Here is a 144,179-nt window from a genome sequence, read left to right as displayed (position 1 = left end):
CTACCAAGCATGATGGGAAAAGTAGCTAATCTTACACAAGCATAGGGACTGTGAAAACAGCTGCAGTTGTTTTAAAAACCTGTGGAACTGATGTTCCACCAGCACATTCACACTGAGGAGGAGAGGCCGTTCAGCTACTTTCACTGTGCAAACAAGTTTAAAACGTCATCTACCCTGCTGATACACCAGTGAGTTCACACCTGGGAGAGGCTGTTCACTGTGTGGGAAGGGATTCACTCAGTTATCCAAATTGCAGACACACCAGCAAGTTCACACTGGGGAGAGGCCATTTACCTGCTCTGACTGTGGGAAGACATTCACTCTATTACACAACCTGCGGAAACACCAGCGACTTCATAAGTCTTCACAGAGATTGGATTCTGCTGTTATTGCTGCCATTAATGACATCCACACTGAACCATGTTAATTCTGACAGTAGGTGAATTGGGAGGGATGGATGGTTTCTTTCTGCTGAACTGCCCAGTCTCACCTTGCTCCCAGCCTCAAAGAGCATCCGTCTCCTTTAGGCATTTGAAGAATATCATTCAAATGCTTTTTGTGTTCAAGTGACAAAGTTTGATTTTCCTGTTTGGAGCAACTGGGATCTTGGGCATCAGAAATAGAAGGATTGAGAACAAGAGCAGGGACGTTATGCTGAAGCTTTCTATAGCTTTGGTTAGGCCACAACTGGAGTATTGAATCCAGTTCTGGGTCTTCAGGAAGGATGTGAGGCTCCTTGAGAGAGGGGAGAGGAGATTTACCAGAATGGTTTCAGGGATAAGGGATTTTAACCACAAGTTTCGTTGAAGAAGTTGGGGGTTGTTCTCCTCAAACTGCCGTTGCTTAAACCGGTGTATTTCAAACTGTTTTTCCCGCAGCCCACTTTTACCAAATTACTGATCTTTAGGACACACGCCGGCTGACCTTCACGATCATTATTGCTTGCCTTTAATGTGACAGGTGAGCCTGTTTGGTCCTCATGATCTGACTTGCTTTGCTATTTAATGTTACATTTTGATAAGGACGATAGCTGACGATTTAAGTTCTCGCTGCATCTTTTGAAAAAAATCAAGAGGTTTGTCCTCGAACTCGCCATGCATTTGAAGATTTGACGGTTTAATCTTTCATTTGCCAGTACTTCCCTGCATAGGGAAACCAGGGGCTGGTTTAGCACAGGGCTAAATCGCTGGCTTTGCAAGCAGACCAAGGCAGGCCAGCAGCACGGTTCAATTCCCGTAACAGCCTCCCCGAACAGGCGCCGGAATGTGGCGACTAGGGGCTTTTCACAGTAACTTCATTTGAAACCTACTTGTGATAATAAGCGATTTTATTGTATTTATTTTTTATATAACGCACAAGGGCTTTGCATCCTGAAGTGCATTGACACAATTAAAGCCATATCTCAAGAAATCATCTTTATACAGCTTTGTTCCCAATTTCAGTTTCTTCTTAATGAGGCCCTGAGGCTCTGTATTTATCTCACACCAGCACTGCTTTGTCCTGCCGTGGACTCTCCTGCGAAGCTCTCTCCAGTAGATTCAGTTGAGAGATCCTGGTCTGTTTGTGTTCTGCCCTCTCTTCCTTATTATAAAATAATCCATCTTTAGTTCTTCACACAGTCCTGTTGCTTGCTTGCTGGCAGCTACAAAATGGAGGAATCTCTGCTCCACGATTTCACACCCAAAGCATGGACGTACAGGGCACATGGCGTCAGTGTACGTACCAGACGCGTGACCTTCTCACCGCCCTCTGGCGGAAAGACTCCATCGTTCATATTTAAAGGCCAGTCACGGTCGACATTCTTTTATTTTTTTAAACTTTATTTCCAATACCTGATTTTTCCAAGTTTATGACTTTATAATTACTGAAAATTAAAACATTTTCAGTTGAACATGTGCATCCTTACATTTACACACAAACTTTGTTTTAAATATATTCCCATTTATTCAGATATTTAAACAAGTACAGAAAAAAGTACAATCTTGTTTTTACTTTACAAATTATGACTTTAGACAAGATGAAGTAACTTGTCAAACACACACAATGTCACAATATTTCTCACTGTTTCCACTGCATTGCACTATCCAAACATCCAAGTCATCTCCTCCTCCATTCTCACCAAAAGCACTTACTCCCTGGTTTCCAGAGAGTGGTGACACAAAGCAATGACTGTGTAAGTTTCTGTGTAAGTGATGACTGTTAATATGTGTCGGCTGTATTGACTGGCCTCGTTTGATCGGTATTCCTCGCCAACAAATCTGGCCTGGCTTCGCTCTCACTGTCCAGTAGCTGCATCCGCCCCAGTCACAGACTGCTGACCACTGCCCGATCAGGACTTCACAGTGTGGGAGTGCAAGCAGACATTGTGCCAGCTGTTGAACAGCTTGACCACAGAGCCGCAGGTCGTGTACTATCGATCGGTGGAGGGTGACGAACTGAGCAGCGCACAGAAGACAAGCACCAGAGCGGAGCTCCAAGCTGGGGCCACCACTGTTACCATTGTGCACCCATGTGGATGTCTGTCAGCCCCTGTCCCCATCCCCTGCGTGCGGTGACCAGCACATAGCCCAGCCTCGAACCCCATGCCCCCAACACTGCAACCAATTGGAGACTGCCCGCAGCAGCATTCCTATAAGCTGGTCACGGCTGTTGGGGTCATCTTCCTATGATCGGGAATGCCACAACCGATCACTCCACGACCCTCCCGACACCTTCCCATGACCCACCCATGGGTCGCGTTGGTCGCTGAAGGAAACCAACTGGTTCTGATAGGTAAAAAGGTTAATTAATGATCCTTTGATTGTAGATTTTTAAAAACTCAGTTCAAAAGTCATTTTAAAATGGATTCCATCATGACACTGCAAAACTGTACAAATTTAACATCAGTTTACAAAGCACACAGCTTGCAGAAATAAGTAAAGCGAAGGCACAGCATTTGAAACAGTTTGCAAACGAGCTAAGCAAATGCCACATTTCTACTGAAGGTCAGGTTGACATTAGAGTTCATATGAGCCTTCCATTGTTGGAAAGAAGGAATTACAGGATAAAGCGCATACCAGTCCATGATAAGAACAGATTTTGCATACCAATGCCCACTAAAGAATTCACAGATGCAACATGGCTGTTAATTCTAAGTTAATGTTGCATATTGAAGGTTGACAACCCAATTATCGAACCAAATGTATTGAAGACTCATCCAAACCAATCAGCATGTTACAGGGGCAGGAATAGATTGACTTAGGCTGATAACAAATTCCTTAAAGGTAATAGTTTTAGGCTATTATTTCATTCTAGAATCATCTTATACTTTTGCCAAGCTATTTACTATCTTTATTTCGTATTTTCATATTTTCATTCTACTTCTAATCTGCACAGCTGTTTGCTTCGAGCAAAGAAACCATTACTGTATTTTGAATTCCAAGTCGTTTGTAAATTACTAAGTATAATCATCACAAGTAAAGCTTTCAGCAGGGGCCTGAATTGAGAACATTTTGATTTTGTAACCACAAGAAGATTACTCTCTTTATAATCAATAGATATCAATAAAATTTCATTTTGCATCCGAGAAGTCTAGTGCAAATTTCTGCCTCGTTAATTGTATAGGAGAATACAGTAACACAAAGGCACTCTTCATCAGTCGGGACCCTGAGTTTGAAAAACCCTGCCATAACTTAATGGTACAAGAAATAAGGGGACACAGATTTCAGGTTTTGCAGAAGAGTTATATCTCTATCACAGCATTGTCTTGATGGGCTGAATAGCCTCCTTCACAGCCCCATGATTGTGATGTAAAGAGAAAAATTTCAGCTGTACCACTCTCTCTAACCCCCCCAAATCACTCTTCTCTGGTGCCATTCTCATAAATCTCCTCTGCATTCTCTCTGAGAACTTTATTTTTCTTAAAGTGTGGGGCCCACAAATAGGGTTCCATTCTAGAGGGATAGAATTGAAAAGCAGGGAGATTATGTTCAACTTGTTTCGAACCAGGGTTAGACTACACTGGGAGGACTGTCAACATTTGTGATCTCCATTTCGAAAAAGGAACGAGAGGCACTGGAGAAAGTTCAACAAAAATTCATAAGAATAATACCACAACTGAGAGCATTTCACCCTCAGGAAAGATTGAGGCTGCTTTTCTCTAGAAAAGAGAAGACTAAAGGGTGACGTGATGGAAATCTTTCAGATGATGAAGGAGGTCAATAATCCAATAGGGATTTGATGAGAAACCTCTTTACCCAGTGAGTGGTGAGAATGTGGAACTCACTACCACAGCGAGTGGTTGAGGTGAGCAGCATGAATACATTGAAGGGGAAGCTCGATACATACATGGGGAGAAAGGAATAGAAGGATATGCTGATGGGGGAGATGAAGAGGGGTGGGTGGAGGCTCTTGTGGAACATAAATACTGACAGAGACCAATTGTGCTGAAGCGCTCCAAGGCTCAAAGAACATCAGACTAATGAAGATTTTGACCAATGGGTGAGCGAGTTATTGACACAAAAAGAAGCCATTTTGAACTTGCTGTCTCCAAAAGATAATCCAAAATGTTGGAGTCTGGGAAATGAACTGAAAAATGAAGCTCCGCCTAGAACTGAGCCAGAAGAATAGAGTTTAAATGTGGGATTGACCGGGACATTCCCTTTGGATTGAAACAATGGGGAAACTACACACATAGAAGAAAATAAAGTTCAAAACTTGAACTCTGAACAGACTATTCGAAACTGAACTTGAAAACGCACATCTGAGCAGCAATGAGGACTCTCCTCTCGCAGAAGGAACTTTGGACGATAATTATTGTAAGAAGAAAACTTTCAGAAAATATAGCGAGCAATAATGTTTTCCACCTTAAGTGAACTGTGATTCCTGGACATGGAATTCAGCAGTGTGCTGTTAGCAAGATGGACTTGTGAATGTGAAGGGGACAATGGAGGGATTATTATGTCTTTAACAGATTATCAGATATTTAAACACAGGAAAACATAGGAACAGGAGTAGGCCATTCAGCCCCTCGAGCCTGCTCCACCATTCAATAAGATCATGGCTGTTGTTAAAATATACAGAAGGGTGTAAGTTGTAATATTCTAAATGGGGTATTACGAGGGTGATACATTTTCATTTCTTCCTGGGGAAGATGTTGTGAAGATCTAGTTTCATGATTCATGTTTAAGAAATATAACTTTTAGTTTGGGAATTGGATTTTTTAAAATTTAAGATAAATGGAAAACCTGGGTTGAGAATCTTACAGAAACACCCTCAGGGAATTCGCAATCACCCATGTTGACTTAAGAAGTCAAAGCTGGAAGGGTAAGATCTGTAAAAGGGCAGCTGAGCTCTTTTTGCTGGCGACCTGGAGACATCGGGTCTGACAATTACTGCCCTGTCTTTGTCACAGAGGTGAATTCGTCATGCAGACCTCCGGGTCGAAAGGTATGGTTTTTGAAGCTGAACGCTTTAAACATCTGTTGGACATCCCCAAGAGTCTGTGTTGCCATGGGGATAAGTGATTCAGGGTGGAGCCTTGGTTTGAATTCTGGGTGTTTCTCATGGAAAGCTGGCAATCTGCAGTTCGCTTGGAAGTAGTCAGCTGTGGGACCAGGAGCTGTGAGACCAGAAGTCAAGAGGGCCGTGAGGAACCAGGGGTGTTGCTAATGTTTAAGTCTTTTAGTAAGAAGATAGTGAAGCCCACGTTGGACTGAGAGGTCCACAATTTTGAGGTATTAAAGGAAAGTTGGAGGGTTGTTCATCCGAAAGCTAATGGAAGGACCTCCATAAAATCTTGGCTAGCAGGGGCACGATGGGAATTCCAGATATTATTGACATCACTGTCTATATTGCAGCCACATATTTATTTATCTGCGATCACATAATCTCACCTCACAGAAAGAGGCAGTTCGGTCCATCGTGCCTCTGTTGGCTCTTTGAAAGAGCTACTTAATTAGTCCCATGATCCTGTCCTTTCCCCATGAACCCTGCAAACTAATCCCCTTCCAGTATTTATCCAACTCCCTTTGCTGAATCTGCTTCCACCAGCCTTTCAGACAGTGCATTCCGGATCACAACACCTCATTGTGTAAAGATTTATCTTTCTCATTTCCCCTCTGGCTTTTATGTCAATCACCTTAAATCTGTGTCCTCTGGTTAACAATCCCTTTGTCAGTGGAAACAGTTTCCCTTTATTTATTTGAGGTAAACCAGTCATGATCTTGTCCAAATTCATTTAAAAGAAAGGTCCTGAACAGTCCCATTGTTCTGCCCATGGAACAATTTACATAAAAGCTTACATTCAATAAAATTAACCCAGTGACAGCAATGAGCAATTGTCTGCTTAAAACAAGTCTGATTCCAGATTGGGTAATGCTCATTCACGTGTTTAAAGTGGGTTTCCAGAACGGTCTTGAGCTAAGTTGGATTCTAGTCCTGGAGATACTGAATGTCCCTGGGGCAATTTTGCAAAATGACTGTTGGCTCAGGAATCGGAGGAAGATTCACAGATCCACATTGAATGGTCGCAAATTCAGGAGATGAAAATCACTTGTGTCTTTCATCAGCATACTATCTTTAAAAAATAAATACGGATAAATATTTACTATTTCAGAGTCCTGTCTTGCCTTTCTTTCAAATTGAAGCATTTTAGAGGGTCAATTTGGAACTGAGTAATTGGCACCTGTAACCAAATTAAACTGAGCCTAAATATTAATTATATACCCCTTAAAATCTGACAGAGAAAGATTCACGAGGATGATACCAGAACTGAGTTACAGGATAGATTGAACAGGCTGGGGATATTTTCTCTGGGAAAGAGAAGGTTGAAGACTGACCTGATAGTGATTTTAATGGGTGTGATGGGGTTGACATCATCAAGTCATGACTGATCACAGGATATAAATTCCAAACTGACAGTTCCAGTTGTCACAGAAAATGCTGTCGGCCACACACTCCTTTCTCCCTATTGATTTTAAGACTAATTAATCCCACTATTCGCCCCCAGTTCTCATCCCCTGAAGGTGCTGATTATCGGGTTCAGTTTCACTCCCACCTATTATCCTCCCCAATATGTTAGCCACATTGGGTTCCGTATGAATAATGGCGGGTATAACTCCCACAATCCCTCACGCTCGGGAAACTGCTCTATCCGCTGCGCAGGCGTCTCGGGATGCGCATGTCCAAGGGAGATGGAAACTGCGCATGTGTGGAAGTTTCACCCCCCCCCCAATTCGGCTGAGATGTTGACCAATGGGAAACTTGGAGGACCGGAAGGACTCTGGTCCTCCAGCCAGAGTGCGGCCTTTCTTGAGGATGAAGATTGAGTAAAAGACTAAAACGTCCTCCTGTCTCCAACATCTGTGAGTAAAACACTTTCATTTCTCCCCCCTTTCCATTTCTTTTCTCATTCTCACCTTCAATTGGTCACTTGCAGCAACTGAAGGGAAAGGAAGTGAATCCAGGGAGGGTGCAGACTCTGGAAAGCTTGGCCCAGGTCTCTCTCTCTCTCTCAAAGACATTGACATCCTTTGCTCCCTCAGCTTGACACATTTATTTGTCTGGCTAAAAGGATGGTCTCTTTCCTGATGTTCACAATTAAAAGGCTGCTTTCCGAGGAGGTGGCTGACAGTAAATTAATATCAGACAGAGAAATATCCAGTATTGTTATATTATGCAGATTAGATATATTATTTATGGTTCTGTAATAAAGTACATTTATTATTTCTAGTTGTGTAACATTGTATTGTCGCTACATTTTATATTTCCAGACACAGAGTCATTGAGTCACAGAAGCAATCCATTCTGTAACTGACAGGAGAAATGTTTGTGATTTTGTGAAACCTGTTTTTGATGTATCAGCTATTTAAAGTCGAATTTATCATGTCTATTCAAATATTGGTCATGCCAGTGATGCCGCTATCTTAAGAAGGATAAATAAATTCAGAGTGTTGTGGATGTTCAGTCACTGAGTTTGTTCAAGACAGAGAATAGAGGAATTTTGGATATTTTAGGAATGAACGGACTTGGGGTGAGCGCAGGGATGTGAAGATCAGCCGTTATCTGATGAAGTGACAGAATAGTCTTGAGGGGCTGAATGGCCTCCTGCTGTTCCAGTTTCTCATGTTCTAATGTTATAAGAATTAGCAGGAGTAAACAATGGCGACAGAAGGAGCGGGGGAAGTGAGGGTGCATGGGGAGGATTACAGTCAAGATGGGGGAACAACTGAATCAAATATAAAATGGTCTGTTCTGAATTTCTGTCCTGTACTGACAGTGATGACTTTTGAAAACACCTTTTACAGGATGTTCGAAGAGGACGATTTACAGACAGAAATCTCAAACCAATTGTCAAGATATGGCATTCACTCAATTCATCAGGATCTGAATCTCAAGGGTGATTTTTTGTCTCTTTTGTCGGCTTCAAGATATTTAAAATTTCAGTGTGACTGGAAAAGCACTGAGACGCACACACCTGAGTGGGAGTGTTCCAGTGCACTGACTGTGGAAAGAGCTTTAACCAGTTATCCAGTCTGAAAAAATCACAACGTTCCCAGCAGGGAGAGATTGCACCTTTGTTCGCTGTAAAGTCGAGGCTTCAATTGATCGTTCAACGTGGAGATAAACAAGGGCACCCACGCCATGGGGAAACCGTGGACATGTGGGGACTGTGGGAAGGGATTTTGTACCCCATCTGCACTGGAAACTCATCGACGTGGTCACACCGGAGAGAGGCCGTTCACTTGCTCTGTTTGTGGGAAGGGATTCACTCAGTTATCTCACCTTCAGACTCATCAGCGAGTTCACACTGGAGAGAAGCCGTTCACCTGCTCAGAGTGTGGAAAGGGATTCACTAATTCATCCACCCTGTTGGTGCACCAGCGGGTTCACACCAGGGAAAGGTCATTCATCTGCTCTGAATGTGGGAAGGGATTCAGTGATTCATCCACCCTGCTAACACACCAGCGAGTTCACACTGGGGAGAGACCGTTCACCTGTCCAGAGTGTAGGAAGAGATTCACTCAGTTATCCAATCTGCGGAAGCACCAACAGGTTCACACTGGGGAGAGGCCATTCACCTGCTCCGAGTGTGTAAAGGGATTCATTCAGTTATCCAACCTGCTAACACACAAGAGAATTCACACTGGAGAGAGGCCATTCTGTTGCTCTGGGTGTGAGAAGGGATTCACTGATCTATCCAACCTGCTGGCACATCAGCGAGTTCACACCGGGGAGAGGCCGTTCATCTGTTCTGAGTGTGGGAAGGGATTCACTCACTTGTCAAGTCTGCTAAGACACCAGCGAGTTCACAAGCGATGACAGGTTGGATTCTGCTGTTATTGCTGGTGTTAATCACATCCAGGACTGAACCATGTTCATTCTGACACTTGGTGAAGTGGGAGGGTCGCAGGGTTTCTTTCTGCTGGACTGGCCGGTCTCACAACTTTGCTTCCAGTGGGCTGATGCTCTTTGAGCCGAGGAGAGCACATTTCCCTGAAATGATCCACAAAAGCTGATGAAGGACATTTATTTTATCCTGGATAATAAATAGTGTTTTTCCTAACACTACAGGTAGATCTAAAATAAATATGTTCATAAGAAATGGGACTTTGAATTAATGATTCTTTTGAGCGTATGTCTAGAAGTTTTACAGAATCAAGAGGAGGAGGGGGGGTTTAAACTAAAATAGTCAGGGGGTGGGAACCTATGTCAAGATTAAGAGCAGGGGGAATCAGAAACACAAGAAAAATACAGCAAAGAGAATAAAAAAGCAGAGAAACCAAGGGCCTGTATCAGATAACGACATTGTAATAAATAGTAGGGACCGGTCAAGGAATGTTAAAAGGACTATCCTTTTTTTCCCCATAAATTTAGGATACCCAATTATTTTTTTCAATTAAAGGGGAATTTAGCGTGGTTAATCCACCTAACCTGCACATCTTTGGGTTGTGGGGGTGAAACCCACGCAGACAAAGGAGAATGTGCAAACTCCACACGAACGCTGACCCAGGGCTGGGAGCGAACCCGGGTCCTCAGCGCCGTGAGGCAGCAGGGCTAACCACTGTGCCACCCAAGGTTTTGTACTTGAATGCTCAGAGCATTTGAAATAAAATGGATGCATTCGCTGTGCAGACGGATGTCAAGGGGTCTCACACAGCAGATTGCTAAATCAAAGGGCATAGGATTACGGGTAGTGTCTTGAGATGGATAGAAAGCTGGTTCGCTGGCAGGAAGCAAAAAGTTGGAATGAATGTTTTTTTCCGATTGGCAGGCAGTGACTAGTGAAGTGCCACAGGTACTGTGCTGGAACCCCAACTGTTCACATTATATATTAATGATTTGGACAAGGGAAATAAGTTTGCAGATGATGCAAAGTTGGGAGAAGATGATCTGTGAGGAGGATGCAGAGATTATTCAGCAGGATTTAGACAGGCTGAGTGAGTGGGCATATGAATGGTAGTTTCAGTATAACCTGGATAAATGTTAGGTTAGCCACTTTGGTAGAAAAATAGGAAGGCAGATTATTATTTCAATGGGTGTTAATTGAAAGAGGTGGAGACTCAGTGAGACTTTGGTGTCCTCATGCATCAGTCGCTGAGAGTAAACGTGCAGGTATAGGGCGGGGGGGAAAGAGGCAGCACCCAAAACACAGGGGAAATATATAATACAACAGGGTGCAGGGCCCACGAGCAGCACCCCCAAAAGAAGGTCAAGTTCTCCTGGTGAGGCCTCACCACCCTCACAGCGCTGGGACTATCCACTCCCCCACAGGTGACAACGGGGGGGGGGGGTTCTCAAGCCATGAAGTTACCATGCTGGGCACGCATGGTGACACAGTGGTTAGCACTGCTGCCTCACAGCTCCAGGGACCCGGGTCCAATTCCAGCCTCGGGTGACTGGTCTATGTGGAGTTTTCACTTTCGCCCCGTGTCTGCGTGGGTTTCCTTTGGGTGCTCCGGTTTCCTCCACAGTCCAAAGATGTGCAGGTTAGGTGAATTAGCCATACTAAATTGCCCCTTAGTGTCCAAAGGGTTAGGTGGGTTTACTGGGTTATGGGGATAGGGTGGAGGTGTGGGCTTAAGTAGGGTGCTCTTTCCAAGGGCCGGTGCAGACTTGATGGACCAAATGGCCTCCTTCTGCACTGTAAATTCTGTGGTCTAATGATGCACTAACATAGACCACACCGGCAAAATGTAGAGCACAAATGTACAGCCTAACCGCACTGTGTCTAGAACGAGTTAAAGATGCAAAATGTTTGTTTCTGTTACCATGGCGAATCCTGTGTTATGTTTTTGTTATTATTATTACTCCTGTGTGGTTTTTTTCTCTCTGGGCAGATACAATTGCGCAGTTGGAGTGTGTGGATGATAAGTCTGTCTGTTATAAAATGAAAATCTTTCAATAAAAATAGTTTTGTTTTAAAGTGAGTGCCCAAAAGCTTGGCAGATGGAAGATGATGTAGCAAAATGTAAAGTTATGCATTTTGGTAGGAGAACTAAAGGGGCTGAGCATTATTTAAATGGAGAAAGACGGCAGAACACTGCAGCACAGAGGGATTTGGGGGTCCTCCTGCATAAATCACAAGGTTGGCATGCAAGTTCAGCAGGTAATTGCCAAGATACATTGAATGTTGGCATTTATTTCAAAGGGAATGGAATATAAAAATAGGGATGTTCTACTAAAACTATACAAGGCAGTAGTTAGACCACACCATAAATACTGCGAGCAGTTTTGGTCCCTTCATCTAAGGAAAGATATACTATCATTGGAGGCAGTCCAGAGAATGCTCACAAGGTCGATCCAGGGTTTGAAGGGATTTTCTGATGAGGAGAGGTTGGGCCTGTACTAATTGGAGTTTAGAAGGATGAGAGGCGACCGTATTGAGACAGGATTCTCAGGGGGCTCGACACGATAGATACTGAGAGGATGTTTCCTCTTGTGGGAGAGCCTAGGACCAGAGAGCATCATCTCAGAGTAAGAGATTGTTGTGTTCTTTGTTTTTGTCCTTCAGGATGGTGAAGGTTGTAGTGTTAACAAAGAACAGCAAGCAGCGTTTAACAAACAAAGCTAATTTATTACACTACACTGAATTAGATTCGAACATATTACTAAGGAATTAGACAAGTCAAGATGACACTACACTTCTACAACACTAAATTATTCTATCAGTTAAACTATCTCACACCTACTCTGTCTGGTTCCCTTCCACTCTCTCCCAGAAGTCAAGGAGGCCAGTGATATTTATATGGTTGCTCTATGGCACCATCTAGTGAGTAGAGTAGTAACATTACATTAACGCTTTATAAAATCCACATATTGTGATAGCCCCCTTTCTTTGAAAAATTTGATTCTTGCATTCAAAGTTACATACAGGCAGTGTAATGGCAATGTACAGTAATGAACACCAGTAAAAGTTATACGAGTTAAATCAGTGTTTTATAGTTCATAAATTGAGACGATCAGGTTTCTTCCTTCATCTTGTTGATGTTCTCAATCCAACTGTCATTGAGTCAGAATTTTTCTTCTTTTGATTCATATTTGCATCAGTAAGTTGAGCATCAGATGATGAAGTACTGAGTTTTAACCAATGTCCAGGAAACCTACTGTTGGAAAACAATTGTTGAGGTTGAATTGGAGTTGGAGGTTGCTTCACCTTCAACAATGCACAACGATTTCTCCTGAATATCGAACCTTCAGATGTTTTTGCAAGATAGGAATGTGGAGCTGCCTGACTTAAAACACGATCCACCTGTTGGATCTTGTACACGTCCACAATCTCCTGGAACTAGCGGAATCAGCTGTTTGGCTGACTTGTTGTAATACAAGCTTTGAGTTTGCTGCTGCTGTCTCATCTTGTTTACAATTGATTTATCATCAAGATTTGGTACAGTTAGGTTGGCAATGTTGTATGCAGCAGTCTGTTCATAAGAGGTTGCGCTGACGAAAGACCTGTCGATAAAGGAGCAGCTCTATAACTTAATAAAGCTAGCACAAAATCTAGTCTCGCCTCGTATGCTTTCTTCAACAATTTCTTCACGATACCTACACCTTTCTCAGCATTCCCATTGGACCGGGTCCATTCCCAACTGTCGAAACAAGGTCCATTGTCCCTTTCGACGATCAATGTTATCCCGTGTCTAGAAAAAACATCTTTTAGTTGACTTGATGACTGATTTTGAACTTGAGTTTGTAAGTTTAATCACTTCTGGATAATTTGAGTAATAGTCAATAATGACGAGGTAACCTTTGCCTTGAAAGTAGAAAACATCTATTCCCACTTTAGAACATTGAATTGTACAATATTCATCATTGGGAATTTATCTTTTTGTTAAGCAGACTAGTTTCTTTGACAAATGTCACAATCAGAAACATAATTTTAAATGTCTGAATTTATACCAGGGCAATATACGGATTGCCTCGCGCGTCATTTACATTCCTCAATACCCTGGTGTCCTTCATGGACCTGGGTAAGAATCTGTCTTCTCAACTTTGTAGGAATGACTATTCTATCCAGTTTGAGGAAAACTCAATTTACCACAGAAAGGTCATTTTTAACATTTCTGAAGCAAGAACGGCTTGCATTTGGCCATCCATCAGTCATGTGCTGAATCATTCACTGCAAAACTTCATCCTTTGCAGTTTCTTCTTTAATTAATCTTAATTTGCAATCAGAAACATGTAGTGTGTCAGCTAGCATGTCAGCTTGAGCTTCTATCACCTGCACAAGATCTGGAATCTTATCTTCATTTCAGTAGCACGTGATAATGTATCTGCAAGGATCAGAACTTTTCCTGGAGTATATACTGGACAAAAATCATATCTTCTTGGTCTCATTAGGATTCTCTGTAATCTGGGCGAATATCATTAAGACTCTTGTGAATTAGTTAATTTACACACGTGGCCTATGATCAGTCATGTAGGTAGACCATAAACACAGGAAAATATTTCAACACCCTTCACCAGACCCAAGACATTCTTCCTCAATCTGTGCGCAGCATTGTTCAGTGGGCAATATGGCTCAAGAAGCATATGCTACCGGTCTCCACAGATCATTTTGAAGTCTTCTGTAGAAGAACAGCTCCCATCCTGACTTGACTCGCGTCCGTCGAGATCTTTGCCTACTTTGTCGGATCGTAAAATGTGAGAAGTGGGGCTGAGGTCAGTGCGGGTTTGAGGTCGGACTTTTCCGTTTCATGCTGTGAAGTCCAAGAAAAAGAAAAATATTTCTTGATCACTTGTCGACGCGCTGTTGTCGCCACATTCCGGCGCCTGTTCGGGGAGGCTGGTACGGGAATTGAACCCGCGCTGCTGGGTCTTGTTCTGGATTACAAGCCAGCTGTTCAGCCCACTGTGCTAAACCAGCCCCTAGCATCAACACCTTGTAGAGATGATTTATTGGCATCAACTATTTCAAATCGCACTGGCAGGTGGATATCATTGTTACTTACTGTTAGACAACACAACCCTCTTGTGCTGATGATGTTGCCACTGCAGTCCCTCAATTGGCATTTAGTAGCTTCAATTGGAGGAAAGAGGTGTGATACAGTGATCAAATTTGCATGAGCTCCAGTATCCAACTTGAAAAATATTTTGGACCCATTTACTTTCAATGATGTGTTCCAATCTTTCTTAATATGAACAGATGATATCTGCTTTGTCATTTTTCAGCATTATCAATCTTGTTGACTGCATCAACAAAGAATGTGTCTTCTAAATCGTATTGTTGTGCTTCAACATCGAAATGAGAACATTTTGCTTTGTTTTGCATACTTTGAATTTTCATGGCCTTGTTAAAAAAGTTTTTTGTATTAATTGGAGGCTTTTTTGTACTTGAACGGCACTGTGAAGCATAATGATAAGTTTGCCAATGGCTGGGCATTTTATTCCTTGGTGGGCGTGGCCACAGCGTGCACACATCACCAAGCTGCATATGTCATTTGTAAAATGGCTGCCAGCTGCAGCGCGTCATTTTTAAAACTGCGCCACAGCTGTAATGGCGTCAGCAACGTTGTCTTCTTTCGCGCCTTTTTCCCAGGACTGTATATCTGCAGACTGACTCGCGGCAAGCTCACTCACTCGGCACAAACATATTGCATCTTCTAACGATACATTGTGCTGCCTAAGCAAATGCTCACAACGTTTTTCAATTTTAATACCAAACACGATTTGGTTACTGAGGAGGGAATCAGTCTGCGCTCTTAAACGGAGACTCCATAGGATCCATCACCACCTCCAAAATATCCATCAGACCCTCCTCAATATCCATCGCCACCTCCACAATATCCATCGCCACCTCCACAATATCCCTCAATGAACATCACTAAAAACATTTGCTCATTATCACATTGCTGTGTGTGGGATCTTGCTGTGTTTCCTACATTACAACAGTGACTGCACTTCAAAAGTACTTCATTGGCTGTAAAGCACTTTGGGACGTTCTGTGGGTGTGGAAGGCGCTAGAGTAATGCATGTTTTTAAATTGAAGATTTGTTATCTGATCTCATTATCTGGAAATTAATTGATTTCAGCCACCCCAACTTACCATTTAATAAATTCACTTTGGTTCAGACAAGACTTTAACCAATTAAGACAAAGGCAGAATTCTCTGGATAGTAAATTTTAAAATAAGTTTATTAAATGAAAAAGGTTTTCTGAACAACTTTAAGACATTCACTTTTATAACTTCATGTGGGTAGAAGCGTAACCCTCTCTGGCTCCTTCTTTGATAGTAATTCTTGTGGAATTCAGCCTCGGGAGTCTGGCTCCTTCTTTGACAGTAATTTCCATGGAACTCGGCCTCGGGAGTCTTCAGTACTTGGCCAGCAAGAAAAACGTTCGGAACCTCTACTTTTATCCCCAAAGTGACCATTATCTCACGTCAGAGTTGGGCCTGTTGTAACAGGATAATTTGGTCACATTTGGGACACATACAGCAACCGACCTACGCCACAAACCTTGGCCCGAACGCAAACCTCCTCAGGATTTCAAACAAATACCTACACCCTACCCAGTCAAAGGCCTTCTCTTAGTCCATTGGCACAGTCATATCTGGCACTCACCCCCTCCACTTCCTCGCCACAACAGGGTCATAATTATGTTTAACAACCTCCTACTATTGCAGGAGGGAGCTGCCTCCCCTTCACAAACCCCGTCTGATCCTCGGAGACCACCTCCGGCACACACCCCTCCAACCTTCTCACCAATACCTTTGCCAGGACTTTCACATCAGTATGCAGCAGCGAGATGGGTCTATAGGACCCGCTGTCCAATGCATTCTTCCCCCTTTTCAAGATTAGTGAAAACGACGCCTGCGCCATAGCCCGAAATCCCCCCCTCTTCTCCGTCGGGAACGACTTATAAAATTCCACCGGAAAGCCATCCAGCCCCGCCGCCTTACCTGACTGCATCGTGCCAATGCATTCCATCACCTCCTTTAGTCCTAACGGCTCATCCAGTGCCTGCCTCTTCCCCTCCTCCAACTCCGGGAAGTCCAGCCCATCTAAAACTGACTGGAACACCTCATTTATACTCTCCGGATCCAACAACATGTTCCCCCCCACTCCAGCTTCACCTGAAGAATTTCCCTGACCGCTGTCAGTCATCACAGTTGGTGGGCCAGCGTGCGACTCACCTTTTCCCCCCCCCCCCCTACTCTGCACCCCCACTCCCTCTGCAGCTGACCCACCACCCTTCCCATTGTCAACCGATCAAACTGCCCTTGTAACCTCCTCCTTTCCGCCAACAACCCCATCGTGGGGGCCACAGAATACCTCCTATCCACCTCGACTATCTGGTCCAACAGTCGCCGATGCTCCTCCCTCCCATCTTATCCTTATGGGCCTTGGACAAAATAATTTCCTCCCGGACCACCGCCTTCAAGGCCTCCCAAAGCATGGCTGCCAATACCTCCCCATTCTGATTAAGCGCAACATAATTCTTAATCACCATTGCTACCTTCCCACGGAACTCCCTTGTTGGTCAAAAGCTCTGAATCCCGCCTCCACCCCAACCTCTGCGCCTATCCCGAACGAACTCTCACATCTCAATAGTCGGGGCGTGGTCCGAAATCACTATTCCTGCATATTCCTCACCTCCCACCCCCATCAGCACCGCCTGCACACTGGGAGCACTGTCAACATTTGTGATCTCCATTTAGAAAAAGGAAATAGAGGCACTGGAGAAGGTGCAACAAAGATTGACAAGAATAATACCAGAACTGAGGGCATTTCACCCTCAGAAAAGGCTGGAGCTGCTTTTCTCTAGAAAAGAGAAGATTGAAGGGTGACCTGATGGAAGTCTTTAAGATGATGAAGGGGTTCAATAATCCAATAGGCATTTGATGAGAAACCTCTTTACCCAGTGAGAGTGAGAATGTGGAACTCACTCCCACAGCGAGTGGTTGAGGTGAACAGAATTTTTAAAAATTCAGTCATGGGATGTGGGTGTCGCTGGCTGGGCCAACATTTATTGCCCTGGAACTGAGGCCATTTCACAAGGCCCAAGTAGACAAGGACGGCAGATTTCCAGCCCTAAAGGGGAACCACACTGGTTTATGTGACAATCAACAATGGTCTAACCTTTAGACTTTTAATTCCAGATTTTTATTTAATTGAAATTTCACCATCTGTCTTGTGGGATTTGAACCGGGCTCCTGGAACATTACACAGGGCCTCTGGAATACTAGGGACGATGCCACTACGCCACTGCCTCTCCTGAATACATTGAAGGGGAAGCGAGATATATACATGAGGGAGAAAGGAATAGAAGGATATGCTGATGGGGGAGATGAAGAGAGCTGGATGTAGGCTCATGTGGGGCATAAATACAGAGAGACAATTGAGCCGACTGGCCTGGCCCTGTGTTGTAGACTCAATGGAACAGAGACAAATGTGTTTCTTTTTGTTCTACCCGAGGCGGTAGGACTATTTACTCTGCAGGATAAAAGTCCTGTCAGCCCACTGGAAGCAAAGTTGTGAGACCGGCCAGTCCAGCAGAAAGAAACCCTTCGACCCTCCCACTTCACCAAGTGTCAGAATGAACATGATTCAGTCCTGGATGTGATTAACAACAGCAAAAACAGCAGAATCCAACCCCTGTCATCACTCGTGTCTGGGTGTCACAGCAGGTGCAATATTTTTACAGACTGTGTAACTGGTTAAAGCTCTTTCCACAGTCACTGCTCTAGAACACTCTCACTCGGGTATGTCTCTCTCTCTCTCTCGGTGCTTTTCCAGTCACACGGATGGTTAAAATCTTCTGAAGCCAACGTGATCTTTGAGATTTCTGTCTGTAATTCCTCCTCTTCTAATATCCTGTAAAAACAGTTTACAAAAGACATCACTGTCAGCACAGGATAGAAACTCAGAACAGATAATTCTAGTTTCTATAGTACACTTTTCCTCTCTCATTCCCCAAAAGCTGTAAATCTCCATCCCACACACTCTCCCTCCATTCTCACTCTGCTGTATCTACTATTCACCCTCCCAATTCTCCTGAAGGTGCTGATTCAGGCTGATTGACAGATCCCTGCTCACTGCTTCCTGTCCTGGATGTAGACATTATAACAAATAGGGAAGGGATTCACTCACTTATCCAACCTGCAGTTGGCCATTGGGCCCATCGAGCCTGCTCAACCATTCAATGAGACCATTTACCGATCTACCTCAGTACCATTCCCCCACACTACCCCCATCTCACTTGATATCTTCAATATTGAGAAACCGATCATTCACTGACTTGAAAATACTTGATGACTGAGGCCCCACAATCCTCTAGGGTAGAGAATTCTAAAGCTTCACCACATCGGGGCAGCACGGTAGCATTGTGGATAGCACAATTGCTTCACAGCTCCAGGGCCCCAGGTTCGATTCCGGCTTGGGTCACTGTCTGTGCGGAGTCTGCACATCCTCCCCGTGTGTGCGTGGGTTTCCTCCGGGTTCTCCGGTTTCCTCCCACAGTCCAAAGATGTGCAGGTTAGGTGGATTGGCCATGATAAATTGCCCTTAGTGTCCAAAATTGCCCTTAGTGTTGAGTGGGGTTGCTGGGTTATAGGGATAGGGTAGAGGTGTTGACCTTGGGTAGGGTGCTCTTTCCAAGAGCCGGTGCGGACTCGATGGGCCGAATGGCCTCCTTCTGCACTGTAAATTCTATGATAATCTATGATCCTCGAGTGAAGAAATCCCTCCTCATCTCCGCTTTCTTTCCATTTTCCTGCAGGTTTCCCATAACCCTCGACTCCCTCGTCAATCGGAAATCTGTCCTGTGGAGGGCGACATAGTGGTGCAGTGGTTAGCACTGCTGCCTCACGGTGCCGAGGACCCGGTATCGATCCCGGTCCCGGGTCACTGACTGTGTGGAGTTTTCACATTCTCTCCGTGTCTGCGTGGGTCTCACCCCCACAACACAAAGATGTGAGGCTAGGTGAATTGGCCACGCTAAATTGCCCTTTAATGGGCAAATGAAATAATTTACTTTACAATTAAAAAAAAAAAAATCTGTCCCGGGTTTGGGGGGCGGAAACCACGTGGTGCGGGCGCTGGAGTAGCTGTTTTTCTGCAGGTTATGGTGCCACTCGCCCATAATGCATCATTTATCTTGAATGCCCAGCACTCATCTACCGAATCCTTGAATTAATATTTGTTATCACGTCCCTGGAAGACTTCGGGATTGAGTTTGCTAAGATTATCCTGAAGAACATCAAGGAATTAGTCGATAAAAGAGCACAGGCAGATTCAGCGGGGCTGGAGTCGCCTTTTCAACATGGCGGCCTGACCCTCAGGAGGTCTCCCGACCCCGCGCTCTCCGGGGCTCTTTCGGAGGCTGTGAAAATGACTGCCGACATTCTCCGTGTTATTGACCAGAGACCGAGTGTGCTGACATTGTAGTGATGTGTCGGTGGGCGTGGAGCATTTATTCTCTTCCCTGAAGCTTCCGGAGGCCTCAAAGCCAGTGTGACGCTCTCAATGCTCCCCTTTCCAGGGAAGAGGTGTCAAAGGCCATGAAGGAGCTGCAGCTGGGTAAAGCCCCAGGACCAGATGGCTGTGGGTGAGGTTTATCGGGGGTTTGAGGATTTGTTGTTGGATGACCCGTTGGTAGATATGTATTGTCACTCTTTTGACTCTGTGATGCAGCACCGACTTTTCGTGAGGCTAATATCTCTTTGATTCTGAAGGTGGGCAAGGACCCAGAGAAGTGGGTCTCTCATCACCCAATCTCTCTTTTGAACGTTGACTTGAAACCGCTATCTAAAGTTTTGGCGATAAGGCTGCAGGACATCCTTCCGACAATTGTGCGGGAGGACCAGACTGGGTTTATCAGGGGAAGATTTTCCAGTAACAACGGTTCGAATGTTGCTGAAGCTTGATGAAGTAAAATGGGAGGAGCCCTGTGTACAGTATAAATGACAGGGACTGAATGTCCTGGTTCTGTGCTGTACATTCTGCGTGAAGAACTTGCATCACACAAGATTCCCCATAAAATACTTTTTCTGAAGATTTGGCATTTGTGTTTTTAAACTTAGGTCGAGACAAAATGTTGTGGCATATAAACCATACAAAAGTTCAGCGTGGTAATCTTGATGTTGAAACAGCACACACTTGGCGGCATGGTGGCGCAGTGGTTAGCAGTCCTGCCTCATGGTGTTGAGGTCCCGGGTTCGATCCTGGCTCCAGGTCACTGTCCGTGTGGAGTTTGCACATTCTCCCCGTGTCTGTGTGGGTCTCATCAAAAAGATGTGCAGGGTAACTGGGTTGGCCACAATAAATTGCCCGTTAATTGGGGAAAAAATAATTGGGTACTCTAAGTTTTTGTGAAAAATCACAGACCATCCGCAGCGGTGCTCCAGAATGGTTTACGGTCGTTGAATTTTGAGCTTCAGAGAGGGACTAGACAGGGCTGCCCTCTGTCCCCCTGGTGGTTTACATTGGTCATTGAACCCTTGCCGGGAGCTATTAGATCGGAGTCTCTGATATCAGGACTGGAGGGTGGATCACTCTGTGTGCAGATGACGGGCTGCTGTTTGTGTCGATCCCCAGTGTTTCAGTCCCGGCCATTATTGGAGTAGTGGATAGATTTAGTGACTTCTCTGGTTATATGATCAATTTTACATGGGCAGCGCTGTGGTTAGCACTGCTGCCTCATGGTGCTGAGGACCTGGGTTCGATCCCGGCTCAGGTTCACTGTCCGGAATGGAGTTTGCACATTCTCCCTGTGTCTGTGTGGGTCTCACCCGCATAACCCAAAGATTGCAGGGTCGGTGAATTGGCCACGCTAAATTGCCCCTTAATTAGTGGGGCGGGGTAAGCCCCCTCCTCTTGCTAACTTCCCCTTCAGATGGCACCCCCCTTGGGATTTAAATATCTGGGAATGTCAATGACCCCCCCCCCCCCTCTTTCAGACAGCTATATGCAGCCAACGTTCCACAGCTGATGGTGGCTATTAGGTGGGACCTTGCCCAGTGGTCGGCTCTTCCAATTTCATGTAAAATGAAATGTGTTGCCCAGACTGTTGTACCCTCTGCAGATGCTGCCTAAACATCTGTCAACCAGTCATTAAGGAAATTGATGGAATGATTAGTACATTTATCTGGAATTTTAAAAAGCCTTGCCTCAAGTTTGTGCAGCTCCAATTACCAGGAGCTAAAGGAGGTTTGGGTCTCCTGAATATCAGGTTATATCAATTGGCCTCTCATCTAAGTTCGTAAGGGGTTGGGTTAGGATAGACACAAGATCCATCTGGCTCGATATAGAAGCAGACCAGTCAGTTTTCCTTTTACAGGTCTTGTTGTTTTCTGGTGACATTAAGACAGGTTCTGCTAAGTGTGATAATCCTGTTATTATTAATACTCTCAGGAGCGTGGAGGTTGGTCCGCCAATTCGAAGGGAAATCTAAGTTGACTTCCACTGTCTCTCCTGTCCAAGGCAGTCCAGACTTCTCACCCGGTCCCATTGACCATGGATTTGATACCTGGATAGAGGCATTTTGAGGCTGGAAGACATGTTCAGAGATGCTTCCTAGTCATCCTTTGGGCATACTTTTGTCAACAGTTTGACATCCCTAGACTGTCCTTTTTAAGTACTTACAGCTTAGAGACGTTATCTGTAACAAGACATCTTTGCCTCTTGATTCCTCAATTTCCCCAGTGAAAAGAACCCTGAATTCTGTGGAGCCTAAACAATTGATGAGCCAGTTCTATGATGCTCAAAATTCCATAACCTGAATTTCAATGCTGAGATCTTCGTAGTCATGGGACTTAGCAGTCAATATTGATGTGGAGATCCAGGGCAACATATAGGACTATGGCTGATGAAATTTTGAACAGCAATAATAGGAAGGAGACCCAGTTGAGGATACTACACAGCCTTCATCTGACACCCAGTCTTAGACACATGTTTGATCCTAATACGTCCCCTTTCCCTTTCTCTACTGAGTAGTACTGCACTTCTGTATGCTTCACCCAATGCCTTTGTCTATGTATTTACATTGTGTATTCATCTATGCCCTATGTTTTATTTCCATGTATGGAATGATCTGTCTGGATTGTACGCAGCATAATACTTTTCACTGTACCTCGGTACACATGACAATAAATAAATCCAATCCCTGTGAGCCTAAAGTGCCTGGTAGTTGAGGGTGACTATATACATCGTCTATGGAGCTGCATCAAGATTCAATCCTATTGGTCAAATGTAGTCAGGGAATTGGAGAGAATTTTTGATCGAGCCTGATCCTGTATTCCTGATCCTGGGTCTCCCAGATGGGGAAATCACTGATTCGAATGAAAAAAGGTGATATAATACCCTGATCTTTGCTCCTGGATTAGCCACAACTTTCCCTCCATCCAAAACTGGCATGGGCTGGTTATGGAATGCACCCCGATGGAATTTTCAAAGTCTGTACTCCATTCTAAGTCTTATGTTTTCTGGAAGGTATGGGACCCCTATCTCAAATGCATCGGCTCCAATTCGCCTGACTTGCTTCTCCTGGGCTTTCCATGAGCGAATTCAATTTAACTTATTCATTTGAATACGATCATATTGTTAGTATGTTTTGCAATGCTCTGATTGTGCAACTGGCAGTTATCCTCCTGTTTAAACATGATCTTACCCTCTTTCCTCAGTCACTAGTTGTGATCCAATGGCCATGCTGCGCTGGCAGAACATCTCACCGTGGCGCAGCATGGCTGATGAAACCCGGGAGACCCCGCTCCCAGGATCTACCTGGCACGCCATGCCTCGCGAGATTCAACGCGTTCTCGCAAGACATTGTGATGTAAAATCCCAGCCATTGTTAGCAAGATCACTTTTTGGCAAATCTGCATATTAGAGCAAGGAATTAGCCCCACTCTAATGTGCATGTTGCCGAGGTACCGGAGGCTCTGGGATTCATTCCCTTCACCTCAGAGACCTTGGGCGAGCACCGTTCAGCACTAAAACGGGGACCAGATGTAGCAGCACTTATGGGGGTCGCCCAGGGGATCCAAGGCCCCCAAATGCATGCCTTTTGGACAGGTGGTACCCTGGCACTGCTGGTGCCACCTGGGTACCAGCCTGGCACTGCCAAGGTGCCTGTATGGCACTGCCAGTGGGAATGGGCACTGCCAAGGTGCCAAACTGGCATTTTTTGCATGTGCATGATCAGGCATGAGGTGCCCGGTGTGGGTCTTGAAAGAGTTACGAGGGGAGGGGATTGTTTCGGAGATCGAGGCACTCTTTAAAAATGATGTCGCGATCTCTCACTGCAAGGGGGAGATCCAGCCAGCCGAGCTCCCCAGTTTACAAAATGTGGCTATGTGTGGCCTTGGTCGCGTGTTCCCATTCAGGTCCCTTTTACAACGCGAGTTGCGTTGAATAGCCATGTGTTTCTCGGAACTGAGTGGCAGGAAACGCACAGCTAAACACGCTTGCTAGGGGACTTTGTTCCCTCTTCGGAGAATCGAGCCCATGATATTAACAAGTTATCTGGTTGTTCAATTGATCCGGCATTTCATCTGGAGGTTTTGGTCCCTCAAATATCCTGTTCAGAATTAATTCTGCAACATGTTGTTGTATTTGTGCTGGCAATATTTCTTGTTCTGCTCTGTACCCATTTTCTACCAATTTGTCTGTTACTCTGTTGTGTTTATCGTTAAAAAATAGTTTTAAAAAACTATAATAAACAGATTTTTAAAAATCTGTCCAATTTATCTGTGAAAATATTCAATGACCTTCCCGGCCTTCACTGGTCCCGATGGATGTGAATTCCAGAGACGAACAACCCTCTCAGGGAAGTGACGAATGGAAATATATAACGTAGCTACACTACAGTATTACAAGACTAGAAATGAAAACAAATGTACTTCATTACAGAACCAGAAATAATATATCTAATCTGTACCATATAAACAGACATTTCTCCGTCCGATATTAATTTACTGTCCCCTTAAATGTCAGCCATCTCCTGGGGAAACCACCCTTTAATTGTGAACAGTAGGAAAGGGACCATCCTTTTCGCCAGACAAATAAATGTGTCAAGCTGAGAGAGCAAAAGATGTCAATGTGTTTAAGAGAGAGAGAGAGAGAGAGAGACCTGGGCCAAGCTTTGCAGAGTCTGCACCCTCCCTGGATTCACTTCCTTTCCCTTCAGTTGCTGCAAGTGACCAATTGAAGGTCAGAATGAGAAAAGAATTGGAAAGGGGGGGGGGGAAAGAAAGTGTTTTACTCACAGGTTTTGGAGACGGGAGGACGTTTTAGTTAGTGTGAAGCTCAATCCTCATTCACACAAAGCCCGCTCCGATTGGCTGGAGGAGCAGAGTCTTTCCGGCCCCAACTCTTCCTATTGGTCAACACCTCAGCAGGAAGGTCAGAGAGGGTGAATTCTGGCTGGCACATGGACACCTTCCCCTCTCCCTTGGACACGCGCAATCCCGGGTAAAAAGGGGGAATCACCGAGCGCCTTCTCGCTCTGGCGGAGCCGTCAGCCGGTTTCCTGGAAACCTTGTTTCGGGGAGGTCCAGGGGGAGGGGAATAACGGGTGAGGCGGGGCTCCTGTGTCGGCACCGAGTCTGCGCACTGGAACCATGAGACGTCACAATGACTCAGAGGGACGTTCCCAGTACACAATATCCCATTGGGGGCAATATCACTGGTTGCAGAAAATAAATACTGCGGATTGGTCAACAGCTCAGCACGTCTGGAGGTCAAATGCCCTCCCACCCCACGTGAGTCGAGGTCCACCTCTTTATTGTCGCCATGAGGGGGATTGACCAATGGAAACACACGGAAGACCGGAAGGGCTCTGGTCATCCAGTCAATCAGAATCTGGGATTTGTCAATGGCTATACAGCTTCTTCCTGCCCAGGAAAGCTGTTACTCTTCTGCCTCTGAATGAAGATTGACTCCCAACAGGCTGAAACGTCCTCTTGTCTCCAATATTTGTGAGTAAAACACATTCTTTTCTCCCCATTGCATTTATGCTCTTTTTCTGGCTTTCAGTTGTTCACTTGTTTAAATCCCCAGGCCCATATGAGATGTATCCAAGGCTGCTGTGGTAGTCAAGGGAGGAGATTGCAGAGGTTCTGACAATTTTCACATTTTCTCTGTCCCAGGAAGAAACCTTTCCCCTTGGTAGACCCGTCAGTAACAAGGTGAAGGGCAGGGGATTTGAGGAAAATCATTTTCACCCAGAGGGTGGTGGGAATCTGGAATTCAGTGACTGAAAGTGTGGCAGAGGCGGGAAACCTCACAACATTGAAGTAGCATTGAGGTGTGCACTGGATAAGCCAAAGCATGCAAGGTTACGGACCAAGTGCTGGAAAATGGGATGATCGTAAATAGGTGCTTGATGGCTAGTATAGAAATGAAGGGCCGAAGGGCCTCGTGCTGTACTGTAAAACTCTGATTCCATGAGGACGGGGATATGTTGTTATGGTGATATGGTGTTGTTATCCAGATTGAAATGAAAATGAAAATCGCTTATTGTCACAAGTAGGCTTCAAATGAAGTTACTGTGAAAAGCCCCTAGTCGCCACATTCCGGCGCCTGTTCGGGGAGGCTGTAGATTAGATATATTATTGATGGTTCTGTCATAAAGTACATTAATTATTTTACTCTTGTAACATAGTACAGTAGCTATGTTATATATTTCCAGTCAGATTTATAACGGAAGGGAAGAAGTCCATTGGACTTTTCAAATCGGCAAGCAATTCCGTCAGTCTCAAGTGGGTCCCATTCTGTAAGCCAGCAGAGCCCATCCAGTTTCATGTAGAAATTATTGATCATTTCTGCTGATTACTCTCATCGGCAGCAAATTCAAGGTAATGATCAATCACAACCCCCTGTATCTTAACCAACTGAAACAATCCTATACATTAAACGCATCTTTAGCCCACTAATATAGACATATATCTGACTCGCAGCCTGCATGAAGATTTTCAGTCTCTGCGTCCAGGACAGGAAGCAGTGAGCTTGGATCTGTCAATCAGCTTGAATCAGGAGAATTAAGAGGGTGAATATTAGATACAGCAGAGTGAGAATGGAGGGAGAGTGTGTGAGATGGAGAATTACAACTTTTGGGGAATGAGAGAGGAAAGAATGTTCGATAGAAACTAGAATTGTCTATTCTGAATTTCTATCCTGTACTGACAGTGATGTCTTCTGTAAACTTCTTTTCCAGAATATTACAAAGTGAGGATTTAGAGAAAGAAATCTCTAACCAAATGTCATGTCAGGATCTGACAGAATCACTCGATTCATCAGGACCTGAATATCATCAACCTTTCAATCTAGGAGGAGACGTGTTCTGTTGGCTTCAACAAATGTGAAACATCAGTGTGACTGGAAAAGCCCCGAGACACACACGCCCGAGTGACAGTGTTCCAGAGCACTGACTGTGGAAAGAGCTTTAACCAGTTACACAGCCTGAAAAAACATCACACTATTCGCAGTGGGGAGAAACTGTACACGTGTTCTGTGTGTGGACAAGGCTTCAACTGATTGTCCAACCTGGAAAGACCCGAGGAGACCCAAAACATGGAGAAACCTTGGAAATGTGGGGACTGTGGGAAGGGATTTAACTGCCCATCCAAGCTGGAATATCATCGACACAGTCACACTGGGGAGAGGCCCTTCACTTGCTCTTTGTGTGGGAAGGGATTCACTCAGTTATCCAACCTGCTGAGACACAATCTCACTCATACCAACGAGAGACCTTTTAAATGTTCTGACTGTGGGAACAGCTTCAAAAGCTCTCAGGAACTGATGTTCCACCAGCGAGTTCACAGCGGGGAGAGGCCATTCACCTGCATTCAGTGTAGAAAGAGATTCACTCAATTATCCAGTCTGCAGAAACACCAGCGAATTCACACTGGGGAGAGGCCATTCACCTGCTCTCAGTGTGGGAAGAGATTCACTCAGTTATCCCACCTGCAGACACACCAGCAAATGCACACTGGGGAGAAGCCATTCATCTGCTCTGACTGTGGGAAGGGATTTAATCGGTTTTCCAGTCTGGAGACACACCAGCGAGTTCACACTGGGGAGAAGCCGTACACCTGCTCTCAGTGTGGGAAGGAATTCACTCAGTTATCCAGCCTGCAGACACACCAGCAAATACATACTGGGGAGAGGCCGTTCACCTGCTCTCAGTGTGGGAAGGGATTCCCTCGGTTATCCCACCTGCAGACACACCAGCGAATTCACACTGGGGAGAGACCGTTCACTTGCTCTGTGTGGGAAAGGATTCACTCAGTTATCCCACCTGCAGACGCACCAGCGAGTTCACACGGGGGAGAGGGCATTCACCTGCTCTCAGTGTGGAAAGAGATTCATTCACTCATCCAAACTGCAGTCACACCAAAGAGTTCACACGTTGGAGAAGCTGTTCACCTGCGCTCAGTGTGGGAAGGGATTCTCTGAGTTAACCAGCCTGCAGACACATCAGCGAATTCATACTGAGGAGAGGTCATTCACTTGCTCAGTGTGTGAGAAGGGATTCACTCGGTCAACACACCTGCTGAGACACCAGCGAGTCCACAAATGATGGTACGGGTTGGATTCTGCTGTTATTGCTGCTGTTAATCAGGGCAGCACGGTGGTGCAGTGGTTAGCACTGCTGCCTCACGGCGCTAAGGTCCCAAGTTCGATTCCAGCTCTGGGTTACTGTTCATGTGCAGTTTGCACATTCTCCCATGTCTGCATGGGTTTTGCCCCCACAACCCAAAGATGTGCAGGGCAGGGTAGGGGCTAAATTGCCCCTTAATTGGAAAAAACGAATTGGGTAGTCTAAAATTTAAAAAACAAATTGCTGATGTTAGTCACTTCCAGGATGAACCATGTTCATTCTGACAAGTTGGCGAAATGGGAGGGTCAGAATCTCTGCGGGACGGCCGGTCTCAAGATGCTCTTTGAGCCTGAGAGACCAGATTGCCACTGAAATGATCCGCAAAAGCTGATGAAGTATATTTATTTTATCCTGGAGAGTAAATAGTGTTTTTCCTACACATACAGGAAGATCAAAACTAAATACAGAATACAGCAGGGTGACAATCTGCTAAACACCCACAAAACATGATGGGAAAAGTAGCCAATCTTGCACAGGGACTGTGAACACAGATGCAGTTTAATGAACCAGCCTGTTGAGTTGGCAGGGTGTGATAAGATAAGATATACTCAACATGAAACTGCTGCAGCTGTAGAGACTGCTCAGCAAGGACAGATAAGAAGAACATGGACAGCACTTGTGCCCTGTTGTTTTCAGCTGGTAATGTACAAACTGATGTACTAAGAACATTCACGATACTGGGAGAAACGGGATAAAAGCGGGGATGCTCAGAGCCACCACAGCAAAGATCTACAGGAATAACCATCACGCAGGGAAACCCTGGGTCCTGGGCTCAGAAAAGAAGACAATCTATCAAAGGGAGACTGACCACCTCACCTTGCAATGAGTAGTATTTGGGCCCAAGCCACGAGTTTTACGATTCATTGTAACAAGTAATCAGTACTTTAACAAGTGAGATAAAGAACAGTTCATGTTGATCTTTTGTTTTCAACATTAATTTAAAAAAAAAAAATTTAGAATACCCAATTCATTTTTTCCAATTAAGGGGCAATTTAGCATGGCCAATCCACCTAACCTGCACATCCTTTGGGGCAAAACCCACGCAGACACGGGGAGAATGTGCAAACTCCACACCAACAGTGACCCAGAGCCGGGATCGAACCTGGGACGTCTGCGCCATGAAGCATCAGGGCTAACTCTGTGCCACCGTGTTGCTCCCTGTTTTAAACATTAATAAAGAATGAGTTGTACTTAATATCTTGTGTCAGTGTTTCTTTGTCGCCACGTCAGTTGATATCGTCGTCTGAGGGTCAACATTTGGCGTCTCTGGGTGGGCATGGTTAAGTGATCACCTTAATGTCACACTGTGTCCAAATTAAAATTGTGGCTGGTAATAATCCAGATTGGGAAAGAGTACTCCAAGATTACCGAAAGAATAAATGGCCTAAATGAGTCAAAGATGCCAATAAGGCATTCAAAGGTCCGGGACCCTTTGGACACTGCAAAGGGGTGAGAAAGGGGCAAGCAAAACATGCCTCCAAGCTGAGGAAGGCTACAGCGAAAGCTAGTTGTATGAGGAGGTAGAAAATGCAAGGTTACAATAGCAATTGAGTGCTGCAAAACAGGAAACCGACACATAGCGCGTTAGAGCCTTAGAAACTGAACCGAGGAATGAAATGCAGGTGTTACAGATGAGTCAATTTCAGACGGTGTGAGGAGGAAACTAGAGAGAGAGAGAAAGCTTAGAGAGAGATATGCACCTAAGAAGAGGTTTGTGGGTATAGGGCAAAAGTAGCGATTTACAGGCTGCTGTGAAGTCAAACACAGACCAGAGACAGAAATCAACCAACCACACAAAGTGTCAGAAAGAGAGAGAGACGCAGATAAAGAGGATAAAGGCATGTGTTCAGACCATCTGTATTATACTGTCCCTTTATACAGACATTTGATCTTTTACCTTGTTACCTCAAGTACGATGTAAAAGCTACTAAGCCGAATTCCCCATTGCCATTTCTTCCTCGTCTGGAGAATAAGATACATTAGGTATATAATCAATATCATTTGCGTTATGACTGGGGCATGGAGATGGTGCAAATCCATAAGTGTATTTGGACATTTGAGCACCAATTCCACAAACTCTCCCACAATGTGGAGGAGTCTATTTGTTCAATATCATTTGTAAAAGCCTTGGTTCATTGTTGGAGTGGATAGTATGACGGGTACACTTGTTGGATTTGCATCTGAATTCCGATCAGGTGCTCTGGTAGTGTGGGATTGTATAAGAGAAGTGATTCAAGTATTGTGTTTATTGATTCAAATATTGTGTTGTGATTCAAGTGTTTTATCTTTTATGTTTTCCATAATTTAAATACCAACTGTTTCTCTGTTATATATTTCAACCAGTTCCACTTTGGTATCTGGGGGTATAAACAAACAGAGCGATTGAACAGGGGGTATACCCGGTTGTTGCCACTGGGGTTCTCATTGTCCTATGGTTGTACAATAAGTCCCATCAAATGTATGCAATATGATACACAGTAGCACAAATGGCTAGCACTGTGGCTTCACAGCGCCAGGGTCCCAGGATCGATTCCCCGCTAGGTCATTGTCTGTGCAGAGTCTGCGCGTTCTCCCCGTGTCTGGGTGGGTTTCCTCCGGATACTCCAGTTTCCTCCCACAGTCCAAAGACGTGTAGGCTAGGTGGACTGGCCATGATAAATTGCCCTTAGTGACCAAAAGGGTTAGGAGGGGTTATTGGGTTATGGGGATAGGGTGAAAGTGAGGGCTTAAATGGGTCCGTTCAGACTCGATGGGCCGAATGTTCTACTTCGGCGTTGTATGTTCTATGTTCTTTGCAGCCCACAGCATTTCCATTGTTAAATTATTGTAGCACTAAATCTACATCTTGCTTCTTCACGGTCATATGTTAGATGTGCAAATACTACAGAAGTGGCTTCTATCTGTACCCCATTATATTGTACTAACCATAATATCCTCTATTAAAAGAGGAGCATACGATGGAGTGTTATGATATCTGATATAACGACTTCCTCTAAGTACCCAATATTCCCCACTCTGTATAATTAGTGTTGACATTGTTACGACACCCTGGGTGAGAACACGGTCAATTCCAGCCCCACAGACCCCGGAGTCCCAACATAAGTGAATTAACCAATAGTTTGTGTATTTTCCTGAGATCTTTGACCATTGACTGCTCCAATCAATGTGACTTACAGGCACAAGATTGTAAGTAAAATATGAAAATGTGTTTATTCATAAGAAGAGATAAACATGTAATTGTAACAATGGAACAACAGTCTGTGAATCTAATTATTCCCCTCACTGTCCCATCCTCCACCCACACACACACACACATGGCAGGCACACAGTGGGGGTAAGGAAGGGTTAAAAACAAAAAGGTAATTAAACTGGGAATGTGAGATGAGTATCTTTGCTGAGGTTGTGATCTTTGTAGGTAGTGCTCTTCTCAGAACATGAAGTGTTGAAAACCACCAATTGGTTTTGGATCTTTTAGTTCCTGCCTTCAATGAGACCTCGCGGGCTGCAGAAATTCCTCTGGAGAGTCGCCTTTGCCAGATTGACTCTCAGTATCACTGAGATAACATTAGAATTCTCTACCTGAGAGTTTACAGCAGTTCTCCATCCACTCTGCCTTCCAACTGCTTGTCAGGTCTTTGTGCAGGGTTTCTAGCTGTGGTATGAAGAGAGAGAGGTGGGTCTGGTCTTCAGGACCTTTTGGGGTTCTCAGGAGAGAAATATCAGACTAGGCTTTTCCCAGCCTTTCAACAGAGGATTAAGCTTTCACAGGCTTGGCTGGAGAGACCGCTTGCAGCATTGCAATCCGAAGTCACTTTCACAGGCCTGTGTTATGGGCCAGGGTTTAGTGAACCCCAAAGTGTATCATGGAGTTCACCTTACCCACAGGTTTTAATAGATTGTGGTATGGGGAGCACACGGCCACTCTACAGGTGTGATACAGCAGAAATTGAAACGTTTTTTTTTAAGCAAAACAATGTTTATTCTATTAACTCAAGTTAACCTTCTTTTTAAAACATACAGTGAACATCTTAGCAACCATCAATTCAAATACAACCCCCAAAGAATGCAACACTAAGTAATCCTTTAAGCTATCCTTTTAACATGCATAAGACTTTAAAAAAACGTTTAAAACACAAAGATCAGGTTGAAATTCACTATTGAGAGCAATTATCAGTTTTAAATCACCAAAGGATCGATTTACAGTCTTTAGATTACAGAGAGCGAGACTAATACACCTTCTGGCTGTGACAGCGGCTATCTAGCTCTGAAAATGAAACTAAAACATACCCTGCAGCAAACAGCCTAAAACGAAAGTAAAAAGCTGACAGACAGCCCAGCTCCACCCACACTCTGACATCACTGATAAACACCCATTTCTTAAAGGTACATTTCTTAAACACCCATTTTTTAAATGTACTCTCACATGACGCCTGGCTAAGAATGTTTTAATCACCAGCCTTAGCTGATAGTGAGAGTCCAGAGCTGCTCACTCCAGGGTTTTAACAGAACTAAATTAAAATGGATTCTGTGCTGCTTCTTCGCAGAAATCTCGGAAGCACTCTCCCAATCAAACTTGTAAACTGAATGTGCCCTGGAATTTCAGGAGCATTGGTTAGCTGCTAGCCAAGTCCATCAAAATGATATCACTGGACTATGCCACATAGCACACTGCACTGAGGGCAGTTCTCTTGGGCCAGTTCAAGTAGCACCAGAGGGGTTTCAGTTTAAAACCAAAGCCTGCAATTTCATAGCAGCCAACAAGACAGAAATTAAAAAGGAAAACAAGGGGCAGGTAAGGATTCATAAGAGGTTCCTTACAACATGGCTAGAATGGGTATCGCTAAAACAGTACCCATTAACAAATTGTTATTCATAATACATTCAACATCAATACTATATACATGTGTTAATCCCCTGAGCTGGCATCCAGGCAACCTATGGTTGTGACGGGCTAATTAGATGTTCATTTGTAACCCACAGTGGGACCATTCCCTCGCTAATCTGCCTCAGATGTTCTCACACCTGATCAAGCACCCATGATCCATTGGTGCTACAAACATCGTTCTTATTTTCATCATCCAAAATATTTTTCCCAATTAATTGATTACTTTTTTAAAAAGAAAGAAATTTAGAGTACCCAATTCATTTTTTCCAATTAAGGGGCAATTTAGCATGGCCAATCCACCTACCCTGCACATCTTTGGGTTGTGGGGGTGAAATCCACGCAAACACAGGGTGAATGTGCAAGCTCCACACGGACAGTGACCCAGAGCCGGGATTGAACCTGGGACCTCTGCGCCGTGATGCAGCAGTGCTACTCACTGCGCCACCGTGCTGCCCCCCCCCCAATTAATTTATTAATGGAGATTGCATGATTTCCCAATAGAGCGGCCAAGTTTTAAATTACCCAGGTCTGTACCCAGTTGAGTTCACTGAATCCCTTTCCCCTTCCCCAGAATCCTTTTTGCTGTAAGCTGAACGTTCGGACCTTCAGGTTAACAGTTGCTAGATCAATAGAATTAATCATTGTAGTTCTGGTATTAAATGCCGTAGTGGTATTCGTCAAGCTGCATTTTAACCTGTTTTGTTCCTCAGTGCAGCTATTGGCCATGTCTCGCCGTTATAATGGGCAGCTTCGGTCATTGAGGTAGGGCTATGTCTGTAATGTTTAGGACTACGGGCACCAGCTCATGGTGACATTATCATAGAAAATCTTATTCTCATTAATTAATACAACCCCATCTCTGGTCCTGGACTCGTGGTTGGATGAAGTGGGCCAGTTGACACGGGTGGTGACGAGGTCTTGACTGCTTCTTCTGTGGTGATGTCGAGCGAGCGGGTACACCTCCCATTCCTGTGGTCAACAGTCCCACGAGAATCGATACGGCTGTTAACATTCTATAAACTTAAACAAATGCCCGCCCCAGTCGTCACCGGTTGGCTACTGCTAATGTTCTAAAAAACAAGATCAATTAGTGAGGTGCTTTGGTTGTGACCAGTGTTTCTAGCGCCCACCTCCTTGGATGTCCAGCATGTATCCCTGGTCATAGTTACTTTGCACGGTCCCACTCACTTGGGTGGAATCCGGGTTTGTCAGCTGATAACATTTTCTTTTAAAGTAGTTTTCACATTCCAGAATTGTCACTAATTCAAACAGCAGTGTGGTTGGCTTTTAGATTTCCATTACATGTATTTCATCTCCTCTTCAAAAGAAGCCTTGTCCTTGTATCCATAGAAACCATCTCAATTCCCTTTTACTTTCATCCCGCCTTGTCCAACTATCACCCATCTTGTTCTTGCTCTCCATTCACTCCGCCGTAATCCGGCGACAAACAGGGTCACATCAACCTCCTCGAACGGATCTTTACCCTATTCACTTCCTCAGCTTCCATCTGCAAATACAGACATGACCCTTTTCCTGAATGTCCAGAGATCCCACTCAATGATACTGGGATGTTTCCCTCATCCTTAACTACTGTAATTCATCCATTGAAGGAATAGACTCTTCCCTCTAGCGTCTGACACTGTTTTCAAAAACAACAACCATTTTCACAGCTGTAAATTTCAAACAGTTCATTCTCTTGTCGCTCGAGGACCTCAAAGACAGAACACTGCAAACTCCCAATCCCTCACTGCAAATTTAGACACACACAGTTATCACTTTTCATAATTCCCTAGAAATATGGGACACATATTAAACAGGCAAGGAGTAAAACTGAGACGACACACGAGCAGACTATAGGGAGCTAACAAGTCATTAGATCGCTCACACAAACAGCACTTACACATACACACAAGGAATCATTCACACAGGAAAGGATTTGTGTTCATTTTCTCTCTATTCTTTGTTGTCCTTTCCTAATTATCTTAACCTCACTAGTGACTGGGTGGGATTTAGATTGTGGGAATCAGATTGTTACATTTTGTCAAAAATAAAGAAATTACCACCTGCAAAAATGCTTGTTCCTTATTTGGGGAGATGGGATAAACATGATATATTTCTCACACTGATTCCAAATTGCCCTGAATTACGCTTAAAATTTCCACTTTTAACTGGTCTTGTTGAATTCCTACAAATCCACAATTAAACTTTATTTAAATTGAAATAGACATCTACAGAATCACAGACACACAATTTTCTAGGCGGTTTAAAACAAATCTGCTGTCTCCTGAAATGGTTAATTTCCCTACAGAACCTAAAGGGACAGGAAGACTTGGCACGCAATATGTGTCCCCTTTCGCAATTTAGAACATCTTTTGTCCTATTTGCTTCAATTTCATTTCTGTTGTCTATCCTTTTCCCCTTCAATTTCCAATATTTGCCACTTAACCAAAGTTGCAAGCGATATTTTGTGAAATGAGCTGTTAACTGACTCTCAACATTTTTATCACCCAAATGTACTGGGGAGTTAAAATTGGATTGCTGCCAAACTCGTCTTATCTTTGTTTTGGAACAGACTGACCGAAACATGGGTTACTTACTTTCAAACCTATCTCTTAAATCCAAGCGGTTGGAATTTTATTTAAATCAGAGTTACACATTAGATGAAGTTTAGTTTCCTATCCAAACTAATTGTAAACATTTTTTTAGAACCTCTTACTAGCATCTCAAAGGGAACAGTAAATTCATTTGTTACATTTTTAACTATAACTGTTGCTAACTCGCCAGGACGAGGGGAGAATATATGACTGAATGTTTAGGGCAGCCTCTCCCTTGGTAATCGCAGGAGGAGCTGTACTTGTCCTTGTCAACTTGTCAACTTTGGTTTAAAGTTTGCAAAAATGCTTTTTCACAGACGGAGTTTTCCTTTGAGACACAAGCCTGTATTTCATTTCCAGCTGTCCAGCTGAATGGTTTCATTTTATCGTTCAGTTTCCTGTGTCTTCAGGCAGGTAAAGTGACACCATTGCTATTCCTCAGCAAATTTGTGTTCCTTCAGGATTAGTCTTACCCTGTGGGTTTACTAAATGTCTCTCCTTTTCCTTCAATTCTCAATATCTATTGGTTCTGGCCACAGGGAGATGAGGCTCAGTATCCTCGGCCCAAGGGCGATTGGTGATTGTGTTTTATCCACTGGGGCGGCCCCACCCTATCTGCCCAACTGTGTTGCTGCAAACTGCAGCCACCGGCTGGACTGGATTGTCTCATTCTTTTGTCTAATTCTTCACTAAATATAGGCTGCTCAGAATTATTACCCCTTTTGTTCTCTATCCTTCTTCTGACCCTCCGCCAGTTTTCCTGTTCCCTAGCCGTAAGGTGTGGGTCCCAACCATCTTTCTGCATTAACTGAGCTTGATGTTCCGCTGTGAACCCTGTGATGGAGCTCACGGCTCCTCAATCAGAACCCGGGACATTCTCTTTCTTTTTGTATTCGGCAATATTTATTTATTTATTTTCTGATGCGATGGAGAAAGAAATCTAACAAATAGACAAAGGGAAAGAAAAAGCAGTGAACTATGCGGCTTCAACTAGACACTCGAGTGAGCATTGGCCCACTTGCATGGCTTCAACAACCTGTGCAGCTTCAACCAGACGCTCGAGTGAACGTTGGCCCACCTCCGCGGCTTCGAATCCGTCAGTCACGTTGGCGTCGCTTCAACCAAAATGGTCCGCCTGCGTTCATTCCCTGGTGCGCGGTTTCAGATAGACACTTGAATGAGCGTCAGTCACGCCTGTGCAGCTTTGTCAACGTTGTCACAGCCAGACATAGTGTTAGAGCTAGGAGGGCCAGGCACGTCGAGGATCACCGAGGGTACTGGGCGCAGGGGTGGGGGGGGGGGGGGGGGGCACCACGCCACCAGGAGTGGGATAATGTACAGCACAATAAATACCTCTTTGCACAAACATTATATTATGATGCCTCTGTCACTTTCTTCTGCAATGTGGGCTGATCCCCGGTCCCTTTGCCCATCTCTCCAGGCATCCCCCCCCCCCACCTGATGTGGCACCCACCCACCCTCTGGCCGTGGACGTCCCTGAGGCTCTGTCCCATCCCCTGGCTGTGCGGATGCTGCGTGTATGCTCTTGTCTCCTGCAGTGTTCAGGCACAGTGTCCAGGCATCAAGGTTTGATTGCAATGCTAGGCAATGACTCCCACATGCTACAAGGCCTGCCCACCCACGGGAATCCTCTTGGCATCTGTGAAGGGCTCACTTTAAGGGCGCACAATTGCCAATTCCTGATCAGCAATAGCCTTCAGCCACACAGCCAGAGGCCTCAGCAGTCGGTGGGGTTATCGGTGGTCGTTGGGGCAGATGGGCAGGGACAAGGGTTGGCTCTGGAATGGGAACACATGATCCAGGGGTTGGCATGGTGATGCCCATGTAGTTGCCACCCCCAGAGCCTCCCCTCACCCCTTGGTGACCCACCCCTGCAGAAGTACTGGGGCAGCATGCCCAGCGCCCCCGGGCTCTTTGCCTGTGAGCAAAGATGGCTACTCACCTCGGCTCACCACAGGAGTCCTTCTGCCTGGTGTTATGGGAGAAGCGTTTTCAGAACCCCAAAATGTATCATGGAGTTCAACCAACCTCCCCCTTTAATGGATTGCTGCTTTTGAAACACGTGGCTTGTTCCCCAGGTGTGATATTACAATTATGGACATGTGGTTTTTAACACAAAACAATGTTTATTCTATGAACTCAACTTAACCTTTTAAATAAACATTGGATCCCTTAACACCCCTTACTTCAAAGATAACCCTGAAAATAATACAACACTTAATAATCCCTAAAAATGTTCCGTCAAACATCCAAAAGACTTCAGACCTTCAAAACAGTAACACACCAGGTCACAGAATATATATATTTTCTGTTGGGTGGGAGAGATATATCAGCTTGGTTGACTTGAGCTCCAGCACCTTGCTTTTCTTCCTGCAGCTCTCTGGAAACACAGATACATCCAAGCTGCTTTCTCAAACTGAAACCAAAAGCAGAAGTGAGCTCAGCTCCTCCCTGTGACATCACTTCAGTAATATGATCAGCTTAATCTGTTAAAGGTTAATTTCTTAAAGGTAATCTCACATTACACTGGTTTCAGCTTTTCAAAAGAAATACTATTCGGCGCCAGTGTAAGCACTTGCTGAAGAGGCCGCTGAATGACGGGAGGCCATTGGATCTGGGGTAGCCCTTGTTAATTGTATAGAAATGGGGCTGAAGTGGTGATAATTGGCTTCTCACCTCGCTACGGCGAGATCCTGATTTCACCAAGGGGAGTGGGCTGGTTGCATCGCAAACTGTTTGGCGCCTGGCGTGGATCTCGTTTTGGGCATTTCCCGCTGTTCAGCGGCCTCGTTCCTCTTAATCGAGAGCGCAACGAGGCCGGAGAATCGCGTCCATAGTCTATAGTATCAGCCGTGGCTCAGTGGGCAGCTCTCTCACCTCTGAGTCAGAAGTGTGTGGGATCAAATCCCAGTCCAGAGACCTGAGGACAAGAATCCAATCCAACATTCCTGGTCCCAGCACTGAGGGATTGCTGCACTGTCAGAACAGCCTTCTTTCAAATAAGATGTTAAACTGAGGCCCTGTCTGCCCCTCTCAGGCGGGTGTAAAAGTTCCCACAGCCACTATTTTGAAGAAGAGCAGGGGAGTTATCCCTGGTGTCCTGGTCAATATTTATCCCTCAATCAACATCACTAAAAACACATCATCGGCTCATTATCATTTGCTGTTTGTGGAAACTTTGGATACTAAGGGGCAATTTAGCGTGGCCAATCCACCTAAACTTTGCGCATCTTTGGACTGTGGGAGGAAGCCAGAGCACCCAGAGGAAACTCAAGCAGACACAGGGAGAACATACAAACTCCACACATCTCTCATTACTTAGACATGAATACAACAGAACTGTTTCTTACTATCCCTTTATCTGATTCTATATAATCCCTTATTCATGGTTTCAAATGTTGAGGCTAATCAGAGCTTGAAGGCCTCTCTTGCCAGTACATTTATCCTCATTGCACATTCTTTACATACTCAGAAAGTGAGCATTACATTTTTACAGCAATTAAAACTGTCTTTTAACATAACAATTGATTCATTAACTGTAACTCAATTAAAGCTCACTACTTATTCAATCATCTGTTTCTGACAGGTAGCTAATTAATTCAGTAATCTTCAATTAATACATTTGATGAATACAGGATACAGTAGTTCAAAAAGACAGTTTTGTAGAATACAATAGCTTACTTTCTTACTAATTTTGATCAGATGGAACAATGAATCTTATTCTTGAGCCAGATTTTGGCAGTATATGATGACCCAGTAGCTTTTCAAAACTTTGGAATGAGTAGTTTAAACAATTTCCACTACTTCAGCAGTTTCTGGAAACATTTTGGTTTATACAGTATGCATTTTTTTTTTTTAATAATATTTTATTGAAAATTTTTGGTCAACCAACACAGTACATTGTGCATCCTTTACACAACATTGTAACAATACAGATAATAATGACCTTTTTAAATTTAAACAAAAACAACAACAAATAAATAAATATTAAATAACAAAAAATAAAAACTAGCCCTAATTGGCAACTGCCTTGTCTCAGGCCACACACACACACCCCATCCCCCCCCCATCCCTCCCCCCCCCCCCAAGTCCTGGGCCGCTGCTGCTGCCTTCTTTGTTCTCCCCTATCTATCTTTCCGCAAGATATTCGACGAACGGTTGCCACCGCCTAGTAAACCCTTGAGCCGACCCCCTTAGGACGAACTTAATCCGCTCTAACTTTATGAACCCCGCCATATCATTTATCCAGGTCTCCACCCCCGGGGGCTTGGCTTCTTTCCACATTAGCAGTATTCTGCGCCGGGCTACTAGGGACGCAAAGGCCAAAACATCGGCCTCTTTCGCCTCCTGCACTCCCGGCTCTTGTGCAACCCCAAATATAGCCAACCCCCAGCTTGGTTCGACCCGGACTCCTACTACTTTCGAAAGCACCTTTGTCACCCCCATCCAAAACCCCTGTAGTGCCGGGCATGACCAAAACATATGGGTATGATTCGCTGGGCTTCTCGAGCACCTCGCACACCTATCCTCCACCCCAAAAAATTTACTGAGCCGTGTTCCAGTCATATGTGCCCTGTGTAATACCTTAAACTGAATCAGGCTTAGCCTGGCGCACGAGGACGACGAGTTTACCCTGTTTAGGGCATCTGCCCACATCCCCTCCTCAATCTCCTCCCCTAGCTCTTCTTCCCATTTCCCTTTTAGTTCGTCCATCATAGTCTCCCCTTCGTCTCTCATTTCCCTATATATATCCGACACCTTACCGTCCCCCACCCATTTCTTTGAGATGACTCTGTCCTGCACCTCTTGTGTCGGGAGCTGCGGGAATTCCCTCACCTGTTGCCTCGCAAAAGCCCTCAATTGCATGTACCTGAATGCATTCCCTTGGGGCAACCCATATTTCTCGGTCAGCGCTCCCAGACTCGCAAACTTCCCATCCACAAATAGATCTTTCAATTGCGTTATACCTGCTCTTTGCCACATTCCATAACCCCCATCCATTCCCCCCGGGGCAAACCTATGGTTGTTTCTTATCGGGACCCCCCCAGTGCTCCGGTCTTTCCCCTATGTCGTCTCCACTGTCCCCAAATCTTCAGTGTAGCTACCACCACCGGACTCGTGGTATAGTTCCTTGGTGAGAACGGCAATGGGGCTGTCACCATAGCCTGCAGGCTGGTCCCCCTACAGGACGCCCTCTCTAATCTCTTCCACGCCGCTCCTTCCTCCTCTCCCATCCACTTACTCACCATTGAAATATTAGCGGCCCAATAATACTCACTTAGGCTCGGTAGTGCCAGCCCCCCCCTATCCCTACTACGCTGTAAGAATCCCTTCCTCACTCTCGGAGTCTTCCCGGCCCAAACAAAACCCATGATACTCTTTTCTATCCTTTTGAAAAAAGCCTTCGTGATCACCACCGGGAGACACTGAAACACAAAAAGGAATCTCGGGAGGACCACCATCTTAACCGCCTGCACCCTCCCTGCCATTGACAATGCTACCATATCCCATCTCTTGAAATCTTCCTCCATCTGTTCCACCAACCGCGTCAAATTTAGCCTGTGCAATGTGCCCCAATTCTTAGCTATCTGGATCCCCAGGTAACGAAAGTCTCTTGTTACCTTCCTCGACGGTAGGTCTTCTATTTCTCTACTCTGCTCCCCTGGATGCACCACAAACTGCTCACTCTTCCCCATGTTCAATTTATACCCTGAAAAATCCCCAAACTCCCCAAGTATCCGCATTATTTCTGGCATCCCCTCCGCTGGATCCGCCACATATAGTAGCAGATCATCCGCATATAAAGATACCCGGTGTTCTTCTCCTCCCCTAAGTATTCCCCTCCATCCCTTGGAACCTCTCAGCGCTATCGCCAGGGGCTCAATCACCAGTGCAAACAGTAATGGGGACAGAGGACATCCCTGCCTTGTCCCTCTATGGAGCCGAAAATATGCCGATCCCCGTCCATTCGTGACCACACTCGCCACTGGGGCCCTATACAACAGCTGCACCCATCTAACATACCCCTCTCCGAACCCAAATCTCCTCAACACCTCCCACAGATAATCCCACTCCACTCTATCAAATGCTTTCTCGGCATCCATCGCCACTACTATCTCCGTTTCACCCTCTGGTGGGGCCATCATCATTACCCCTAACAACCTCCGTATGTTCGTGTTCAGCTGTCTCCCCTTCACAAACCCAGTTTGGTCCTCATGAACCACCCCCGGGACACATTCCTCTATTCTCATTGCCATTACCTTGGCCAAGACCTTGGCATCTACATTGAGGAGGGAGATTGGTCTGTAGGACCCGCATTGTAGCGGATCCTTTTCTTTCTTTAAAAGAAGCGATATCGTTGCTTCTGACATAGTCGGGGGCAGTTGTCCCCTTTCCTTTGCCTCGTTGAAGGTCCTCGTCAGTAGCGGGGCGAGCAAGTCCAAATATTTTCTGTAAAATTCAACTGGGAATCCGTCCGGTCCCGGGGCCTTTCCCGTCTGCATGTTCCTAATTCCTTTCACCACTTCTTCTACCGTGATCTGTGCTCCCAATCCCATCCTATCCTGCTCTTCCACCTTGGGAATTTCCAGCCGATCCAAAAACTCCATCATTCTCTCCCTCCCATCCGGGGGTTGAGCTTCATACAATTTTTTATAAAATGTCTTAAACACTTCATTCACTCTCTCCGCTCCCCGCTCCGTCTCTCCATCTTCGTCTCTCACCCCCACTATTTCCGTCGCTGCTCCCCTTTTCCTCAATTGGTGTGCCAGCAATCTGCTCGCCTTCTCTCCATATTCATACTGTACACCCTGCGCCTTCCTCCATTGTGCCTCTGCAGTGCCTGTGGTCAGCAAGTCAAATTCCACATGCAGCCTTTGCCTTTCCCTATACAGTCCCTCCTCCGGTGCTTCCGCATACTGTCTGTCCACCCTCAAAAGTTCTTGCAACAACCGCTCCCGTTCCTTACTCTCCTGCTTCCCTTTATGTGTCCTTATTGATATCAGCTCCCCCCTAACCACCGCCTTCAACGCCTCCCAGACCACTCCCACCTGAACCTCCCCATTGTCATTGAGTTCCAAGTACTTTTCAATGCATCCCCTCACCCTTAAGCACAGCCCCTCATCCGCCATTAGTCCCATGTCCATTCTCCAGGGTGGACGCCCTCTTGTTTCCTCCCCTATCTCCAAGTCTACCCAGTGTGGGGCATGATCCGAAATGGCTATAGCCGTATATTCCGTTCCCCTCACCCTCGGGATCAATGCCCTACCCAACACAAAAAAGTCTATGCGTGAATAGACTTTATGGACATAGGAGAAAAACGAGAACTCCTTACTCCTAGGTCTACTGAATCTCCACGGGTCCACCCCTCCCATCTGCTCCATAAAATCCTTAAGCACCTTGGCTGCTGCCGGCCTCCTACCAGTCCTGGACTTCGACCTATCCAGCCTTGGTTCCAACACCGTGTTAAAGTCTCCCCCCATTATCAGCTTTCCGGTCTCTAGGTCTGGGATGCGTCCTAGCATTCGCCTCATAAAATTGGCATCGTCCCAATTCGGGGCATACACGTTTACCAACACCACCATCTCTCCCTGTAATTTGCCACTCACCATCACGTATCTGCCCCCGTTATCCGCCACTATAGTCTTTGCCTCGAACATTACCCGCTTCCCCACTAATATAGCCACCCCCCTGTTTTTCGCATCCAGCCCCGAATGGAACACCTGCCCTACCCATCCTTTGCGCAACCTAACCTGATCTATCAGTTTCAGGTGCGTTTCCTGTAACATGACCACATTTGCTTTAAGTTTCTTAAGGTGTGCGAGTACTCGTGCCCTCTTTATCGGCCCGTTAAGCCCCCTCACGTTCCACGTGATCAGCCGAGTTGGGGGGCTTCCCACCCCCCCCCCCCCTTGCCGGTTAGCCATCATCTTTTTCCAGCTTCTCGCCCAGTTCCCACGCGGCTGTATTTCTCCCAGACGGTGCCCCCCCGCCCATCCTTTCCCGTACCCACTCCCCCCTTTCCCAGCAGCAGCAACCCAGTAATTCCCCCCTCCCCCCCAGACCCCCGCTAGCGTAATTACTCCCCCCATGTTACTCCCAGAAGTCAGCAAACTCTGGCTGACCTCGGCTTCCCCCCGTGATCACGGCTCGCCCCGTGCGGCGCCCCCTCCTTCCTGCTTCTCTATTCCCGCCATAATTATAATAGCGCGGGAACCAAGCCCGCGCCTCTCCCTCGGCCCCGCCTCCCATGGCCAACGCCCCATCTCCTCTCCCTCCCCACCTCCCACCATCACCACCTGTGGGAGAAAGAAAAGTTACCATACCGCAGGATTAATCATACAATCCCTCTTCGCCCCCCCCCCCCCCCCCCACTCGTCCCACCACTTTGTCCAAACGTTCATTTTCGTAGTCCAATCATTCCAATTTTTCTTCTACAATAAAAGTCCACGCTTCATCCGCCGTCTCAAAGTAGTGGTGCCTCCCTCGATATGTGACCCACAGTCTTGCCGGTTGCAGCATTCCAAACTTTATCTTTTTTTTGTGAAGTACCGCTTTGGCCCGATTAAAGCTCGCCCTCCTTCTCGCCACCTCCGCACTCCAATCTTGATAGACGCGGATCACCGCGTTCTCCCATTTACTACACCGAGTTTTCTTCGCCCATCTAAGGACCATTTCTCTATCCTTAAAACGGAGAAATCTCACCACTATGGCTCTGGGAGCTTCTCCTGCTCTCGATCCTCGCACCATAACTCGGTATGCTCCCTCCACCTCCAACGGACCCGTCGGGGCCTCCACTCCCATTAACGAGTGCAGCATCGTGCTCACATATGCCCCGACGTCCGCCCCCTCCACACCTTCAGGAAGGCCAAGAATCCTCAAGTTGTTCCTCCTTGCGTTATTTTCCAGTGCCTCCAACCTCTCCACAGATCGTTTCTGGTGTGCCTCCTGTATCTCCGACTTCACCACCAGGCCCTGTATGTCGTTTTCATTCTCTGCTGCTTTCGCCTTCACGACCCAAAGCTCCTGCCCCTGGGTCTTTTGTTCCTCTTTCAGCCCTTCAATCGCCTGTAATATCGGGGCCAACAGCTCTTTCTTCATTTCCTTTTTTATCTCCTCCACGCAGCGTTTCAAAAACTCTTGTTGTTCAGGGCCCCATATGAAACTGCCACCTTCCGACGCCATCTTGGTTTCTGCTTGCCTTCCTTGCCGTTGTTCCAAAGGATCCGCTGCAATCCGGCCACTTTCCTCTCCTTTTTCCATCCGTGTCCAGGGGGAACACCCTTCTGGTTTACCGCACGGTGTTTTCAGCCGTTAAAATTGCCGTTGGGGCTCCTATCAAGAGCCCAAAAGTCCGTTTCACAGGGAGCTGCCGAAACGTGCGACTCAGCTGGTCATCGCCGCACCCGGAAGTCCAGTATGCATTTTTTAATTAGAAGTCCACTCATGTGCTCGAGTTTAACACAGCTTCCTTGACCTTGTTACTGATGGATGAAGATTATTTTTAAATTAAATTTTGTCACGAAGCATACCCATCGTTCCCCACATGACAACAGTGGCTACACTTCAAAAGCACTTCACTGGATGTAAAATGTGTTAGGAGATCCTGTGGTCATGAAAGGTGCTATAGAAATGTAATTTAATTTTAGAAATAGTCCCCAGACTTGGACATATCATCCTCGGCCCACTCACAATGATCATTAATAAAGATTGAGTCGTAGTTTTGTGTAACAACCATGCCTTTCACTCCATTTCAATTACCTTGTGAAAAACCAAACATAGGATATTGTGGAATTATTTAATTTGAAACAGAACGAGTTATTGTGATTTGAGATTCACAGTCTGACAATTGTGCAGGAAGTAAATTCAACTATAGCTTTCAAAATGGAACTGCACACACTCTGGAAAGAAGTATAAACTTTCAGTGTACTGGGATTAATTAGATAGTTCATTCAAAGAGGCAGAATGGGGACGATGGGCAGAATGGCCTTCGCTCTCTGAAACCAATTTGCATTTAAAGAAATTGGTAAACATCTGAAGCCCATTCCCTACGATGGGGGTAGAAGCAGAGATGATGGAATGTTTCCAAAAGGAAATTGGATGGGGACCTGAGGGAAATAAAACGACAGGGATAGAACAAGGCGATGGTGAGATCTACAGAGAGCCAGCATGGACTCAATGGGCCCATTGGCCCCATTCCCAACCCTAATTCCTGTTTGATCTAAAAAGAAAATTCAGATGCTCCAGTCTCTCCAACTCACTGAAGTCCGTCATCCCTGGTACCATTCTTGTAAATCTCCTCTGCACCCTCTCTTTTCCTCTTCACATTCCTATAGCAGCTTTTCCAGTCAGTTTTTATGTTTCTCACCAGTTTGCTCTCATATTCTATCTTCTCTTTATCAGTTTCTTGATCCTCCTTTGCTGAATTCTAAAACAAGTTCCCAATCCTCAGGCTTACTACTATTTAACTTTCCTTGTTAGCAACGGTTGTATCACTTTTCCTGATCGATTTCTGTTCCCAAAAAGAATCTATATTTGGTGTATATATGAGAAATGAGAGGCGCCAAAGTTCTAGCAAGGGGGAGGGAGAAAGTGAAATAGAGGGAGAGAGGGCCTCGTGCGAGGGACAATGTTGAGAAGGTGGACCCTTCATAGATAACCTCAGCCAGTACGACAGTTGAACCCCTGCTATTGGAATCACTCCACATCGTGAACCAGCCATGCAGCAAACTGACCCCCCTCCCCCTCCCCCCCCCGGTAGATATATAATAATTCCTTAAATATTAGCTATTGCCTGTCTCTCATTATACCATTTAATGTGGTTTCCCAGACCCTCTCAGACAACTTGCCCCTCATACCCTGATGGTGTTTCTCACAGAAGAAAACTCAGATAAATTAAACAAAAACATGTAACCACCAGGGCCCATCGTCATGGCAATGTGGTATAATTTGGGAGGATCCAAACAGAAATGCAAACTAAATATCGGCTCACTTCCAAACATCCCTTCACTCTGATCCTTGTGAAATTTGAAACAAGGAATTTGCAACAAGGCTCAAAGAGCGTCAGCCCACCGGAGGCAAAGCCGTGAGACTGCCAAGTCCATCAGAAAGAAACCCTACGGCCATCCCCATTGACCAACTCTCAAAATGAACAAAATTCAGTCCTAGATGTAATTGAAGCAGATACAATAACAGCAGAATCCAATCCCTGTAATCACTTGTGAACTTGTTGGTGTCTCAGCAGGTGCAATGAATCAAGCGTTCCCTTCCCTCATCGAAGGGTGATCGGCTTCTCCCCAGTGTGAACCCGCTGGTGTTTCTTCAGGCTGGATAACTGAGTGAATCCCTTCCCACACTGAGAGCAGGGGAATGGCCTCTCCCCAGTGTGAATTTGTTGGTGTGACTTCAGACTGGACAACTGAGTGAATGCCTTCCTACACTGAGTGCAGGTAAAAGGCTTCTCCCCAGTGTGAACTCGCTGGTGTATCCGCAGGTGGGATGAATCTCTGAATCCCTTCCCACACTGGGAGCAGGTGAACGGTTTCTCCCTGGTGTGCACTCGCTGATGTGTCCGCAGGGTAGATGAATCACTGAATCCCTTCTCACACACCATGCATATGAATGGCCTCCCTCCAGTGTGGACTCGCTGGTGTCTCCGCAGGCTGGATAACTGAGTGAATCCCTTCCCACATTGAGAGCAGGTGAACGGCCTCTCCCCAGTGTGAACCCGCCGATGTTTCTTCAGGCTGGATAACTCAGTGAATCCCTTCCCACACTGGGAGCAGGGGAATGGCCTCTCCTTGGTGTGAACTCGCTGATGTGACTGCAGGTTAGATAACTGAGTGAATCTCTGTCCACACCGAGAGCAGGTGAACGGCCTCTCCCCAGTGTGAACTCGCTGGTGTGACGTCAGACTGGAAAATTGAGTGAATCCTTTCCCACACTGAGAGCAGGTGAACGGCCTCTCCCCAGTGTGAACCCGCTGGTGTTTCTTCAGGCTGGAGAACTGAGCGAATCCCTTCTCACACTGAGAGCAGGTGAACGGCCTCTCACCAGTGTGGCTGCGTCGATGAATCTCCAGCTGAGATGGGACACTGAATCCCTTCCCACAATCCCCACATTTCCACGGTTTCTCCATGTTTTGGCTCTCCTTGTCTCTCTCCAGGTCAGAGAGACAATCAGTTGAAGCCTTGACCACACACAAACTGGTGAAGGGCTGGTTTAGCTCAGTGGCTAGACAGCTGGTTTGTGATGCAGAACAAGGCCAGCAGCGCGGGTTCAATTCCCGTACCAGCTTACCCGAACAGGCGCCGGAATGTGGCGGCGAGGGGCTTTTCACAGTAACTTCATACTTGTGACAATAAAAGATTATTATTAAACACGAGTATGGTCTCTCCCCGCTGTGAATGGTGTGATGTCTTTTTCAGGCTGTGTAACAGGTTAAAGCTCTTTCCACAGTCAGTGTTCTGGAACACTCTCACTCGGGTGTGTGTGTCTCGGTGCTTTTCCAGTCACACTGATGGTTAAAATCTTTTGAAGCCGCCAGATTGGGCAAACATTTCTCCTTCTAGATTCAAAGGCCGATGATACTCAGATCCCAAGGTATCGAGTGACTCTGTAAGACCGAGACGTGATAATTGAGATTTCTGTCTGTAATTCCTCCTCTTGTAATATCTGTAAAAGGAGTTTACAAAAGTCAACACTCAGTACAGGATAGAAATTCAGAACAGAGAATTCTAGTTTCTATGGAACATTGCTTCCTCTCATTCCCCAATACCTCGTCTCCAATACCTATTCCCCAGACCTAGTCTCCAGGGAGCGGACTTGGAGGGACGGAGTTTCGGAGCTGTGACTGTAAGAAGGATGAGCTGGCTGACCACTGCACCCTGGTACAGGAGGCCATTCAAGCGGGGAGAGAAAGTGGTAGCTGATGGGGATTCTGTAATTAGGGAACTGATTCCCTTTGGAAGCAGGACCGAGAGTCCCACATGGTATGTTGCCTGCCTGGTGCCAGGGTGAGGGGCATCTTTAACCGGCTTGAAAGGATATTGGAGAGGGAGGGGGAGGATCCAGTTGTTGGGGTCCACATTGGGACAAACAATATCGGCAAGACTCGGAAAGAGGACCTGTTTGGGAATATCAGGAACTAGGAACAAAATTAAAGAACAGATCCTCAAGGGTTATAATCTCTGGATTATTCCCCAAGCCATGTGTAATTTGGCATAGGGACGAGAAAATTAGGGAAGTAAACACGTGGCTAAAGGAGTGGTGCAGGAAAAGAAGGATTCCATTTCATGGGGCACTGGCATCAGTATTGGGACAGGAGGGATCTGTACAGTTGGGACGGTCTCCACCTGAACCGATCTGGGACCAGTGTCCTCACGGAACGGATAAATAAGGGGGTAACAAGGACTTTAAACTAACAAATGGTGGGGGAGGGGAAGGTCTCAGGGGAACTCAATACAGTTCCAAAAACAAGTAGCAGGATGGTCTGGACTGGACAAATATACCGGTTATAGAGTTTACAGGAGGGACAGAGAATACAGCAGAGTGGGTGGAGTAGCCTTACTGATTAGAAATACTATCACCTCAATGGTGAGGATTGGATTTGTTAATTGTCACGTGTACCGGGATACAGTGAAAAGTATTGTTCTGTGTACAGTTCAGACAGATCATTCCATACATGAGAACAATACATCGGGCAAACATAAATATACAGGGCGCCTTCTCCTCCTCAAAAATAGCCCCGTAAACCGGCAATACTACCCCTTCCCCAGTCCCCCTGTCGTCAGCACCTCCTCCAGCAATGTGGAAGCCGGCTTTACTTCGAAGCTCTGTATCTCCTTTCTGGCAAAGTCTCGAATCTGCATGTATCTAAATATTTCCCCTTGCTCCAGCCCATACTTCGCTCCCAGTTCCTTCAATCCCGCAAAACGACCCCCAAGAAATAAATCTTTTAGTGTCCTAATTCCTTTCCAATCCCATCTCCGACAATTTCCAATCCCACTTCCCTATCTCAAATCTATGGTTATCCTCTCCTTTTTTAAGGAGAAAGTCGACATAGCTTTATTACAGGAAACTCATCTGGACGATGAGGAACACTTTAAATTGGGGTGGGATTAGGTGGGGCAGGTTTTTTCATCTCCTTTTCATCTACTTGATAGCAGGGGTATTGCAATCCTTATTAATAAAAATATCTCTTTTAAGGTTGAAACCTGCACCAAGGACAAAGGAGGTAGATATGGGATCATTAGAGGTTCGGTGCATGGAGATATTGTTTCAATAATGAATGTTTATGGATCGCCAAATTACTCCCCGGAGGCCTTTGTGGATTTGCAGAGTTAGCTTCAACTAACTCTTTTGTGGTTGGTGACTTCAACTGTCCCTTAAATCCTCTGGGCGTTGGCCTTTACTTGTGAGGAGGTGGGTTATGTGGATGTTTAGAGCACTTTGCACCTGAGGGGAGGAGATTTTACCTTCTTTCTAGTCCTAATCAATGTCATACTAGAATCAACGACATTTATATGTCAAGGACGATCCTACACCTGGTGTCCTCTTGCACCGTAGTGAACATCGATTGTGGACCATTCCCCTGTTTCTCTGGAATTCTACTCGAGGGTTCACCCCCAGGTCGAGAATGTGGAGGGTTGCTGCCTCTCTGATAAGAGATATTTCATTTACTATGCATTTTAAGAACGGGTTTGAGTTCTTCCTTTGGATTAACTTGACCCCTGGTATTCCCCCTCCATTTTATGGGAGACATGTAAAGTTTATGCTCGGATGCTGAAGAACCAGCAATGTCTGGGGGTTTGTTTCACGAAGGCCGAGCAGAATTATGAGGAGATTTTGAATAAGCTATTGCTGAAGGAGGTGAATGCGGCAAGAGTGGCTTTGGACTCCCTGTTGATTCAACAGGTTGAGAAAGGTTTGCTAGACAGACGTTGTACGAGTTTGGGAATAAACTGAGCAAATACTTGACCTGTTGGACAAAGAAAAAGGCCGACATTGGAACAATTCCCTCTGTGTGACGTGGGGGAGGGAACAGGGTTGTGAAGACAGAGGAGATAAACAGGGATTTGGGGAATTCTATGCAGGATTATAAAGTCTCTGAAGTCTGGTGAAGTGTTGTTGGATATGGAGCATTTATTCTCTTCCCTGAAGCTTACGGAGGCCTCAGAGAGCCTCTTAATGCTCCCCTTTCTAGGGAAGAGGTCTCAAAGGCCATGAAGGAGCTGCAGCCGGGTAAAGCCCCGGGACCGCAATGGCTGTGGGTTTGAGTACTATCGGGCGCTTGAGGGTTTGTGGTTGGACCCATTGCTGGGTATGTATTGTCACTCTTTTGACTCAGGGATGCTGCCATCGACTCTACGGGAGGCTACTATTTCTTTGATTCTGAAGGACCCAGAGGAGTGTGTCTCTTATTGGCCAATATCTCTTTTGAATCTTGACTTCAAATTACGATCTAAAGTTTTGGCGAGAAAGCTGGAGGACATCCTTCCAACAATCTAAAGTTTTGGCGAGAAAGCTGGAGGACATCCTTCCACCAATCCAAATGGCGGGGGGACCAGTCTGGGTTTATAAGGGGGAAGACTTTCCAGTAACAATGTTGGAAGGTTGCTGAATGTGATTCAGGCTTTTCAGAAATACAGTGGATGGGCTGGTGATCTCCTTCGATGCAGAGAAAGCTTTTGCTCGAGCCTCCATGAATGTCTTTAAGAGAGAGATAGAGAGATCTGGACCAAGCTTTCCAGAGTCTGCACCCTCCCTGGATTCACTTCCTTTCCCTTCAGTTGCTGCAAGTCACCAATTGAAGGTGAGAATGAGAAAAGAAATGGAAAGGGGGAGAAAAGAAAGTGTTTTACTCACAGATGTTGCAGACAGGAGGATGTTTCAGTCTGTGTGCAGGTCAATCTCCATTCACACAAAGCCCGCGCGCTGATTGCCTGGAGTACCACAGGCCTTCCGGTCATCCAATCTTTCCCATTGGTCAACGCTTCAGCAGGAAGGTCAGGGGTGAGCTTTCCCTCGCACATGCGCAATCTCTCCTCTCCCTCGGACATGCGCATCCCCGGGCCGGGGGGAGGGGAAATCACCGTGAGACTTCTCGGTCTGGCCGGAGCTGTCAGCCGGTTGCCTGGAAACCTTGTCTCGAGCAGGGGGAACAATGAGTGGGGCGGAGGAAGGTTGTTGACCAATGGGAAGAGTTGGTGAACCGGAAGGACTTTTCCACCATCCAATCAGCTCCCCCGTTGTTCGAACGTGGAAACTGGACAATGAGGAAATCTGGGGCCTCACACAGACTGAAAACCTCCTCTTGTCTCCAACATCTGTGAGTAAAACTCTTTCTTTTCTCCCCCTTTCCATTTCTTTTCTCATTCTGACCTTTAATTGGTCACTTGCAGCAACTGAAGGGAAAGGAAGTCAATCCAGGGAGGGTGCAAACTCTGGAAAGCTTGGCCCAGGTCTCTCTCTCTCTGTCAAAGACATTGACACCCTTTGCTCCCTCAGCTTCTCACATTTATTTGTCTGGGTAAAAGGATGGTCCCTTTCCTAATGGTCACCATTAAAGGGCTGGTTTCTCCAGGTGATGGCTGACATTTAAGGGGACAGTAAATTAATACCAGACAGAGACATTTCTCGTGCTGTTATATGGTACAGATTAGATATATTATTTATGGTTCTGTAATAAAGTACAATCCAGTCATCTCTTCCCTTGGAGGGTTATTAGTCTCTGGATTTCTCTTCCACAGGGACCAGTGGGGTGTGGGGGTCATTGAATATATTCACAGATGAGTTGGACAGATTTTTAATAAATTGTTATGTTTTAAATAATTTTTAAACACTGAATGCAACAGAATAACAAAACGAATCGTGGGAAATGGGCACAGAGTGAAACAAGAGATATTACCAACATAAATCCAAGCAACACATTGCAGAATTAATTTGGAACAGGATATTTGAGAGACAAGAGCCTCAAGATGAAATACCAGATCAATTGAAGAACCAGTTAACAGGTTAAAGTAGTGAGTGGGGAAAGAGGGTAAGATTATATTACAATTCAGTTTGTAAACCCAAAAATTTCACAAACTGACTAACCGCATAATCAAATTAAAATGAATAACACAACATAGATGACATAGAACTCCTGTAGTGCAGAAGGCTATTCGCCCCTTCACATCTGCACTGAGCCTCAGAAAGAGCATTTCACTGAGGCCCACTCCCCATCCTCTCCTCGTAAGCCGGTGCATTGATCATGGTCAACCCACCTAACCTACACATCTTGGACACGAAGGGGCAAATTAGTGTGACCAATCCACTTTCGCTGCACATTTTGGACAGTGGGAGGAAACTGGAGCACCCGGATGAAATACACAAAGACACATGGAGAATATACAAACTCCACACAGACAGCCATCCAAGGATGGAATTGAACCTGGGTCCCTGGCACTGAAGTAGCAGTACTAACCACTGTGCCCTAAGTTAAATTGAATTCACTCATGGAAAGCCCAGGAGGAGCAAGTCAGTCAAATTGGAGGCTATGTATTTGAGATAGGAGTACCACACTTTACACAATGCATCAGACTCAGAATGAATTACAGACATTAAAAATTGAATGGAGATGCATTCCATAATCAGCCTATGCCAGTTTTGGATAGAGGGAGAACTGACTGGTCTGCTTCTGTATTGAGCTAGATAAATGTTGGCTCCATCCTAATCCAATCCCTTATGAACATAAGACGAGAGGCCAATTGATGAAGCCTGATTTTCGGGAGACCATCTTCTCCCTTCGCTCCTGATGATTGGAGCTTGACAAACTTGACGCAAGGTTTCTTTTTGTTCCAGGTGGAGTTATAGATGTTTACAGCTTGGAAACAGGCCCTTCAGCCCAGCTTTTCCATGTCACCCAGTTTCTATCACTAAGCTAGTCCCACTTGCCAGCATTTGGCCCGTATCCCTCTATACCCACGCTGCCCATGTAACTGTCTAACTGCTTGTTAAAGGACAAAATTGTACCCACCTCTACCACTGACTCTGGAAGCCATTCCAGATGCTCACCACCCTGCATGTAAAGAAACTTCTCCTCTGGTCTCTTTTGTATCTCTCTTCTCTCACCTTAAACCTATGCCCTCTAGTTCTAGACTCCTCCACCTTTGGGAAAATATGTTGACTATATACCTTATCTATGTTCCTCACTTTGTAGACTTCTATAAGGTCACACCTAAGCCTCCTACGCTCCAGGGAAAAATGTCCCAGCCTATCCGTGTGCGGTCTTACCAATGTCTTGTCCAACTTCAATAAGAGATCACAACTCCCGTATTCAATATTCTAACCAATAAAACTGAGCATACTGACTGCCTTCTTCACCACCCTGTCCACCTGCGACACCACCTACAAGGAGCTATGAACCTGGACTCCTAGATCTCTTTGTTCTGTAACTCTCCCCAACTCCCTACCATTAACTGAATAGGTCCTGGCCTGATTTGATTAATTTCCCAAATGACTCTGGTCGACAGCAGTATAGGCAGCATTTGCAGAGGGTACAACAGTCTGGGCACACATTCATTTTAATGAAGGCAATCCTCCCACACCATGAAATCGGAAGAGCCGACCACCAGGCAAGATCCCACCTAATAGTCATCATCAGCTGTGGAAAGCTGACCTCACATAGCTGCCTAAAAGAGGGGCCATTGACATCCCCAGGTTTGTAAATGGCTTGGAGTGGAAGGGGGGGGGGGAGGCACCTGAAGGGGAAGTTAGCAAGAGGAGGGGGCTTACCCCTCCCCACCGGCATGGCCTCCGACTCAGCAAAATTGATCTCGATACGAGAGAAGCCACTAAATCTACCCACTGCTCCAATAATGTCCAGGACTGAAACACTGGGGTTCAACACAAACAGCAGCCTGTCATCTGCACATAGAGTGATCTTGTGCTGCCTCACCCCATCATCCAGGCTCGATATCAGAGGATCCAATCTAATATCCTCCGGCAAGGGCTCAGTGGCCAACGCAAACAGCAAGGGGGACAGAGGGCAGCCCTGTCTAGTCCCTCTCTGAAGCTCAAAATTTGACATCCTTATACCATTGGTGAGCACCGCCGCTGCCGGTCTGTGATATAACAATTGAATCCACTCAATATAATCCTTACCCAACCCGAAGCCTCACAGCGGATACACCAGATAATTCCACTCAACTCAAGCAAAAGCTTTTTCTGCATCGAAGGAGATCACCAGCCCATCCAATGCATATTTCTGAAAATCCTGAATCACATTCAGCAACCTTCCAACATTGTTACTGGAAAATCTTCCCCGTATAAACCCAGTTTGGTCCTCCCGCACGATTGTCGGAAGGATGTCCTCCAGCCTTATCGCCAAAACATAAGATTGCAGTTTCAAGTCAACATTCAAAAGAGAGATTTGGCAATAAGAGGCCCACTCCTCTGGGCCCTGCCCACCTTCAGAATCAAAGAGATATTAACCTCACAAAGAGTCGGTGGCAGCATCCCCGAGTCAAAAGAGTGACAATACATACCCACCAACGGGTCCAATAACAAATCCTCAATCCCCCTGATAAAATTCACGCCCACAGCCATCCGGTCCCTGGTCTTTACCCGGCTGCAGCTCCTTCACGGCCTTTGACACTTCTTCCCAAGAAAAAGAAGCATTAAGATTTTCTGAGGCCTCCAGAAGCTTCAGGGAAGAGAGAAAATGCTCCACACCCACCAACACATCACCAGACTGCTCAGACTTGTGTAATCCCGCATAGAATTCCCAAAATCCCTGTTTATCTCCTCCGTCTTCATGACCCTTTTCCATCCCCCAAGCCACACGGAGGGATTCGCTCGAAGGTCGGCCTTTTTCTTTGTCAAACAGGCAAGTATTTGCTCGGCTTATTCCCAAACTCGAACACTTCGACCTCACAAACTTTCAACTTTTCTCGGCCTGCTGAGTCAACAGGGAGTCCAAAGCCACTCTTGCTGCGTTAACCTCCTTCAGCAATAGCTTACTCGGGCCCTCCATATGATTCTCCTCCACCTTCGCCAAACAAACCTCCAGAAGCCGCTGGTTCTCCAACATCCTGCACCTTTTGTTAGCAGTGTAAGAAATGATTAGCCCCGAGCATGAACTTCACACGTCTCCCACAAAATGGAGGGGGAAATCCCAGGGGTCGAGTTAACCAAAAGGAAGAACTCAAACTCTTCCTGAATGCATAATAAATGAACTCGGGAAGGCTCCAAACCTCCACGTTCTCGACCTGGGGGTGAGCCCTCGAGCAGAAACTCCAGACGGGGGAAGGTCTGCGATTACGATGCTCCCTGTGATGCAAGTGGACACCAGGTGTAGGATCGTCCTCGGCACAAAAAAGTTGTCGATTCTAGTCTGACATTGCTGTGGGGCTGGAAAGAAGGTAAAATCTCTGCTCCTCGGGTACAAAGTTCTCTAAACATCCACATAACCCACCTCCTCACTGTTATGATCCCAACACTGGCTCGGATACTGGACACAAACCCCAATATTTTATTTGTGTTTTGTCAAACTGTGAGGAAAGGATACCTCACTCTAGGAGCGATTTCACACAAAATAGGGCCATGCTGTATGAAAACAAACTTTATTACTGACACAATATTAAAATAAATTTAACACCACACCAGGAAACCGCTGACAATTAGCCCTTAAACAATGCTAATACAGTAACCCTTAACTGCTACCTTTATTCCCACTCAAACAACAAAAACACATCTCAGCTCTCAATCCACCGTTAAACACAGTTAGCCCTCAGCAATACCTGCTTTACACAGATGTTCTTTGAGAGAAATCTTGTTTCTCACCGCTTTAAAGACAAGGTCTCAATCCTGTCAGAACCATGAAGAAACTTGGGAAGTTGTTTCAGCTTAGACCATAGACCATAGAATTTACAGTGCAGAAGGAGGCCATTCGCCCCATCGAGTCTGCACCGGCCCTTACAAAGAGCACCCTACTCCAGCCCACGTATCTACACAATCAGCATAACCCCCACTTAACCTTTTTGGGCACGAAGAGCAATTTAGCATAGCCAATCCACCTAACCCGCACATCTTTGGATGGTGGGAGGAAACCGGAGCACCCGGAGGAAACCCATGCAGCCACAGGGAGATTGTGCAGACTCCGCACAGACAGTGACCCATCCGGAAATCGAACCTGGGACCCTGGAGGTGTGAAGCAATTATGCTAACCACTATGCTACCTACTGCCTACGTGAGCTTGTTTCAGCTCACCTTCTGAACTGCTTGGAAAGAAACTGCGAATCTAGCTCCAGACTGAACTGAGATGCTTGACCTCTGCTCATATCTTGAACTAATTCTCAACTAAAACACTTCTTGCATGCAAAACGCCTGATACCGTGGCTCCTCCCAGAACTGACATCATCTTACCAAGCTGAAATCTAATTAACTCCACAGGGAATCCCCTTCATCCAAACAACTTACCATGAGCCCACGCTTTGTACGATGCTTTAATTGCACCTCTGGCTCCAGAACCCAGTTGTCTTTCAAACTAGGATTTATTTTAGAAACATGGCTGTAGCAGTCATACACACTAATTCAGGCTTTTAGCCCTTACTGCGCCACATACCCAGAATACAAAATCTCTGAAATTCCTACAGTCATCAAATTACAAGCCGAGGCCAATGCCCAAGCCTGCAGCGTGGGGGTGTTGGTGGTAACCGGGAGCTTATCTACCAGAGGATTTAAGTGGCAATTGAAGTCACCAACCACAAAAGAGTTAATTGAAGCTAACTCTGCAAAATCCTTTATAATGAACTCCGGGGAGCAATTCGGGGATCCATAAACATTCATTATTGAAACAACACCTCCATTCACCGAACCTCTAATGATCACATATCTACCTCCTTTGTTCTTGGTGCAGGTTTCAACCTTAAAAGTGATATTTTTATTAATAAGCATTGCCACACCCTTGCTACTTGACGAAGCGGAGGCAAAAAACGTGGCCCACCCAATCCTGCCTCAATTTAAAGTATTCCTCGTCATCCAGATGAGTTTCCTATAATAAAGCTATGTCGACTTTCTCCTTAAGAAAGGAGAGGATCTTTTTCCTTCTGATAGGGTGATGGATGCCCCGTAAATTTCCTGAGAAAATTTGCAGATTTACATCCGCCATTAGTTAGGCGACAGAGAGAACAGGGACAGATTTTCACGCTATAATCGAGCGTGCCCCCATTATCCCCTCCTCCAACTCACTTTACACCGGAGGCACCAAAGTCTCCCCAAACTGCTCCTTTCACGGATAAAAGCCCTGTCTGTACCAGAGTAGGATAAAGTCAACAACACATAAACACTCCCATAATAACAAAAATACAAAAGAATCACCACCACAATAGATCCAATGGGTCATTCCTCAATAAGACTGAGGACCCGGAGGGTTAGCCCCACGACCAGACTGTCGTTACCCTCAGGAAACCTCCAAAATGAGGAGAAGAAAAGAAGGGCCAACAAGGGAATGGGGATCGAATGTCCCTCCCGCATTTTAGACCCACCCGTGAAGACCTGCATCCACCACCACCCACCCTTTGGCAATGGCACCACTCGGTTCTGCCATGGTTAACGCTTGGATAATAATAGAAAGACACGACCCTAGATAAGATAATCCGAGTCCCTGCAACACTTGAGGAAAAGAAGACATTCAGTCGGCGCTCACAGAATAACAACTCCCTTCAACAGGATAAAATATAACAAATTCAGACAACAACACCATGATAGGAAAGAGTCCGGATTAGAGCCTGAGTTAGTCTGAGCTGCAAACCATTCCTCCCAATTCATGCATTTCATGGATTTAGCGAAGGCCAATGCAGTAGTCGGATTATCGAAAGACTTGATGGAGTTGTCGGATACAATTTTCAGGGTCACAGGATGACGCAACATAATTCACTGTAAGGTGAGGGGGGAGCCAGTTCCCACCTCACCTGACCCTTCTCCAGGACCCTCTGGTAATCTTTCAAGTTGTGGAAGTGAATGATTACAGGCCTGGGATGAAAACTGTCCCTCAGCCTCAAAGACAGGATCCGATGCCCTTTCTAATTTGAAACACCCAGGCTTCACATCCAGCTTGAGAAAACGTGGCAGCCGGTCCTCGAAGAACCGAACGGGAGCCTCACCCTCCACACCTTCTGGCAGGCCGACGACTCGGATGTTCTTTCTCTGACCCTCGGTTCTCCAAGTTCTCCAGGAGTCCCCCACATCACTTGGCCGTTTTCCAAAGATTGAATTTGTGCCTCCGCCGAGGAGGCATCTTGCTCAACGTTCAGGATTCTCTCCTCCGGATCACCGAGCTTCTTCATGGTGTTTTACAGCTCGGCTTCATGAGCTCACAGATATTGAGTCAGCTCACTCAGCCTCTGGTCAATAACACGGAGAATGTCGCTGACATAGATCGGCCAATGATCCCACAGAATAGATGAGCAGGCTCGATGGGCCGAATGGCCAACTGCAGCTCGTATTTGTTATGATCTCTGTGTCCAGGACAGGAAGCAGTGAGCATGGATCTGTCAATCAGCCTGAATCAGCACCTTCAGGAGAATTGGGAGGGTGAATATTAGATACAGCAGGGTGAGAATGGAGGGAGAATGTGTGGGACGGAGATTTACAGCTTTTGGGGAATGAGAGAGGAAAGAATGTTCTCTAGAAACTGGAATTGTCTGTTCTGAATTTCTATCCTGTACTGACAGTGATGTCTTTTGTAAATTGTTTTTACAGGATATTAGAAGAGGAGGAATTACAGACAGAAATCTCAAACTTCACGTCTCAATCTGACTGAGTCTCTCAATTCCTTGGAACTGAACATCACCGGACTTTGTATCTAGAAGGAGAAATATTTGTCTTTTCTGTCGGCTTCAAAAGATTTTAACCATCAGTGTGACTGGAAAAGCCCCGAGACACACGCACCCGAGTGAGAGTGTTCCAGAGCACTGACTGTGAAAAGAGCTGTAACCTGTTACACAGCCTGAAAAAACATCACACCATTCACAGTGGGGAGAGACTGTACACGTGTTCTGTGTGTGAACGAGGCTTCAACTGATAGTCAAACCTGGAGAGACACGAGGAGACCCAAAACATGGAGAAACCGTGGAAATGTGGGGACTGTGGGAAGAGATTCAGGGTCCCATCTCAGCTGGAAGTTCATCGGCGCATTCACACTGGGGAGAGGCCGTTCACCTGCTCTGTGTGTAGGAAGGGATTCACTGAGTTATCCATCCTGCGGAAACACCAACGAGTTCACACTGGGGAGAGGCCGTTCACCTGCTGTCAGTGTGAGAAGGGATTCACTTGGTTATCCAACCTACGGACACACCAGCAAATTCACACTGGGGAAAGGCCGTTCACGTGCTCTCACTGTGGGAAGGCATTTCCTCAGTTATCTCACCTGCATTCACACCAGCGAATTCACACAGGGGAGAGGCCGTTCACCTGCTCTCAGTGTGAGAAGGGATTCATTACTTCATCGAAACTGCGGATACATCAGCGAGTTCACACTCGGGAGAAGCCGTTCACCTGCTCTCAGTGTGAGAAGGGATTCATTACTTCATCGAAACTGCGGATACATCAGCGAGTTCACACTCGGGAGAAGCCGTTCACCTGCTCTTAGTGTGGGAAGGGATTAATTTGGTATCCAACCTGAAGAGAAACCAGCGTGTTCACACAGGGAGAAGGCGTTAACCTGCTCTTAGTGAGAGAAGGGATTCAGATAGCCATACACCCTGCAGACACACCAGCGAGTTCACACTGGGGAGAGGCCGTTCACCTGCTCTCAGTGTGCGAAGGGCTTCACTCAGTTATCCGCCCTGCAGAGACACCAGCGAGTTCACACTAGGGAGAGGCCATTCATCTGCTCTCATTGTGAGAAGGCATTCACTCGGTTATCCCACCTGCAGACACACCAGCGAGTTCACACTGGGGAGAGGCCGTTCACCTGCTTTCGGTGTGGGAAGAGATTCACTGAGTTGTCCAGCCTGCGGAAACACCAGCGTGTTCACTCTGGGGAGAAGCCATTCACCTGCTCTCAGTGTGAGAAGGGATTTATTACTTCATCGATCCTGCGGACACATCAGCGAGTTCACACTGGGGAGAGGCCGTTCACCTGCTTTTGGTGTGTGAAGAGATTCACTGAGTTGTCCAGCCTGCGGAAACACCAGCGTGTTCACTCTGGGGAGAGGCCATTCACCTGCTCTCAGTGTGAGAAGGGATTTATTACTTCATCGATCCTGCGGACACATCAGCGAGTTCACATAGGGGACAGGCCGTTCACCTGCTCTCAGTGTGGGAAGGGATTCACTCGGTTATCCAACCTGCAGAGGCACCAGCGAGTTCACACAGGGAGAAGGCGTTCACCTGCTCTCAGTGTGAGAAGGGATTCACTCAATCATCCGACCTGTGGACACACCAGCGAGTTCACACTGGGGAGAGGCCGTTCACCTGCTCTCTCTGTGAGAAGGGATTTATTACTTCATCGAACCTGCGGACACATCAGCGAGTTCACACTGGGGAGAGGCCATTCACTTGCTCTCAGTGTGAGAAGGGATTCTCTCAGTTATCCCACCTGCAGAGACACCAGCGAGTTCACACAGGGGAGAAGGTGTTAACATGCTCTTAGTGAGAGAAGGGATTCAGATATCCATACACCCTGCAGGAACACTAGTGAATTCACACCTGGAAGAGGCCATTCACCTGCTCTGAGCAGGGGAGACATTCAATGATCCGTCCCAACTACGGAGACACTAGCGAGTTAATTCTGGGGAGAGACCATTCATCTGCTCTCAATGTGGGGAAGGGTTTTGTGATTCATCACACGTGTTGTGACTCCAACAAGTTCACAATAAATTACAGATGTTGACGCCGTTGTTATTGTTTCTGCTCTCACTGACATCCAGGACTGCATTTTGTTCATTCTGACATCTGGTGCATGGTGATGATTGGAGGGTTTCTTTCTGCTGGACTGGCCGGTCTAACACCTCTGCCTCCGGTGGGCTGACCATTTTTGAGCCTCGTTGCGATTACCTGGTTCCAAGTTTGACGAGGAGCACAGAATGAAAAGGTGTTTGCACGTTGGAAGATATTTAGTTCCCAAAGCAGCCATGAAGATGAGCTATGGTGGTTACAGGGTTCTTTTGTCTAGTTTATCTGGGTGTTTCTCGCAGAAGGAAACTGTCATGGTATGAGGGGCAAGTTGTCTGTAGTAGATTGGGAAATTACAATAAACATATCACTGAAAGTGGCAACGCAGGTGGATAAGGAGCTAAGAAGGCAGACGGCATGCTTGTCTTCATTGGTCGGGGCATTGAGTATAAAAATTGGCAAGTCATGCTGCAGCTGTACAGAACCTTAGTTAGGCCACGCGTGGAACATTGCCGACAATTCTGGTCACCACATTACCTGAAGGATGTGGAGGCTTTGGAGAGAGTACAAAGGAGGTTTACCAGGATGCTGCCTGGCCTGGAGGGTATTAGCTGTCAGGAGAGGTTGGATAAATTCGGATTGTTTTCACTCGAGCGACGGAGGTTTAGGGACGACCTGATAAAAGTTTACAAAATTCTGAGTGGCATGGACAGAGTGGATAGTCAGAAGTTTTTCCCAGGTTGGAAAAGTCAATTACCAGGTGACAGAGGTTTAAGGTGCGAGGGGCAAAGTTTTTAAAAAACATTTTATTAAGGCATTTATGCTTTTATAACAGTAAGCGATATAAATACAAATGTAAGCATAGTTCAGTGGGTAAACATCCCTCCATCTCCTACTGCTCCCGCCTACTCTAGACACAAAATAGCCTAACTCCCACCTATCCCATCACCCCCCTATCCCATCACCCCCCCCTTTTATTGCCTCTGCTGACAGTTTAGTTTTCTCTGAAGAAGTCGATAAACGGCTTCCACCTCCGAACGAACCCTAACGTTAATCCTCTCAGGGCAGGGGCGGATCTACTATGAAACTAATGAAGCTTCAGCTTCAGGGCCCCTAATCCCAGAGGGGCCCCAGAAGCGACTTTACAAGGCAGTCATAAATTAATTGGCAGGACTTCACTAAAGCAGATATGTCAGTGCTGGGTCCCAGGTTAAAAGGAAAGTGATTATTCTGCTGCAAAAATGCGATCAGGAAATGCTGAGGATCAAAATTTGCCTCCTCTTCCTAATGTAGCTGTGTCTCGATGAAGAGTGTCACCCCACGTAAGTGTTTGGGTTAATGCCAGTGTGTGTGTGATTGGGTATTCAAAGAATGCTGATGTGGCCTGGCTCACGGGACTGCTCTCCCCTCATGCACTCTTCACTTGGTCAGTTTCACTCGGGTCACATATTTTGCAGCTGTGTATCGGAGGAATGAGAAAGAGCTGGCTCCAAACCTCAGCACAAACACTGGCGCCCTGCTTTGCTAGTTTTATCTTCAGCCATAGTGTTGATACATTCTGTCCCAAGGCCCTTTCTCTGCCTTCTTTGAAACGCAAAGCTCACTCAGCCTGGGAACTCACGGTGTGAATTCAGATGCCCCCCTTTGCCGGTTTGCTATTTCACTCTCCCAGCCTTCATCTCAGTTTTTACCAGCAGAACTCTCTGTTGCTGTCTAATTCGTACACAAGTGCGATGTGCTGTGCTGACACCCTGGTCCTGTGCTGTCAGCTCCAATATGCCGAGATATGTTTTTGAATGCACATATTTCATTTTGCTCTCTGACACTTGGGATGTTGTGAGTGTGTACGGTAGCCCTGCTTTTGTTTCATGAGTTTTCAGGTTTGCCGTAACATGTTATGATTGCTGCACTTGACAATCAATGATAAACAGACAAAAGAAAAACCCCTTTTGCAGTCCTGTGCGTGAGAGCAAACCACAATGTATCCGGTGAAACATGATACAGACAGGTGTCACTGTACCAATGTTCATTATAGAGTCAGAAATACAGGTCTCAGTGTACCAGTGTTTATTGTAGAGTCAGTGGTACAGGTCTCACAGCACCAATGTTCATTATAGACATGTATTTGAAGGTTATCTTCTGCTATCATCTTTACTTTCGTTTGTTAAAGAACTCAGAGAAAATTCAGCCGATAGGATTGCACACTATGAATCAGAAGCAAAAGGTTAGTGTGAAGATATCACACAAGTTATTCTGATGCTTCCAAACGCATTGTTACAAGGACATTTTCAGATGGAACAAGTGGTATTGCTTCTTTGAGAGGAGCTTACAAATTTAGGATATAAGTTCTATATCAACTCTATGGCTGCTTGATAATCCAGTTACGCAAGAGGATTGACCCATATGAGCAGATTGCGAAAAGGTTCGAGTTCCTCTCAGAATGGTGAACGATTCTGAAATTGATGAGGACAGTATTAAATTTATAATATCGTATTACAAAGATGATATTGACCACAAATTAGTAAACAAGTGTTATCAGTTCAAAGAATATTTGCACCTTAGGAAATCCCAGCACACAGAAGCAAACACGCCATCTAAAATGCAATGCGCAGAAGTTCTTCAGCTTATTTGTGAGCAACACCTCATTGAAGTGTTCCTCAATATTACTACTGTGCTTAAGCTGTACTTTACAATGCCTATCACGAGCTATGAAGCAGATCACGAGCTATGAAGCAGAAAGGAATTTTTCAAAGCTATCATTTATAAAGAACAAATTTCGGTCTACCATGACTGAAGAGCGCTTAAATTCTTTATGCATATTGTCTCTAGAAAATAACTTTGCAAGGAAGCTCTCATATGACAAAGCTGTACGTAAATATGTTGCTAGAAAAAACAGAAAAAAGAATATTTTGTAAAATGTGCTTCATGTAGTATGTATTCTCATAGGTGTCTAAAATAAAAGATTATATTGACCGTGGTCTTTTCTATGTTTTATTTCATCATTCTATGATGCATCATGCATGTATATAACATTTCCCTAATTTTCATCCCACCATAACTCGAAAACTATAAGCATAGGAATTTTTTATTCACACCAGTGACTTTGACATGTGAGATAATCCAGTATAGCAATTTTAATCAAAATCTGAGATATAGTGGTTAAAGTTTTAAGAAATTGTGGTGATCTGTCGAGGAACAACCCCATTGAAGAAGATAACAGTGGTTACCCAGACCTCGTTGCTGGTTGCCTCCATAACAGTTCAAGCTTCAGGGCCCCAAAAATGTAGGTCCGCCACTGACTGTGGTTCCTGTGAAACTTGCAACACAACATCCGGCGGACATTCATCAGTAATTCAAAATATCACATTTCAAATTCCAAAACATTGATAGTTAATCTTTTTCGCAATTAGGTTTTGATCAAAATTTGAATAGTTTCCAAAATTTTGTTGATCTTTTTCTCAAGTAAAACTATCACGTTTGCTGAACATGCACAAACTCCCCTGAGTCATACCGGGCAGAAACATTAAAACGTACTCACCTGTAATTATGAGGCAAAGTTTCCTGGTTCAGATTTGTTGTTAAACATTAACACACGTCATCTCACAGCCATGGGATATTTACACTTCCACAAGTTTTGAATGAGATCCTTTCTTCCCCGGCTCCACAGTGGGTGGGAGAGGGACAAGCAGCAGGATTTTACCCCAACTCTCCATTCACCCACTGCCAGCAGAACGCGGGGACTGCAGCTTCAATCAGCGGGTTACTGCCCATCTCAGGGACACTCCAACCAGGAGCAAACCTCCCATACACCGAGCACAGGCTCAGAAACATGCAGGTAGATTATACCCCGCTCACTTAACCTCCGAGCAGCATTGACACAATCCCTCAGTGAGTGGCGCTTCCTTTGAGATTCTTTAGCTGTATTCAGATCCTGTGACCCCAATGGACTGAACACTTTCAGTTAGAAGTCTTGTTGTCATCACGTTGGAGATTTACACCCAGAATTTGGAGATATTTGTGTCTGTGAGCAATAAAATCTGGCCCAATACCACCCAAATTTTCACTTGCATCAACATCTCTCCCATTTGTAGCCAATCACTGTCCGTTTCTTCCTGCCTCTGTATTTGTTCTCGACCTGCTGCACTTGTGACTTTTTCAGCTCTGATGTGAAGCGACAAATGCCACTGAACTGATTCTGGCATAGCTCTTTTCTGTGAAACTGCGGGCCTGTGCCGTGGGGGCACTCTTTCCCTTCCGCCTCCGCCACGGTCTCCACCATGGCGGAGGTGGAAGAGACTCCCTCCACTGCGCATGCGCGGGAAACTGTCAGCTGACGCTCCCAAGCATGCGCCGCCCGGAGATATCATTTTGCGCCAGCTGGCGGGGCACCAAAGGCCTTTTCCGCCAGCTGGCGGGGCGGAAATTCCTCCGGCGCGGGCCTAGCCCCTCAATATTGGGGCTCGGCCCCCCAAGATGCGGAATATTCCGCACCTTTGGGGCGGCGCGATGCCCGTCTGATTTGCGCCGTTTTGGGCACCAGTCGGCGGACATCGTGCCGTTTCCGGAGAATTTCGCCCCTTTTCTATGAAACTGCGATTCAGCTTCATTGAAGGTTTTGGTGGACAACAATAATTCATCATTCCCTGACCGGGAATGGAACCCGGGCTGCGGCGGTGAAAAGGCCGAATCCTAACCACTAGACCACCAGGAAAACTGACAAGGAAAGTTTTAACCCGGGTTGACAGTATATCACTCACCTTTTATTTTGATTTCCGAGTTTTCATTATAAGTATACAAAATTACATGTTTAAAATGAACACAATTGACATCTTCAATCAATCACAACACCGATTGTTGTTCGCTGTAACATGAAATCGACAGTGAGGTGAAATAGTCCCAAAAGCTGCTCATGTGTAACTTCCAATTTCCAAAACCAACCAACCTTATCACTGTGGCTCCTGTGAAACCTACAACACAACATCCGGCGGACATTCATCAGTAATTGGAAATAATACACTTCAATTTTTGAAAACATTGATAGTTAATCTTTTTCGCAATTAAGTTTTGATCAAAATTAGAATAGTTTCCAATTTTTGTTGATCTTTTTCTGAACTGAAACTATCACGTTTGCTGAACATATACGACTCCCCTGCTTCACACTGGGCATGAACAATAAAACGTACTCATCTGTAATTATGAGGCAACATTAACACAACACGTCATCTCACAGCCTTGTGACACTTCCACAAGTTTTGAATGAGATTATTTCTTGCCTGGCTCCACAGTGGGTGAGAGAGGGACAAGCAGCAGGATTTTACCCGAACTCTCCATTTACCCGCTGCCAGCAGAACTCTGTGTCTCTACCCGGCTTCAGCAAAGTAATTTAACCTGGCCGATGGCAACGACTAGTAAACCCCATAAAAAGCGGCTTTTCTTCAGGGAAATTATGTGCTCAGACCTTAAGGAAGGCAACCAGAGGTTATTCCAAACAGCAATTTAATATTTGGGGATGTAATCTCCCCCACTCCGCAGATTGCCAAACTGTGTAAATTATAGAGGAAAAAAGCTTCCTCTTCTCCGTTACCTGTTGCTGTAATGAGCCCCCCCCCCCCCCCGCCCCGGGGCTCTGGACTAACCTGATTTCTGAACATGGATCGGAGACTTGCTGAACTTTCCTCCCAAGCTCAAGTTAACCACAATTAACTGGACATGTTCAGGACTTTCTTTCTGATGTGGAATTAGCTCAGACACAGTGGAGGCTGCCACGTTTCTGCGGGAATGGACAACAATGTGTAGGGGGCGGTTAAAAGGCAGGGGAATGGCCCTAAATCATGATTCTCATTTGGAGAGCCGGTTCAGACACCATGGATCAAATGACCTCCTTCTGTGCAGTAACACTTCATTGAATCTGCGATGGGCACTAAAGTGAAAGTAACCATGGTGAACTGGACCGCCTATGTCGGTTATTTATACGTGACCTTCCTCAATGTGTCCGTCTGTAACTGAACCTCTCAACACTGAATGTAATCGCAATAACTTGGGACTGTCTATTATGAAAGCTGTCGTGTAGAACTGGGCTCAGTGTAACCTTTCTGATCTGGGCGAGTATTCACAATATATATTGATGATTTAGATGAAGGAACAAAATGTAATATTTCCAGATTTGCAGATGACACCAAGTTGGGTGAGAGGGTGAGCTGTGAGGAGAATGCAGAGATCCTTTAGTGTGAATTGCACAAGTTGAGTGAGTGGGTAAATGAATGGCAGATGCAGTATAATTGGGATATCTGCGAGGTTATCCACTTTGATTGTAAAACAAGATGGCAGATTATTATCTGAATGGCCATAAATTAGAAGAGGGGAATGTGCAATGAGACCTGGGTGTCCTCATACACCAGTCACTGAAGGTAAGCATGCAGGTACAGCAGGCATTAAAGAAGCCAAATGGCATGCTGGTCTTCAGAGCAAGAGGAATCGAGTACTGGAGCAGGGATGTATTGCTGCAATTATACAGGGCCTTGGTAGGCAACACCTAGAATATTGTCTGCAGCTTTGATCTCCTTATCTGAGGAAGGATGTTCTTGTTATAGAGGAAGTGCAGCGAAGGTTTACCAGGCTAATTCCTAGGATGGCAGGACTGAAGTATGAGGAGAGATTGAATCGGTTAGGATTTTATTCATTGGAGTTCAGAAGAATAAGGGGGGATTGCATAGAAACCTATAACATTCTAACAGGACTGGACAGGGTAGATGCAGGAAAGATGTTCCTAATGGTGGTTGTCCAGAACCAGGGGTATGAGGTTACGAGCTTGACGATTTAGGACAGAGATGAGGAGAAATTTCTTCACACAAAGATGGTAAGCCTGTGGAATTTGTTACCGCAATTGAGTCCAAAACATTGTATGGCTTCGAGGAGCAGTTATATATAACACTTTGGGCGAAGGGACCAAAGGAGATATGGGGGAAGGAGGAATTTGGCTCCTGAGTTGGATGTTGAACCATGATCACACTGAATGGCGGAGTGGGCTTGAAGGGACGAAAGGCCTCCTCCTCCTGCTCCCATTTTTTCTATGTTTCTATGAATGTAACGGTGCTGAACTTGAACTTCCCACATTGAAACCAACTGGACGTAGCTGGAAATGCTCCTAATTAATATACAGATGTTTGAATGAAGCTGGGTGCACAGTTTCAGAGTTATTTGTAAAAGGGGCTGTGATGCCATCTCATCACTGGCACTGAGTAAATAATCACGGGGGAGAACATGACCGTGTTTCCCATTCGGGCTCTGGTCAATCATCCATTAAACCACTAACTCGGCATTATCGGCTTGAAGCCGCGCACACGTCCCGTTTACTTCATTCCAACCCAACGTTATTATTCGATTATAGTTAATGAAGGGATGTAATTGGGAGCATTCTGTCTCTCTGTCTATTTTAAGTTGCAGCTGTGTCAGAACATCTGTAAAGTCTGGCAGCAGCTGCACTAATAAGACCATAAGATATAGGAGCTGAAATAGGCCACTCGGCCCATCGAGTCTACTCCGCCATTCAATCATGGCTAATATTTTTCTCATCCCCATTCTCCTGCCTTCTCCCCATAACCCTTGATACCCTTATTAATCAGGATCCTGGGCAGCACGGTGGCGCAGTGGTTAGGCCTCATAGCGCCGAGGTCCCAGATTCGATCCCAGCTCTGGGTCACTGTCCATGTGGAGTTTGCACATTCTCCCCGTGTTTGTGCGGGTTTCACCTCCACAACCCAAAGATGTGCAGGGTAGGTGGATTGGACAAGCTAAATTGCCGCTTAATTGTAAACAATGAATTGACTACTCTAATTTTTTTTTTTAATTAATCAAGAACCTATCTATCTCTGTCTTAAAGACACTCAGTGATTTGGCCTCCACAGCCTTCTGCGACAAAGAGTTCCACAGATTCACCACCTTCTGGCTGAAGAAATTCTTCCTCATCTCTGTTTTAAAGGATCATCCATTTAGCCTGAGATGGTGTCCTCTGGTCTTTAAGACAGAGACAGATAGATTTTTGATCAATAGGGGGTTCAGGAGTTATGGGGCGAAGGCAGGAGAATGGGGATGAGAAAAATATCAGCCATGCTTGAATGGCGGAGCAGTTCCGATGGGCCGAGTGGCCTAATTCTGCTCCCATGTCTTATGGTCATTGCGGGCATCTTGCTCCAAATGGCCCTTTATCATCTGTCAGTTCTTCTGGCTCAGGTTGACACCAAAAGGCTCAGGCAGCTATGAGGAGAAGGTCTCAGAGTTAACAGTGGGTTCAGCCAACATCACTACTCAAATTCTTAAATCAATAATTGTCCCTTCGCTGCTCTCAGCTTGAGAATTTTATCAAACAATGTGATTGACGAGTTTACGAACGGGGTGATAGAACATAGAACATTACAGCGCAGTACAGGCCCTTCGGCCCTCGATGTTGCACCGACCTGTGAAACCACTCTAAAGCCCATCTACACTAATCCCTTATCGTCCATATGTCTATCCAATGACCATTTGAAAGCCCTTAGTGTTGGCGGCAGGGCATTCCACGCCCTTACTACTCTCTGAGTAAAGAACCTACCTCTGACATCTGTCTTACATTTATCTCCCCTCAATTTAAAGCTATGTCCCCTCGTGCTAGACATCACCATCCGAGGAAGAAGGCTCTCACTGTCCACCCTATCCAATCCTCTGATAATCTTGTATGCCTCAATTAAGTCACCTCTTAACCTTCTTCTCTCTAACGAAAACAGCCTCAAGTCCCTCAGCCTTTCCTCATAAGATCTTCCCTCCATACCAGGCAACATTCTGGTAAATCTCCTCTGCACCCTTTCCAATGCTTCCACATCCTTCCTATAATGCGGCGACCAGAATTGCACGCAATACTCCAAATGCAGCCGCACCAGTTTTGTACAGCTGCAACATGACCTCATGGCTCCGAACCTCAATCTCTCTACCAATAAAAGCTAACACACCGTACGCCTTATTAACAACCCTCTCAGCCTGGGTGACAACTTTCAGGGATCTATGTACATGGACACCGAGATCTCTCTGCTCATCCACACTGCCAAGAATCTTACCATTAGCCCAGTACTCTGTCTTCCTGTTATTCCTTCCAAAATGAATCACCTCACACTTTTCTGCATTAAACTCCATTTGCCACCTCTCAGCCCAGTGCTGCAGCTTATCTATGTCCCTCTGTAACTTGTAACATCTGTCCGCACCGTCCACAACTCCACCGACTTTAGTATCATCTGCAAATTTACTCACCCATCCTTCTACACCCTCCTCCAGGTCATTTATAAAAATGACAAACAGCAGTGGCCCCAAAACAGATCCTTGTGGTACACCACTAGTAACAGGACTCCAGTCCGAACATTTCCCATCAACCACCATCCTTTGTCTTCTTCCAGCTAGCCAATTTCTGATCCAAACTGCTAAATCACCCTGAATCCCATGCCTCCGTGGTTTCTGCAGTAGCCTACCGTGGGGAACCTTATCAAACGCTTTACTGAAATCCATATACACCACATCAACTGCTTTACCCTCATCCACGTGTTTGGTCACCTTCTCAAAGAACTCAATAAAGTTTGTGAAGCAAGACCTACCCTTCACAAAACCGTGTTGACTACCTCTAATCAAATTATTCCTTTCCAGGTGATTATACATCCTATCTCTTATAAACCTTTCCAAGATTTTGCCCACAACAGAAGTAAGGCTCTATAGTTACCGGAGTTGTCTCTACTCCCCTTCTTGAACAAGGGAACAACATTTGCTATCCTCCAGTCTTCTAGCACTATTCATGTAGACAAAGATGACTTAAAGATCAAAGCCAAAGTCTCAGCAATCTCCTACCTAGCTTCCCAGAGAATCCTAGGATAACTCCCATCCGGCCCAGGGGACTTATCTATTTTCACACTTTCCAGAATTACTAACACCTCCTCCTTATGAACCTCAAGCCCTTCTAGTCTAGAAGGCTGAATCTCAGTATTCTCCTCGACAACATTGTCTTTTTCCTGTGTGAAGACTGACAAAAAATATTCATTTAGCACCTCTCCTATCTCCTCGGACTCCAAGCACAACTTCCCACTACTGTCCTTGACTGGCCCTACTCTTACCCTAGTCATTCGTTTATTCCTGACATATCTATAGAAAGCTTTAGGATTATCCTTGATCCTACCTGCCAAAGACTTCTCATGTCCCCTCCTGGCTCTTCTTAGCTCTCTCTTTAGGTCCTTCCTAGCTAACTTGTAACTCTCGAGCGCCCTAACTGAACCTTCATGTCTCATCTTTACATAAGCCTCCTTCTTCCTCTTGACAAATGTTTCGACTGCTTTAGTAAACCACGGTTCCCTTGCTCGACCACTTCCTCCCTGCCTGACAGGTACATACTTATCAAGGACACGCAGTAGCTGTTCCTTGAACAAGCTCCACATTTCCATTGTGCCCATGCCCTGCAGTTTTCCTCTCCATCCAATGCATCCTAAGTCTTGCCTCATCGCATCATAATTGCCTTTCCCCCAGATATAACTCTTGCCCTGCGGTATATACCTTTCCCTTTCCATCACTAAAGTAAACGTAATCGAATTGTGGTCATTATCACCAAAGCGCTCACCTACCTCCAAATCTAACACCTGTCCTGGTTCATTACCCAGTACCAAATCCAATATGGCCTCGCCTCTCATTGGCCTATCTACATACTGTGTCAGGAAACCCTCCTGCACACATTGGACAAAAACGGACCCATCTAAAGTACTCGAACTATAGAGTTTCCAGTCAATATTTGGAAACTTAAAGTCCCCCATAACAACTACCCTGTTACTTTCGCTCCTATCCAGAATCATCTTTGCAATCCTTTCCTCTACATCTCTGGAACTTTTCGGAGGCTACAGAAAACCCCTAACAGGGTGACCTCTCCTTTCCTGTTTCTAACCTCAGCCCATACTACCTCAGTAGCCGAGTCCTCATCAAACGTCCTTTCTGCCACCGTAATACTGTCCTTGACTAACAATGCCACTCCTCCCCCTCTTTTACCACCTTCCCTGCGCTTACTGGAATATCTAAACCCCGGCACCTGCAACAATCTGTAGCCACTTAAAATGGCCAACTCCCGATTCAAAATGGCGAACGGCAAAGGCCGATTGGAAAGTCAGGCAACAAGACTAAAACGAGCAGCTGCAGGTTGGCTGTGTATTTACCTCTGGAAAGGCCAGACACTATCGATACCTGCAACCATCAGCATAACAAAACAACAGCCATCTGCATACTAATGAGCAATCCCCGGGAACAATAAGCAACACTTAGACACACAAAGCAAAACCAGACTCTTCGGCGCCAGCAGAAGCCTACACAAAAGGAGGTGAACGAGCACCTCAAGACCGCCCATCGATCAGGGAACCGCTCCAGCGTTGGAGAAAATCGAACCAAGCGATTGGGACAAAGTCCAATCACTTGGGACCAGGTACAGGGTCCGCCCCGAAAGGCGGGAAGCCCCTGGGAACTATAAGAATTGAGCCCCAAGTTCAAGTCGCTGTCTTCTCCACGTCCTCTCCAGCTTCACGCTTCAGCAGCTCCTCTTCAGCTCTTCGTCCTGCCCGGGTCACCCAGCAACAACGAACCAACAGTGACCATGACTGGCGCAGTGAAGATCGAACCTGTAAGTCTTACTTCAATGCGCTCTATGAGATAGGCGCTCCTAGCTACCAATCTGTACCAACTTCGAATCCCGCAGGCTCAGAACCCGAATGAAAGGCCATTTGTTTCCCTGACCTGGTGGGCCAGTTTCAAGTTAAGTATAGGCCTGTTAGTTGTAGAAGTAGCTTAGACATAGAATTTGTGCATGAGTAGCGATTACTGTGTATAATAAATGTGCTATGATTTAAACCTTACTAATCGGTGTGTTGGATTATTGATCATTACTCGGACTTGAACCACGTGGCGGTATCATAAAGATACCTGGCGACTCAGGAGCAAAGGTAATAAAACAGAGCAATTGAATTAAGGCAAAGTTAACAACAAACCATTCCTGGCCCTGCTCTGTCCATGTCTCCGAAATGGCCACAACATCGAAGTCCCAGGTACCAACCCATTCCGCAAGTTCACCCACTTTATTCTGGATGCTCCTGGCATTGAAGAAGACACACTTTAAACCACCTTCCTGCCTGCTGGTACACTCCTGCAACTTTGAAACCTTACTCATGACCTCACTACTCTCAACCTCCTGTATACTGGAGCTACAATTCAGGTTCCCAAGCCCCTGCTGAACTAGTTTAAACCCTCCCGAAGAGCATTAGCAAATTTCCCCCCCCCCCCCAGGATATTGGAACCCCTCTGGTCCAGGTGTAGACCATCCCGTTTGTAGAGGTCCCACCAACCCCAGAATGAGCCCCAATTATCCAGAATTCTGAAACCCTCCCTCCTGCACTATTCCTGTAGCCACGTGTTCAACTCCTCTCTCTCCCTATTCCTAGTCTCGCTATCACGTGGCACGGGTAACAACCCAGAGATAATAACTCTGTTTGTCCTAGATCTAAGTTTCCACCCTAGCTCCCTGAATTCCTGTCTTACATCCCTATCCCTTTTCCTACCTATGTCGTTGGTACCTATGTGGACCACGACTTGGGGCTGCTCCCACTTAAGGATCCCGAAAACATGATCCGAGACATCACGCACCCTGGCACCTGGGAGGCAACACGCCAACCGCGAGTCTCTCTCGTTCCCACAGAATCTCCTATCTATCCCCCTAACTATGGAGTCTCCAATGACTAATGCTCTACTCCTCTCCCCACTTCCCTTCTGAGCAACAGGGGCAGACTCTGTGCCAGAGACCTGTACCCCATGGCTTACCCCTGGTATGCCCCCTCCCCCCAACAGTGTCCAATGCGTTATACTTGTTACTAAGGGGAACGACCACAGGGGATCCCTGTACTGACTGCTTCCTCCCAGTCCCTCTCACCGTCACCCATTTATCTTTATTCTTCGGAGTAACTACATCCCTGAAGCTTCTATCTATGACCACCTCTGCCTCCCGAATGATCCGAAGTTCATCCAGCTCCAGCTCCAGTTCCCTAACGCGGTTTCTGAGGAGCTGGAGATGGGTGCACTTCCCACAGATGAAATCAGGAGGGACACTGACGGCGTCCCTCACCTCAAACATTCTGCAGGAGGAACATTGCACTATCTTCTCTGCCATCCCCTTTAGATAAAAAAAGAAAAAGAAAGAAAGAGCTTACCTGTTATTCACTCCCCTTCTCAGCAAGCACTCACTCAGCAACCTCTGCGCCCCGCACAATAATACCTGAGGGAAAATAAAATAAAAACTACTTACCAGTCACCAGCCAATCCCTTACCTGCAGGCCGTGACATCACAGTTCAACTCTTTCTACTTCTGCCTGCTGTCGAGCCTTCCTCTTGATCTTTAAAGCGGTTGTTTTTTTGGGGTTAGATGAGTGAAGAAGTGTTTTGGGTTTAAGTGTCACTTGACAACAACTCCTCCACAAACCACCTTCAAGTTAGGGTGAGCACAACGGCGTATGCAAATTGTCCCCGCAACAGCCAATCAGCATCTCCGCTCTACTGACCTCTGCTTGTCTTCACTTGAACAGCTAGGGTCTCTTTCTCAGGTACACCTTCAAGTTAGGGTGAGTACATCGGCGTATGCAAATTTCCCCCGCAACAGCCAATCAGCCAATCAGCAGCTCCGCTCTAATGATAGTTTTCAATTCATTCACATGAAGAGATCGCTTAAAGTCCGAGCCGGATATAACACATTTTAAATACAAGTGTTATTATTAATTTATTTTTGGGCTCTGTTATTGCATATATTATTCATGCGGCACAGTGGTTAGCACTGCTGCCTCACAGCGCCATGGCCCCAGGTTCAGTTCCGCCCTGTGTGGAGGTTGTTCTCCCCATAGTGCATGGGTTTCCTGTGGGTGCTCCGGTTTTCTCCCACAGTCCAAAGATGTGATGGTTAGGTGGATTGGCCATGCTAAATTGTCCCTGAATCTGAAAGGTTTAGATGGGGTTACAGGATGATGGAGATAGGCTGGGGGAGTGGGCCTGGGTGCTCTTTCAGAGGGTTGGTGCAGACTCAATGAGCCGAATGGTCTTCTTCTGTACTGTAGGGATTCTATTCTGTAAAGTATAAAGTATTTAGAGATGTTGTGTAATACGTTATTGATTTTATTTTTTCTACTTGATGTGGTGCCCATGAGTTTGGTTCATGTTATTTCTGGTAACCGTTATGTTCTCCGGCATGGTCTACTAGATTATTGTACATTGTTGTTTCATTCACACAGTTCAGTGATAATAAAATACATTTGCGGCGATTTTTAGCACAGAAAAGGAGTTGGTCATGTAAGCCCAATTTTAAAAAAGGGAGGGAGGGAGAAAACAGGGAATCATAAACCGGCTAGCCTGACATCAGTGGTGGAGAGAATACTGGAGTCAATTACTATGGATGAAATAACTGAACCATTTGGAAAGTGGGACAGGATCGGTCCAAGTCAAGATGGATTCACTAAAGGGAAATCATGCTTGACAGACCTTCTGGAATTTTTGAGGATGTGACCAGAGTGGACAATGGTGAAGCAGTGGATGTTGTGTATCCGGACTTTCAAAAGGTTTTTGACAAGCTCCCACATACGAGATTAGTGAGCAAAATTAAAACTCATGGTATGGGGCGGCAGGTTGGGGGTGGGGGGGCGTTGGGGGGGGGGATGGGGGGGGGGGGGTCGGTGGTAATGTATTGACGTGGATAGAGAACTGGTTGGCAGACAGGAATCAGAGAGTGGGAATAAATGGGTCATTTTCAGAGTGGCAGGAAGTGACTAGTGGGGTACTGCAGGGTTCAGTGCTGGGACCCCAACTGTTCACAAAATACACTAATGATTTGGACGAAGGAATTGCATGCAATATCTCCAAATGTGCAAATGACACTAAGCTGGGTGGCAGAGTGTGCAGTGAGAAGGATGCAAAGAGGCTGCAGGGTGACTTCGACAGGCTGGCTGAGTGGGCATATACTTGGCAAATGCAATATAAAATGGGTAAATGTGAGGTTATCCACTTTGGTGGCAAACGCAGGAAGGCAGATTATTATCTGAATGGTGGCAGTTTAGGAACAGGGGAAGTGTAACGAGGCCTGGGTGACATGGTGGAACAGTGGCTGAAGGTTGGCATACAGGTACAGCAGGTGGTGAGGAAAGCTAATGGCATGCTGGCCTTCATAGCGAGAGGATTTGAGTATAGGAGTAGGGATGTCTTGCTGCAGTTATATAGGGCCTTAGTGAGGCCACACCTTGAGTATTGTGTGCAGTTTTGGTGTCCGAGTTTGAGCAAGGACATCCTTACTATTGAGGGTTTCCAGCGAATGTTCATCTTACTAATTCACAGGATGGCAGGACTGACATTTGAAAGACAGAATCGACTGGGCTTGTACTCACTGGAGTTTAGAAGAACGAGAGGGGATCTCATAGAAACATAGAAAATCCTGATGGGACTGGACAGGCTAAATGCGGGAAGAATGTTCCCGATGTTCGGAACTTCCAGAACTAGGGGGTCCCAGCCTAAGAATAAGGGGTAAGCCACTCAGGACTGAGGTGAGGAAGAACGTCTTCTCTCGGAGAGTTGTGAGCTTGTGGAATTCTCTGCCACAGAAAGCTGTTGGGTCCAGTTCATCGGATATATTCAAGAGGGAGCTGGGATTGGCCCTTGCAGCTAAAGGGATCAAGGGTATGGAGAGAGAGTGGGAGTGGGATACTGAATTTGCATGATCAGCCATGATCATATTGAATGGTGGTACAGGCTCGAAGGGCCGAATGGCCTACTCCTGCACCTATTTTCTATGTTTCTATGTCGGGGTTGAGCATTGACAAGAAACTACCAAGAGAAAAGGTGGAGATTTCACAAAAAAGCCACTAGAATTATGATTTTTCTTTGGATGTAAGTGGAATTTAGCTGCTGTCGTAATCTCACCAGCACACATTCTACGTCTCCATCTGTCTCTCTTTATTTCCTAATTGTTGCAGCAAACTTGGCAGCGATCGTGATCCTGTCCCGAGGAAGATGTGGCTTCTCCCGATGTATCACCTGCTACTTGGTGTCTATGGCAGTGTCAGACTTCACAGTCATTGTTAGCTCTGTGATACTAAACCGGATTGCTGGCATTTATTTCCCATTCACTTTCCTGTCCATCACACACGTATGTCGTTGCCGGGCTGTCCTAAACTGCACAGTGTTTGGAGTTTCTGTATGGCTAACAGTGGCTTTCACCTTTGACAGATACGTGGCAATTTGTTGCCAAAATCTGAAAACAAAATATTGCAGAGCGAAGACAGCGGCAGTTGCCATCGTGGCAATTTGTATATGTTGCTTTTTTGCATCTTCTTTCCTGTATTTGATTTATAAACCGTTGTACGTAACTAATGACGTGCCCATCGAATAAATATTTTGACATTCTGCGGTGTCCGTGCAAATTGCAGGAGAGAGATTCTGACCACTCAGCTGCCATTGAACAGGAAACAATTCTGTGTAATGTGGGGGCCTCGATATTTCTCTGGGTGTGGATTGAATGCTAACGTTGAGCCCTCAATGTATTCTCACAGTAACTTCACTGTAGTGTTAATGTAAGCCGACTTGTGACAGGAGGAAAGATTATTATTATAACGAGAATGTGGACTGCCCAGTGCATTGCTCTTTCCTCAAAAAACGCCCAGGCACACTTGTAACCTTGTGTAGCCAAGCTGTGTCCATATTCATAAGAGCAGAGCAATTTAGTGAAGAAAAAGATGAATTCACGTCCAATCCATTGCACACTCTGCTAGTATTCGAGGCACACCCAGACAGGCAGTCCCAGACAGGCAGTCCCAGACAGGCAGAGCCAGGCAGGCAGAACCAGACAGGCACTCCCACACACGCACACCCAGAGAGGCACACCCAGACAGGCAGACCCAGACAGGCAGTCCCAGACAGGCAGAGCCAGGCAGGCAGAACCAGACAGGCAGACCCAGACAGGCACTCCCACACACGCACACCCAGAGAGGCACACCCAGACAGTCAGTCCCAGACAGGCAGACCCAGACAGGCAGAACCAGACAGGTAGACCCAGACAGGCACTTCCACACACGCACACCCAGAAAGGCACACCCAGACAGGCAGTCCCAGACAGGCAGTCCCAGACAGGCAGAGCCAGGCAGGCAGAACCAGACAGGCAGACCCAGACAGGCAGTCCCAGACAGGCAGTCCCAGAAAGGCAGTCCCAGACAGGCAGTCCCAGACAGGCAGAACCAGACAGGCAGACCCAGACAGGCAGTCCCAGACAGGCAGTCCCAGAAAGGCAGTCCCAGACAGGCAGTCCCAGACAGGCAGACCCAGACAGGCAGGCACAGACAGGCAGACCCAGGCAGGCAGAACCAGACAGGCAGTCCCACACAGGCAGACCCAGACAGGCAGACCCAGACAGGCAATCCCAGACAGCCAGTCCGCACTGGTGATGGTGGGGAACTGGAGGGAGCTTGATTGTGCGGGGCCACATTTGTCAATTGGCTCTTTGTTGCTTCTCGAAGCTCCCGCTGCCGGATCGCCGTCATGTCTTTGGCAGCGTCCCGGAACACTCACTGTGTGTGGGGGACGCGCTGGGATGTCACGGGACACTCACTGTATGTGTGGGACACTCTGGGCTGAGGCAGCGTCCCGGGACAGTCACTGTGTGTGTGGAAAACTCTGGGCTGAGGCAGCGTCCCCGGAGACTCACTGTGTGTGTGGGATGCTCTGTATTGAAGTGATCCTGAATTCACACAGTTCAACCTCTGGTGTGACCCAGGAACCAACTTCCACCAAACAATGGCATTTACCAAATTCAAACAAAATCTGGCCGAATACCAGCCAGATTTTCGCTTGCGTCAGCATCTCTCTCACCTTGCAGCCAATCACTGTCCGTTTCTTCCTGCCTCTGTATTTGTTCTCCACCTGGCTCCACAGTGGGTGAGAGAGGGACAAGCAGCAGGATTTTACCCGAACTCTCCATTCACTTGCTGCCAGCAGAACGCGGGACTGCAGCTTTAATCAGCGGGTTACTGCCCATCCCGGGTAAACTCCAACCAGGAACAAACCTCCCAATACACCGAGCACAGGCTCAGGGACATGCAGGTACATTATACCCCGCTCACTTAACCTCCGAGCAGCATTTACACAATCCCTCAGTGAGTGGCCCTTCCTTTGAGCTTCTTCTGTTGTATTCAGCTCCTGTGGCCTCAATGGACTGAATAATTTCAGTTCGAAGTTTACTTGTCATCACGCCCGAGATTCGGACCCTGATCTGGAGGATAATTGTGTCGGTGTGAGCAACAAAATCTGTCCCAATAACACGCAGATTTGCGCTTGCGTCAACATTTCTCACTTGCAGCCAATCACTGACCGTTTCTTCCTGCCTCTGTATTTGTTCTCGACCTGATGCACTTGTGACTTTTTCAGCTCTGATGGGAAACGACAAATATCACTTAACTTTCCTGTGAAACTGCGATTCAGCTTCGTTGAACGGGTTGGTGGACAACAATAAAGCATCATTCCCTGACCGGAAATCGAACCCGGGCCGCGGCGGTGAGAACGCCGAATCCTAACCACTAGACCACCAGAGAAACTGACAAACAGAGTTTTAACCCGTCTGACAGTATAGCATTCGCCTTTCATTCTTATTTCCCAGTTTTAATTAGAAATATACAAAATTACATGTTTAGACTGAACAGAAGTGACATCTTAAGCTAATCACAACAGCAATTGTTGTTCGCTGGAACATGAAATCGACAGTGAGGTGAAATAGCCCAACAAGCTGCTCATGTGTAACTTCCAATTTCCAAAACCCACCAACTTGATCACTGTGGCTCCTGTGAAACTTACAACGCAACATCCGGCAGACATTCATCAGTAAATAGAAATAACTCATTTCAATTGTTAAAAACATTTTTTGTCGCAATTAAGTTTTGATCAAATATAGAATAGTTTCCAATTTTTGTTGATCTTTTTCTGAACTGAAACTATCACACGTTTGCGGAACAAACACAAACTCTTCTGTTTCACACTGGGCAGGAATATTAAAAAGTACTCACCTGTAACTATGAGGAAAGCTTCCTGGTTCCGATGTGTTGTTAAACGTTAACACAACACGTCATCTCACAGCCCTGTGACATTTACACTTCCACAAGTTTTGAATGAGATTATTTCTTGCCTGGCTCTACAGTGGGTGAGAGAGGGACAAGCAGCAGGATTTTACCCGAACGCGGGGACTGCAGCTTCAATCAGCGGGTTACTGCCCATCCCGGCGACACACCAACCAGGAGCAACCCTCCCAATACACCGAGCACAGGCTCAGAAACATGCAGGTAGATTATACCCCGCCTACTTAACCTCCGAGCAGCATTTACACAATTCCTCAGTCAGTGGAACATCCTTTGAGCTTCTTCTGTTGTATTCAGCTCCTGTGACCCCAATGGACTGAATAATTTGAGTTCGAAGTTTTCTTGTCATCACGAGATTCGGACCCTGATCGGGGGTGGGGTGGGGGGATTATTGTGTCTGTGTGAGCATCAAAATCTGGCCCAATAACACTCAAATTTTCGCTTGCTTCATAATCTCTCACTTTGCAGCCAATCACTGTCCGTTTCTTCCTGCCTCTGTATTTGTTCTCGACCTGATGCTCTTGTGACTTTTTCAGCTCTGATGTGAAACAACAAATATCACTGAACTGATTCTGGCACAGCTCTTTTCTGTGAAACTGCGATTCAGCTTCATTGAACATTTGGCTGGACAACAATAATTCATCCTTCCTTGACCGGGAATCGAACCGGGGCCGCGGCGATGTAAGCGCCGAATCCTAACCACTAGACCACCAGGGAAACTGACAAACAGGGTTTTAACCCGTCTGACAATATAGCATTCGCCTTTCATTCTTATTTCCCAGTTTTAATTATAAATATAAAAAATTACAGATTTAGAATGAACAGAAGTGACATCTTTAGCTAATCACAACAGCAATTGTTGTTCGCTGGAACATGAAATCGACAGTGAGGTGAAATAGCCCAACAAGCTGCTCATGTGTAACTTCCAATTTCCTAAACCCACCAACTTGATCACTGTGGCCCCTGTGAAACTGACAACACGTCATCCGGCGTACATTCATTCGTCATTTCAAATAACTCATTTTAATTTTTGAAAACATAGTAAATCCTTTTCGCAATTAAGTTTTGATCAAAATTAGAATAGTTTCCAATTTTTGTTGATCTTTTTCTGAACTGAAACTATCACACGTTTGCGGAACAAACACAAACTCTCCTGTTTCACACTGGGCAGGAATATTAAAAAGTACTCATCTGTAACTATGAGGAAAGCTTCCTGGTTCCAATATGTTGTTAAACATTAACACAACACGTCATCTCACAGCCATGTGACATTTACACTTCCACAAGTTTTGAATGAGATTATTTCTTGCCTGGCTCCACAGTGGGTGAGAGAGGGACAAGCAGCAGGATTTTACCCGAACGCGGGGACTGCAGCTTCAATCAGCGGGTTACTGCCCATCCCGGGGACACCCCAACCAGGAGCAAAGCTCCCAATACACCGAGCACAGGCTCAGAAACATGCAGGTAGATTATACCCCGCTCACTTAACCTCCGAGCAGCATTTACACAATTCCTCAGTCAGTGGAACATCCTTTGAGCTTCTTTAGGTGTATTCAGATCCTGTGACCTCAATGGACTGAATAATTTCAGTTCGAAGTTTTCTTGTCATCACGTTGGAGATTTGCACCGAGATCGGGGAGATATTTCTGTCTGTGAGAGCAATAACATCCGGCCCAATACCACGCAGATTTGCGCTTGCGTCAACAGCTCTCTCACTTGCATTGCAGCCAATCACTGACCGTTTCTTCCTGCCTCTGTATTTGTTCTCCACCTGCTGCACTTGTGACTTTTTCAGCTCTGATATGAAACGACAAATGTCACTGAACTGATTCTGGCACAGCTCCTTTCTGTGAAACTGCGATTCAGTTTCATTGAACATTTTGCTGGACAACAATAATTCATCATTCCCTGACCGGGAATCGAACCCGCGGCGGTAAAAGCGCCGAATCCTAACCACTAGACCACCAGGGAAACTGACACGGAAAATTTTAACCCGGTTTACAGAATATCACTCACCTTTTGTTTTGGTTTCCGAGTTTTCATTAGAAGTATACAAAATTACATGTTTAAAATGAACAGAAGTGACATCTTCAGCCAATCACAACACCGATTGTTGTTCGCTGTAACATGAAATCGATAGTGAGGTGAAATAGTCCCAACAGTTGCTCATGTGTAACTTCCAATTTCCAAAATCCCACCAACCTTATCACTGTGGCTGCTGTGAAACTTATCCGGCGGACATTCATTAGTAATTCCAAATAACTCATTTCAATTTTTCAAAACATTGACAGTTAATCCTTTCCGCAATTAAGTTTTGATCAATATTAGAATTTTTGTTGATCTTTTTCTGACGTGAAACTATCACGTTTGCTTAACATACACAAACTCCCCTGTTTCAGACTGTTTCAGACTGGGCATAAGCAAGAAACTTACTCATCTGTAACTATGAGGCAAAGCTTCCTCGTTCCGATTTGTTGTTAAACACGTCATCTCACAGCCTTGTGACATTTATACTTCCACAAGTTTTGAATGAGATTCTTTCTTCCCCGGCTCCACAGTGGGTGAGAGAGGGACAAGCAGCAGGATTTTACCCAAACTCTCCATTCACCCGCTGCCAGCAGAACGCGGGGACTGCAGCTTCAATCAGCGGCTAACTGCCCATCCCGGGGACAGTCCAACCAGGAGCAAACCTCCCAATACACCGAGCACAGGCTCAGAAACTTGCAGGTAGATTATACCCCGCTCATTTAACCTCCGCGCAGCATTTACACAATCCCTAAATGACTTATGCTTCTTTCGTTGTATTCAGCTCCTGAGACCTCAATGCACTGAATAATTTGAGTGAGAAATTTTCCTGATGCCACGCCCGAGATTTGCACCCAAATCTGGGAGATACTTGTGTCTGGTGAGCAATAACATCTGGCCCATTACCACCCAAATTTTGGCTGACGTCAACATCTCTCCGTCTCTTCCAGCATCTGTACTTGTTCTCGACCTGCTTGCACTTGGACTTTTTCAGCTCTGATGTGAAACAACAAATCTCACTGAACTGATTCTGGCAGAGCTCTTTTCTGTGAAACTGCGATTCAGCTTCGTTGAACGGTTTGCTGGACAACAATAAAGCATCATGCCCTGCCCGGGAATCGAACCCAGCTCCGCGTCAACATCTCCCTCATTTTGCTGAATTCCAGTCGATTTGTCAAGCATGATTTTCCCTTTCATAAATCCATGCTGACTGTCGTCTTTTAAAATTTTTCCTACTTCAAGACTGCAGATGGCTACAGGTTAGAGAGAGAGAGAGCTGTTAAGGTAAACCTGCTCATTCTTTCTCAAGCTCGCAAAGACATGGAGAAAATGTTCACTATTTATACAAAAGCTGTATCATTTTACAAAAACAGACCTTGTTCAAAAATGTCAATACAGTCATAACTTCTGATCAAACATGTTGTCATGGAAAGACCCTGACTCGGCTTATTTGCAGTATTTTGTCTTTAGAGGATTTAAGACGTGGTCCTATTTTGTTTTTCACCTCTGCCCTCATGATGCCTTGACGCAGATGGACCTAGGTCATGAGGAGGTTGTGTTATTGGAACATTATCAGGTTTTACTAAGGTCAGGCACTATTTTCCCTCTTCTGGCCTTGTATGATATGATTATGTGGATTCTTAGCTTTATCTAGTTTGTCAGGGTCTGAACTTGGCACTTAGCTGACACAGCTGTCTTACACTTCGTTATAGGCCGTAAAATTCTCAGCCTATGTCATCCAGGGTACCTGGGAATTATGCGTCCATGAGCTATTTGATGTTTTATTCCACACCCTGGACCAATCAAGAACAAACATACCCTTGTTGGAGGGTTTGGTATCGGTCCCTGCCATTCGGTTGTAAGATTATACCTACTCTGCCCCATTGATGGTCCTTCTCCTGATTTACTAAAACATCGGGATCCTTGCGCAGTGCTCGATGGGATGGTAAGGGCAGGGGGATTCGAAACATGGGGATATCCAGGTTGATACCAGGCTAAAAATCTAGTCATCCCATAGCCAGCCGATCTCCAAATTTTCATATCTCCACCGAACCCCTGTGTTCGGTTTTGACGCAGAACCCACTCAACTGTTTCTGCTAAGTGGAATGGGAGTGATTGGAGAGGTAGCCCCTCCTTGGAATGGATGGGGATACGGGTACTAACCCAACAGTTACTTACATTCAATCTGTCAGCATAAATATATGACATATATAGAAAGCTATTAGCACGCAGCTCTTGGTCAGTTTGTTCGCCTACTGTCGAATGGCCATTAAGACCAATTAGTCCAAATAGTCCAAATGTGATAATGAAGATCCTCATTCTGCGTCCTCGTTGGGGCTGAAACCAATCTTCTTACAATCCGATAGGTGTACCCAACTCGAACGTCCTTCGAGTTTAACGGCAGTCGGTGTAGTCAGCAATACTTGAAAAGGGCCGCTCCAGCGTTGCCCTAACTTCTCTCTGTCCCAATTCTTTATCAGCACGTAGTCTCCTGGTTTGACTACTGGATATCGAGGGATCTTTGTTCCGGCTGCTGCTGGGAGATGGGCCTGTTTTACCTGCGAGTGGAGAAACTTTAAAGAAAATGTTAATTGCTTCAAATAACTCAGCATTTTATCTCCCATAACATGGAGGTCTACTCCCTCTAGGGGTTCTTCATGGGCATCCCAGGGAGTCCTCATTGGCCGACCGTAGACTATCTCTGCAGCTGACAGTCCAGACCGCGAATGTGGAGTAACCCTCATGTGAAACAGTGCCAAAGGCAATATCTTTAGCCAATTTAATCCAGTTTCTTCGGTCAATTTAGATAATTTTTCTTTTAAGGTCCCATTTGCTCTTTCTACAATTCCTGCTGCCTGTGGATGATACGCACAGTGCAGTTGTTGTTTAATTTTGAGTGCTTTGCATAATTCAGAATTGATTCGAGCCACAAAATGTGTCCCATTGTCTGAGCTCATCGTTCTGGGAATCCCAAATCGGGGAATAATTTCTGTCAATAGTAATTTTACCACCGTATGTGCAGTACAGTTGGTGGTGGGGAAGGCTTCAATCCATTTACTAAATACATCAATGATCACTAAACAATATTTATAGCATTGTACTTTAGGTAATTCAATAAAATCAAGCTGTATGCAGGCAAAAGGACCATCTGGCAAGGGGGTTGTTCCGGGAGGGCATTTAATGCCTTTACCCTTATTATTTTTCATGCAAATAAGACATCGATCCAGCCGCATTTGTGCTGCTGTATTCAGATCTGGGTGCCACCAAGTTTTCAAAAGTAGCTGTACCATTCCCTCCTTGCCAAGATGAGTACAAGAATGCAAATAATCAATAAGTATCGGCAATAACGAATCTGGAACACAAACTTGACCTACTGGGGTAAGCCAGAGGTTTTGTGTCAACGAGTGCGAACACCCCATTGACTTCCATAGTGTGCGCTCAGAATCAGAAGCGTCCCTCTGTAACCTTTGAATTTCGGCTAACTCTGGCATGCCCTTTTCTGCTAGAATAGGTAGCTGATTTAAAGCCTGTGTACCCCCTGCGTGAACAATCATAGGTGCTGATGCAGACGCTGCCTTAGCGGCTGAATCAGCACGGGCGTTTCCTAATTGCACAGGAGTGTCCCCGGAAGTGTGCGCAGCACATTTAATGATAGCCAGTTGACGAGGAAGTTGAATAGCAACGAGGAGATTTTTAACCCAAAGAGCATTTAGAATGGGAGAGCCTGCAGAGGTAAGGGATCCACGTTGCTGCCAGAGGCGGCCAAAATCGTGGGTGACACCAAAAGCGTACCTAGAGTCTGTGTACACATTCGCACTTTGGTCTTTGGCCAGAACACAAGCTCTAGTAAGGGCGAATAGCTCAGCTTTCTGTGCCGAGACTGGAATCTGGAAAGCAGCTGCTTCCAGAATGTCAGTGTCTGTAACAATGGCATACCCCGATTGCGGGACACCCATTTGGGAAATAGAAGAACTGCCATCAACATAAAAAGTGAGATCAGGATTATCAAGAGGGTGGTCAGTTAAATCGGGACGAGTTGCGGTAAGGAAGTGATTCCTAAGCAAACAATCATGTGGTGGATCAACAAGTACATCAGGGGGATGTTCGAGGAATGCTGCGGGATTTAAAGTGGAACAGTAATGGAAAGACAGATATGGGTTCTGTAATAGTGAGACCTCATATCGGCTCAAGCGGGCCTGTGTCAGATGCTGGGTCTGCTGAGATGTAAGGAGAGCCACAACAGAGTGTGAGGTATACACATGCACGGGCTGATGAAGGGTTAGATTAGAGGCTGCCTGAGCTAACACATGTACAGCAGTGAGAATTTGAGTGCAGGGGGGCAAACCACAAGCTACTGGATCCAATTTAGTAGAATAATAGGCAACCGGACGGCGTTGGTCACCATGTTCCTGTGTCAAGACACCCGTGGCACATAGGTCAAGGACATTAACATACAACTGGAAGGGCCTGTCATAAAGAGGTCGTCCTAGAGCCGGGGCGGAAGCCAGCGCGTTCTTGAGAGTAACAAAAGATTGCTGTGCTAAATCGGGTAGTTCAAACTTAAGGGGTGAATTCTGGGAGGAATAAGGAGTAAGCTCCTTAGTATGAGCAGTAACATTCGGAATCCATTGTCTGCAAAAGTTCACTAAACCTAAAAAGGCTCTCATCTGCTTCGGCGAGGTAGGAAGTGCGGTTTGCAAAATGGGAGTAATACGATGCTGCGTAAGGGAACGTTCAGTAGCGCTGATCAGAACGCCCAGAAATTTAACCTGCCTCTGTCCTTTGTGTACTTTATTAGGTGGTATTACATATCCCCAGGAATGGAGACGGGTGAGCAGATAAATTGAGTCGCGTTCGTTAGAAGCAAAGTCAGGGCGAGCAAGGAGTAAGTCATCGACATACTGTATAATAGTAGACCCCCCCCGGGGCTGTCAAAGTAGCTAATTGGGAGTGCAGTGCCTGTGAGAAGAGTGTCGGTGAATGAATGAAACCTTGCGGTAGCCTAGTCCAAGTGTACTGGTGCCCTTTGAATGTGAAGGCAAACAAATACTGGGATTCAGCGGCAAGGGGTATCGCAAAAAAGGCGTGTTGTAAGTCCACAAGGGTAAAGACAGCTGCCTCAGGCGGGATATTACTGAGGATTGTAGCCGGGTTAGTGACCAGGGGATGCAAGGGTTCAACGATTTGATTGATACGGCGGAGGTCCTGGACCAAACGCCATTCAGACGGCCTCCCAACCTTAGGAACTGGAAGAATAGGAGTGTTACAGGGCGATTGGCACGGAACGAAAATTCCCTGCTGAAGGAAGGATTGTATCATGCTGGAGATTCCTTCCTCAGCGTCAGGACGAATAGGGTACTGAGAAATGGAGGGCAGGGGCACACCGGACTTAACCTTAATGAGAACTGGAGGCACATTAGTAAGACCCACTTTGTGATTGGACGCAGCCCATAAGTCTGCAGGAATCTCTGGGGATGAGGAACGGTTGGTCCGATGGTGGTTCAATGTACCATCAACACAAAAGGGCTGTGAAAAATACTGTAACGTGCCTTCAGGGAAGGTCTGTTGTCCAGTATAAAAAGGATCACATTTTCCTTGGAGGGTAGCAACCAGAAAGCCCAGTGACCTGGCACTGTAGCCTGCATTGACAGTGAGGGTAACGTGAGGTGCCACTAGTCCAGACTGATTCCAGAATACGAGGGGCACTTCAACAAGAAATGCAGAGCCCTCTTTTCCCTCAGCATGAGCGATGAAAGTAACTGCCACCGTGGACCCGAGGGAGTCCCGGTAGATGGTCTCCAAATCGGGCGAGCACCCCGTGTGGTCATAGCAAAGGGTCACGTGTGGATGAGGAACATGCAAGGGAGGTGAAAAATTGGAGTGATCAAAATTAACGGACCACCATTGGGGAGTGAAAAAAAGGGGTAAATTTCGAGTCTGGACTTGTGGAGCCGTGGAGATCGTGACGCCGTCGTCAACGCAAACAATCTCAACTTGTAAGGGACATAACAGATCACGGCCAGCAAGGTTAACACCGAGGGTACGCGTGACAGTGAAGGGAATACAACATTGACGGTCATTAAATTAAACCAGAAGGGGTTTCGTGAGTTGGTATATAGACCCCTCACCCATAAAACCAGAAAGTTCCACATATTCGTCTGAGAGAGGAAAACAATACTGTTTAACTAACGTTAAATTCAACGTAGAAGCAGTTGCCCCTGTATCAATGAGGAAGGGGACGGGAATACCCTCAATGTGAATTGTAGCTGTGGGTTCCTCAGAGTGGTCGCCAGAGAGAACCGGGAAATTGGAGCGGGCCAGTCAATAGGGGTGGGAGTCAGTGAAGGGAGCATACCGCCGTGGAAGGGGTGCCCTGTCTCTGCGTGATGCAAGGCAATCCCTAGCGTAGTGACCCGTCCGTCTGCAATTAAAGCAAGTGACACTGTCTCGGGTTGGAGGACAAGGCCGGGGAGGGCCTTGGTGATGTTCATAAGGTGGGGCGTTCCTGCGAGGGGGTCGCTGGACAAACTCCGACTTTATTCTGGGTGTAGGAGGGTCCCTTCCGAAAGCTTTGCGGTCACGGCCATTGCTCCAGTAATAAGAGATAGCACGTCGCATGTGGGATTTGGAGCTATCAGACCAATCCATATTATTAGTTTTAATACTGGTTGCTATGCGGTCTGGCACGACCTGCATAAGCAGCGCATTGAACTGGGGAGATTTCAACCCCGCATTAAAAGTCTCATCACCGGAATAAAGTGTAAATTCCACAAAAGCGGTCAAAAAATTCAGGACCCTCCTCCTTAGGAGTGGGTGTACAATCAAGAATTTTGGAGATATCTACAGGTTTACGGAGAGCACGCTTAAGTGCTGGGAACATTAAAGCGAGTTGAGCCTCATCTGATGGATTGTTGGTTTTAAACGCATCCCATGTGGTTCCATGATCCCCTAATTCTCGTTTCCATTTCTCACCTAAATCTGGGGGAAGGGATGAAAAAATAAGGGAATACTGATCCCTAGGGGTAGCACCATACACAGTCGCAGTTCTCCTCAGATATTCAGTAAAGCCCTCTGGGTCCGTTTTATGTGGCGGACAGTGAGCCATGATCAAACAGAGCTCCTGAGGTTTAAAAGCCTGCCATGTCTCAATAAATTGGTCGTCGTCATCAGTCGCTCGAGGGTTAACGAGACGTCGGATTGGAAAATTTGCAGGGGGAGGCGGTGGTGGAAAAGGCTCCTCTACCGGTCCTGTACTGATAGTTAATTCTTGGAAAGCCTGATTAACAGAGGTAACGGGCTGATCGAGGAAGGTGGTTGGTGCTTTTGAGCGAGTGCGTGTTGCAATGGGAGTAATAGGAGCAGGGAGATTATCGGCAGCAAGATTGTTACAAGGGGGAGTGTGAGAACGGGGCTGCCGCACCGTGGAGGTGGGAAGAGGTGGCCATGGGGGCATCGTGGGATTTAATTCCTCCTCCTCCTCCTCTGTATCAATCAAATAGGGAAACAACGGCATGCCAGAGGTAGTGGGAGGATCCTCCTGATTTTTAATCTGATGGGCTATTCCGACCTGCTTACCACCCGATGCAGTATTATCCCCCCCTTGATTCTTAGGATCTTTCCTGTCCCATAGTTCACATTCGAATTTCAACGTTTCCCAGTCTTTGGTTTCTCCGTCTTTATAATCAGCAATCCCTCTCCTACGGGCATTGTCCCTCCAAGTCATTAACAAGGACAGTTTCTGTCGTCTGTCTGATTCTTTTTGCCATTTGGTAATTAATTTCTTCCATTTGGCTCCGGCATTCCGAGACCAAAGGGCTGTCTCTGCCGCGGTGTAGTTTTCTAAATTCCAGGTACCACCTAGTGGCCAAATTTCAGATCCGAATTTCTTATTTAAAGCTGAAGACAAGAGGCGTAAATTGCGTTCCTTATCAGGGAACATGGTGCACATAAAAAGCAAGGGAGAATTGTCCTCCGTTTTGTCCAGGCACTGGCCCATGACTTTTAAGGAGTGGAAAAAAAATTAAAAGAGAGAGAGAAGAAAAAAAATGGGGAAAAACTGCCTTGTAAATTTAAAAATCAAAAATCCAAATCTGGTCCCTGACCTAGCCAAGCCTGTGTATCCCTGTCCTGGAAAAAAAAAACAAGAGCAGGTGGTCCCTGACCTTAGGCTTTGAACGACAATCGGGTCCCAGACCCTAAGAACATTACTCTCAGTCAAATTTAGATTCGAACACCGTCACCTGTCAGTGTTATCCGTCAGGGACGAGGGGTCACAGCACCGATCCGAGAGAGAGAGAGAGACCAAGGTTAAAGCTTACCTTGTTGCGCCGTCCGTCTCCGCTCTCCGGGTTCGTGCTCGATCACTTGTTCGGTCCCCCACGGAAGCCACTCAGGGTATTGGTGAGGGCTCGCAGCGCCACTGTCGTCTTTTAAAATGTTTCCTACTTCAAGACTGTGAAAAAAACAACTTTACACCTTGGTTTCGATAAAACTAACTTCGTCTTTATTGACCAAAGTCTGCATGCAGATGGCTACAGGTTAGAGAGAGAGAGAGCTGTTAAGGTAAACCTGCTCATTCTTTCTCAAGCTCGCAAAGACATGGAGAAAACGTTCACTATTTATACAAAAGCTGTATCATTTTACAAAAACAGACCTTGTTCAAAAATGTCAATACAGTCATAACTTCTGATCAAACATGTTGTCATGGAAAGACCCTGACTCGGCTTATTTGCAGTATTTTGTCTTTAGAGGATTTAAGACGTGGTCCTATTTTGTTTTTCACCTCTGCCCTCATGATGCCTTGACGCAGATGGACCTAGGTCATGAGGAGGTTGTGTTATTGGGACATTCCTGGATCGTGGCTTTGTTATCGGGTTTTACTAAGGTCAGGCACTATTTTCCCTCTTCTGGCCGTGTATGATACGATTATGTGGATTCTTAGCTTTGTCTAGTTTGTCAGGGTCTGAACTTGGCACTTAGCTGACACAGCTGTCTTACACTTGGTTACATAAGTTGGCTATTTTTCCCATCATGCTATTGCTGAGTTTGTACACTTTCACGGGTTACTCCCCTGTTTCAGACTGGGCATAAGCAAGAAACTTACTCATCTGTAACTATGAGGCAAAGCTTCCACGTTCCGATTTGTTGTTAAACATTAACACAATTCGTCATCACACATTTACACTTCCACAAGTTTTGAATGAGATTCTTTCTTCCCCGGCTCCACAGTGGGTGAGAGAGGGACAAGCAGCAGGATTAGGGCAGCACGGTAGCATTGTGGATAGCACAATTGCTTCACAGCTCCAGGGTCCCAGGTTCGATTCTGGCTTGGGTCACTGTCTGTGCGGAGTCTGCACATCCTCCCTGTGTGTGCGTGGGTTTCCTCCGGGTGCCCCGGTTTCCTCCCACAGTCCAAAGATGTGCAGGTTAGGTGGATTGGCCATGATAAATTGCCCTTAGTGTCCAAAATTGCCCTTAGTGTTGGGTGGGGTTACTGGGTTATGGGGATGGGGTGGAGGTGTTGGCCTTGGGTGGGGTGCTCTTTCCAAGAGCCGGTGCAGACTCGAAGGGCCGAATGGCCTCCTTCTGCACTGTAAATTCTATGATAATCTATGATAATCTATGATTTTACCCAAACTCTCCATTCACTCGCTGCCAGCAGAACGCGTGGACTGCAGCTTCAATCAGCGGGTTACTGCCCATCCCGGGGACAGTCCAACCAGGAGCAAACCTCCCAATACACCGAGCACAGGCTCAGAAACATGCAGGTAGATTATACCCCGCTCACTTAACCTCCGCGCAGCATTTACATAATCCCTAAATGACTTATGCTTCTTTCGTTGTATTCAGCTCCTGAGACCTCAATGCACTGAATAATTTGAGTGAGAAATTTTCCTGATGCCACGCCCGAGATTTGCACCCAGATCTGGGAGATACTTGTCTCTGGTGAGCAATAACATCTGGCCCATTACCACCCAAATTTTGGCTGACGTCAACATCTCTCCGTCTCTTCCAGCATCTGTACTTGTTCTCGACCTGCTGCACTTGGACTTTTTAAGCTCTGATGTGAAACAACAAATCTCACTTAACTGATTCTGGCAGAGCTCTTTCCTGTGAAACTGCGATTCAGCTTCGTTGAACGGTTTGCTGGACAACAATAAAGCATCATGCCCTGCCCGGGAATCGAACCCAGCTACGCGTCAACATCTCCCTCATTTTGCTGAATTCCAGTCGATTTGTCAAGCATGATTTTCCCTTTCATAAATCCATGCTGACTCTGCCCAATCCTGCCACTGTTTTCCAAGTGCTGTGCAATAATTCTGGGATTCTCAAATCCCTACAGTGCAGGAGGCTATTCACCGTATTTTATTACAATGAAATAAAGGTAACTACAAAGACATGAGGGAGGAGCTAGCCGGAGTTGATTGGAAAAGGAGCCTAGCAGGGAAGATAGTGGAACAGCAATGGCAGGAGTTTTGGGGGGTTATTAGGCAGGCACAACAGAAATTCATCCCAAGGAGCAGAATATATGCTAAGTGGAGGACAAGGCATCCATGGCTGATGAGGGATGTCAAGGACAGCATAAAAACTAAAGAAAAAGTTTACGAAGTAGCGAGGATTAGTGGGAAGCCAGAGGATTGGGAAGCCTTTAAAAGTGAGCAGAGGACAAATGTTGCTCGTTTTAGCCTTAGTTTAATTGCTCTTCTTCTATCACCTTTGCTCTTGAGTCACCAGGTATCTTTCTGATACCGCCACGTGGTTCAAGTCCGAGTAATGATCAATAATCCAACACACCGCTTAGTAAGAGTTAAATCAACGCACATTTATTATATACAGTAAATACTTATACGTTAATTCTACTTCTAAGCTACTTCCTACAACTAACAGGCCAATACTTAACTTTGGGAATGGCCCACCAGGTCAGGGAAACGAATGGCCTTTCGTATGGGTTCTGAGCCTGCGGGATTCAAAGCTGGTACAGGTCGATAGCCAGGAGCGCCTATCTCGTAGCGAGTGTTGAAGTAAGACTTACCATTTTAGCAGCTGTTGCAGAAGGTCAGCAGAAGGGTCTCGAAGGATGGAGAGAGGAGAAGAAGGGTGCAGAGAGATCGATTTGAACTTGGACTCTATTCTTATAGTCCCCAGAGGCTTCCCGCCTTTCGGGGCGGACCCTGTACCTGGTTCCAAGTGATTGGACTTTGTCCCAATCACTTGGTTCGATATTCTCCAATGCTGGAGCGATTCCTTGATCAATGGGCGGTTTTGGGGTGGTCGTTCACCTCTCTTTGTGTAGGCTCCTGCTGGCGCCGAAAAGTCTGGGTTGGCTTTGTGTCTAATTTGTTGCACATTGTTCCCGGGGATTGCTAATTAATATTCAGATGGCCGGTGTGTTGTTCTGCTGATGGCTGCAGGTATCGATTCTGTCCAGCCTCCCCAGAGGCGAATACACAGTTTTACCTGCTGCTGTCTGTTTGAGTCCTGTTGGCTGATTTTCCCATCAGCCTCTTCCGTTTGCCATTTTAAATCGGGGTTTGGCCATTCTAATCGGGAGTTAGCCATTTTCACTGGCTACAAGCCCTCCTTGTGATCCTAACGCGAAGCGTGAAGGATCACATCATTATGTTACTTTCCATTCCCAGACCTGGGGCAGGGGGGGACACTTCCTTCATGGCCTCTGCACTGACCATAGCTATGCACAAAAAATTTTAACTAACAATTCTAAGGGCGCTATGTCAGACAGGGACATGCATTACAAAACAACAAACTTGGAACCTCTAACTTATCCTTAATATACTACACTCGCTTAAACATTGCATTATCCTACCTTCCTCAATCATACAACAAAATCATAGCATTTCATACAGTCTCTCCTGGCTTGGCAGTCAAGCTCAGGATCATACAAATTTTGCTCATGAAAAAGTTTTTTACATCTCTTTATTTACAACAACAATAAACGCAAGTGAATGCACTTTATTATTTTATAATAGATCGTGGGGGTCGGGGGTCTGGTCGTAACCGAACATAAGGGATCTGATCCTATATACCGGGGTTCAAGTGCGGTAGGCTCTCCTTCTCCATTTTCGTAGACGCATAGTCTGCACTACACAGCAGAGTATCACCAACGTTAATAGTGTTTCGATTACATAGGACAGGGAGTACCAGGTTATGAACCTGGCACACCAAGAAGATGTAGTGTCACTGGTGACTGGGCTCTGGGTACTGCGGGGCAATGAAACATTAACGGCTGGGGGGTTTGAAGTCATGGGGTTCGCGGTCACGCGCAACCAAATGTCCAATAACATTATGTTGATCCATATGAAGGAAGTCCTCATGGCTGTTCTCTTTCCTTTTCTTTGTTTTCTCCGGTCCTGGAGTTCTGTAGAAACAAGCATAGCGTCTGTAACTATCTTTAATATCTGGTATGCTAGTGTGTCTGTCCTTTTGTGCCAATTATTCCCTTTATAATTGGTCACTATGTGTGACTCCCTCATTTTATAAAAAAACAAATTTTCAGGAGAAGACACACTTCCCAATGATGAACCAGTGCTGATTTAGCATCCAAATGTTCCAGGATGTAAATAGCAGATGGCTGGCAACCTAAAGGTTACCTAAACAAACAAAACCTTTTGAACTGAAAAATGCCAAAATGAGGTGCGTATGGGCCGCGACGGGTACGATTTGGATGGAGTCCCCGGGTAGGATGGCTACCAATGCCGTATCTCTCCTACCTGAGCGTAGTTGACCAGCGGGGGGTTTCCAGGCAGGGCGGGTCTCAAGCCGTTTCTCCACTGCCTGAGCAACCGACAAGAACGGGCAAAAATGTAGTCATCGTGGTGGGGCTGCCGTAGTGGTTCTATCCTTCGAACCAGAAGGGCAGTTACGATCGGGCGTCTGCTACCCCAACAAGTGTCTGCAGCCAAGCTAGTTCCTCTGAACAAGTGTCTGGCAACATTGGGTCTCTGTGGGCAAGTGCTCAGAGGTTTCAGGTGAATTGGCGTCTGGCAATGGTTAGTCTCCGAAGGCAAGTTCTCAGAGGTTTCGGCCGAATAGGCGTGTGGCAGTGAGAAAAATTCTCCTGTCGGACATACAACATTGAACAAACTTACAAACAACATAAAACATTCTGCAGGTGCCATCAGAAAGGACAACACTTCTCCCAAGCGGTTCCTTTAAAACATCATCTGGGCACCTCAGTTCTCGGTTGCGAACAGGGTCGCAAAGGGGTTGGCGGTTTGGGAGTCAGACCCAAGGTCGTCCTCTTCTCCCGGGTGCCAAACTCTGGAGTGGATTAGGGCTGAAAGGGCTGCCTAGTGTGAGTTGGGGTCGCTCTCGTCGTTGCGGACGAGTCGGTATGAGTTATCTCGGTGCCAGTAATTGGTGTCTAGTTGTGTGGGGACAAAATTGGGGTCGTCAGTGTGGTTCGGTGGTGGGGCTTGTTCAGGAAAGTGATCAGGAAAGGATCACTTGGATCGAAGTCGGAGTCGCTAGGTGTGGGTCCTGGTGCATGGGGATAGTAGGGAGGCGTGCTGTGGCTATCGTCCAAGTCACAGTCGCTGTCTCTGCTGCTGCAGTCTGTGGGCATTCCGGGGCGGAGTGTATATTTCGGGGATGGCGTTAAGGTCGAGTCCGTGGCTGGGCTGGTCGTGGTGGGGGTTGGTAGGGTTATGTTGGCTGTGGGCGGGGTGTGGTGTGCTGCGTCAAGCATGACGTGGTGTGCGTGGTTCGACTGTGTTCCATAAGCCTTCAGCTGGTTTATATGAAACCACGCAGTCTTACCATTGGGGTACTTTATTTTGTAAACGGAAGGGCTTACTTTATCCGCAATGTAATACGGACCCGAGTATTTTGGTGACAGGAATATGCTGGGGTTATATACAGAAAGCATCACTTGCTGTCAGATACTATACTCAGTCGCATGCACTGTCTTGTTGAAACAAGCCTTGCTTTGTTTCTTTCTGGTGCCCAATTTTACTGCAGCTGCTAGCTGAGCCGTTTTAACATTTGCAACTAATGGAGGGCCGTCACTTCGGGGCTGGTCAGGTCCAAACCTAACAAATATTCTGTGCCTTGCATGGGCGTCCGGTCATGAGGGTGTGTGGTGTGTAACCTCTGGAGGTAGAAATAGTGTTACGCAAAGAATCAGCACAAAAGGGAGGACTGAGTCCCAAGTGGTGTTGTTCTGCTGGACCATTTTTCTGAGGGTGGTTTTTAGGGTCCGATTAATGCCCTCCACGATACCACGTGGGTGGTATGCTATGTGGAATTTTTGGGTGATGCCAAATATCGTGAGGACGTTCTGCATGACACGTCCCGTAAAATGGGAACCTTGGTCGGATTCATAAGAACATAAGAATTAGGAACAGGAGTAGGCCATCTGGCCACTCGAGCCTGCTCCGCCATTTAATGAGATCATGGCTGATCTTTGTGGACTCAGCTCCACTCTCCGGCCCGTACACCATATCCCCGAATCCCTTCATTCTTTAGAAAGGCATCCACCTTTTTCTTAAAAACGTTTAAAGAAGGAGCCTCAACTGCTTCACTGGGCAAGGAATTCCAGAGATTCACAACCCTTTGGGTGAAGAGGTTCCTCCTACATTCCGTCCTAAATCTACTTCCCCTTATTTTGAGGCTATGCCCCCTAGTTCTGCTTTCCCCGACCAGTGGAAACAACCTGCCCGCATCTATCCTACCTATTCCCTTCATAATTTTCTCTGTCTCAATAAGATCCCCCCCGCATCCTTCTAAACTCCAATGAGTACAGTCCCAGTCTACTCAACCTCTCGTCATAATCTAATCCCCTCAACTCTGGGATCAACCTAGTGAATCTCCTCTGCACTCCCTACAGTGCCAATATGTCCTTTCTCAGGTAAGGAGACCAAAACTGAACACAATACTCCAGATGCGGCCTCACCAACACCCTATACAATTGCAGCATAACCTCACTAGTCTTGAACTCCATCCCTCTAGCAATGAAAGACAAAACTCGATTAGCCTTCTTAATCACCTGTTGCACCTGCACACCAACTTTTTGCGACTCGTGCACCAGCACACCCAGGTCCCTCTGCGCAGCAGCATGTTTTAACATCTTACCGTTTAAATAATAATCCATTCTGCTGTTATTCCTCCCAAAATGGATAGCCTCACACTTGGCAACATTGAATTCCATCTGCCAGACCCTAGCCCATTCACCTAACTTATCCAAATCCTTCTGCAGACTTCCGGTATCCTCTGCACCTTTTGCTTTACCACTCATCTTAGTGTCGTCTGCAAACTTTGACACATTGTACTTGGTCCCCAACTCCAAATCGTCTATGTAAATTGTGAACAACTGCGGGCCCAACACTGATCCTTGAGGGACCCCACTAGTTACAGGTTGCCAACCAGAGAAACACCCATTTATCCCCACTCTCTGCTTTCTGTTAGTTAACCAATCCTCTACCCATGCTACCACTTTACCTCAATGCCATGCATCTTTAGTTTATGCAGCAACCTTTTGTGTGGCACCTTGTCAAAAGCTTTCTGGAAATCCAGATATACCACATCCATTGGCTCCCCATTATCTACTGCACTGGTAACGGCCTCAAAAAATTCTACCAAATTAGTCAGACACGACCTACCCTTTGTGAACCCATGCTGCATCAGCTTTTGGGGATTTATTAATTTTTAATCCAATTAAATTCTCCAGTACTACTTTTTCACTCATGCTCACAATTGTGAGAACCCCTTGGTGTTCTCATGTTTTGGGGAGAATTTCTGTATTTTCCTCCATGAAGCCAGACACAGTGTTTAGTTTCTCTGCCATTTCCTTATTCCCCATTATAAACTCTCCTGTCTCTGTCTGGAATGGACCCACATTGGTCTTTGCTAATCTTTTCCTTTTCACATTTCTATAGGAGCTTTTCCAGTTCTCTCCAGTTTGCTCTCATATTCTATTTTCTCTTTATCAGTTTCTTGATCCTCCTTTGCTAAATTCTAAAACTAGTTCCCAATCCTCAGGCTCACTACTATTTTTGCCACTTTATGAGCCTCTTCCTTGGATCTAATGGAATCTGTAACTTTTCTTGTTCGCTACGGTTGCATCACCATTCCTGTTGGATTTTTGTTTCTTAAAGGAATCTATATCTGAGCAGCTGTGAAAATGAACGGCAGTGCTGAATATAATTGAGAGTAGAAACAATAACAGAAGCCAACTCCTGCAATCAATTGTGAACCTTTTGGTGTCTCAGTAGGTGGGAAGAATTACTGCATCACTTTTCCTGTGGATTTTTGTTCCTGAAAGGAATGTGTATTTGTTGCAAATATGTAATAAATCTTTAAATGCCAGCAAATGTCTGTTTATTGTCTAACCTTTTATTGTAATTTCCCAACCTACCACAGACAACCTGTCCCTCCTACCTCAACAGTTTCATTCTTTGAGAAACACACAGAAAAATTAAACAAAGAACCATGTAACCACCATAGCCCATCTTCATGGCAACGTGGCATGCTTTAGGGGGTTCCAAACAGAAATGGGAACTAAATATCTTCTAACTTCCAACACATTTCCACTCTTGACCCTTGTGACATTGGAAACCACGTATTCGCAACAAAGCTCAAAGAGCATCAGCCCACTGGAGGAAACGTTGCAAGACCAGTCTTTCCAGTAGAAAGACTATCCGTATTGACCAATTGACAGGATGAATAAATTGCAGTTCTGAATGTAATTGAGAGCAGAAACAACAACAGCAGAATTCAATCCCTGCAATCAATTGTGAACTTGTTGGTGTCTCAGTAGTTGTGATGAAACACAAAATGTGTTCCCACATTGAGAGCAGATGAACGGCCTCTCCCCTGTGCGAACTCGCCGGTGTCTCCGCAGGTGAGATAGATCACTCAATGCCTCCCCTAATCAGAGCAGGTGAATGGCCTCTCCCCGTGTGAACTCGCTGATGTCTCTGCAGGTTAGATGAATGTCGGAATCCTTTCCCACAATGAGAGCAGGTGAATGGCTTCTGCCCAGTGTGAATTCGCTGGTGACTCTTCAAGTGGGATAACTGAGTGAATCCATTACCACACTGAGAGCAGGTGAACGGCTTCTCCCCAGTGTGAAATCGCTCATGTCTCCACAGGGTGGATGAATGTCTGAATCCCTTCCCACACTGAGAACAGATGAACGGCCTCTCCTCTGTGTGAACCCGCTGGTGTATCGTCAGGCTGGATAACTGAGCGAATCTCTTCCCACACTGAGAGCAGGTGAACGGCCTCTCCCCTGTGTGAATTCGCTGGTGTGTCCGCAGGGTGGATAAATCTCTGAATTCCTTCCCACACTGACAGCAGGGGAACGGTCTCTCCCCACTGTGAACTCGCTGGTGTGCCTGCAGGTGGGGTGACTGAGTAAATCCTTTCCCACACTGAGAGCAGGTGAATGGCTTCTCCCCAGTGTGAATTCGCTGATGTGACTTCAGGCTGAATAACGCAGTGAATTCCTTCCCACACTGAGAGCAGGTGAATAGCTTCTCCCCAGTGTGAACTCGCTGGTGTGTCTTCAGGTTGGATACCTGACTGAATCCCTTCCCACACTGAAAGCAGGTGAATGGCTTCTCCCCAGTGTGAACCCGTTGGTGTGACTTCAAGCTAGATAACGCAGTGAATCTCTTCTCACACTGAGAGCAGGTGAACGGTCTCTCCCCAGTATGAATTCGCTGATGTGACTTCAGGGTGGATGAATGTCTGAATCCCTTCCCACACTGAGAGCAGGGAAACGGCTTCTCCACAGTGTGAACTCTTTCATGTGACTTCAGGCTGGATAATTCAGTGAATCCCTTCCCACACACAGAGCAGGTAAATGGCCTCTCCCCTGTGTGACTGCGTTGATGAATCTCCAGCTTCGATCGGACTCTGAATCTCTTCCCACAAACTTCACATTTCCACGGTTTCTCCATGTTTTGGGTGTCCTTGAGTCTCTCCAGGTCGGACAATCAGTTGAAGCCTCATCCACACACAGAACACGTGTACGGTCTCTCCCCGCTGTGAATGGTGTGATGTTTTTTCAGGCTGTGTAACTGGTTAAAGCTCTTTCCACAGTCAGTGCTCTGGAACACTCTCACTCGGGTGTGTGTGTCTCGGTGCTTTTCCAGTCACATTGATGTTTAAAATCTTTTCAAGCAGACAGATTAGTCAAACATTTCTCCTTCTAGATTCAAAGGCCGATGATATTCAGGTCCCAAGGACTCAGTCAGATCAAGATGTGACTTTTGCGATTTCTGTCTGTAATTCCTCCTTTTCTAATATCCTGTAAAAACCAATTACAAAAATCATCACTGTCAGTACAGGATAGAAATTCAGAACAGACAATTCTAGTTCCTAGAGAACATTCTTTCCTCTCTCATTCCCAAAAGCTGTAAATCTCCATCCCACACGCTCTCCCTCCATTCTCACTCTGCTGTATCTAATATTCACCCCTCCAATTTTCCTGAAGGTGCTGATTCAGCCCCCCCCGCCTCTCTCCCCCCCGCCCGCCTCCCTCCCCCCCCTCCCGCCTCCCTCCCTCCCCGCCCGCCTCCCTCCCCCCCGCCCGCCTCCCTCCCCCCCCCGCCTCCCTCCCCCCCCCGCCTCCCTCCCTCCCACCCCCTCCCTCCCTCCCCCCCGCCTCCCTCCCCCCCCCCCCCCCCCGCCCGCCTCCCTCCTCGGCAACACAAACCATAATCAGCCTATGGATGTCCAGGTCCTGGATGTTCCTAAACACCCACCTCAAAGTCCACATATTCACAATTCAGGCATAAACGATCACCAGGACCATTGGCATCCCCTCCAACTTCCCACTAACCATCACATACCCACCCCCTGGATCGGCCACAATGTTCCCCCACCTCAAAAGCCACTCACTTATTAACCAACACCACCATCACCCTTGTCTTCATGTCTAAGCTGGTACGGGAATCCCTGCCCCACCCACCCCTTCCTTAGCCTTGTCTGATTTTCCACCTTTATGTGCGTCTCCTGCAAGAACACAATGTCCGCATTCAAATTCATCAGATGCGCAAGAACACAAGATCGTTTAACCGGCCCATTCAACCCGAGATATAGATTTCAAAAGCAGGGAGGTCATGTTGGTATTGTGTAGAACTTTGGTAGGCCACAGCTGGAGTCACGCTCTGACAAATGGCATTTGGTAGGCAAGTCAGGTGTTTTTCATGCATCGGTGATGACTTGATTGGCCGAAGGGCCTTATCGGTGCTGTAGTCTGTGATTCTGAGAGAGAGAGACTTGGGCCAACCTGTCCAGAGTCTGCACCCTCCCTGGATTCACTTCCTTTCCCTTCAGTTGCTGGAAGTGACCAACTGAAAGTCAGAATGAGAAAAGAAATGGAAAGGGGAGAAAAGAAAGTGTTTTACTTTCAGATGTTGGCGTCAGGAGGACGTTTCAATCTGTGTGAAGCTCAATCTTTATTCACACAAAGCCCGCGCTCTGACTGACTGGAGGACCAGAGTCCTTCCGGTCCTCCCACTCGTCCCATTGGTCAATACCTGAGGAGAAAGGTCAGGGATGAGCACTTTCGTATATGCGCAGCTTTTCCTCTACATTGAACATGCGCAGCTTTTTCTCCACCTTGAACATGCGCAGTGGCGGAGATCACCAAGCGGCTTCTCCCTGTGGCCGCAGCCGGTTGCCTGGAAACCTTGTCCTGAGGAGGTGTTGGGGGAACAAGAGCAGCCGCGCCCGCGCGCCGGTCTGCGCACTGGAATCCGGAAACGTCATTGTGGAGCAGAATGATTTCTATTGGCTGGTTCAGGCAGCTCTATTGTGACGTCAGGATGACTCAGAGGGACGTACCCAGCTCAGCCTCCTATTGGTGCAATATCACTGGTGACAGAAACACGATGCTGCGGATTGGACAGCAGCCCAGCGCCCCGGAGGGATGAGCCCCTCCTGCGCCATGTGGGCTTGGGTCCCGGCGCCATCAGAGACCAATGGGAATCCGAGGAGGACCGGATGGACACGGGTCTTCCTGCCAATCAGAGTGCGGTCTTTGTGGTGATGGCTGCAGGGAGATTCTCCAGGAAGCTGCTGCTCCTCTGCCTCTGAATGAATCTGAATAAAGAGTGACGTTCACACAGACTGAAACTTCCTCCTCTGTCCAATCTCTGTGAGTAAAACACTTTCATTTATCCCCCTTTCCATCTCTTTTCCCCCTTGTCGCTGGCAGGCCCGTGCAAGTGCGGAATTTGGCAATGTACCCCTCGTTGGTGTCGGGGGGGGGGGAGGGGGGGGGGTTGTTTTGGCGATCTATGGTAGGATTATGGAGGAGGACAAGGAGTCCATGGAAAGGATTAAGGCCAAGTGGGAGGAAGAGTTTGGGATGGTGTTGGAGGGAGGACTATGGTGTGAGGCGCTGCGGAAGGTTAACGCCTCAACATCGCGTGTGAGGCTGGGGTTGATTCAATTGAAAGTTGTGCACAGGGTGTAATGAAGGTGAGGATGGGCCGGTTGTACAAGGGGGTGGGGGGATAGCTGTGAGCGGTGTGAGTGGCGGTTCAGCCAATCAAGTCCACATGTTCTGGTACTGCCCAAAGTTGGAGAAATTTTGGGGGTCAATTTTCAGCACCATGTCTGAGGGTCTGCACGTGGATTTTGGAGCCGGGTCTCCTGGAGGCCATATTCGGGTGTCAGAACTGCTGGAGCTGCAGAAGGGTGAGTGGGCAGATGTTTCAGCCTTCGCCTTGTTGATTGCCTGCAGACGGGACCTGTTGAGGTGGAGAGCAGCTTCCTCACCCCCCCCCCCCCCCTACCCCCCATCGGGCCTCGGCATGGCTGGGGGATCTAATGGAGTTCTTGTATTCAGAGAAGGTGAAATTTGCTCTGAGGGGCAGATGAGGGGTTCACCAGAGATGGGTTTTGTTTGTGTTATATGTTGGGGATCTGGTGACCGTCAAAGAGCAGGAGGGCAGTTTGGAGGTTTGGGTGAAAGGCGTTGGGGTTTAGGTCTGTTTTTTTGTTGTACAAATGATAAAATTTTGAAAACTTGAATAAAAATATTTTAAAATAATATAAACTTCAGGGGGCAGCACGGTGGCACAATGGTTAGCATTGCTGCCTCACAGTGCCGAGGTCCCAGGTTCGATCCCGGCTCTGGGTCACTGTCTGTGTGGAGTTTGCAGAATCTCCCCGTATTTGCGTGGGTTTCGCCCCCACAACCCAAAGATGTGCAGGGTAGGTGGATTGACCATGCTAAATTGCCCCTTAATTGGAAAAAATGAATTCATAGAATTTACAGTTCAGAAGGAGGCCATTCGGCCCATCGAGTCTGCACCGGCTCTTGGAAAGAGCACCCAACCCAAGGTCAACACCTCCACCCTATCCCCATAACCCAGTAACACCACCCAACACCAAGGGCAATTTTGGACACTAAGGGCAATTTATTATGGCCAATCAACCTAACCTGCACATCTTTGGACTGTGGGAGGAAACCGGAGCACCCGGAGGAAACCCACGCACACACGGGGAGGATGTGCAGACTCCGCACAGACAGTGACCCAAGCCGGAATCGAACCTGGGACCCTGGAGCTGTGAAGCAATTGTGCTATCCACAATGCTACCGTGCTGCCCCCTGAAGTGGGTACTCTAAATTTTTTTTTTTTAAATGTCATATCAAAATCTGACAGCGTTACTCAATTCATTGAATATCAACGGCTTTTAAATCCAGGAGGACCAATGTTTGATTGTTCCGTCTGCTTCAAAAGGTTTAAAACATCAGTGTGACTGGAAGAGACCGAGACACACACCTGAGTGAGAGTGTTCCAGTTCACTGACTTGTGGAAAGAACCTGAAAAAGCATTGCACCATTCACAGCGGGCAGAGACCGTACAGGTATTCTGTGTGAGTCTTCAACTGATTGTCTAACCTTGAGAGACAGCAGGACACACCCGCACCATGGAGAAATGATGGAAATGCACCAGTGCATTCACACTGGGGAGAGACCGTTTAGCTGTTCTCACTGCACAAAGAAGTTTAGAAGGTCATCCACACTGCGGAGACACCAGCGAGGTTTCGTTGTCCATCTACAGTGGAAACCCATTGACACAGTCACACCAGGGTGTGACCATTCTGCTGCTCTGTGTGGGAAAGGATTCAGTGTTCCATCCAGCCTGTGGCCACACCAGTGAGTTCATACTGACGAGAGGCCGTTTGCCTGCTCTGACTGTGGGAAGAGATTCAATACTTCATCCCACCTAATAATAAAAATCTTTATTAGTGTCACAAGTAGGCTTCCATTATCACTGCAATAAAATTACCGTAATCGCCACACTACGGCACCTGTTCGGGTACAGTGAGGGAGAATTCAGAATGTCGAATTCACATAACAAGCACGTCTTTCGGGACTTGTGGGAGGAAACTGGAGCACCCGGAGGAAACCCATGCAGTCACTGGGAGAATGTGCAGACTCTGCACAGACACTGACTCAAGCTGGGAATCGGTCCCGGGTCCCTGGTACGAGCCAGCTGATGGGGAGGGCAGGAGCGCCCAGGGTGGTCACTGAATACATTGTGGGAATTGCCCATTTAAAGAGGCTGCCTTGACTTGCTGGTCTGAGAATCCACCCCTTGTCCCTCTGTGTAACGCTGGCTGAGAATAGACATCGGGGCTGCTCAATGTACTGAAAGCCATTTGCTTCTGTTCTCCTTGTCTAAAATCAAATTGGAAGGAAAGGGAGACAACTGAAACGGGGAAAAGGGAATTCCAGACATTATTGACATCACTGTACATATTGCAGACACACATTTATTTATCTTTGATCACAGAATCTCACCACACAGGCCATTCGGCCCATCGTGCCTGTGCTGGCTCTTTGAAAGAAGTACTCATTTTGTCCCACTATCATGCCCTTTCCCCATGAACCCTGAAAACTAGTCCCTTTCTAATTATCCAACTCCCTGTGTTGAATCTGCTTCCACCAGCCTGTCAGGCAGTGCATTCTGGATCAAGTTTCATCTTCCTCATTTCCCCACTGGCTTTTATGTGAATCAGGACTGAGAGCAGGGCGGTGAGTTGAAATGGCAGCAACAGGAAGGTCTGGGAACTGCTTGCGGATGGACTGGAGGTGTTCTGCAAAGCCTGGAAAAATATATTCATTTTGCTTCCGGTTTGCACCCCTCTATCACCTCCACATGGTCTATCTCCAACACTTCCCTTTCCTTCCTTGACCTTTCTATTCCAATTTCTGAGATAGACAGTCCACTAATATCCATCACAAACCTACCGACTCCCACGGCTACGTCGACTCCAGCACTTCATGTCCCACATCCTGCAAGGACTCCATCCCATTCTCTCAGTTCCTTCACCTCCGTCGCATTTGTTCCGATGATGCCATTTTCCAAAACGGTGCTGCTGACGTGTCTTCATTCTTCCTGAACCGTGGCTTCCCACCCACTGTGGTCAACGAGGCTCTCACCCGTGTCCGACCATCTCCCACACCTCTGCCCTCCCCCTCACTCCTCCCTCCCAGAACCACTGAATCCCCACTGTCCTCACTTTTCACCCCACCAGCCTCCGCATTGAAGAAATCATCCTCCGCCAGTTCTGCCAACTCCAGGAAGATTCCACCACCAAACACAGCTTCCCCTCACTCCCCCTGTCAGCATTTGGAATTCTCTACCCCAGAGGACTGTGGAACCTCAGTCATCAAGTATTTTCAAGACAGAGGTTGCTAACGTTTCAAGGGAGTGAAGTTATCGAGGGATATGGGGGACAGTGCGGGAAAATGGTGCTGAGGTAGATCGGCCAATGCTCTCATTGAATGGTTGAGCAGGTTCGAATGGCCGACTGCAGCTCCGATGTGTTATGGTCCCTGTGTCCAGGCCAGGAAGCAATGAGCATGGATCTGTCAATCAGCCTGAATCAGCACCTTCAGGAGAATTGGGAGGGTGAATATTAGATACAGTGAATGGAGGGAGAGTGTGTGGGATGGATATTGACAGATGTTGCGGAATGCAAGAGAAAAGAAAGTTCCAGAGAAACTAGAATTGTTTGTTCTGAATTTCTATCCTGTACTTAGTGATGTCTTTTGTAAATTGTTTTAACAGGAGATTCGAAGAGGACAAATTACAGACAGAAATCTAATACATGTCGTCTGGATCTGACAGTCACTCAATTCCTTGGGACCTGAATATCATTGGCCTTCGAATCTAGAAGGAGAAATGTTTGCCTCATCAGTCAACTTCAAAAGATTTTAAACATCATTGAGACTGGAAAAACACCCGAGTGAGAGTGTTCCAGAGCACTGACTGTGGAAAGAGCTTTAACCAGTTATACAGCCTGAAAAAACATTGCACCATACACAGCGGGAAGAGACCCTACACGTGTTCTGTGTGTGGACGACGCCTCAACTGATTGTCCGAACTGGACAGACACGAGGAGACCAAAAACATGGAGAAACCATGGACATGTGAGGACTGTGGGAAGGGATTCACAGCACCGTCTGTGCTGGAAATTCATCGGCGCATTCACACTGGGGAAAGGCCATTCACCTGCTCTCAGTGTGGAAAAGGATTCACTCAATTCTCTGACCTGCAGAGACATCGGCGAGTTCACACTGGGGAGAGGCCGTTCACCTGCTCTCAGTGTGGGAAGAGATTCACTCGGTTATACATCCTGCAGTCACACCAGAGAGTTCACACTGGGGAGTGGCCATTATACTGCTCTCAGTGTGGGAAGGGATTCAGTCATTCATCTACCCTGCAGGCACACCAGAGAGTTCACACTGGGGAGAAGCCATTCACCTGCTCTCAGTGTGGGAAGGGATTCACTCAGTTGTCCCAACTGCGGACACACCAGAGAGTTCATACTGGGGAGAGACCGTTCACTTGCCCTCAGTGTGGGAAGAGATTCAAACGTTCATCTGCCCTGCATAAACATCTGCAAGTTGACACTGGGGAGTGGCCGTTCACCTGCTCTCAATGTGGGAAGGGATTCACTGAGTTATCCAGCCTGCAGAGACATCAGCGAATTCACACTGGGGAGAGGCCGTTCACCTGCTCTCAGTGTGGGAAGGGATTCACTCAGTTATCCAGCCTGCAGAGACATGAGCGAGTTCACACTGGGGAGAAGCCGTTCACCTGCTCTCAGTGTGGGAAGGGATTCGCTCAGTTATCCCACCTGCGGAGCCACCAGCGAGTTCACACTGGGGAGAGGCCATTCACCTGCTCTCAGTGTGGGAAAGGATTCTCTCGGTTACCCACCCTGCGGACACACCAGCGAGTTCACACTGGAGAGAGGCCGTTCACCTGCTCTGAGTAGGTGAGATATTCAGTGATCCATCCCAACTATGGAGACACTGCCGAGTTCTCACTGGGGAGAGGCCGTTCATCTGCTCTCAGTGTGGGAGGATTTTGTGTTTCATTGCACATGCTCACACCCCAAGTTCACAATTGATTACAGGGGTTGGATTCCGCTGGTCTGCTCTCAATTGCATCCAGGACTGCAATTTGTTAATTGTGTCAGTTGATCAATAGGGATGGGTGGAGTGTTTCTTCCTGCTGGACTGGTTGGTCTCACAAATTTGCCTCCAGTGGGCTGATGATCATTGAGCCATGTTGTGAATTCCTGGCTTCAACTTTCACGAGGATCACAGAGCGAAAGGGTGTTTGGTGGTGTAGCCATCTGGGATGGCCACTTACAAAGACACATGGACATTTGCAAAGCCTCAAGGTAAATATGGCCAATGTAAGATTCAGGCAGGCCTAAATGTATATTTGTAAGCAGAACCAGACAGGATCGAAACCCCCAGCCGATTTGCATGCTAATGACCCATTTCCTTAAGACAAAGGAACTGGTACTCAGGTATTCGATACAATTCCAGACACATCGGCGCCACTCCCTTTACTCAGGAAGCATAAACAGCCAAGGTCAATGACCGCTCAGGACACGCCCAGCCATCAAGGCACCCTCCCCTTTATTGGCTCGGCTCGAAGGCAGTGATCGAGGACTGACGAATTATTGGGTCCAAACCTGAGGACCACCCAATAGAGTGCGAAACCCCCCAAGGATAAAGAGAGACACTGCCATGTGTTCGGTCTCTTTTGGACCTGGCGCTCCGGCAACATCTGACTCCATCTGCAGCACCTCGACCAGAAGCACGGTCAAGTTCAACGCTCGCTACCAGGCGGATGAGCCTAGCTGAACCACAGTTACTTCTCCTGACCCAGCAGATCCAGATTCGAGCAAAGGCCACTGTTCCTCTGATCTAAGCCGGGTGCCAGAAGTTAAGTACAGGTTGTCATAGTGATAGGTGTAATTTAGCTCGTAGTGTTTATGTTGCATGTGTAAGTTAATCTTGTGTGTAAATAAAGTATTATTGATCTTGAACTAACTAACTGTGGTTGTTTGGGTCTTTGATCGATATCCGGTTGAACCTTGTGGCGGTATCATTTGATACCTGGCGACTCTGAAAGCATATCCTATTCATATCGAGATTAAGAAGGGCAACCTTATTAGCTGCCATATTTATAGCAAGTAAATATAACAACAGTGGTTGGAAGATATTTAGTTCCCATTTCTGTTTGGAACCTCTGAAAGCATGCCACGTTGCCATGAAGATGGGCTATGGTGGTTACATGGTTCCTTTGTTTAATTTATCCACGTGTTTTTCACAAAGAAAACTGTCGAGGTTTGAAAGGCAAGTTGTCTGTGGTAGATTGGGACATTACAACAATAGATATGACAATAGACAGGCAATCACTAATTTTTAAGGTATTATTACATGTTGACATCAAATGTAGATTCCTTTAAGGAACAAACAGCCACAGGAAAAGTGATGCAACTGTGGCTAACGAGAAAATTTAAGGATTCCATTAGATCAAAGGAAGAGGCTCATAAAGAGGCCAAAATAGCCGGACGCCTGTGGATTGATGATTGATTTAGAATTCAGCAAAGGAGGACTAATAAATTGTGAAAGAGAAAATAGAATATGGGATCAAACTGACGAGAAACATAAAAACCGACTGGAAAAGCTCCTATAAGAATGTGAAAAGAAAAAGATTAGTAAAGACCAATGTGAGTCCGTTCCAGGCTGAGAGGAAAGTTTATAACGGGGAATAAGGAAATGTCAGAGAAACTAAACAATGTGTATCTGTCTTCACAGAGGAAGATACAGAAATCGCCCCAAAACACGAGAACACCAAGGGGACTCGTGAGCACGAGGAACTGGGTGTGGTCAGTTAATCCTTGTTCCACTTGTCTCCTTCAATATTCTCTTGGCTGCCTGGGAGTGGCAGTGGTCACTTGATCGGCTAGAGCAGGGCAGGAGTAACTCTGTTTATTGGGTCGGGCGGAGGGTCTGTTGGGTGGTGGAGTGAGTTTCCCTCCCTGTGTTGTCCCCTTTGGAGGCCCCAGTCTGCTCCTCCTGTGGTCCTCCTCCACAGCTTGGTCTGGCAACTGCACGGGGCAAGACCATTAGAAACTACAGAGAGTCTTGAACACAGCCCAGTCCATCACGCGAACCAGCCTCCCATCCATTGACTCTGTCTACACCTCCCACTGCCTTGGGAAAGCGGGCAGTATAATCAAAGACCCCTCCCACCCGGGTTATTCTCTCATCCAACCTCTTCTATCGGGCAGTGAGATACAAAAGACTGAGAACACGCACTAACAGATAAAAAAACAGCTTCTTCCCTGCTGTTACTAGACTCCTGAATAACTCTCTTATGGACTGAACTGATCTCTTCACACACCTTCTCCACTGAGTAGTACTGCGCTCCGTATGCTTCACCCGATGCCTGTGTCTATGTATTTACATTGTGTATTTATCTATGTCCTATGTTTTGTTTTTCATGGATGGAACGATTTGTATGGACTGTACGCAGAGCAATACTTGTCCCTGTATCTCGGTGCACGTAACAATAAAACAAATCAATCAAATCATCAATCAATCCTCTCGGGATAGGTTCCACTGGGGAGGTAGTAACCTGTGGGTTGGAGGGTTTGAGTGAGAGTCTGAGTGTTGTGGATCAATGATGTTTGAGCCCTCATTGGGTCTGAGGGTGAGGCTGAGGGGGGAGATAGGCACCCTGCTCCAAGTGGGATTATATAGTGACTTCCTGAATGCCCTCCTTGTTGAAGCAGGGTCTCCCGTGGGGAGACAGTGTTTTGACGCCAATGAGGCTACGCAGCTCTGCCCCGAGTATCCTTTTTGTGACGGTGCACGGTGCAATGTTCTTTGATTGGGCAGATGTTGAATCTTTATATTGTCGTGTGAATAAAGAACATTAGACTTTGTTTCATAAACATAGTTATTTATTACTAACACACTAACAAATTACTAAAATATCTAAGATTAATACAGTTGGAAATAATGGTCTAACACTAACTTACACTAAGATACTACAGAGATACTCTAATATGCGACTGCTGCAAACTCCTCACCACAGCTTCTCCTGGAACACATGGTGTGTCCGGGTCACGTGTCTACATACACCACCTGGAGGTCGGATGCTGGAACTACAACAATTATACATGTATTATTATTTCCATACAGATGGTAATATAGATGACAATCGACTTATCACATATGGTGCTGGTTCTTGTCTGCCATCCTTTGGCTAATCCTGATGTTCCTCTCCTTTGGGGTTACTTTTCCTTGGGGAGGTAGCGTACTGATGTAGGCCCCGATTTGGTACATTGTATCTCGGTGGGGGCGGGGGGTGCCTTTGCCGTGTGCGGGGATGGAGGACGCATCCCTCCAGAGATGCCCAGTTGTTGGGTGTCTCGACAAATCTTCCTCTCCTTATGGGTGGAATCTCCTTGGTGGTGGATGGCATGAATCTTCTTGTGTGCGCTGCCCTCGGATGTGGTGAGAGAGGAGCGAGGTTGGGTGTCCTGGCACAGTGTGGCTATCCTTGCTTTCCTGACTTCTGTGTACGAGGGTGTACAGGGCCGGGCCAGGTCTTGTACTGTGGTCGCTTTCCTGTTGCCCCCTTTTGCTTAAGAGGTTCCTTCTTGGCCGGGGTGTTGTGCTGAGAGGCTGAGTGAGGTTTTAAATGTGCAGCTTTGTCCTTTTTTTGTCTTGTGGTGAGGAGCGTGCACCAGGGGACCGTGTGCTCAGGGCTGTATCTTGTTCCTTGTTATCTTGAGACCCTTTGCTTTTGGTAGTACTTTTTTTTATTCTCTTGGAAGCTGCATTGATTAGAATTTGAACCAATTGTGTGAATATTTGCTGGTCTTCTCTGTGTAATTGTGTTGAGTGATTGTTTTGTGCTGTGCTGGAGTTGGGGTTTGAGGTACCCTCAATAATGATGCTTAGAGATTGAACTGTAAAGAAGGCTTTATTAGGCTAATAACTATGCTACAGATTTGGACGAGAGCTGACTGCTATACAGACCATGAGGCAGGCCTTTATGTATGGCTCCCAGATGGGCGGAGCCAGAGGCGGAGTCCCCAGGGTTCCAAGCCTGGTCTTAAAGGGGACATCACCTTACATGATGATAAGGCAGTAACCGTTCATCACATTCACCCCCTGTTTAAAAAGGAGTCCAGCGGGGGTGAAGTGCCATCATAGGTCCATCCGTCTCGGCGGCCGGATCGTCCTCCTCGATCTCCTCAGTTCGGGCGGTGGTGCGGCGGGCACGGACGTCCCGGTTGAGGGCACATCCGGGAGCACAGCGGTCGGAGCTTCGGTCCGGGTCGGGGCAGAGGAACTAGGCAGGGCCGGGGGTAGCGGAGCCGGCGCCTGCGGGGTGTGTAAAGGGGGGGCACACGGTAGGAGCTCACCAACGGGTGGTAGGGCCGGAAGGGGGGGTGTTGTAGGGGGCGACGCGGGAAGGGGCATCTGTGGTGGAGGATCCAGCGGGCGCTGGATCCCGGAGGGAAACCGTATCTTGCCTGCCGTCGGAGTACTCCACGTAGGCGTAACTGGGGTTGGCGTGGAGCAGTCGGACCTTTTCAACTAGGGGGTCCGTTTTATGGCTCCTCGCGTGCCTCCGGAGATGAACAGGTCCCGGAGCCGTCAGCCAAGGTGGAAGTGAGACCCCGGAGGTAGACTTCCTGGGGAAGAGAAACAATCGCTCATGAGGGGTCTCATTTGTGGCCGTGCAGAGGAGTGACATAATGGAGTGTAGGGCATCGGGTAGGACCTCCTGCCAGCGGGTGGTTGGGAGATTTCTCGACCGCAGGGCCAGAAGGACAGCCTTCCACACGGTCGCGTTCTCCCTCTCCACCTGCCCGTTTCCCCGTGGGTTATAGCTGGTCGTTCTGCTCGAGGCGATGCCTTTGCTGAGCAGATACTGACGCAGTTCATCGCTCATGAACGATGTACCCTGGTCGCTGTGGATATAAGCAGGGAAACCGAACAGAGTGAAGATGCTGTGCAGTGCCTTAATCGCCGTGGCTGAGGTCATGTCGGTGCAGGGAATGGCGAATGGGAAACGGGAGAACTCATCGATCACGGTGAGGAAATAGGCATAACGGTTGGTGGATGTGAGGGGCCCCTTGAAGTCCACGCTCAGTCGCTCAAAGGGGCCCGAGGCCTTCACGAGCCGAACCTTGTCTGGCCGATAGAAGTGCGGTTTGCACTCCGCACAGACCTGGCAGGCCCTGACCATGGCCTTGACCTCCTTGGTTGAGTAAGGTAGGTTGCGGGACTTGATGAAATGGACGAGCTGGGTGGCAGAGGTCATTGTGGATGGCTTGACAGCGGTCCTCCTGCGCGTTGGCGCATGTGCCGCGGGACAGGGCATCTGGGGGCTCGTTGAGCTCCCCTGGACGATACTTGATATCGTACGAGTAGGTGGAGAGTTCGATCCTCCACCTCAAAATTTTATCGTTTTTTATTTTGCCCCGTTGCGTGTTATCGAACATATAGGCGACCGACCGTTGGTCGGTGACGAGGGTAAACCTCCTACCGGCGAGGTAATGTCTCCAGCACCGCACAGCCTCCACAATGGCTTGTGCCTCCTTTTCGACTGCAGAGTGTCGAATCTCAGAGGCGATGAGGGTTCGGGAGAAGAACGCTACTGGTCTGCCTCCTTGATTGAGGGTAGCAGCCAGGGCGATGTCTGATGCATCGCTCTCTACCTGGAAAGGGATGGTTTCGTCCACCACATGCATGGCGGCCTTGATGATGTCGGCCTTGATGCGGTTGAAGGCCAATTGAGCCTCAGCCGAGAGGGGAAAAGTGGTGGTCTTTAGGAGTGGGCGGGCTTTGTCCGCATACTTGGGGACCCACTGGGCGTAATAGGAGAAAAGCCCCAAGCACCGTTTGAGGGCCTTGAGGCTGCGGGGGAGAGGGAGTTCCTTAAGGGGGTGCATGCGGTCGGGGTCGGGACCTAGGACCCCGTCTTCCACGACATAGCCGAGGATGGCCAGCCGGGTGGTGTGGAAAACGCATTTGCCCTTGTTATAGGTCAGGTTAAGGGCTCGGGCGGTCTGGAGGAACTTTTTGAGGTTAGCGTCATGGTCCTGCTGATCATGGCCGCAGATGGTGACATTGTCCAAGTACGGGTATGTAGCCCGCAAACCGTACTGGTCCACCATTTGGTCCATCGCCCTTTGAAAGACGGAGACCCCATTTGTGACACCAAAGGGGACCCTGAGGAAGTGGAAGAGCCGGCCGGCTGCTTCGAAGGCAGTATAGAGGCGGTCTTTTGGTCGGATGGGGAGCTGGTGGTAGGCAGATTTGAGGTCGACCGTGGAAAAGACTCGGTATTGGGCGATCCGATTTACCATTTCCGCGATGCGAGGAAGGGGGTACGCATCAAGCTGCGTGAATCGGTTTATGGTCTGGCTATAATCCACGACTATCCGTTTCTTCTCCCCGGACCGGACTACCACCACTTGCGCTCTCCAAGGGCTGTTGCTAGCCTCGATGACCCCCTCTCCCAGTAAACGCTGGACCTCTGACTTGATAAAAGCCATATCTTGGGCACTGTAGCGCCGGCTCCTGGTGGCGACGGGCTTACAGTCGGGAGTGAGGTTGGCGAATAGCGAGGGGGGTGCGACTTTCAGTGTCGCAAGGCAGCACACCGTGAGGGGGGGCAAGGGTCCGCCGAACTTCAGTGTCAGGCTTCGGTGGCTGCACTGGAAATCCAGTCCGAGCAGCAGGGGGGCACAGAGGTGAGGGGGGATAGAAAATTTGAAACGGGTGTATTTGGCACCCTGGATCGAGAGATCCGCAATACAGTACCCCGTGATTTGTACCGAGTGGGACCCAGATGCGAGGGCTATGGTTTGGGATGTGGGATGGGTGCGTAGGGAGCAGCGCCTTACCGTTTCAGGGTAGATAAAGCTCTCCGTGCTCCCGGAGTCGAAGAGGCATGCAGTGTCGTGCCCGTTGACCTGGACCTGCATCATGGAGTTCTGCAGGTGTTTTGGCCGAGTTTGATCGAGGGTGATCGCACCCAGTCGCGGGTAGTCGGAGTTGTAAAATGGCCGCTGCTGTTGGTCGCACGTGTCGGGTCGAGAAGATGGCCGCCGACCAGATGGCCGCTCCCATGATTCGCACGAGGCTGATGACGCGTCAGAAGAGGACGTGTCGGGTCGGTGCGCAGCAGCATTGCGAGGCCTGCGGGCCTGAGAGCCTGATTTTTGGGCCGGCTGTTCTTTGTTTTTCTGGCCCCTGGGTCTGGCCAGGCAGACCCTCGCAAAGTGCCCTTTCTTCCCGCAGTCGCTGCAGATCGCGGAGCGGGCTGGGCAGCGTGGGTGCTGGCCCTGCCCGCAGAAGTAGCAAGATGTGCCCCCATGGTGAGCGGGTCGCCGCGTGGCGCAGGCCTGTAATACGGGCGAGTCTGAGGAAGTCCGGGGGGGGCTGGCAGAGTCCGCGGGGTACGTACCCAAGTTATGTCGGGCCACCTCCAGCGAGGAGGCGAGCGTTAGCGTCTCCTGGAGGTCTTTTGCCCCGTTTTCGAGCAGTCGCTGCCGGATGTAGGTCGAGCGGATGCCGGACACGAAAGAATCTCTGATGTGCAGGTTCATATGGACTTCCCCCGTCATATCCTGACGGTCACAGTCCCTGGCCAGCGCGGTGAGTTTCTCAACAAACTCGTCGAGCGATTTCCCCCGAGCGCTGCCGGCAGGTAGAGAGCAGATGCCGGGCGTGCACCTCATTGACGGGTTTGACAAACCGCTTGCGGAGCAACTCCATCGCTTCCTCATAAATCGTCGCCTTTTCGAGCGTGGCGGAGATTCTGTGACTCACCCGGGCGTGGAGTAGACGCAGCTTGCGTGGCCCCAGGATGGGAGTCTCTGCGAAGTCCAGGTAGGCCTCGAAGCACCGCAGCCAGTATTTAAAAATTTCCTTTGCCTCCGGCGTTCGTGCTTCCAGATTGGGCTTCTCTGGTTTTAGGCCTGCGTCCATCCTGAATCTAGTTTAGCCTAATAAATTGAGGTACCCTCAATAATGATGCTTAGAGATTAAACTGTAAAGAAGGCTTTATTAGGCTAATAACTATGCTACAGATTTGGACGAGAGCTGACTGCTATACAGACCATGAGGCAGGCCTTTATGTATGGCTCCCAGATGGGCGGAGCCAGAGGCGGAGTCCCCAGGGTTCCAAGCCTGGTCTTAAAGGGGATATCACCTTACATGATGATAAGGCCGTAACCGTTCATCACAGGGTTTTATTGCGTCCTTTTAGGACGAGTGTCCTTGTTGATTTTTTTTCTGAAATTTATGTGTGTTATTTGGGGGTTAAAGAATCGTTGCCTGGTTCCTGCAAAGGTATAGACAGGTCTTGTATCTGAGAAGGGGACATAAAGATGTTATTGATGTCTCTGGTATGACTGGAGCTGGGGGAGATGTGTTCTGACGCCCAGCCGAACCTGACGCCGTGATCTTATCCTGGATTCTGGTGGGCGGTGCGAGCACTCGCGACGTGGGAGGGTGTGCACCGTTTCACCATGTTTTCATGGCCTTTTTCTCCTCTCCCTTTTATCCATTGGTACATACGGAGGTACCAAGTTTAATGATTACACTGATCCATCTGTATTGTCGTCCTTCTGTCCTCTCCTGTATTTCTGTATTGCTGAGACATTTCTGCTGTGCTGCACCAATCCTGAGCTTTTGTTGGATATTTGTTAAAATGGAAAAACTTCAATAATAATATAAATTAAAAAACCTGCAAATGGCAGAAACATTAGCTCTTGTTCCTCCCAGACCGACTCACTCTCGGTGTCTTCCCCCATCGTGGAAGTCTCACTGCTGGAAAGACGGATCTCCCGCAACAGTAAACCTCCCTCTGAAGGAACATTCCATTAGACTTTGGATTCTGGACACATGGAAAACAATAACTTGTATTTTATTGTGGTCATTCCCGGAACCCTCTTCCTTTTTCCTCATTCCCCGTTTATTGTACGAGTGCAAAAGTGGGTGGATGTTGGGAAACCCCTCTCACCCCCGTGTGTGTAAAAATAAACCAACCTCTTTATTTCGTCTTACCTTGAGTTTGCTGTGCAAGGTATTCACAGAGAATTGAAACATTCTCCATGGGAAAAATGGGCGAGGCCCCAGCACCGATCCTCTGACTGGAGAGGGGCTAGCAGCCGCGCCACGTAAAATGCACGGCCTCCACAAAATAAACAGCCAGAGAATGGCCGGGTCTGTGGCCGCACATGCGCATGGCGACGACCTGCAGCAGTCGCGCTGTACAACATGTCGGCCGCGTGCGGACCTAACCTGACGGGGCCCCTCTGGACCTCCCCTTGCCACCCTGGGCCACCAGTCCCCCCAGCCCTCACCGAAGCCCCCATTGGCCAGCAGCAAGGCTCCCCCCCCCCCCCCCCCGCGCCGACTGTGGAGCCGCTGGACACAGTCCGCAGCCGCCACACAGGTTGCCACACGGCTGGGACCACACGTCAACTGCGCGGTCGGGAATTTGGCCCGTCGGGAGTGGAGCATCTGGGGAGGGCCTTCAGTTAATGTCCTGAGGCCGTCCCAATGGCATGCAGCTTACTCCTCGATGACGCCGTTTTGGAAGGTGCGGAGGGTCCAAAAACAGGCGTCACCCCCGATTCGGCCTGAGAAAGGAATTCTCTGCCTGATCGCTGATTACAAAAAAATCCCGCCCCATGTCCCTTTAATCAGTGAGAGATCCTGGGCCACATTTTCCAATTCCGAGGCTAAGTGCGGAGGATCTGTGGCGTTTTACATGGAAAAAATCGGCGCAGCCCCCTCCCCGATGCTGCGACCGGTGAGGGGTTGGCAGCCACGCCACGAAACGCTCTTTGCCTCCACAAAATAAATGGCCGGGGCTGTGGCCCCCCCCATGGCCACACCTTCGCCAGAACAGAGATCCTGTCCCTTTAATCAGAGAGAGACCCTGTCCCTGGAACAGAACAGAGACCCTGTCCCTTTAATCAGAGAGACCCTGTCCCTGGGAAAGAACAGAGATCCTGTCCCTTTAATCAGAAAGTGACCCTGTCCCTGCAACAGAACAGAGATCCTGTCCCTTTAATCAGAGAAAGAGCCAGTCCTTGGAACAGAATAGAGATCCTGTCCCTTTAATCAGAAAGTGACCCTGTTCCTGGAACAGAACAGCGGCGATGGGACAGTTGATAAGGGTGAGAGGGGCGGTGTATGAGTATGGGGAGAATGTGAGCAGGATGCTACTGCACCAGTTGAGGAAACAGGAGGCTGCGAGGGAGATCGGGAAAGTGAAGGACACGGGAGGGGTGAATGGGGTGTTTAGGCACTTTTATAGCAAGCTGTATGAGTCGGAACCCCCAGCCGGGGCAGAGGCGATGAGGCGGTTTATAGAGGGGTTGGCGTTCCCAAAGGTGGATGAGGAACTGGTGGAGGCCCTGGGGACCCAATTGTGCTGGTAGAAGCGGTGGAGGGGCTGGAGGCAATGCAATTGGGCAAGGGTCCAGACGGGTACCCAGTGGAATTTTATAAGAAATTCTCGGGGGGGGGGGGGGGGGGGGGTATTGGGGCCGCTGCTGGTAAGGGATTTTAACGAGGCAAGGGAGCTGGGAGTTCACCCCCGACATTGTCGCAGGCTTCGTTCTCCCTCATTTTGAAGTGGGAAAAGTACCCGGAACAATGTGGGTCACAGAGACCGATCTCCCTGCTAAATGTTGGCTCAGATCTTGGCCTCGAGAATAGAGGATTGTGTACCAGGGGTGATAGGGGAGGACGAGACGGGGTTTGTGAAGGGGAGGCATTTGGCGGCCAACATCAGGAGGCTACTCAATCTGATCATGATACCTCCAGAGGGACGAGAGGTCGAGGTGGTGGTCGCATTGGATGCAGAGAAGGCCTTTGATCGAGTGCAGTGGGACTATTTGTGGGAGGTCCTGGGGTGGTTTGGATTTGGGCAGGATTTGTGGACTGGGTCTCGTTGTTATACCAGGCACTGGTGGCATTTATACGGACGAACCGGGTGAGTTCAGATTATTTCAGGCTGCAGTGGGGGACGAGGCAAGGGTGCCCACTCTCCCCGCTGCTGTTTGCCCTGGCAAAAGAACCATTGGTGATGGACTGAGAGCGTCAGGGGATAGTGGGATTGTGGATATTATGAAAGAGACCATTCTTTTAGCCAGACAAATAAATGTGTCAAACTGAGGGACCAAAGGGTGTCAATGTGTTAGAGAGAGAGATCTGAGCCAACCTTTCCAGAGTCTACACCCTCCCTGGATTCACTTCCTTTCCCTTCAGATGCTGCAAATCACCAATTGAAGGTGAGAATGAGAAAAGAAATGGAAAGGGGGAAAAAAGAAAGTGTTTTACTCAGATGTTGGAGACATGAGGAAGTTTGAATCTGTGTGAAGCTCAATCGTCATTCACACAAACCTCGCGTTCATTGGCTAGAGGACAAGAGTCCTTCCGGTCCTAACTCTTCCCATTGGTCAATACCTCAGCAGGGAGTGGGTTTTCCGTTGCACATGCGCAGCCTCTCCTCTCTCTTGGACATGCGCAGCCCCGTGCGGGGGGGAGGGGAAATCACCCAGAGGCTTCTCGCTCTGGCCGGAGCTGTCAGCCGGTTGCCTGGAAACCTTGTCTCGAGGAGGGGGAACAATGAGTGGGGCGGAGCTGCTGCGCACTGGAACCCTGGGACGTCATCGCGGATTCCGATGCGCGCACCGGAAGGTTGTTGAACAATGGTAAGAGTTGGTGAACCGGAAGGACTCTCTTACACCATCCAATCAGCTCCCCCGTTGTCTGAATGCGGAAGCTGGACAATGAGGAAACCTGGGGCTTCACACAGACTGAAAGTCCCTCCTGTCTCCAACATCTGTGAGTAAAACACTTTCTTTTCTCCCCCTTTCCATTTCTTTTCTCATTCTGACCTTCAATTGGTCACTTGCAGCAAATGAAGGGAAAGGAAGTGAATCCAGGGCGGGTGCAGACTCTGGAAAGGCCCAGGCCTCTGTCGTAAAGACATTGACATCGTTTGCTCCCTCAGCTTGACACATTTATTTGTTCACAATTAAAGGGCTGTTTTTACCAGGAGATGGCTGACATTTAAGAAGACAGTAAATTAATGTTGGATAGAGACATGTCCCGTGTTGTTATATGGTACAGATTAGATATAGTATTTATGGTTCTGTAGTACATTAAAGTACATTTATTATTATTTCTAGCCTTGTAATATTGTACTGTAGCTATGTTATATCTTTCCAGTCATCTCTTCACTCAGAGGGCTATTAGTCTCTGGATTTCTCTTCCACAGGGACCAGTGGGGTGTGGGGGTCATTGAATAAATTCACGGATGAGGTGGACAGATTTTTAATAAATTGTTATTTTTAAAATCATTTCTAAAGAATGAGTGCAACAGAGTAACAGAAAAAATGGTGGGAAATGAGCACAGAGCGGAACAAGAGATATTGCCAACATAAATACAAGCAACACATTGCAGAATTAATTTGGAACAGGATATTTGAGGGACCAGAGCCTCGAGATAAAATGCCAGATCAACTGAACGAGTTAACAGGTTAAAATAGTGAGTGGGGAAAGGGTAAGATTATCTAAAAACAGAGGATAACAATTCAGTTTGTAAAATATGACAAACAGACTAACAGCATATACAAATGAAAATGAATAACAAAACATAGATGACATAGAACTCCAAGAATGCAGAAGGCCATTCACCCCTCAAGTCTGCAGTCAGCCTCACAAAGAACAGTTCACTGAAGCCCACTCCGCATCCTATTCTTTTAACCCGGTGCATTGATCATGGTCAAGCCACCTAACCTGAACACCTTGGACACTAAGGGGCAATTTAGTGTGACCAATCCACTTTAGCACAGTGGAACCACCCTTCGGCAATGGCACTACTCAGTTCTGCTATGATTAACGCTCCGATAATAAAAGAAAGACGACGGATAATAAGCACACGGCACATCTACCATGACTGAGATAAGATAATACGAGTCCCTGGAACACTCGAGGAGAAGAAGAAGGCATTTAATCGGCGCTCACAGAATAACAACTCCATTCAACAGGATAAAAGATAACAATTTCAGGCAACAACACCAGCACCATGATAGGGAAAGAGTTCGGATTAGAGCCTGAGTTAGTCTGAACTGCAAATCATCACTCCAATCCTTGCCCTTCAAGGGTTTAGCACATAGAAGATACAGTGCAGAAGGAGTCCATTCAGCCCATTGAGTCTGCACCGACCCACTTAAACCCTCACTTCCACCCTATCCCCGTAACCCAATAACCCCTCCTAACCTTTTTGGTCACTAAGGGCAATTTATCATGGCCAATCCACCTCACCTGCACGTCTTTGGACTGTGGGAGGAAATCGAAGCACCCAGAGGAAACCCACGCAGACACGGGGAGAACGTATAGACTCCACACAGACAGTGACCCAGCGGGGAATCAAACCTGGGATCCTGGCGCTGTGAAGCCACAGTGCTATCCACTTATGCTACCATGCTGCTCATCCGATTTAGCAAAGACCAAGGCAGTAGTCGGATTATTGAAAGACTTGACGGAATTGTCGGATACAATTTTCAGGGTCACAGGATAAAGCAACATAATTCACTGTAAGGTGAGATGGGAGCCAGGTCTCACCTCACCTTACCCATCTCCAGGACCTTCTGGTGATCTTTCAAGTTGTGGAAGTGAATGATTACAGGCCTGGGATGAAAACTATCCCACGGCCTCAAAGACAGGATCCGATGCCCTTTCTAATTTGAAACACCCAGGCTTCACATCCAGCTTGAGAAAACGTGGCAGCCGGTCCTCGAAGAACCTAACCGGAGCCTTACCCTCCACACCTTCTGGCAGGCCGGCTACTCGGATGTTCTTTCTCTGACCCTCGGTTCTCCAAGTCCTCCAGGAGTCCACCACACCACTCAGCCGGTTTTCCAAGGATTAAATTCTTGCCTCTGCCGAGGAAGCATCTTGCTCAACGTTCAGGATTCTCTCCTCCGGATCATCGAGCCTCTTCATGGTGTTTTACAGCTCGGCTTCATGAGCTCACAGATATTGAGTCAGCACACTCAGCCTCTGGTCAATAACACGGAGAATGTCACTGACATCGAACGGCCAATGATCCCACAGAATAGACGAGCAGGCTCGATGGGCCGGATGGCCAACTGCAGCTCGTATTTGTTGTCATCTCTGTGCCTCGGACAGGAAGCAGCGACCATGGATCTGTCCGTCTCAATCTGACTGAGTTTCTCAATTCCTTGGAACTGAATATCATCGGCCTTTGAATCTAGCAGGAGAAATGTTTGTCTTTTCTGTCGGCATCAAAACATTTTAAACATCAGTGTGACTGGAAAAGCACCGAGACACACACACCCGAGTGAGAGTGTTCCAGAGCACTGACTGTGGAAAGAGCTTGAACCAGTTACAAAGCCTGAAAAAACTTCACACCATTCACAGTGGGGAGAGACTGTACACATGCCCTGTGTGTGGACGAGGCTTCAGCTGATCGACAAACCTGGAGAAACATGAGGACACCCGCACCCTGGAGAAACCGTGGAAATGTGGGGACTGTGGGAAGGGATTCAGGGCCCCATCTCACCTGGAAATTCATCGACGCATTCACACTGGGGAGAGGCCATTCACTTGCTCTGTGTGTGGGAAGGGATTCACTCAATTATCCGACCTGCGGACACACCAGCGAGTTCACACTGGGGAGAGGCCGTTCACCTGCTCTCAGTGTGAAAAGGGATTCACTACTTCATCGAGCCTGTGGATACATCAGCGAGTTCACACTGGGGAGAGGCCGTTCACCTGCTCTCAGTGTGAGAAGGGATTCGCTACTTCATCGAGCCTGCGGATACATCAGCGAGTTCACACTGGGGAGAGGCCATTCACCTGCTCTCAGTGTGAGAAGGGATTCGCTCAGTTATCCAGCCTGCAGACACACCAGCGAGTTCACACTGGGGAGAAGCCGTTCATCTGCTCTCAGTGTGAGAAGGGATTCACTACTTCATCGAGCCTGTGGATACATCAGCGAGTTCACACAGGGGAGAGGCCGTTCACCTGCTCTCAGTGTGAGAAGGGATTCGCTACTTCATCGAGCCTGCGGATACATCAGCGAGTTCACACTGGGGAGAGACCATTCACCTGCTCTCTGTGTGAGAAGGGATTCACTCAGTTATCCAGCCTGCGGATACACCAGCGAGTTCACACTGGGGAGAAGGTGCTAACCTGTTCTTAGTGAGAGAAGAAATTCAGATATCCAACACCCTGCGGGAACACGAGTGAGTTCACACCTGGAAGAAGCCATTCACCTGCTCTGAGCAGGGGAGACATTCAATGATCCATCCCAACTACGGAGACACTAGCGAGTTAATTCTGGGGAGAGACCATTCATCTGCTCTCAATGTGGGGAGGGGTTTGTGATTCATCACACCTGTTGTGACTCCAACAGGTTCACAATAAATTACAGATGTTGGCTCCGTTATTGTTTCTGCTCTCACTGACATCCAGGACAGCATTTTGTTCATTCTGACATCTGGTGAATGGTGATGATTGGAGGGTTTCTTTCTGCTGGACTGGCCGGTCTAACACCTCTGCCTCCGGTGGGCTGACCATTTTTGAGGCTAGTTGCGATTATCTGGTTCCAAGTTTGACGAGGAGCACAGAATGAAAAGGTGTTTGCATGTTGAAAGATATTTAGTTCCCAAAGCAGCCATGTTGCCATTAAGATGGGCTATGGTGGTCACAGGGTTCTTTTGCCTAATTTATCTGGGTGTTTCTCACAGAAGGAAACTGTCATGGTATGAGGGGCAAGTTGTCTGTGGTAGATTGGGAAATTACAATAAACATATCACTGAAAGTGGCAATGTAGGTGGATCAGGTAGCTAAGAAGGCAGACGGCATGCTTGTCTTCATTGGTCGGGGCATTGAGTGTAAAAATTGGCAAGTCAGCTGCAGCTGTACAGAACCTTAGTTAGGCCACATGTGGAATATTGCCTCCAATTCTGGTCAGCACATTACCAAAAGGATGTAGAGGCTTTGGAGAGAGTACAGAGGAGGTTTACCAGGATGTTGCCTGGCCTGGAGGGTATTAGCTATGAGGAGAGGTTCGATAAATTCGGATTGTTTTCTCTCAAGCGACAGAGGTTGAGGGACGACCTGATAAAAGTTCACAAAATTATGAGTGGCATGGACAGTGTGGATAGTCAGAAGCTTTTTCCCAGGTTGGGAAAGTCAATTACCAGGTGACATAGGTTTAAGGTGCGAGGGGCAAAGATTAGAGGAGATTTGCGAGGGAAGCTTTTTACACAGAGGGTGGTGAGTGCCTGGAACTCGCTGCCGGAGGAGGTGGTGGAAGCAGGTATGATAGTGATGTTTAAGAGGCATCTTGACGAATACATGAATAGGATGGGAATAGACGGATACAGACCGTGGAAGCACAAAACGTTTTCGTTTAGTCAGACATCATGATCCGAGCAGGCTTAGTGGGCCGAAGGGTCTGTTCCTGTGCTGTACTGTCCTTTGTTCTTTGTTGTTCTTTGTATGACGATAGACAATAGACAGGCAACAACTCCCATTTTATTTACATAAAATATAGATTCCTTTAAGAAGCAAAAATTAAACAGCAAAATGAAGCTATCGTGGCTGACAAGAAAAGTTAAAGATTCTATTAGATCAATGGAGGAGCCTCATAAAGTGGCCCAAATAATAGTGAGCCTGAGGATTGGGAACTTGTTTTAGAATTCAGCAAAGGACCAAGAAACTGATAAAGAGAAAATAGAATATGAGAGCAAACTGGGGATAAACATAAAAACTGACTGGAAAAGCTCCTATAAGAATGTGAAAAGGAAAAGATTAGCAAAGACCAATGTGGGTCCATTCCAGGCAGAGACAGGAGAGTTTATAATGGGGAATAAGGAAATGGCAGAGAAACTAAACAATGTGTGTTGTCTTCATGGAGGAAGATACAGAAATTGTCCTAAAAACACCAGAGAACCAAGGGGACCAGTGAGCACGAGGAACTGAAAGATATTAGTATTAGTGAAAAAGTAATACTGGAGAAATTTGTTGAAAGTTAATAAATCCCCAAAAGCTGATGCTCTCCATCCCAGAGTGTTGAAAGAGGTGGCTGGAGAGATAGTGGATACATTGGTGATCATCTTTCAAAATTCTATAGATTCTGGAGTGGTTCCTGCAGATTGGAAGGTGGTCAATGTAACCCCACTATTAAAGGAGGGTGAGAGAAAACGAGGAACCCATTAGCCTGACATCAGTAGGAGGGAAAATGCTACAATCTATTACAAAGGATGTGATAACATACGAATTAGGAACAGGAGTAGGTCACTTGGCCCCTCGAGCCTGCTCCACCATTCAGTAAGTTCCCGGCTGATCTGATTGACACCTCAACTCCAAAGAGGCCCCTTAGAAAATAAATCTTGGGAGAGCGTAATAATATTCTTTATTATAATCATCTTTATTATTGTCACAAGTAGACTTACATTAACACTGCAATGAAGTTACTGTGAAAATCCCCTAGTCGCCACACTCCGGCACCTGTTCGGGTACACAGAGGGAGAATTCAGAATGTCCAATTCACCTAACAAGCACGTCTTTTGGGACTTGTGGGAGGAAACCGGAGCACCCGGAGGAAACCCACGCAATTTGGGGGGGAACGTGCAGACTCCTCACAGACAGTGACCCAAGCCAGGAATTGAACCCAGGTCCCTGGAGCTGTGAAGCAACAGTGCCAACCACCATGTGCCTCCATGCCACTGTGTCAGTTATGGGGGACAAGGAAATGGCAGAGGAGTTAAACAGATATTTTGCATCAGTCTTTACGGTGGAAGATACTTCGAATATCCCATTAATACTAAAGAATATGGAGGAAGCAATTCAATACCATCACTGGAGAAGTTGTATTGGACAAACTAATGGGGATAAGATAAGTCCCCTGGGTGGCTGCATCCGAGAATCTTAAAAGAAATGGCTACAGAGATAGTGGATGCATTGATTGTAATTTTCCAAAAATCCTTGGATTCTGGAGAAGTACCAGAGGATTGGAAAACTGCCAATGTGACAACCCCCCGATTCAGAATGGGAGGGAGGAAAAAAATGAGACACTAGGACGATCAGCCAAACATTTTTTATTGAAAAAAATGTTGGAATCAATTATTCGGAAGTAATAGCAGCACATTGAGAAAATCATAATCTAATCAAGCAGAGTCAGCATGGCTTTGAAAGGGAAACCGTGTCTGACTAATTTATCAGAGTGTTTCGAGGAAGTCTCAACCAGAGTGGATAGAGGGGGACCAGTAGATGTGATGTATTTAAACTTCCAGAAGGCCGTTGACAAGGTACCTCACAAAACGTTAAGTCATGAGATAAGAACCCATGTTGTTGGCCTGGATAGAGAATTGGCTAATGAGCAGAAAACAGCGAGTGGGGATAAGGGGTTCTTTTTCAGGTTGGTGACCTGTAACCAGTGGGGTTCTACAGGGATCAGTGCTGGGACCGTAACTGTGTACAATTTATATTAATGACTTGGAGGAAGGAAGTGAACGTACTGTGCCCACATTTGGAGCCAACACAAAAATAGGTGGAAAGGCAAGTTGCGAGGGGGATACAAACAGTTTGCAAAGAGATATTGAGAGGTTAAGCAAGTGGACAAAATGTTGCCACATGGAGCATAACGTGGAAAAATGTGAAGTTCATTTCAGAAGGGAGAACAAAAGAACAGTATTATTTAACTGGAGAAAAACTGCAGAAAGCTGCAACACAAAGGGACTTGGGGGAACTTGTACACGAAACACAGAAAGCTAGCAGACAGGTGCAGCAGGTAATCAGGAAGGCTAATGGAATGTTGGCCCTGATTCCAAGGGGGTTGGAGTATAAGAGTCGGGAAGTCTTGCTGCAGCTGTATGAGGTACTGGTGAGACCACATCTGGAGAACTGAGAGCAGTTTTGGTCCCCTTATTTAAGGAAATATATTATTTTATTTGAGGATGTTTGGAGAAGTTTCACTAGGATGATCCCAGGTATGGAGGGATGCTGAGTGGATGTTTCCCCTCTTGGGAGAGTCTAGGACCAGAAGAAATCGCTCAGAACAAAGAAGAGCCAATTTAAGACTGAGATGAGGAAGAATTTCTTCTGAGAGTCTTTGGAACTGAGAGTTGTGAGGGCAGAGTCCTTGTGTATATTTAAGGCTGAGATTGATTCTTTCTGTTAAAAAAAAAATTCTTTACTTCTAATATAAATTTAGAGTGGCCAATTCATTTTTTTCCAATTAAGGGGTGATTTAGCGTGGCCAATCCACCTACCCTGCACATCTTTGGGTTGTGGGGGCAAAACCCATGCAAACACGGGGAGAATGGGCATACTCCACACGGACAGTGACCCAGAGCCGGGATCGAACTTGGGATCTCGGTGCCGTGAGGCAGCAGTGCTACCCACTGTGCCATTGTGTTGCCCAGCTGAGATAGATTCTTGATCAGTCAGGGAACTGAGGATTACGGGGAAAGGGCAGGAAAGTAAACGTGAGGAATGTTGGTTTCAGATATGATTCTATTGAAAGGTGGAGCAGGCTGGAAGGGCCGAATGGCCAACTCCTATCCCTTATGGTCTTAGTATGGTCTTATTCCCACCTACCTCTGATAAACTTTCACCCCCTTGCTTTTCAAGAATCTATCCAGCTCTGCCTTAAAAATATTCAAAGACTCCGTTTCCACTGCCCTTTGAGGAAGAGAGTTCCAAAGACTCCCAACCCTCTGAGAGAAAAATGAGCCTTAAATGGGCAAGTTATTACTTTTGAAGTGACTCCAATTTCTAGATTCTCCCACAAGAGGAAACACCCTTTCCGCATCCACCCTGTCAAGGCCCCTCAGGATCTTATACGGTTCAATCAAGTCACCTAAACTCCATCGGACACAAGCCCAGCCTGTCCAATCATTCCTCATAAGACCAGCCTCCAATTCCAGGTATGAGTCCAGTAAACCTTCTCTGAACTGCTTCCAACACATTTACATCATTCTTTAAATGAGAGCAATACTGTACACAGTGCTCCAGATGTGGTCTCACCAATGTCCTGTATAACTGAAGCATAACCTCCCTACTTTTGTATTCAATTCCCCTCACAATAAACAATAACATTCTATTAGCTTTCCTAATTACTTGCTGTACCTGTGTACTCGCCTTCTGTGATTCATGCTCTTGGACACCCAGATCCCTCTGAATCTCAGAGCTCTGCAACCTCTCACCATTTAGATAATAAGCTTTTTTATTCTTCTGGCCAACATGGACAATCACACATTTTCCCACGTTCCCCATTTGGCAGATCTTATTACACTCATTTAACATATGCCTTTTTAACCTCCTTATGTCCTCTTCACAATTTACTTTCCTACCTATCTTTGTATCATTGGAACAGAGGAGCAGGAGTTGGCCATTCAGCCCGTCGAGCCTGCTCCACCATTCAATACAATCATGGCTGATCATCCACTTCAATGCCTTTTCCCCACACAATCCCCATATCCCTTTGTGTTATTGGGATTTATAAATCTGTCAGTCTCTGCTTTAAACACTCTCAATGACTGAGCTCCCACAGCCCTCTGGGGTAGAGAATTCCAAAGATTCACAACTTGTAGATCTCTGTAGATCAAACCATTGCCCCGTTCTATCCCCATATTCCTGTCAGTTTATTTCCCTCAAAAGCCCATCGAATTTCCCTTTGGAAACATTCCAACATCTCTGCTTCTACCCCCCTCGTAGGAAGGGGCTTCTAGGTATTTCCCACTTTCTCAAAATGCAAACGAGTCTCCGAGAAAACAGAAAGAGGCCATTCTGTCCATCGTTCCCATGCTAGCTCATTGAGGTAGCTAATTAGTCCCATCGCTCTGCAAGTTTCTTTTTCTACAGAATCTGTCCAGTTCCCTTTTGAAAGTTACAGTTGAATTTACGTCCTGCACCATTGTCAGGCAGTGAATCCCAACAACTCGTTCTGTTTTAAATCTCATAATTTACGATACAGTGTGTTTGGATTTTCACAGGGGATTTGAAATGGAGAGAAAGACATGGTTGTTGCACAAAATCAAGACTCAGTCTTAGAGTGATCTGGTCAGAGTGTGAAATACCCAGGTTTGCGGTGCCAAGGTGCACACGTTCCAGGGGCTGGGCCGGGGGACCACCCTCCCCTATCCCTGACCACTCGGAGGGTCTCCAATGACGCGGGACTGTTCAGGTACTGTGACGCCTGGCCCTTGTCTGTGTGGGTCAATACTTGGCGTCCATGTGACCGACTGGGGAGTTGCTTAAATCAAGTGCAGCCTTTAGATAGGGGGTCCTTCCCGTTAACGGGATGGCGATTGGCCTTAATCTGGCCAATGGGAATAGGCCGGTTAGATCGGAAACCGATTGCCGCTTGGTGCCCAGTTTCGGACTCTCCTGCGATCTAACTGGCGCACTTGGATTCGCGCCTTGCCCATTGTGGCCATTAGATCGTGCCCTGATTCTCATTTGTTGTAAAAATGTCAAAGGTTAAATGCTGTGTACAAAGAAAGTGCAATGAGGATAAATGTACTGACAAGAGAGACCTTCAAGCTCTGATTAGCCTCAACATTTGAAACTGTCTGAATAAGGGATTGTATAGAATCAGATAAAGGGATAGTATGAAACAGTTCTATTGTATTCCTGTCTAAGATAATGAGAGAAGGTGGTGTCAGTAATTGGGATCCAATTAAATGAATCCAGTGACCAAGTTGATCAATTATCATGTTAAAACAGGCCCAACTCTGACGTGAGGTAATGGTCACTTTAGGGATAAAAGTAGAGGTTCTGAAGGTCTTTCTTGCTGGCCAAGTACTGAAGACTCCCGAGGCCGAGTTCCAAGGAAATAACTGTCAATGTAGGAGCCAGACTCCCGAGGCTGAATTCTACAAGAATCACTGTCAAAGAAGGAGCCAGAGAGGGTTACGCTTATACAGACTGATCACCCACATGAAGTTGTAAAAGTCAATGTCTGAAAGTTGTTCAGTAAACATTTTCATCTAATAAAGTTATTTTTTAATTTGCTACCCAGAGAATTTTGATTTTGTCTTAATTGGTTAAAGTATTGTCTGAACCAAAGTGACTTTATTAAATGGTAAGTTGGGGGTGGCTGAAATCAATTAAGTTCCAGATAACAACATCAGATGACAGAAACCTTCAATTTAAAAACTTGCATTTGTATAGCACCTTTCACAACCACAGGACGTCCCAAAGTGCTTACAGCCAATGAAATACTTTTGAAGTGTAGTCATTGTTGTCATGTAGGAAACACTGCAGCCAATTTACACACAGCAAGATCCCACACACAGCAATGTCATAATGAGCAGATGATCTGGTTTTAGTGATGTTGATTGAGGGATAAATATTGACCGGGACACTGGGGTAACTCCCCTGCTCGTCTTCAAAATAATGGCTGTGGGCACTTTTACACCCACCTGAGATGGGCAGACAGGGCCTCAGTTTAACATCTTATTTGAAAGAATGCTGTTCTGACAGTGCAGCACTCCCTCCGTGCTGGAATGATGAATGTTGGAACTGTATTTTGTCCACAGGCCCCTGACTGGGACCTTCTGACTCAGAGGTGAGAGAGCTGCCCACTGAGCCATGGCTCACGCTTTCGACAATACAAAGTTAGAAAGGGAAAGTTACCCTTTAAAATCCCCACCCTTTGCCTCCAGTGCCTAAATCTAATAAAAATCCCAGTATAAATAACATGTTTGACTGACAAATGTTGACGTGTTGATTTCGAGACACAAGTTTTAACTTCCCATTGAGCCTCGGGTACTTTTCTGTGTCTATTGCTCTTGTAATGACAGGCAGGAGACGGAGCTGTGGGCTGAATTGGATTGGATTGGATTTGTTTATTGTCACGTGTACCGAGGTACAGTGAAAAGTATTTTTTTGCGAGCAGCTCAACAGATCATTAAGTACATGGGAAGAAAAGAAAATACATAATAGGGCAACACAAGGTATACAATGTAACTACATAAGCACCGGCATCGGATGAAGCATACAGGGTATTGTGTTACTGAGGTCAGTCCAGAAGAGGGACATTTCGGAGTCTGGTAACAGCGGGGAAGAAGCTGTTTTTGAGTCTTTGTGCGTGTTCTCAGACTTCTGTATCTCCTGCCCGGTTTAGCTGAGAATAATGGGGCCTGTGCCCCTGTTGGGAAACTGCCATGGGCGTTGCACTAATAGAGACAGGAAGGTGCTGGAGGACTGACTGGCATATGGGCCTCCAACTGATTGTTATATCGGTCACTCAGAGCTAAAGAGAAACCCGTCTCTTTAAATACATATATAGGGAAGAGGCTGCAATGAAATCTGTCCCTTTTAACCTGCATAAAAGCAGGAGGCTCAGATTCACAGGGTGCAGGAGGAGTCATTCAGCCCATTGTGCCTCTGCTATCTCTTTGAAAGGACTCTGCCATTCATCCAACTGCTCTGCCCTTTCCCCACAGCCCTGCAAATTCTTCCCATTCAAGTATTTACTCTTTGGTAATATACAATTGAATCTGCTTTCAGGCAGATCAGAACAACTCGCTGTGTCAAAAAATAAAATAAAATCTCATCTCCCCCTCTGGCTCCTTTGCCAATTACCTCAGAGGGTCTCACTTTCTGTTAAAGAGCCTGTCAACCCCTCACCCACTTTCCTGAAAGTGCATCAATCTAATCATGAAAAGTCCAGAAAAATCAAATATTTTTCCTGATACAAGTTTATTAATGAAACCGAACATGGTTTTAAAAAAAAAGAAGCAGAAAATGACTTGAGGATCAAAGACAATCAGAGTAAAAGGATGTTCACAATGTTCTGGACCCAAATAGTTTCTCTTTGGCTCCTCTGTACCCTGTTCCTGTGACTCCCCCACTTTGGGCACCGGGGCACATTCAGCCTGTTTGAGGATCGATGAGTATGAAAGCTCTACGTGTTTAGGTTTGGTGATGTCAATGCATTGTAGTCACTAAAAAGAAAAGTGATTCCATGGAGAATAGTTGGAGTCAGCCATCAGTATCAGTTAGACATCACCTCATTAACACGTTTGTGTGATTAATTAGTTGTACTGTACGTAAGCTCGGTGACAAAATTTCTTCAGTGGCATGTCTCTTTTCGTATCAGATACTGTACTGTAGCTTTAAGAATAAACAAAACTGGTGTGAAGGTCAGGAAGGGGTCAGAGTACCAGCTGTTCCAGGACACCCTGTTTGATACAAGTTTTAGTTCATCGTTCGAAGAGGCTTCAAGCTGATTGGCTCAATTTGTTGTGGGGAAGCTGGTAACACTTTTCCCATTAAGAAGTCTTACAACACCAGGTTAAAGTCCAACAGGTTTATTTTGATGTCACTAGCTTTCGGAGCGCTGCTCCTTCCTCAGGTGAATGAAGAGGTATGTTCCAGAAACATATATAGAGACAGATTCAAAGATGCCACCCTTCAGAACAGTGACCACGACACCACACAACCCTGCCACGGCAATCTCTGCAAGACGTGCCAGATCATCGACATGGATACCACCATTACACGTGAGAACACCACCCACCAGGTACGCGGTACATACTCATGCAACTCGGCCAACGTTGTCTACCTCATACGCTGCAGGAAAGGATGTCCCGAAGCGTGGTACATTGGCGAGACCATGCAGATGCTGCGACAACGAATGAACGGACATCGCGCGACAATCACCAGGCAGGAATGTTCCCTCCCAGTAGGGGAACACTTCAGCAGTCAAGGGCATTCAGCCTCTGATCTCCGGGTAAGCGTTCTCCAAGGCGGCCTTCAGGACGCGCGACAATGCAGAATCGCCGAGCAGAAACTGAAAGCCAAGTTCCGCACACATGAGTGCGGCCTCAACCGGGACCTGGGATTCATGTCACATTACATTCATCCCCCACCATCTGGACTGCGAAATCCTACCAACTGTCCTGGCTTGACACAATTCACATCTCTTTAACCTGGGGTTACCCCATCTCTGGATCTGTAAAGATTTAATCACCTGCTAATGCTCGCATTCCAAGCATTGTCTGGCATCTTTGAATCTGTCTATATATATGTTTCTGGAACATACCTCTTCATTCACCTGAGGAAGGAGCAGCGCTCCGAAAGCTAGTGACATCGAAACAAACCTGTTGGACTTTAACCTGGTGTTGTAAAACTTCTTACTGTGCTCACCCCAGTCCAACGCCGGCATCTCCACATCACTGACTTTTCCCATTGGTCAGGAGTCAGAAATATTTGATGAAAATGTTGTTCGTTTTGATCAACAGCTGCACAGATTCGGGTTCAATGTCACAAAGTTACCTTCAACATGGTCCATTCAGTAACTGGAGTCCATGCTGAATCTGTAGAACAATCCAGTCCGTCCCATTCCCCCTCGATGTCCCCGTTCCCCTGCAAGTTTATTTCCTTCTAGTGCCCATCAATTTCATTTTGAAATTGGTTGTTATCTCCAATTCCTCCACCCTCGTGGGCAGTGAGTTCCAGGTCATTACTACTCGCTGTGTAAAAATATTCCCCCTCACATCCCCCTGTATCACTTACCCAAATCCTAAAATCTGTGCCCCCCCCCCCCCCGGCTCTATCTTTGTCCCATCAGCGAATGGGAACAGCTTTTCTTTATCCACCTGACCTAAACCTGTCATAACCTTGTCCACCTCTATCAAATCTCCCCTCATCCCCCTCTGTTCCAAGGTGAACAACCCCAGCCTGACATCGACAATAAAGAATAAACAAACAGAATATGCTAATACCTGGGATCAGATGGGAATATTTGATTGTCCTGGACAGTAAAGGAATTAGAATAACTCACCTTGGGTGTAGTTAACTGGAATGTATCAATCTGGTGTCCACCTATATTCCAGTGAGATTCAGGGACGTGTAGATGAGATGAATAAGTTGCCTTTTTCTTGACAATATTTTGATCAATTACCTCTGAACCTTAAAAGGAAAACCATGGGTGGGATTCTCTGTCCCGCTGCACCAGTTTTATGGTGCGGCGCCCCCGCCGACAGCGGGATTCTCTGTCCTGCCAGCTGGCCAATGGGACTTCCCATTGTGGGCAGCCCCACGCCGTTGGAGAATGCCTGGGAGTGGATGTGCTGCTGGAGGAACAGAGAATCCCGACAGTGGAGAATCCAGCACATAAAATCCGAGATGCTGCCTGACATATGTGCATAAAGGGAGAGATACGCTGAGCTCATGAGGCAGACACCCCCTGTGACATTTTGATAAGATTGTGTGACATGTTGAGGGACAACAATCTCAACCTGTGTAGAGACCAGGGGCGTCATTCTCCGACCCCCCGCCGGGTCGGAGAATGGCCGTTGGACGCCGTGAATCCCGCCCCCGCCCCCGCCGAAGTCTCCGCTCCCGGAGATTGGGCGGGGGCGGGAATCCGGCCGCGCCGGTTGACGGGACCCCCCGCTGGATTCTCCGGCCCGGATGGGCCGAAGTCCCGCCCAGGAATTGCCTGTCCCGCCGGCGTAAATCAAACCTGGTATTTGCCGGCGGGACCAGGCGGCGTGGGCGGGCTCCGGGGTCCTGGGGGGGGGCGCGGGGCGATCTGACCCCGGGGGGTGCCCCCACGGTGGCCTGGCCCGCGATCGGGGCCCACCGATCCGCGGGCGCGCCTGTGCCGTGGGGGCACTCTTTCCCTTCCGCCTCCGCCACGGCCTCCACCATGGCGGAGGCGGAAGTGACTCTCCACATTGCGCATGCGCGGGAAACTGACAGCGGCCGCTGACGCTCCCGCGCATGCGCTGGGAAACTGACAGCGGCCGCTGACGCTCCCGCGCATGCGCCGCATTTCCGCGCCAGCTGGCGGGGCGGAAATCCCTCCGGCGTCGGCCTAGCCCCTCAATGTTGGGGTAGGCCGCCAAAGATGCGGAGACTTCCGAACCTTTTTGCCGGCGCGATGCCCGTCTGATTTGCGCCGGCTTTGGCGCCAGTCGGCGGGCATCCCGCCGTTGGGGGAGAATTTCGCCCATGGTCACCGGACAAAGACACAAAAATGACTGAATCTATGTCTGTTTAAGAGAGATGCTCTCAAACAAAAGGAGCGACCTGGTAGTAGATAGAAAACTTGCACCTCGTTATCCCTGAAGACCCCCGAAGACACATTATGGGCCACACAGACAAAATTCAAAGAGAGCTGTACAAAAGCCATTTGCATTTCACATCCAGGCTATTCAACAGGATTCTGCTTGTCTGCTGAGCCAAAGAGCCCCACAGCCTTCCTTTCTATTCACAATGGCTGAGACATTCAACAATCTCGGGAGCACCGGATGAGGAATATAGGTGCGTTGTCAAACGTAGTGTGGAGAGTGAGGGTGATGTGACATGGCCTCTGGTTTGTGAAACCAGTAATATTGCCTTGCTGTACTGCACAGTCTCAGTCTGCCGTTTTAACATTGATCCAGCAGCATCACATACAAGGCTCTGGCCCAAATTGGACATCTGGCTCCATCTACACTGCCTCTGCTGGACATTCTGTACCATCGGCAGCAAGATTGATTCATCTCCTATCTCATTGTGTGATTTCAACACCACTCTGCTGGGTCTCCTTGAATTTGGTTTCCCTTCTGCCAGATAGCTCCTTCTGTTCAAGTTCAAAGTGATTAATGTGGTTTGTGGGGGACAGAGATTCGTAGTTGGAGAGGGAGAAGGATGTTGTCTGATGGCTATGCATCTAACCTGACCCAGACAGGGAGGGGCAACACTTGAGGGACTCTCGATTCTCCCGATTCCATAACTTCCTGATGGATCATGGAGATCCCACTATTTGCAGCATAGAATCACAGAATGCTCACAGCACAGAAGGAGACCATTCAGCCCATTGTGTCTGTCACCTCTCAGGAAGAGCGGCTCAGCTAGCACCACTCCCTTGCCTTTCCCCCATAACCCTGCAAATTATTTCCCTTTATAGCATTTACCCAATTCTCTCTTGAAAACGGCGATTGAATCTGCCTCCACCACACTCTCATCAGAACCTTCCAGATCCTCACCCATCGCTCTGTAAAAAAGGTTTCCCTCATGTCGCCTTTAGTTCCTTTATCAATTTGAGTGTCAATGTGTGCGTTACTTTAAGGAGAAGCTGGATAAGTCCATGAAAGAGAAAAGAACAGAGGGATTTGCAGATGAAAAAAAAGACTTGAATTTATATAACACCTTTCAGAGCCACTGGAATTCTCGATGCATTTTGCTGCCAATGATGTACTTTCTGAGGTTTAGTCACTGTTGTGATGTAGGAAACGTGGCAGCAAATTTAGGCACAACCGGATAGGAACATAGGAATAGGAGTAGGCCAGTCAGCCCTTCGAGCCTGCTGTCTCATCCTACAAGATCATGGCTCATCTGGTTGTGATCTCAACTCCACTTTCCTGTTCCACCCCCATAACCCTTGTCTCCTCTGTTAATAATATGTCCAACTTTGCCCTGAATATATTCAATGACCCGGCCCCCATTGCTCTCTGGGGAAGAGAATTCCACAGACTAAAGACCCTTTGAGAGAAAAACATTCTCCCCAATCTCCGTCTGAATGGTGGACCTCATATTGATAAACGGTGTCCCCTGGTTCTAGTCTCTCCCAAAATTGGAAACATCCTCCTGATTTCTACCCTATCAAATCCCCTCAGGATTGTAAATGTTTCATTAAGATCACCTCTCCTTCATCTAAAGTCCGCCCAACATGCTCAACCTTTCTTCATAAGAGAAGCCCCTCATCCCAGGAATGAGTCGCGTGATTTTTTTCTGAACTGCAGCTAACACAATTATATCTTTGTTTTTCAAACAAGGAGAAGATGCCGTGCACAATATTCCAGATGTGGTCTAACCAAGGCCCTGCACAGCTGTAGCTTCTATTTCCCCTTGTGAGAAACGCTAATATTCCAGTTGCTTTTCTAATCACTTGCTGTACCTGCACACCAACTTTTTGTGATTCCTATACCAGGACACCCAGATCCCTCTGTAACACGGAGTATTGTAATCTCTCTCCATTTAAATAGGATACTGCTTCTCTATTCCTCCTGCCTTATATTCCATCTGCACATTTTTCACACTAATTTCTGTACCTTCCTACAACCTACCGACAATTAACAAAACCTCAGAAAGAGCAGTGTGATAATGAGCAGAAGATTTGTTTTTGTGCTGTTGTTCGTGATTGAGGGATAAATATTGACCAGAACACCGGGACAATTCCCCTGCTCGTCTCAAAAATAACATGAGGTCTTTTAAATCTAACCAAGCAGGTAAACTGGGCCTCACTAACATCTCATCTGAAGGATGGTAACAGCAACACAGCAGCACTACCTCAGTATAGCACTGCAGTGTAAGCCCTGAGTGTAGTTCTCCAGTCCTGAATGGGGGCATGAGCCCAGAACCTTGGAACTCAGAGGTAGGAGTGTAACCCACTGAGCCCTGACTGACAGTGAACATGAATAAGACTGGGAGGAACCATGTGTGAAGTATCAAAGCCATAACATACCAGGTGAACCGAATGGCATGTTTCTTCAATATCTATTCTATGTCATTTCAATCAATGAAACATTTCAGACTTGGAATTGTCAAATCTACACCTGGGATTTGTTTGGGTGCGATGCTGAACGTGAACTGTTTTGTAAAATAATTTCAGCTGGGAGTCCCTGAATGAATAAGGAGAGGTCACAAACGGCAGTTCTTAAAGGTACACTGTTAACCCAGCAAATCAGAGTTCCAACTATCTCACATCAAGGACATGATACAGGGAGTTCAATGCAAATATGGTTCATTGGACTTAAATCCAGAGCATTAAACTACAGCCCAGTTACAGTGGTCTCTAACATCAGCAAAAACGAGCCCCAACCTTTCAAATGAATAAGGTTTGGTCCTGAACAGCAGCAACAACAGCAGAAACCTTCTCCCTCTTAATCAATAAATCTCTGTCACCCACACACTCCCTATTGATTGTGACACGAATTCATCCCACTGTGTTATCTTGCTTTTCCCCAATTCTCCTCTCCTAAAGGTGCTGACTCTCGGGTTCAGTTTCACATTCACCCATTGCCCTTCCCAATATGTCATCTAGGTATCTAAATCTTTACACCTGAAGTTAATAAACTGTTTTGCTAAGGGAGGACGTCACAATCAAATCCAGTGACCAGCCATATGTACGTTGTGTCAGAGTGACGCTTTTCATTCCAATCCAGGAGACTGGGCTCCGGGTCAGCAATGGCGGCCGGGCCTCCCACAATGCCCCACGCTGGGTAAACCACTCTATCCGCCTCACGGGCGGGCAGCCCGGGACTGCATGTCCAAGGGAGAGTGGCAGCTGCGCATGTGCAGGATTGTGCTAATCCCATTGGCTAAATTGTCCGCGTTCCTTGAATCAAAAGTTCTTCCAGCACCACGTGACATCGTTTTCAGGCAGCCGGCAACCAATGGAACTCTAGTCCTCCAGCCAATCAGAGCGCGGGCTTTGTTTGAACGAAGATTTACCTTCACACAGACTGAAACCTCCTTGTGTCTCCAACATCTGTGAGTAAAATACTTTATTTCCTCTCCTTTCCATTCATTTTCTTATTCTGACCTTCAATTGGTGATTTGCAGCAATTGAAAGGGAAGAAAGGGAATCAAGTCTGTATGTTGACCAAATTTTTAGAGGCAGAACACATTTTTTAGGGGCAACCCGGTAGCATAGTGGTTAGTAAAGTTGCTTCACAGCTCCAGGGTCCCAGATTCGATTGCCAGCTTGGGTTGCTGTCTGTGCGGTGTCTGCACGTTCTCCCCGTGTCTGCGTGGGGTTCCTCCCACAGTCCAAAGATGCAGAATCATAGAATTTTCAGTGCAGAAGGAGGCCATTTGGCCCATCGAGTCTGCATCGGCCCTTGGAAAGGGCACCCTAGCTAAGCCCACTCCTCCACCCAATCCCCGTAACCCAGTAACCGCATCAACCCTTTTTGGACACTAAGGGCAATTTATCATGGCTAATCCACCTAACCTGCACATCTTTGGACTGTGGGAGGAAACCAGAGCACCCGGAGGAAACCCATGCAGACACGGGGAGAACATGCAGACTCTGCACAGACAGTGACCCAAGTCAGGAATCGAACCTGGGACTCTGGAGCGGGGAAGCAATTGTACTAACAACTGTGGTACCATGCAGCCGTGTGGGTTAGGTGGATTGGCCATGCTAAATTGCCCTTAGTGTCTAAAAAGATTAAGTGGGGGTTACTGGGTGGCAGTTACGGGGACAGGGTAGAGACGTGGGCTTGAGTAGGGTGCTCTATGTAAGGGCCGGTGCAGACTCGATGGGCCGAATGGCCTCCTTCTGCACAGTAGATTCTATGATTTTTAGTCCAGTAATATAGACATATATCTGTCTGGCAGCCTGCATTTAAATTTTCATGTTTCTGTGTCCAGGACAGGAAGCAGTGAGCAGGGATCTGTCACTCAGCCTGAATCAGCACCTTCAGGAGAATTGGGAGGGTGAATATTAGATACAGTAGAATAAGAATGGAAGGAGAGTTTGTGGGCTAGATATTTACAGCTTTTGGGAAATGAGAGAGGAAAGAATGTTCCAGAGAAACTCGAATTGTCTGTTCTGAATCTCTATCCTGTTCTGAAAGTGATAACTTTCGTATATTGTTTTTCCAGGATATTAGAAGAGGAAGATTTACAGACAGAAATCTCAAATATCATGTCTCAATCTGATAGATCCACTCGTTTCCTTGAGACCGGAATATCATCGGCCTTTGAAGCGGGAAGGAGAAATGTTTTCTGTTCTGTCTGCTTCAAAAGATTTTAATCATCAGTGTGACTGGAAAAGCACCAAGACACACACACCCGAGTGAGAATGTTCCAGTGCACTGACTGTGGAAAGAGCTTTAACTAATTAAAAAGCAGAAGAAATTTATCACATTCTTCACAGTGGGGAAAGACCGTACATGTGCTCTGTGTGTGGATGACATTTGAACTGATTGTCCAACCTGCAGTCACAAATGCATCCACATCATGAAGAAAGCGTGCAAATGTGGTGGCTGGGAAGGGTTTCAGATCTCCATCTGTGCTGGAAATGCATCATCGCATTCACACCGGAGAGAGGCCGTTCATCTGCTCTCTATGTGGGAAGGGATTCACAGCCCCATCTAAGCTGGAGATTCTTTGCCGCAGTCACACTGGGGAAAGGCCGTTCACCTGTCCTGAATGTGGGAAGTAATCAGTCATTCATCCAACTTACCGACACACTGACGAGTTCATACTGTGGAGAGGCTCTTCACCTGCATTGAGTGTGGAAAAGATTTCAATCAGTCAACTTATCTACAGATACACAAGCGAGTTCACACCGGTGAGAGGCCATTCACCTGCTCCAGTTGTGGGAAGAGATTTAGGAATTCTTCCAACTTAGTGACACATCAGCGGTACATACTGGGGGAGGCCACCCGTCTGCTCTGAGTGTGGAAAGAGATTCTGTGATGCACCGGCCCTGCGGACACCAGCGGGTTCACACTGGGGAGGGGCCATTCACCTGCTCCATGTATAAGCAGTGATTCACTCAGTCATCCAGCCTGCTTGTACACCAGGGGCGAAATTCTCCTACCCGCCCCGCCACATTTCTGCGCCGACCGGCCGGCGGGAGTCTCCGTAACACCGGCCGGTCAATGGGGTTTCCCATTGTGGGGCAGTCCCACGCCGTCGGGAGACCCCCGGGCGCCGGCAGAACGGAGACTCCCGCCGGCGGAGAATGACGCCCCAGGTCACTCATACTAATGAATGACCCTTTAAATGCTCGGAATGTGGGAACGGCTTCAAAAATGCTGCAGTCTGAGGGTCCACCAGCGTATTCACACCGAGGACAAACCGTTTAGCTGCTCTCACTGCGCAAAGAGATTTAAAATGTCGTCCGGCATTCTGCGACATCGGCGAGTTCACACCGGGGAGAGCCTGTTCACCTGCACTGAGTGTGGGAAGGGATTCACTCACTCACATCACCTGCTGACACACCACGAGTTCACAAGTGATAACAATGGTTGGATTCAGGTGCGTTTCTGCTTTCAATTGGAGAGAGTGGAGCTGATGAAATTTCTCTCTTTAGTGTGTAGGTTCATGAGGGTAGAGAATGGAGCCACTCGGAACCAGGCCATGCTGGCTCTGTGTCGAGCAAACCAGTCAGTTCTATTTCCCCGTTCTATCCCGATATCCCTGCAGGTTTATTTCCCTAAAGTACTGATCCAAATTCCATTTATAACCATTCTGTCATCTAGGCTTCTCCCGGCCTCATAGGAAATGGGTTCCAGCTCATTACCACTCAGTTTAAATGCACACGAAGCTCAGAGTGCACAGGAGGCCATTCTGCCCAACCAGCTCATGCTTTGGCCGAGCTATCCAATTAAAACCATCACCCTGCAATTTTCCTGTCCGTTCAAGAATCTGTCCAGTTCCCTTTTGAAAGACAACAGTTGAAACTGCTTCTTGCACTGTTTTCAGGCACACATTCCAAATCACAACAACTCGCTGTGTTTTGAATCAAATCATTCAGGACACTGTGTTTGGATTTTCACAAGAGTTTTCAAAATGGTGTCAAATATATGGGTATCACAGAAATTGAAGATTGAATTTTTATTAATCATCTTGATGAAGGAATGGAGTGTAATAAATCTAATTCCTGGACAATTTAACATTTTGCACAGGACGTCCTAAAATGTTTCACAGCCAATGAAGTGTAATCACCGTTGTAATTTAGCAAACTGGCTGTAGGTCTTCGGTGATCAATTTTAGTTTTAAAAATCAATCACTTTAATAACGTATTCGCTGTCATAAATAACAAGGTCAAGGAAGCTAACATAGATGTATGTATTTTAAAAAATAACATTGCACCTAAATGTTCCAAGAAACAGCAGGGCCACCAGACATTATTTGAACAAAGAATATTTCCTAATTTTATTAAACTGCATGACATCATTTTCTGTCAAAGTCTGTGTCAAGAATAAGGCTCATTGCTGAATTAGTAAGAAAGAAAACTATTGTTTTCCACAAGTTGTCTTTTTGAACCATCGGATCTTATATTAACCAAATGTGTTATTTGAAGATTAGTGTGTTAATTAACTACTAGTCAACTCATCACCGCTCGTGGTTGTGCAGCCTCTATTGTGCCTGTAATGAAGCAGGACGGAACTATACGCATTTACGGAGATTTTAAAACTACAATCAATCTGGTTTTATGTGCGGATCAATACCTGCTACTGTTGATTGAGGCTTTGTTCACCGGCCTAGCAGGAGGACAGAAATTCAGTAAAATCGACCTATTGCAGGCTTTTTTGCAAATGAATGTTGAGGCTGAATATCCACATTTGCTCACCATTCTAAGAGAAGGCAGCTAAGAAGATGGAGGCTATCATGGAGGATCCATGACCAATGAATGTAACACAGTTAAGATCATTCCTCGGGTTAATTAACCAATATGAGAAATTTGATTCAAAGCGAGCAACCCTGCTTAAACCATGACCTAATTAGTTGTGCATCAAACAAGCATAGCAATGGACAGCAGAGTGTGAAAAAGCACATCAGTCAGTTAAAGAAACACTGAAGAATTCAGGAGTGTTGGTCCATTTCAACCCAAAGTTACCACCACAACTTACCAATGATGTCTCGCCGTACGGTGTTGGGATGGTGGTGTCACACATACCACCTTCAGGGGAAGAAAGACCAATAGCTTTTGTCACATACCTTAACAAGTGCTGAATCAGATTATGCCCAGTTGGAGAAGGAGGCACTGAGTATTATTTATGGTGCGAGAAGATTTCACCAATATCTCTGTGATCGTCACTTCACATTGCTAACGGCCCACAGGCCCTTAACTATTTTGGGCCACAAAAGGTTTTCCTTCATTGGCAGCAGGGAGACTTCAACCATGGTGTTACACATTGACTTTGCAGGGCCATACGAGGGGCACATGTTGATGGTTGTCATAGATACACATTCCAAATTGCCTGAGGTGGTCCTAATGAAATCAACAACTGCGGAACAAACCATCAAAAATCCCGATGTGATTTTCCCACCAGATTTGGGAAACCAGAACAAATTGTGAGTGATAACAGTCCACAATTCACAGCTCAGGAGTTTGAGAACTATCTAAAGATGAGTGGTATCCAACACACAAAATCAACACCTTACCACCCATCCACAAATGGTTCAGCTGAAAGGTTTGTCCAGTCCTTGAAGATGCACTGAAAACCTTCAAGGACCAAGGTTCATTAAATTGCCGTCTAAACAGTTTCTTGGCGACGTCTCGCAACACCACACACACGACCACTCAGAGTTCCCCAGCTTTACTACAACCGAAGAGGAAGCTGAGAACGACATCTGATCAACATTTCCCCTGGAGACGTCCGAGATAGTGGAACACAATCAGCAGTCACAAACCTGAAGAGAAGGGAATCCCAAAAGATGCTTTTTTGGACAAGGAGAGCAGGTTTTGGTGTGCAGCTGCACCACCAGCGAGAAGAAGGTCCCTGTAACTGTTATCTGAAACTGGCCCTGTCTCCCACACTGTGCAAACTGAAGATGAGCGAGTGTGGAGACGACACAGATCAGTTGTTAGTGACACCCATCAATGTGCCAGTACCGTGTGTGCTAGAACTACCTCAGGATGAACCGCCATCCATACTACCTGATCATGTGGCTGCGACTTCTGGTCAATCCGCAGAAACCGAGATTGCTGAAGAACCCCTTGCTGCTTCATTGGCAGCAAGGAGACTTCAACCATGATGTTACACATTGACTTTGCAGGGCCATACGAGGGGCACATGTTGATGGTTGTCATAGATACGCATTCCAAATGGCTTGAGGTGGTTCTAATGAAATCAACAACTGCAGAACAAGCCATCGAAAATCCCGATGCGATTCTCCCGCCAGATTTGGGAAACCAGAACAAATTGTGAGTGATAACGGTCCACAATTCACAGCTCAGGAGTTTGAGAACTATCTAATGATGAGTGGTATCCAACACATAAAATCAGCACCTCACCACCCATCCACAAAATCAGCACCTCACCACCCATCCACAAATGGTTCAGCCGAAAGGTTTGTCCAGTCCTTGAAGATGCACTGAAAACCTTCAAGGACCGATGCTTTTTTGAACAAGGAGAGCAGGTTTTGGTCTGCAGCTGCACCAC

General features: G+C 46.8%; 2 protein-coding genes, 2 long non-coding RNA genes and 2 other non-coding genes across 8 annotated transcripts; 3 read left to right on the top strand and 3 right to left on the bottom strand.

Moving 5' to 3' along the window:
- The first annotated feature begins 7,222 nt into the window (after nucleotides 1-7,222).
- Nucleotides 7,223-12,981, top strand: LOC140420069 (uncharacterized). The gene is made up of 2 exons (XR_011946168.1): nucleotides 7,223-7,343; nucleotides 8,286-12,981. It is a non-coding gene; the product is annotated as an uncharacterized lncRNA (long non-coding RNA).
- Nucleotides 12,982-25,180: 12,199 nt separating this feature from the next.
- On the top strand, nucleotides 25,181-29,272 carry LOC140420068 (uncharacterized). The gene is made up of 2 exons (XR_011946167.1): nucleotides 25,181-25,393; nucleotides 26,632-29,272. It is a non-coding gene; the product is annotated as an uncharacterized lncRNA (long non-coding RNA).
- A 16,087-nt stretch (nucleotides 29,273-45,359) lies between these two features.
- Nucleotides 45,360-102,462, bottom strand: LOC140420064 (uncharacterized). 2 transcript variants are annotated; one of them, XM_072504090.1, is made up of 4 exons: nucleotides 102,164-102,462; nucleotides 99,585-100,929; nucleotides 90,862-90,867; nucleotides 45,360-47,636 (listed from the first exon to the last, which is right to left on the bottom strand). In XM_072504090.1, exons 2-4 carry the CDS (start codon nucleotides 100,577-100,579, stop codon nucleotides 46,847-46,849), a joined length of 1,791 nt encoding a protein of 596 aa, XP_072360191.1. In that variant the 5' UTR covers nucleotides 100,580-100,929; nucleotides 102,164-102,462; the 3' UTR covers nucleotides 45,360-46,846. The 2 variants fall into 2 exon arrangements, with proteins under 2 accessions (XP_072360191.1, XP_072360190.1); XM_072504089.1 differs by lacking the exons at nucleotides 90,862-90,867; nucleotides 99,585-100,929; nucleotides 102,164-102,462 and adding an exon at nucleotides 51,442-51,600 and having other exon boundaries at nucleotides 45,360-48,249.
- On the bottom strand, nucleotides 80,025-80,096 carry trnae-cuc (transfer RNA glutamic acid (anticodon CUC)). The gene has a single exon. It is a non-coding gene; the product is annotated as a tRNA-Glu (tRNA).
- trnav-uac (transfer RNA valine (anticodon UAC)) lies at nucleotides 81,279-81,350 on the bottom strand. Its single transcript has one exon. It is a non-coding gene; the product is annotated as a tRNA-Val (tRNA).
- A 120-nt stretch (nucleotides 102,463-102,582) lies between the features above and the next one.
- LOC140420063 (uncharacterized) lies at nucleotides 102,583-123,485 on the top strand. 2 transcript variants are annotated; one of them, XM_072504088.1, is made up of 3 exons: nucleotides 102,583-102,783; nucleotides 106,718-107,908; nucleotides 122,719-123,485. In XM_072504088.1, exons 2-3 carry the CDS (start codon nucleotides 107,061-107,063, stop codon nucleotides 123,239-123,241), a joined length of 1,371 nt encoding a protein of 456 aa, XP_072360189.1. In that variant the 5' UTR covers nucleotides 102,583-102,783; nucleotides 106,718-107,060; the 3' UTR covers nucleotides 123,242-123,485. The 2 variants fall into 2 exon arrangements, with proteins under 2 accessions (XP_072360189.1, XP_072360188.1); XM_072504087.1 differs by lacking the exons at nucleotides 102,583-102,783; nucleotides 122,719-123,485 and adding an exon at nucleotides 102,952-103,328 and having other exon boundaries at nucleotides 106,718-108,998.
- The last annotated feature ends 20,694 nt before the right edge of the window (nucleotides 123,486-144,179 follow it).

This window comes from Scyliorhinus torazame, chromosome 5, assembly GCF_047496885.1.
Source record: "Scyliorhinus torazame isolate Kashiwa2021f chromosome 5, sScyTor2.1, whole genome shotgun sequence".
In the NCBI taxonomy this organism is placed as follows: Eukaryota; Metazoa; Chordata; class Chondrichthyes; order Carcharhiniformes; family Scyliorhinidae; genus Scyliorhinus; species Scyliorhinus torazame.
Note: the sequence above shows the minus strand (reverse complement) of the source record. Positions and strands in the feature narration are given on the sequence as shown.

Excerpts from the sequence above, each read along its gene's own strand:
- LOC140420064 (XM_072504090.1), bottom strand. The coding sequence starts at position 100,579 with ATGGAGAAACCGTGGAAATGTGAAGTTTGTGGGAAGAGATTCAGAGTC.
- LOC140420063 (XM_072504088.1), top strand. The coding sequence starts at position 107,061 with ATGGAGAAACCATGGACATGTGAGGACTGTGGGAAGGGATTCACAGCA. Across the intron at positions 107,909-122,718 it reads CGAGTTCACACTGGAGAGAG|GCCGTTCACCTGCTCTCAGT; the intron begins GCCGTTCACCTG and ends CACTGGGGAGAG.